Source organism: Saccostrea cucullata, unplaced genomic scaffold (genome assembly GCF_032062105.1).
Source record: "Saccostrea cucullata isolate Sc308-1 unplaced genomic scaffold, CSIRO_AGI_Scuc_v1 ctg536, whole genome shotgun sequence".
Lineage (NCBI taxonomy): Eukaryota > Metazoa > Mollusca > Bivalvia > Ostreida > Ostreidae > Saccostrea > Saccostrea cuccullata.
In genome coordinates this window covers 55,249-199,427 of record NW_026923241.1, presented here as the reverse complement: position 1 = coordinate 199,427, position 144,179 = coordinate 55,249, and the positions used below count along the sequence as shown (strand labels likewise).

Below are 144,179 nucleotides of genomic sequence, written 5' to 3'. Positions count from 1 at the left end.
CCAAGGCGTTTCATTTTATGATGAGGAGTGTTACAATGCACCCACTGCATCAATTCCTTAGTGAAGTTTCACGTAACACACACACTTATACTAAGTACATTCACAAACAGACTCGCATATGGCGTGGGAGTTGTTGTTTTGCATTCCATTCATTTTCTCCTTTCCCTTTAATGTATTTTAGCTTATTTATTTGTTTATATTTTATTTTTGTGTTTATAATTGCTTTTCAAGAATGATTTGCTTATATTTTTACAAATTCTGACTCAGGTAAACAACCAAGATTAATTCATTTTGTGTTACATTTAATGGGTATGGGATTTAAGCTCGAGGAAAAAGTTTTAAAAGTTTATTCGTTCAATATTTGAATTGTTACACAATATAACTGAATTAAGACCGGTTTTCAAACACTATTTTCCAATCCTTTTAATATGTGGAAAATTTCCAAAGCATCATATTAAAACACATTCTTAAAATTCATTTCTTCAGTTGAAATTTTTATATTGATGTGCACATGTGGCTTGAATTAAACTTAAAACAAGCTCAAAGCTATACTTGAAAATCAATTACCCGATACATGATTTTTGTTATCATAAACTTTATAAATTTATTTATTACATCACTTTTTAAATAAAATCTATGGAGATCAGGAACAGTATTGAAGTTCAAAAGTCCATCCAAAAAATAGAAATCAGATAGAGAGCAAACCCGGAGCTCTAAAATATAAACAAACAAACAAAAAAAGTGATACTGCAAGCATGAGATCGTATTGACATGTGACACATATGATTGTTTTGCATAGCACATTTTTGCCCATAAGCTGAAATAAGTGTCAAATATAAAAGTGAAATAGGAGATGCACAATGGCAATATGTAATAAAGATTCTTTGAAAGTATGATACCCTTTAATATTTTAGAAAGAAGAGCAGTGTCAATGTTTTATAAAGAGGGTATTCATAGGAAGTTTGCCTGCTGCCCAGTCTATTCAGTGTTCTGAATAAGTATTGTTTAAATCAATGTTTGCAGGATATCAGAAACCCCAAATATGTGTCCGATCCAGAAGAAAAATATTGCACTATGGAACTATATAACACACATGTAGATTCTGTGAAAGCCTTCCCCCTCACTCTATATTCATTTGAATTGTTTTTATTTTAGAATGTATATATGTACTGGTCCCTGCTGACAAGGCAGGTTACAGCATTGTCTTCGTTTGTAAGGCTCATTATATAGATTGTATTTTAGAAGAACTTGGATTTATTTCTACAAGTGGTAATCCAACTTATACCCATAGTTCCCTTTCTAAGAAAGAAATTCTTCAAAATCATATGTCAGTTTTGAATATTTTTAATATACCGAAGAACCAAAATGATTTTGTACCATACACTGAACCAAACTTCTATGTGTTAACCTAATATTTTTTTAAGTTTTAAAAGAACAAATGCGTACAATAAACAATTTCTTGAATTCATGGTTAATTATATGCATATTTCAGTTCGATGTTGCGAAAATTCCATGCAAGTATCTCATCAGAATTTTAAGCAAAGTGTCAAGAAAAAGATGTACCCTCAAAATGAAAATTCACACAGAATAATCTCTATGATGTAAGACCACCACTCGCTCTAATTACTGCAAGACATCCTTTACTGTTGGATACCATGTACCCCTGATTAGGAGATTGACTCATCTGCTGCCACAACTACGGCATAGATCTTTCCAAACCATCGAAATTGGAGGGGCATTGACATTCCTTATAAAAATCCCAAATGTGTTCAATGGGATTCAGATCCAGGGATTTGACAGTGCATCATCACACAGAGGCCTTTTTGTCAATATCCTTTGGCGTTTAGCACGTAAGTGAACTGCTTTATCGTTTAAGGATGATTCAGACTGCTTGAGGTGATTTTAGACTGCAGCGAGCACCGATTTCTTATCATCTTAATACGCTTGAAATTGTTTGTTTTCATTGTTTTCATGTTTCTAAGATTGTTTCAGGACAATTTACACTCTTTAAACGTGGTGTGATGCGAAACAATGGCCTCAGACGAAGATCAAGGTCACTTCCGGTTTAGTTAAATTTTGTCCAAAACTTTTAAATTGCGGTAAATTGGCGAAGAAATTGACGCACAACCTTTAGAAAAAATGTGTTTTGATACTGGTTGTTAATTCTTAAAAGTAATATCAAGGACAATTAAAAACTTAAATAAAAGCGAGGAAAACGCCGTTCAAGGATGATCCAGATATCAACATTCCAACGGCTCTCCCTTCTTTCTAATTGGTCATTTTGCCAATGTTTGGTGTTTTTTTTAGTGAAACCAGTTATAAAAATTTTATAATGATCACAAAAAGATGCTAATTGCACAAAACACGTGCCGCAAAGTACATATTTATTGTTTTTAAGTTTCGCCACGGAACATTGGTTTTCATCGGTGATATTTGATTTTCTTTGAACAATTGTTGAGAAGACTCATTTGTTGTAATAATTTGAAAATATCATACCATTCTATAGAGTAGTTTTTAAATAAATACATTCAAGAGAGTGAACACTCAAAAGTTTTGTTAAGTGTATATATATATTTTGGATTCCGAAACTTCATAAGAATCCTTACAAAGAAAGATACTTTGCGGGTTCCAGTAAATATTCAACCAAACCTCTTTCTTTACTCCTCACTAAGGTATTGACAGTATTGAAGGAAAAACGTCAAGAATGCTGTGCAACAATATATTCAAGAAGTGGCGTGAATCAGATGTGGATACTAAAAAATTCAAAGTTCTTTTGAACAATTTTAAATCACAAGATTTTACCAAAATCAACAGCTTAAGAACTTACATATGTACGACTTTTCAGCTTTATACAAAACTATTCCCCACAATAAATTAAAGTCCAGGCTTTTTGATGTCATTGACAGCTGCTTTTTCAATAAAAATGGAACTCGTAAACTTACTTACTTGGTCAATGGTCATTTGCAAAATTTTGTTAAAACACATTCTGATTGCACACACAAGTACTCTGAAGTTGACATCAAAAAGATGCTTGAGTTTCTGAATGACAATATCTATGTGGTTTTTGGAGACTAGGTCTTCCGAAAATCTATTGGAATTCCAATGGGTACCAATTGCGCTCCGTTATTAGCAGATCTATTTTTGTACTCTTATGAGGCAGAATTTTGTGCAAAATCTTATGCGTGAAAAGAAGAAAACAATTGTTTTGGCCTTCAACTCAACATTTACATATATCGACGACGTATTGTCAATTAACAATGGTAATTTCCATTTCTAATTCGATACAATGTATTCTGGTGAGCTTCAGATAAAAGACACCACAGAGTCTGACACATTTGTTTCATACTTGGATATTTTGCTTGAAAAGGACGTTAATGGTAATCCAACAACTGAGCTCTTTGATAAACTTGATGACTTAAACTTTTCTATCGTCAACTTCCCTTACTTATGCAGCGATATACCTTCATCATCTGCGTACGGCCTTTATATATCTCAGTTGATTCGATACGCAAGAGCATGAACAATTTCTAAAACGAGGTAAATTATTCACAAACAAGTTGATGAAACAAGGATATCAGCAATCTCCTTTAAAGTCATCATTTCTTAAGGCTTTAGTTCTTTGGTCGATACAATGACCTTGTCAGCAAATACAATTTATCATTGAGTCAAATGCTGACTGACGATTTTCATACTAATTGTTAGTCCATTATTTATACACTGAATTGACGACGGATTTTCCCGTTATTTCCCGATCATGACAAGAAGCACACGGCGGGTGTTACCGGTCAATAGATGATGCTCACTCCTCCATGGAACCTGATCAGACTTCTTATGTTTTAGAGGTCCGTGTTTGCTATCCTCCTATTTTGTATTGTTTCATGGACTTTGATTTTGAATATTGTTCGTTATCTCCATATCCTTGATAGTACAGTGGATTAGTATGCATTATTTTATATCTATTACATATACTTGCATAAATCATCCAGCAGTGTTATTGTTCAAGTGAATTGGCCTTCTCACATAAAATTTATTATGAAAAGGAAACATTTTGGGTTTTTTTATTATTATAGTTACATAAGGTTATATTAATAGTAATATGATAATTATATAAAGGAGAAAAGGTATTGTTGTAATTTGATTGATATTCAAATTAAGAGACACAACTCTTTTAACTGTTGAAATTTATTTTATAACAGGATAAGTAAAATATATTAGAAAAATTGTTTTGTATATAATATGATATTCATTGTTACTATTTTTTATTTAATAAATGTCATTCATTTATTCATTATTTCCATATTAAATAGTATATTGGGACCTTTAGTCTGAAGTTTGTTTATTATATACATCCTATATAAAAAAAAAACGCTTGCAACAAAAGCAAAGGGGTAATTCTCTCCGTAGAGTACAAAATTTATAACAATCTACTGAGCCCTGCTAAGCATCAGATTGAACATTTGAAACAGTGGCTCAAAATTTTACAAATCTGGTAAAAATATTCTTGCTTGTTAAATGTTGTACTCTGACCCCTAGATGCTCAGGGGCAGAAGAGAAGATTTTCAAAAATTAAATTTAAGTTATTGATTAAATATCCAATAGAGACTTACCCTAATACCAAAACCCCTATCCAAGGACCTTGAAATTCATAATTTTGGAATAGAAATCCTTTCTTAACATAACCATTTCTTAGTTTATCTCCTAAATGTCCAGGAGAAAGAAAATTTTACAGAATAACTTTTTTTTTATAGTAAATCATCAAAAAAATCCAAATCTTATACCAGAACCCCTTACCATTATGCCATGACATTTACAATTGAGGTGGGGCATCCCTGCGCAACCAAATAACCATAACCTTAATTTCTGTGCTAAATATCTAAAGGCATAGAAACTTTTAAAGAATTTTTAGAGGCCCACCCTAGCATCAGAACTTCTTAAACATCAGAGGCCAAGAATTTCACAAGTTTGGTAGAGGTTTTAATGCCTAAAACAGTCATGCCAATAGTATATATGATTGATGTTTTAGAAGAACATACATGAAGATGTATAAAGTTTGCATTAATTTTAATGGCTTGCGTCCAACCCACTCATGTCCAAGGTGAGCAAGTAGCATGAAGTTCCTTAAATGTGCCTCCCTTTACCCAAAGATACAATCTGCCAAACTTAGCCGATATTGGTTCAGAGCTTCCAAAGAAGATGGTAATGCTAAAATGTGTACGACAGATGACAACAGGCAAAGATAACAGTAGGTCATTGAGTGACTCGGGTGACCTAATTCAATGAATAAGAAATTATTGATATATGGGTAAGTAACAAAGCTTTGATATATCGATAAATACTGTATTATTTATGATTTATCGTAAAACAACTGTGCTAGTAGGAATATTTGTAATAAACATATTGGAAGGAATTTGTCATTAACTTAATGACAATTAGTGAGATTTTGAGAAAACACATTAATGAAATAACAATTTTCAAACAAACATTAAATTCTCCAAAAATAACTTTGTCTTTTAACGAAAATAGCTTGACATTCCTAACAGTGACATTAAACTGGTGCAATAAGTTACAAATATAGAATAGATTGATCCCATTTCCTCGTAGAATTTGGTTCTTTGGTACGTTTTCAGTAAATGCTGCATGGTTTCAGATTAATTAAATTTGTTTCCAAATAAAATAAATTTTAAATACCTGCAATCTTCTGGCAATCTTATTTTCCATAAATGCTTTTTATATTACGTCTATTCAGTTTATTCTATTTGCGCTCTGGAAATTGATAGAACAGTTTTTCAAAACGATTATTTTTTCATTTTTACTCCATTTTTTAAATTTTTTTTTTGGCTGAACGTCCATCGAAATTAGTTCGGTCATATTGAGAAGCCACCACTTGACAGTGGAGGATTGCAAATTTAAACCTTTATTCTAACTCAGGGTCATTGAGCATTGAGGGATTTTGTTCTTGTCAACACCTTCTGCTACAAGGGACCTCGGTTTATATGATCTCATCGGAAAAACAGGTCTCAACGTTTTGCAGTGAAATTACTCCGCGACTCTAGAGCCAATTCTATAACCACTGTGCCATGCAGGCATATGATATTAAATTATATATGTCACTTTTTATTTGCATAAGAAATAAATACACACATCTTAGTTAGGCTTCAGAATTACTAGTATTTATAAAACTACAGAAATGTTGATCACCAAACCTTAATTGTGCTTTCCAGATTCTAAATTTCAAAAAATTACTCCCGTAGCCAGGAAAATAGATGAAATCTGCAAAATAAATTTAAATTTCATTGATATTCTCAAACAATCTTTCTTAAACTTTTAATATTTTCTTGTATTATATCTAAGTGTTTTTGAAAATGCATAAAAAGTATGTCTATTGCTACAAAAAGTCCAAATGTGTTAACTTGTAGGAGTTCGTTCTTTTTTCTCCTGGAAGAAGAAAAGTTGCTATTCTGAGATCATTGAATATTGTGTAAGTAATTATGCTATATATATATATATATATATATATATATATATATATATATATATATATATATATATATATATATATATATATATAATTTAAGGCATAAATATTGCATCGAAGGGGTTTGTTTGGGATAACTTATCCTATTGCTTGTAATAGGAGAGTGTATGTCTCCCTTCCAGTTCAAGAAAAAAAACCCTGAAGCTTAGTCATACTTTCAGCAGATAAGGTATTGTTGTCTTGTTGATAATTTAGGTATTTTTGACTGCCTGATAATAAGCCTTTGTCCTACGCGATTTTAAACACTACAAAAATTAGAGTTTGCACCAGATTATCCAGCAAGCTGCAATGGTTATGGTTTATTGAGTGCTATACTGACTTTCGAAATAACGGGTTTTCAGTAAATGGCAGTAACAAATATAAAGATGATTTTCCAAGTGGAAACCCCCATGTACTTTATAGAAAAATTCATGACTTAAAAACTAATTCTTGAATCATTATACATTATCAGTTTCCAGTTAATATTGACAACAGAGATAAGTCAATGCATTATTTTTTTTTAGTTTTACATGGCATTTAAACGCTATATTTCCTTTTAAGGTGTGATCACAATTTTGCCAATTTGATCCGAAATTCTGATAGGTTCGCAGTTCAGCGATTTATATTTGATTTATCAGATCGCAATTTTGCTAAACGCTATGTTTTTCAAACAACTTTTAATGTAGTGATCTGCAGAATGATATAATTTGCATCTGATTATAATCCGATTGCAATTTTGCTAAATATGTTTTTCAAACAATTTTTTTCAGATGTAGTTGTATTGCAGAAAGATATTAGATTGAAATGTTGGGAAGACTCACGCGCTTTGAAAGTCCAGCAACAATTTACTGTTTATACATGTATTCTTAAGTGGATACAAAATAAATGGAGAGTGTTTGTCATAGAATCTATCTGATGTCGAATAATCCATGGTTGTCTATATAAAAATATATCAAGTTCTTACTTTTTGTAAAAGAGATCACATTTATATAGTTTTTTTTTATAAATAAATCTGATTAATAAGCAAATATTGCACAAAATCTATGTCTGCTCATGTGAAGACTTCAGAAAGACAGCTTTAGTTTTACAACATGAATTAAATGTATGGTTCTTTTCACTGGTAAAGGATTTTTTAAAAAATCAAACATATGGATCGCTATACTTCATAAATATATTTGTTTAATATTGTAAGGTCTAATTAAATTTTAAAAAGAGCTGTTGTTCAATTTTCTTCGACAAAACCTTGTAGGATTGACAATTTCTGACCTGTAATTGTCCTTTGAAGAATTGAGTATCTTCTTTCCGGAATAAAGAAAAATAATGTATGCTGAAAATGAAAATAACCAGAGTTTATTTTTTTAAATCTACCCAGTAATATTAGTGTCTGAAAAATTGAATCAATGTTTAACAATTCATAAGGAATAAAAAAAATTATTTCAATTATTCGTTAATTGAAAAAGAACATTTTCTTATTACCTAAAAAAAATTGCTCTACTACAGAAAACCTTATTACAAAAGTAACATGACCTAGTAATTCAGTTTATTTAAAAACATTTCGCCATTTGCGTCAGACAGGTAACAATACATTGCGTACTTATAGAAGGGATAGAAATAAATGGACCTTTTTTATTTGATAAGACAATCTGCAAACGTCAGTAAAATGTATACATATATATATATATATATATATATAAAATATATATATATATATATATTATATATATATATATTATATATATATATATATACACAGTTTCGACAAAAAAAATGATTGTATTTTAAAAATTTGTGGGAAAAACATGAAAAATCCCATCTTTGACGTAAATTGCACTCACTGAAATAAGAATATTTCAGATACAAGTAAAATGAATAAAGATAATGAATCTAAAACAATACAAATTTGTTTTGCAGTATAGAACTCAGACGCCCGGAACTTCCAGAGGTGGGATCAGGTGGTTTGGAGGAGAGCATTCCCTGTTGACTTGTGGCGTCCACCGTGAGACCTAACTATTGATCAAGTAGACGAAATTTTCCCTAGTCAAAATTAGTATAAAAACAAAGGACAAACAAAATTAATGGAATTAAGAAATAAAAACAATGATAGACAAGGTCACCATACCGACCATAAAAGTTTAAAATGCTAGCCTAACGATTGGTAAAATGCCTTTGGATATAATTACTTACAAGGTCATTCTGACGACGACAGAAATAAGAAAATGCTGTCTTTAAAAGATATCGTTGAAAACCCCGTTACTTCAACTTATCTTCCAGTAGCCTTTTTCACAAAAATTCTTACGACTAAGATTAAAATTTGACAGCTCTGATATTTCTTTGGTTAATAAAGAAATTATTATTTCAGACAAATAATTTACAGTTAACTGTAATGTAATAGAAATATAAGATTTTTTTTGTAACCTACTACAATTTAGGTACACATAGAAGAACTGGAAAAAAAATAATCTTAGTCGTAAGATTTTTTGTGAAAAGGGCTACAGTTGTTTGTTTTTTTAATTGAAGATTTAATCGGAGCATCCCCTTGAGTATCAAATGAATTCGGTGACGTAAATCTTGTATGCAGGTGATAGCGGAATATTAATACATAAACAAGGAAGGCTAACAATGGAAAAGCAGAGGTCCTCTCGTTTGTCAAACAGTTTGTGTATAATTTGTACGTAAAACCTCAAGTATTAGGCATACTATGTAGTTTCTTTATTTTAAGTAGTTTAGACTAAAAATTCTCGGTACAACAACAAGGAGGAAAAGAGAGTAAATTACTTCCAACAAAAGCTTTTAAGTAACCGACATTTGAAAAGTCTTAAAATTTATGTGGGCTACGCTGTACTTGATGAATAGCATTGACCGAAAAAATAAACATGGAATGATTAATATTGCGGAAGTCATTAAAGAATTGAAAGGAATTTAAATAAAAAGACTAATTCATAATTATTTATCCAAGTATTTTAATCTAATAAGTGGTTAAGTGGTTCAGTGTTAAACTTTACATTGAAAAAACTTACAGATTTAATAAATGAAATATATGGAGATAACGAACAGTATTTAAGCTCAAAAGTCAAAACAATACAATACAAACTTGGAGCAGAGCCAACACGGACCTCCGAAACATCAGAGGTGGGATCAGGTGCCTTGTAGGAGTGAGCATCCCCTGCAAAGCGGTCACAATCGCTATATGCTCCTTGCCATGATCAGGAAATAATGGGAAAGTCGTCGATAATTCAGTCTGTAAATAATACAAATAAAGGAAAAGTAAAACAACTTCGTTTATATTCTTTTCATATGATATACATATACATGCCGTGGTGTATATATCCATTGGGAAAACTTTTATCCACGAAAAGTTAGATATATTTAAATGTTTTAGAATTCCTTAACAATGTTTTTGTCTGTCGGTGTATAAATTTTGGCAGAGAATATTGAATATCTTTTTTCCTGCATTCATTTTGATGACTTTTCATGAGAAACAAAGGGTCAGAATATATTAATAAATTTGAGAAACATAATGGGCTTTTTAAAATACTAAGTAAATATTTGTGTAAAATATCTAGAAAGAAAATAATTAAAGCATAACAAGTACTAGTATAGGTTAATTTCATCATAAACTAAAGCAGGTTTGCATTAGCATAGGACTTTATGTAATATATATGATATTTGATCATTTGAAAATATGAAACCAACGCTTCCCTCTATCTTAATATATTTTAATAATGTCAAACAGAATATGTAATAATTTCCAAAGTAAGTAAGTCTTTAAAAAATACACAATCAATTAATTAATGGAGATTTTGCAATCCAAAAATAAACAAAAATCTTTCAATCAAATTTATATCATTTTCCAGAAAAATTGGTCTGAAGTTTTAAATTACACAAGTATTTTAACCACTGCAACATTTACTGATATTTTTCTCCCATATTCTAAGAGAATTATGCAGAGTAAGACTGTAAATGACATATGCATTTGAAAGTCATTTCCCTCATATGTCTGTGATTTGATACTAATGCAATCATTTCATTGTTTATAAATAAAATTTTATTTTAATAGCCAGTTTTGAATTTATTAAAATACTCACGATGAATATTTAACACATTTTATACTGATTAAAAATAATTTGTTGAAATTTTTTGAAATAATTTCCATGATGCATTTCTGTAATAACAAAGTCATATCTCCCATTTTTTTTTGTTTACCTGCCGGAATATACAAATACAAAGTGTATCAGAAACTACAGCTTGAAATACACAAACTGTTAGATGCACCTTTTCTTATACGACCTTCATAAGTTATTTTTTATTTTTGTAGATCATTACACTTTCTAACAAATTTCTGCTTTTAAATTATCCCATTAAACTGTCAATTGAAAAATATAAACAGACAGGTTTTAATGACACAGGTATGGTGACCTATAAATCTTGTCTAATTTTTTTTCTCTACGTCATACAGGTAACTTTGCACAATATGCTTGAAAAAATAACTGATCGAGTACATAAAAGAAGGGGGCTGCAGACGTCAGTTAAATATCGGAAAATGTCGACGCAAGTTCGAAAACATGCAATGATCTTCGTCGAAAATATTTTTTTTCTATCGTAACGTACTTGATTCTTTATTTACCAAATTTCCAAATTAATGTTTTCATTATTTATATTTTAAGGCCAAAAATTTGCTCTGCCTTTCACAACATGAAGCATCAAACCTTAAACTCTCTGCAAGTTGTTGGGGGTATATGATATGTATGCCAGAACAGACATAAGAATTTTAAAATCATATTACATGTATTTACATCGTATAAAATGCAAAAGTTGCATCGCTATCTTAGATCTAAACTGAAAGTTAATTGTTCAGACAATATTAAAACTAAGAATAATTGATATTCTTATAGAAATCAGTTTCGATAAACCTACGCATTAGGAGCCTGATGTGTATGAAGTTGCTCAGTTTTATTACGAAGACGTATTATCAGTGGATACACCTCCTTAATAAGTGAATATAATGCAGTGCACACAATAATTCATTAAGAACCCTGTTTATTTTAAGAAATTTTAAAAAGAAGACAATAGGAAATTCTTGAAAACATATTGTTATACCTTTCAAAATTGTGTCCTATTTACTCCTATATAATCCTATACTAAAAAGTATAACATTTCCAATGTTTTACCGAGTTGGCATTAAAAAATCGATATTTGACCGCAGAATGAGATGTTGGAACTGTCGATGAGATGTTGGACCGCTTACAGACACAGGGTGGGTGGGTTCAGCTATATCTTATTTGTGTTCGTTGGAATTAGACAGGACTGCAGTGTGGTTAAACGAAAATTGCCTCATGATACGTCGAAATAAAAAGTAAAAGGAATAACAAAACATTTATTGACTGTGTTCTCGATCAAATTGTGTTTTGTTGACCCTTCGAAGAACCAGACTGTTTGCCTTCGGCCGACAGGCAAACAGTTTACTCTATCATAACAGAAAGCGTAAAAATTATAACGTTTACATGCTTAAAATATTAATAATTTTCTCTGTAAAATTCTTTCGTTTGCATAAAACCTATTTTAATGGTATTATCTGACTTTTATTAAGGTTTAGCCAAAGATCAACATGCTCATGTTATTTTAATAACTCCAAAACTATGTGGTTTATAAAGTTAAAACTCTTACGGTTTACAAATATATCACTAATTAACATATACAAAGTACCACTTCATAACAAATAATTTAAAAAGTATATTTATCGAGAAAAATACTTTTTTAAAAAAAATATAAGTGATTTTAAAAATGCATCTAATTAATTCCGTACTTTTAGTGAAAGCCATAATTGCAGAAACATTATATGTTTATCAATAAAGGGAATGTAGGACTTCGATAGCCTCTGGAAAGTTGTTTTCCCCGTTTATTTTGTCCAAATTTAATGTTGAGATATGAAACCAAAAGTGCATTGCAAATGGCTGATTTTATAGATGTCTTTTCTTTTATATATTTCATGCTTTCAATAACAGCCTTTCAGAGACCATTCACGTCCAACTTGCTCTTCATTGATAAACATAATATATTACATTATTTGTGCAATGATAGTTTTAACTAAAAGTACAGAATTAAACAGGTAGGTTTTTTTTTTAAACATGCAATTTTTTAATGTATTTTTTATCAAAAAATATACATGTATATTTTAAAATAATTGTTTTTGAACGATACTTTCTAAATTAAACTTCAACTTATATTCAACAACGAAATCAAATTCCAAAGACCCCCTGTCAAGTACGATAAAAATATTATTGTATAAAAAGATATCTGTATACTGACTGGCTAATTAACATCCTGTTAGATGAAAACAATAAAAAAATATTTTGATCGTCATGTAATGTCAAGTTTATTTAAACTTTGATAAACAACTTATTTCAAAAATATTTCACATTATGTTATTTCATTTAGGTAGTGATGATGATATAATTATCACATTTGCCTGCTCAAAGTAAAATAATTTGTTAAAAAATTTTAACGAGGTCATTTGTGATATTGTTTAGATGGTAAAATAAATAAATTGTAACTCGAGGTATTTTTCATCGTCGCAAAATCCCGTGGCTTGCGACGATGGGTATTTTAAAGAGTTCGGCAATCTTCATCTATTCACGTGGTTTAATAAGATTTAACTGATTTTTATATTAAAAAACGTAATGTATATAATAATTTTTCTGCTCTCTCTCTCTCTCTCTCTCTCTCTCTCTCTCTCTCTCTCTCTCTCTCTCTCTCTCTCTCTCTCTCTCTCTCTCTCTCTCTCTCTCTGAGAACTGTATTTTTTTTCATTCTGTTGAAAGGGGGGATAAAATAAAGGACAACGGCTACAGAAAAATACATAAACATTTATATATATGCATAAATTTTTAACATAACTTAAAAACTTTTTCTGATGTTTGAATCATTACACCGACAAATACTCTTCAAAAAATCCCCATTTATCTTTTTTTTTAAATATATCACTTGTGAACAGACAGCTTTAAATGGCACAGGTAAACTGTATATACAGTATAAAAGCTATCTATGTTTTTCTCTACGTCATACAGGTAACTTTGTACGATAAACGTGAAAAATAACTGCTCTACTGCATAAAAGAAAAAGCCGTAGACGTCACTAAAATGTTAATATCGTAAAATTGTCGAAACCAAGCAATGATCGTCGTTGAAAATATTTTTCCCTTATTGTAACTAACATACCCACGTATCTATTTTCCAAATTAATGTTTTTATTATTTCATTTTTGGGAGGATTTTTTATATACCTTTCCAATGAAATTTTACAATCTATGCAATTTATTGAAAGTAAAATATATTAATACATACATGTATATTAAAACATACAGAGAATCTTTAACACACCATCTCCAAATCAGGAACCTCATATCAGTAATTCAGAAGCAGGCCTAAACATTAAAATTGAACCTTTAAAGATTCCAGAAATTGTCTGTATAATAAAAACTTTAAAAACGATTTTTAAAAAACTGAAAATGGCATATTAAGGCTTAGAATATTTAGTTAAATACCATCTCAGATCAGGGCCTTTCAACATATGCCAGCAAAGGATATGGAAAATATCAAATACTGTAAAAAATATAAATGAAATTAAACAATACAAAAAGTTTTTAAAGAATTGACATACAAAATGTCTTTATTTTAAGAGATTCCAGACATTTTTTGCACAAAATACATATATTGTTATAAGATTCTTCGTTAAATTATGGGTGAACTAAAATATGACACATTACAGTTTTTCTCTAGTGCAAGTCAATTTGCGAAAACTACTGCTGAATTAACCTGTGTAACTACTACTGTGTATATTAACACCTAATAGCCTGGTTCCGTCCTAACACTTTTAAGGAGATGGACGAGTAACGCGTGTAAAATTCCTACAGCCTCAAATGTATAAAACGATATTTTTTAAAATATTAACATTTAGTTCATGTTGTGATATGCCGTTAATTACATTGTAAATGGATATTTCTCATTGGATTATTTGTGTGAAAAAGTGTATTTTTTAAAAAAAGATGGGTTTTTATCTTTGATGAGGGCAAAGTGGCGATAATTATTTTTACACACAAAATCTTTTTTTTCCGAGAGACCACTTCAATTGAAATTTGTTTTACATTTTTCCCCATATACCCAAAATTGATATGGACACTGAAGAAACAGTTTTTTTTATGTTTCTAGGTAAATTGTAAGTACCAATATCTACGAAGGCAATAATAAAGCAGAGTGTTTTTTAACACGACAGAACAAGAAAAAGTATTCATACGGTCTCATCACATAATGTAAAATGTGACGATAACGAGCAATAATCATAAAATTCATAAACAACACAAATACGTGATGATGGTCACAAAACACGTACCCCTAGAAATTCCAGAGGTGGGATCAGGTGGCTTGGAGGAGTAAGCATCCCCTGTTGACTGATCTCATCTGCCTTGAGCATCATCTTTGTAGGTATCATTATATCGCCCAAATTTCCCTTATAACTTGTATATATTAAAAATCGTAGTTTTATAAATCTATACTTTACAACTGTACATGTATGTAATAATTTGGCAACATTAAGGAGAACTAATTGACAGTTTACTTGCAAATAAGAGTGTCTTATTTTCCTAAGTACTTCAAACATACGGGTAGCTTTTATGGCTTGGTTAGTTAAATGTAATTTTGCACACCTGGACAATTTACTACGAGACATGATAACACCGATCTATATTGATTCATTTACAATTTCTATCGGTGCCCTTTAAAATTCTCCCAATAACATCTATACGTATGCTTTGGAATACAAGGGAATGTATTTAATAAAAATTTCTTTTATCTCGTAAACAAATAACTATGGCCAATTTATTGTCTAAACAGCGCCAACTTGTTTATCTCTTCCTTTTATGGGCATATGTTATTTCGGATTAAATATCCTATCGATTAAATAAGCTAAGTGTAATATTTATGTTCTTTAATCAGGAGATTTTAAAACTATGATTCATAAGACTCAGTGTCAAATGACCGAGAAAAACAAGCATGGTACTGAGGGGGTAACCCAATGCTTTAGTGTATTTTATAAAAAGAAATATAATTTAGGTAATAATGATTGCCACTTTTGATATATAGGAGAAACAATACAAAATTTAGGAAAAAGCACTTCAACTCTGATTTAGATATTTATGATGCCCATAGAATACCAAAATGACTAATATTATACCAAAACAACCTTTAACAATAATTACCCAAGGGTTACTGAGTAACTGTACAGTCATAAAAGGGGAAACAGTGGGCAGCCAATTATTAAGACAGGAGTATACATCTACACATTAATCCTAGTAAAGATTGTTAGAGTCTGGACTACTGTTAAGAAGTTTAATTATTCATTTCCCTGTGCGCCTACTTCAGAGGAAAACTTTTCAATTACTTATTTTTCTGGGGAAAGCGTTTTATTTTGGTGCATGGCATGAAGGTTAATTAAGAAAAATGTTTAAGTTTACAATTTAAAGTTGTTTTTTTTTTTTTAGTGAATGGACTTTGTTCTTATATAGCACACTGAAACAGTTTATTTTTGTAATTTGTCTTTTTTAAATACTAATACACAAGCCAAGATTCTCTCTCTCTCTCTCTCTCTCTCTCTCTCTCTCTCTTTTTTTTTTGGACAATGGCCATTTAAGTTTGGGTTGTTTGTTTAAAGATATGGAAAGGAAAATAATTTATATATATTATTTTCTGTTATGAACTTTAAAAGCTGTTAACTACAGTTTAAAAAGTACCTTTTTGCATTCCAAACTATTCTAAATGGTATTGCACATATTCAAATTGGAAAAATTGTTATGTAAGTCTGTTGAGCAAGAATACTTAAAATTGACTAGATACATTTCTTTTGTTCTGGTAATTAGTTTTTTTTTCTTTCTTGTTATTTTGTATCTTTTACATTTGTACTTGTATATAATGAGAATTTCTAACTTCAGCTATTTTGTACTTTGTTATAAAATGAACTAGAGGTACTGTGAGCAATGAGCTTCAAATAGGAATGTCCATGTGTTGCTATATATTGTTTTACGGTAATGTGTAAAGAGGAATAACTCGTCCTATCAAATGTTATCCAGAAGCTTCTATATGTGACGTCATAGGTAAACATATAATGGCAATGTCCATGTTTTGCTATGGGAAACCTAAAATACGTGTCGAATAAAAAAGTAAAATAGGAGGAGCACAATGGCAATATGTAATAAAGATTGTGTGAAAGTTTCATTAAATTTCACTCAGTAGTATAAGAGGAGTTGCGGATAAGAGATAAAGCGTAACAGACGGACGGAAATCCCGATTTCTATGTACCCTGCCACTTTTCAAGCGGGGGGTATAAAAAGGTGAATATACAAAGTTATCGACCTCAAAAGAAATCCACAAGCAATAAAAATCTGTGAAAATGCAGGGCATACACTTGCCCCCCCCCCTTGAAAATTCCGGGTGGAATCAAATGCATGTGTCTATAGGTGAAGAATTATCCCTTATTGACCGGTTACATCTATTAGTATTGATTCATTAAATTGCATTAAATGTATTTATTATAATGTATTAATAATGTATACCATTTTAATACATTATTGAATTCATATGTTGCAAATATATAAATTCCTTTCTTTTTAGCTCACCTGAGCTGAAAGCTCAAGTGAGCTTTTCTGATCACATTTTGTCCGGCGTCCGTCTGTCCGTCCGTCTGTCTGTCCGTCTGTCTGTAAACTTTTCACATTTTCGACTTTTTCTCAAGAACCGCTGGGCCAATTTCAACCAAACTTGCCACAAAGTATCCTTGGGTGAAGGGGATTCAAGTTTGTTCAAATGAAGGGCCACGCCCTCATTCAAGGGGAAATAATTGGGAATAAATGAAAATTTGGTGGCATATTTTAAAAATCTTCTCAAGAACCACTGTGCCAGGAAAGATGAAACTTATGGAGAAACATCCTCAGGTAGTGTAGATTCAAGTTTGTTCAAATCATGACCACAGGGGGTGATTCGGCAAACCTCGGCTGATTTCGTGGACTACATAATTAGATGAGGTACGAATCGGCCGAGGTGTGCCGAGTGGTAGTCCCGGTGTAATGGCGCAATTCGTGATACAGCCGAGATTAGATGAGGTACGAATCGGCCGAGGTGTGCCGAGTGCCCCGGGGGTAGGGCGGGGCCAAAATGGCCGACCAAACTTTTACATAGAAATGTATAGGAAAATTCTTTAAAAATCTTCTTCTCAAGAATGACAAAGCCATAATTGATCATATTTATATGGAAGCATCCTCAGGTAGTGTAGGTTCAAGTTTGTTCAAATCATGACCCCCGGGGGTAGGGCGGGGCCAAAATGGCCGACCAAAGTTTTACATAGAAATATATAGGAAAATTCTTTAAAAATCTTCTTCTAAAGAATGACAAAGCCATAATTCATCATATTTATATGGAAGCATGCTCATGTAGTGTAGATTCAAGTTTGTTCAAATCATGACCCCCGGGGGTAGGGCGGGGCCAAAATGGCCGACCAAAGTTTTACATAGAAATATAGAGGAAAATTCTTTAAAAATCTTCTTCTCAAGAATGACAAAGCCATAATTCATCATATATATATGGAAGCATGCTCAGGTAGTGTAGATTCAAGTTTGTTCAAATCATGACCCCCGGGGGTAGGGCGGGGCCAAAATGGCCGACCAAAGTTTTCAAAGATATATATAGGAAAATTCTTTTAAAATCATTTTCTAAAAAATAACAAATCCATGATTGGTCATGGGACTACTTTTGGATTTAAACTTTACAATAAAAAACCATTTTCTACTTTTTCCTACCCTTAGTGCTCAGGTGAGCGATGTGGACCATGGGCCTCTTGTATTTAAATAGTATTGTTTCAGACAGAAGAGAAGAAATACTAGTAAAGCATTACAAGTACATATGTGCTTGAAAATCGTTAAGTGCCAATTGTACTTTTGACGTAGACCTGATAAGGTTACACATCCTGTTTAGGGGGCAATTACTGAAGAAAAAAACTTTCAAACCGTGTCAAGAGGTTATTACTGCTGCATCTTATGTGACAATTTTGAGGCATACTATTATACCCCCCGCTTGAAAAGTGGGAGGGTATATAGTAATCGGTATGTCCGTCCGTCCGTCTGTTACGCTTTGGAGTACCCATCTCTTATCCGCAACTCCTCTTTAACCACTGAGTGAAATTTGATAAAACTTTCACAGAATCTTTATTACATATTGCCATTGTGCACCTCCTGTTTTGTTTTTTGATCCGACACATATTTTGGGTTTTCCGGCCACAGCAAAACATGGATTTCTTCCATTATAATCATATGAGAGGCGGGGGGGGTATCATTTAGTAAGCTCACTGCTCACAGTACCTCTAGTTTTACTTTATTTTATACTGAATTTGAATTCGTAATGTTCTGTCTCCTACATCAATAGACTAGACTCACGGCGGATCTGACCGTTCAGGTGTGACTGTCTCTTTACATTTTCAATTATTTTTTAAAGAATAACGAAAAGTTTAGGCACTGTAGACTTTCATATTTTTGTTCAAGTGCAATTTTGTTTCCTATAAAAATTTAAATAAAAATAATACTTATATGAGATTTGTGTTATTGATAACCTCTAGGCTGTTTATATTGTTGGGAACTTCACAATGCAAATCTGAATGTATAATAATGATGTCTTCCACAATTTTCAATTGCCAATTAGTACTTACTCATTGGCAATTGAAAATTGTTAATTAGTGAAAGACAATGATATTACCAATATGTAGGCCACTATATAAAGCAATCTTGAATATGTTCAAAGAACGATAACTTCAGAACTGTATTTGATTAAACTAACTTCTAATCATTCATGAAAAAACTAAAATTATTTCATTTAAACCTTCCTCAGACACTTCTGATAAAAGGAAAAACAAAGTTTAACAAAAAAAAATGGAAACAAAAAGCAAATAGAGTTCGAGTTGCTATTGTGAGCTGATTTGTTATTCTCCTAAAATGTCGCTTCCTGTTGGCTGTTGAAATTCAGAATACCAAAAGACGACTATTACATATGCTTTTCAAACAAAGAGGTGCGTGACTTTTTAGGATTAATTAAATGAAGATGTTACCATACACCTTGTCATAAACATGATACTAAAAAAATTACAGGACATTTGTTCTACATGACTTGTAAGAAGAGTAATAGATTTTAATTCAGATGCGATCAAGTCTAGACAAATATAATATGTTTCTGTATTTTTATATGGTGCACTAGTAAAATCACCTACAAAAATAGCTATCAAAAAGAACAATTCACTATATGTATTTTCTATTTATTATTTTTTTCTTAAAAAATATATGCCTGTTTGATAATTAAATGATGCATTTCATAAATTATTTTCATAAAAAATGGAGATTTATAATTGACTGATTAAAAATAAATCAAAAAAGAGAAAAGTCTGTGAATAAGGCGCAAAAATGGACACCAGAGGTGAAATCAGGTACCTAGGAGCGGTAAGCATCTCCTATTGACTAGTCACACCTGCCGTACCTAGGAGCGGTAAGCATCTCCTATTGACTAGTCACACCTGCCGTACCTAGGAGCGGTAAGCATCTCCTATTGACTAGTCACACCTGCCGTACCTAGGAGCGGTAAGCATCTCCTATTCACTAGCCACACCTGCCGTACCTAGGAGCGGTAAGAATCTCCTATTGACTAGTCACACCTGCCGTACCTAGGAGCGGTAAGCATCTCCTATTGACTAGTCACACCTGCCGTACCTAGGAGCGGTAAGCATCTCCTATTCACTAGTCACACCTGCCGTACCTAGGAGCGGTAAGCATCTCCTATTCACTAGTCACACCTGCCGTACCTAGGAGCGGTAAGCATCTCCTATTGACTAGTCACACCTGCCGTACCTAGGAGCGGTAAGCATCTCCTATTCACTAGTCACACCTGCCGTACCTAGGAGCGGTAAGCATCTCCTATTGACTAGTCACACCTGCCGTACCTAGGAGCGGTAAGCATCTCCTATTGACTAGTCACACCTGCCGTACCTAGGAGCGGTAAGCATCTCCTATTCACTAGTCACACCTGCCGTACCTAGGAGCGGTAAGCATCTCCTATTCACTAGCCACACCTGCTGTAAGCCGTGTGTATTGATAAAGTAGTCCCGTAGTCAAGTTTGGTATAAAAGCAGATTTAAACAACTTAACCAAAATAATACCCAATTTTTGATTATTTTTGTTAACAAGGTAACACCAGAGAAATTTACGAATTGCTGACCTAAAACTAGAGATACGGTGAGCAATGAGCTCTGTAAATACACCCCCTCCCCTTCTCCCGTATGGGTATTATGGCAAAGTCCATGATTTGCTCTGGAAGACCCGAAATAAGTGTCAAATAAAAATTATTCGGTGGTATGAGAGGAATTGCGGGGTAAGAGATAGGTACCCTTCAATATTACAGAAAGAATGGTCCTGTCCATATTTTGCTCTGGGAAACCCAAAATATGTGTCCGATCAAAAAGTAAAATAGGAAGTGCACAATGGCACTATGTAAAAAAAGATTCTTTAAAAATTTCATTAATTGAATCTCATTGAGTGGAATAAGAGTTGTGGATAAGAGATGGATCGTACCCTAAAGTGTACCAGTCGGACGTACAGACAGACGAACGGACGGACGCACAGCTCTACGGACATCCCGGTCACAATATACCCACCTGCTTTTCAAGCTTCGGGCTATAAAAATGCTTTATTAAGACAACCAGTTCAGGCATTCGAAAAATTTTAAGCAACTTAGCGAGACGTTGTGCAATATTCAACTCGACATTCAGATGTATCTTTGAGTTTTATCAATTAAAAAGAATTATTTCTGTTTTGATGTCGACTCCATATAACCCAGGAAACTTGAAATAAAAATTACTTTTAAAGTCTGGCACATCTGTTTCATAGCTGAATGTTTACACTGACTTTAAAGGGGCATGGACACAGTTTTAGCTAAAATTTCAAAATTTATATTTTCCATTTTTACAAATCTTTCTAATGATCATCAAAAATTTAAATTAACTGTAGTTGTCGAGATACAAGACAGATTTAGAGCTCCAAAACTTTGTTATGTAAACAAGGCTAGTGTAATGTTTTTGTTTACACAGGTTAATATACTAATATATGTTCGTTCAAAGTAGATAATTTCAAATAAAAGTTAATTTTAAATACGATTCGACAGTTACTATTGATTTGCTGAACTTCATTTTGTTATAAATATGATATTTTCTATATGTAAACAAAAAACAAGGCACGATCTTTGTTAATATTAGGAATTTTTTTTAAGAACTTGAAGTTCTGTATCTTGTTTGTTAATCAACAAATGATGTTCAAATTTTGCTAATCAATAGATGATGCCTTGGGTAGGAATTGTAAATATAAAACTTGGTTTTAAAAAATCAGTTGAAACTGTGTCCAGGCCCCTTTAATGGTAAAAACAAGGCACGAGCTTTGTTTACATTATGAAGAACTTTAAGTTCTGTATCTTGTTTGTTAATCAACAAATGATGTTCAAATTTTGCTAATCAATAGATGATGCCTTGGGTAGGAATTGTAAATATTAAAATTGGTTTTAAAAAATCAGTTGAAACTGTGTCCAGGCCCCTTTAATGGTAAAGGCCAACTAACAATAAACAAACTTTACCATGACATGAAATGAAATACCAGCATTTCCATATGCAACCTTCCTAATTTATGTAGTAATAATGTAGTAAGACTTTCATAGAATCTTTGTTTCATAGTGCCATTGTGTACCTTATTTTACTTTTTGATCGGGCACGTATTTCGGGTTTCCCAGAGCAAAACATTGACAAGGCCATCAAGTTCTTCTATAATATTACAGGGTACCCGTCTCTTATCGCAACTCCTCCTATACCACTGAATAAAATTTAATGATACTTTTACAGATTCTCTATTACATCATGAAATTGTGCACCTCCCATTTACTTTTTGATCTTAGTCTTCTTTCGGGCCTCCCAGAGCAGAACATGGACTTTGTCATTATAACCATATCGGGAGATGGGGGTATCATTTAGTGAGCTCATTGCTCACCGAACCTCTATTTTCCAATACTTTTTTCCTATCAAATTCATTGTCACCTTAGTTACAATCATATGTAGAAAAACAGAAAGCAGTGGTAAACAACAGGGGGCGGTCATTGCTCTGCCTTTACAACGAGGGAAATTCCGAAGAATTCCCAGTATTATAGTCCCATTGTTTTTATATACTATACGACATTACTAATGGTACAAATGTAGTGGGCTAATTTTCACAAGACTGTAGGTATTTCCAAGTCTTCTACATGGTAAATATGTCAGAAGTACTCTTTCAGTCAACGTGTAAGTGAATTGTAGTGTTCCTTCCATTTTGAATACATCTCTTTGAAAATTTATTTTCCCTAAGATTTTCTAATATAAATAATTCATTTTAATTAAATACCTGAATATATGGGCCAAAGAATAATTAATGCATTTGTCAAAAGAAAAAGTAGGTATTGTGAGCAATAAGCTCACAAAATGATACCCCCGCCTGCCACGTGATTGTAATGACGAAGTCCATGTTTTGCTCTGTGAGACCCGAAATAAATGACAGATCAAAAAGTAAAATTTGCTCAACGGCATTATGTAAGAATCTTTGAACGCATCATTAAATTTTATTCAGGAGTATAGGAGGAGTTGCGGATATTAAGAGATGTGTATCCTTCAAATTCATAGAAAGAACATCTTCCCGAGTCAAGAGTTTCTGATTCTCTCGACATAAACATGGAGCGGAGCGGGTTCAGAAACTCTTGACTTAGGAAGATGAGAAAGCCGTGTCCATGTTTTGCAATGGGAAACCCAAAATATTCAGACGGGCGGACTACGGAAATACACCGATCACTCATTACCCTCCCACTTTTCAACGGGGGTATAATGAAGAAGACTTTTTGAATTACATTCAGAAATCCTATGTAATAAAGATTCTGTGAAAGTCTCGTCAAATTTCATTCAGTGGTAAAAGAAAAGTTGCGGATAAGAAATGGGTAACCCAAAGCATAACAGACGGACGGACGGTCTAGAAATTCGAAGTTTCATTAAACTTCTAGAAAAATAAGATGTTTATGATATTTTCACATGAAATGCTATAGCAACATACAAGTTATGAAAGTATACGGAAAATTTTAGAAAATATTTACACCAAATCTGTGTCTATGCACCTTTAATGTCCATTTAATAGAAACTTTACTTGGAAAAGAAATAAACCCTCTTTACTGGTAGAACCAACAGAAGTAACAGATATATATAACAAATATGTTTCTAACATTTAAAGATAAATTTATCTTTATATGAGTCTAATGTCATCTTTCTCTTGTACAACTACTTTTACTTCTGTTGGTTCTATCAGTAAAGAGGGTTAATTTCTTTTCCAAGGAAGAAAAATATAAGCGTCCAAGGCATTTGTTAACCAAATTATGTTGCCCACTTTAAAAATTAGCGAAGACAATTGGTCAATAAGTGCTAATTTATTTGCCTAGCAATATTTACCAGTGATTTGCTATTGAAACAATAATACTTTATTTTGCAGTAAAAATTTAGATTTGAAGAAAGAGTGTTCTATTTTCAGAGGACAAAGAAAAACAAACAAAAAACCTTCACAGAGAAGCAGATTTTTTTTATATCCACAATTTTTTCCCAAAATGATAGGAGACAATTCTGGTTATTCGCAGCTAGTTTTTTTCTAAACCTCCTGTATACAGTATTAAGGAAAAACTATTGAGTTTATATTCATCTAAAGCTGCAAAATTTCTCATTTTTTATGACATATTGTCTCAAATATGAACGCCGTATCATATGTCATTCAGAAATTTAAAAATCAATCCTGAAGGTCAAGGTCAACAGATCACAAATCATAGCATACTTGGAAATATTTTGTCACAGGTAATACACATATCAAATTTGAAAGCCCTATCTCTTCTCAATATAAGGAACAAGATATGTTTCTGAATGGCAACATAGCGAAGATTAAACTTTTATTAAATGCAAATTAAACTTATTATTACCCAGAGATTTTTTATTAAAAGTAGGTCAAACTCCAAGGTCAACGTTATTCTTGAAATCCAATGAAAGATCCTGTCACAAAGATTAAATGCTGGTATGTGAAAAATGAAAGCCTTAGCCCTAACCCTTTAAAAGTTATGGTCAAGGTTTGTTTTTTGAAAGTAAGTTAAACTCCAGGGTCAAGGTCAAAGGGTCGAACTTCTTTGTATAAAATGAAGGGTCTTCTCACAAGAATTACATATGTGAAGTATGAAAGCCCTATCCCTTACCGTTCAAAAGTAATGGCCAAGGTTAAAGTTTTTTCACAAGTACAGAAATCTCCAGGGTAAAGGTCAATAGATCAAAATTGTTGGTATCTAATAAAAGGCCTTGTCACAAGAAATACATATGTGAAATATGAAAGTCCTAGTTTTTACCATTCAAAAGTTACGGCCAAAGTAAAGTTCGGAATTTTGCGTAAAAGTAGGTCAAACTCCAAGGTCAAGGTCAAGAGGTCAAATTTGATAGTACCCAAATAAAGGTCTTGTCACAAAGAATACACGTGTGAAATATGAAAGTCATAGCTTCACTTACTCAAAAGTTATGGGCAAAGTTAAAGTTTTTGTGACGGACGGACGGACAGACTGACATACGGACAGATGAATGAGATTTAATGTCCCCTCGCTTTCGCGAAAGCGGGAGACAAAAATCATTCAAAGAGAAATAAGCACTTTAAGGATTCTGGATTTGAAAAAATTATCTTCCCAGGATTTAAGCGAGTACTATATATTACACTGCTCTACAAAGATCTTGATTTTTTTTCTGCTTTCACATCTGCGCAGAGTAAATATTGAGTCATGAATTTAGGTAGTTGCCTTCATTTTCCATTTTCACAGTCGCTTCATTGATAAATTTACAAAACTCAGAAATTGGATTTCAATGCTTTATCTATGATTTATTCCTTTAAAATTTTTCATAGGTAAAATCTTTAAATCTGTAACTAAAGACTCTATCTGAAAAATGTCGGGAAAGAAAACCAAAAAATGTCGGAAATGAAAAGTTGATAATTACAAAAAATTCCGGATATGAAATGCAGCATCAGGTGGGTAGTTCTAAGTAAGCATCACCTTTTGACTACTCACATTAGCCGCGGGGCTGTTGAACAAGAGACGGAGCACTCGGTCAGAATTTACGAAATGTTGACTCAAAACAAGGTTGTAGAAATCCATGTAACTTTAACTTATCTTTCAATGTCTTGAATAAAAGAAGTTGATCTTTCTAAGAGTGTGTTTTTGAGCATCAATGTATACACCATATGCAGATGATAGGGGAATAATACATACATAATAAAAGTTGAGATTGAAAATCTGCCATCATCTTGTTTGTCCTAAAATTTAATTGTAAAATTTTAATATTACCGATCTCCTATGAAGTCTTAACTGCTGGAATAATTTTGTTCATCTATCTAACTATTAATGAAGGATGGATGGTTCCAATATTGCTTTTTATCTTTCTTATGAAGTGTTCACCGATGTTCATATCACTTTCATATTTAGCCCAACACAAATTTTGAAAGCCCGGACCTAAATGTACCTTAAATAAGATTATTTTATTCGAAATGAACTACAAGTCAATGATCACTACATCTTTTTTTTTTACCAAGATTGCTCTAATTGCAATTTTATTTTCGATAAAATCAAATAATATTAGAATATTAAATGAAAAACAATGGTACAACGAACAGTGAAATGCAAGTCTGTCAGCTAGAGAAATTTACATGTTTACTAAAGCTTGCCGTATAAATTAATTTTTAAGAAAACAACCCGGGTGTTCATTATCAACTTATTGTTTTTTTTTATGCCGACATCTCTGTTTTCGACTGTTTTTAATTAAAAAAGATTCGCTATACAAATTAAGAAAACTTTACATTAAACAGAATATTAATACTCATTACTTAATGTATAATGTAATCGTCCAATCCTTGTTACGGGTGCATGTTTTCAAAGATGTAAATTTCCATTTCAACTGACAAAAGAGAGGAAACAAATAAAATAATTATATAAAACATTTTGAAAAGAAGTCGGACAAGCGCCTCTCAGACACTGCTTTTATTAAAAAACAAACACGTTAATTAATTCCTGCAATGTAAAGTTTATAAGTTATTTCATTTTTTTAACACGTCCATGAAAAAGAGCATTTTTTTTTATATAAATATGGACTTAGCTGTGACCAAAGTCCCTTAGATTGTGCTATCTTTAAAAATTATCATTAATCTAGCTCTGGAACAAAATTTTAATTCTACAATTAACTGTTTTACTTGTGTCTTTTTCATAGAATGGGATCCCTAAATCGCAAAAGTAAATAAAATTAAAAAAACAACTTTTTTTTCAAATTAATTAGCAATAAGGTGTGACGAGGTTTAAACTTAAAGAAAAAAATCCACATCTATTAAAGCAAGTAGTCTAGGGTATTTACTGTAATTTATCTCAAGGAGTGTTTAGAAAATTTAAGATCATAAAATTTTACCAAAATTGATAACATCAAAAAGTACGAATTTCCAACACTTTATACAACTCTTCCCTACGATAATTTGAAGTCCTGGCTTTTTTTATATTATTGACATTTGCTTTTTCATTCAATAAAAATGGAATTCGTAAATATTCTTTCCTTGTTATTGGTTATTTACAAAATTATTTTATTAAAGAACATTCTGAATTTACATACAACTTATCTGAATCTGATATTTAAAAGAGTTTCTGATTGATAGTGACTATGAAGTAGTTTATATTTAAAAAGATGTCTTATACTGATACATAGTTTTATACTGGTGGGTTTATACTACTTAATCCCATGTTTTATAAATCTCAGTTCTCCCTATTACCACTTGCAAATAACAGTTTAGATAGTTAATTTATTTTACAGCAATTTAACTAACTACATCCCCTTTTAGATTTACCTGTATTCTATTCATTTTCAGATAGAAAATAATGAATGGAAATGTGATAGATATTATTTATTTCCTTAAAAAAGATGGACTTGAGAAAGTAACAAAAGAGATCTTGCCATACACCATACTGGTGTAGCATGGGCTTGTGTTTGTACAATAATTAATTGTCTCATAATGTTTTATTTGTTTATACAGTGTGTCACACTCATTATAAGGTAAAGGTCTAATTTTGACCAGGTGTGAAACCCGATCATACCCAAGAACAAAAACGCTGAATGAAAGTTCGAATTCGATCACTATAGAAAAAAATCTTATTTTAAAAAAAATCTTTATTTTTTTTTTTATAAAAATAAAACTCAAAGTAATTGAAATGTATTTAATTACATTTGTCAAAGTAATTGAAAGTAATAATTACATTCGAAAAAATCAATGTAATGTGTAATTGCAAGTAATTGACAAAATTATCAATGTATTTGAAAGTAATTAATTACATTTCAAAGTAATTGACCCCAAGCCTGCTTGAAAAGCGGGAGGGTATATGGTAATCGGTATGTCCATCCGTCCGTCTAGTTGTACGTCCGTTCGTCCGTCCGTCTGTTACGCTTTGGGGTACCCTTCTCTCATCCGCAACTCCTCTTATACCACTGAGTGAAATTTAAAGTGAAAGTGAAACTTTCACAGAATCTTTATATTACATATTGCCATTCTGGGAATTCCATGGATTTTCCTATTAGGCGAACTGGGAGATAATATGACAGAACACAACATTTGCAAATGCTTTCCGTCATATGAACATAGTTTTTTTATACCCCCCGCTTGAAAAGCGGGAGGGTATATAGTAATCGTTAATTCCGTCCGTCCGTCCGTCCGTCTGTTACGCTTTGGGGTACCCATCTCTTATCCGCAACTCCTCTTATACCACTGGATGAAATTTGATGAAACTTTCACAGAATCTTTATTACATATTGCCATTGTGCACCTCCTATTTTACTTTTTGATCCGACACATATTTTGGGTTTTCCATAGCAAAACATGGACACTGCCATTTATACACATATGGGAGGCGGGGGTATAATTTAGTGAGCCCATGCTCACAGTACCTCTAGTTTAGCCAAAAGCGATCGATTTAACGCAGTTACGTCTTTGAAAGTAGTTGATCGAGGTGATCAACACATTCAATTTATACCATACTCCCACTTGAAAGCTGGGAGGGTATATAGTAATCGGAATGTCTGTCCGTCCATTTGTTACACCTTGGGGTACCTATCTCTTATCCGCAACCCCCTTTTTTTAACCACTGAATGAAATTTAACGAGACTTTCACAGAGTTTTTGCTATACATTGCCATTGTGCATTTCCTAGTTTACTTTTTGATCGGACATATATTTTGGGTTTTCCAGAGCAAAACATTGACACTGCCATTTTTTCCATAATATTGAAGGGTACCCATCTCTTATCTACAACTCCTCCTATACCACTAAATAAAATTTATTGATACTTTCACAGATTCTTTATTACATAATGCCATTGTGCACCTCCTATTTTACTTTTTGATCTGATATTTATTTCGGGTCTACAAGAGCAAAACAGGGACTTTGTCATTATAATCGTATGGGAGGTGGCGTCATTTTGCGCGCACGTTGCTCACAGAAATGACCTATAAGTTATTGCCCTTTTCTTTTCTTTTTTTGAAAAGCGCTTTGAAACTCATAATATAAGTATATGTTAGATGTCCATGATGACATGGTCAAAATGTTACGCACATGCACGTGCGCTTCTCTAATCCACAACTCCTCTCATACCACTGTTTTTTGAATTCCTTTGAAATTTTGAAATGGTCATACATTATGAAGATCTTGATATATAAGAATTATCATTGTCATTGCTGCACCTCCTTTGATTTTAATTTTTAGTGTCCGACAACATCATGGGTTTCCAAAAGCAATACATGGACACTGCCTTATCATTAAATGCATGCTCATTGCTCAAAATGACCTCTATTTAAAAACTAACATGTACATTTACAAGATTTTTTATTGATTCTCACGACATATAGAAATGTTAATGGCTTAGACAACATGCCATGATCATCTTGCATGTGCATGCACGTGCTTGCGCGTACAATGCGTAAAGAACATATAGTTGATATCCATCTTTTGTTTCTGGAAATCTTTCAAAATATTTTTAAAAATGTCTTACAGGAATTTGGCACAAAAAAAGGGAGTTGGGGAGCGTTTGGGGAACATCTGCAACGGTCCCCGTTACAATTAACACTAGCTACATAATGTCATTGTGCACCTCCTATTTTACTTTTTGATCTGACACTTATTTCGGGTCTCCAAGAGCAAAACAGGGACTTTGTCATTAAAATCGTATGGGAGGTGGGGAATCATTTAGTGAGCTCGTTGCTCACAGTACCTAAAGTTATACCCCCCGCTTGAAAAGCGGAAGAGTATTTAGTAATCGGGATGTCCGTCCGTCCGTCTGTTACGCTTTGGGATACCTATCTTTTATTCGCAACTCCTCTCATACCACTAAATGAAATTTGATGAGACTTTCACAGAATCTTGATTACATATTGCTCCTATTTTACTTTTTGATCCGACACACATTCTGGGTTTCCAAAAGCAATACATGGACACTGCCTTATCATTAAATGAGCTCATTGCTCACAGTACCTCTAGTTTAAATATAGTAGACAGATATTTGTTATAAATCAGTCAGCTTTATGAAGATATTTTATGGAAAGAATGAAAATAGGCTTTTCAATCTATTTCATTGATATGTTATATTTATATTTTAGAAGAAAAAATCAGCTATCAGCTTTGATTTTTTAAACTATAGGTACTGAATGAAATTTAATGAGCTTTCACTCTTTATAACATAGTGCCATTGTGCACCTCTTATTTTACTTTTTGATCCTCCATATGAATAAAATGGCACTGCCATTATATTCATATGGAAAATCCAAAATATATGTTCACAGTATCAAAAAGTAAAAGTAGGAGGGTATACTGCACAATGGCAATATGTAATCTCTTAAGATCCTCCACTGAGTGAAATTTAATGAAAATTTTACACAATCTTTATTACATATTGCCATTGTGCACCTCCTATTTCATTTTTTGATCCAACACATATTTTGGGTTTCCCGGCCACAGCAAAACATGGACTTTGCCATTATAATCATATGGGAGTCGGGGGTATCATTTAGTGAGCTCATTGCTCACAATACCTCTAGTTTTTAAACAGAAATCGTGATATACATACAGGTTGGTACATGATCAAATTAATTTTCTACAAAGCTTTTCGTGAATTTGACTGCCAGCAAAATAAGAATATCATTGTGGTTTTCTATTGAAACATACACATCGAGAATCTAAAAACTGTGAAATAATTTCTTGCTTTAAAATATTATTTAGAATGAATGATTTGGCTCAAAATCTCATTGTTATAAGGGTTTCTTTTTAACGTAAATCATTTTTTTAAAAAAAGCATAAAAATGCTTTGAAGTTGAAACCCAAAATTGATGCATGCTCATGATCAAAAAGTAAAATAGGAGGACATGAACACTATAAGCATTTGAGGAATATGTAATAAAAAGATTCTGTGGAAAATCTGTTATTTTTGTCATAGGCCAAATTTCATCCATAGGCCCTAATGTTCATATTAAGTAAAACATCCAAATATGAAATAGATGTGGCAGACTCTGCATGTCGTTTATTTCGAACTCTGGGGCATGTCGAGTCAAAATCTGAATTAATGTATTTCTTGTTAATTCACAAAATATAGTTATGTCTTTATGTCGAGTTGAAGGCCACGACAAGCGGGAGCAAAGTATATGCCCATTACCATTCCTATAGTTTGCTTAAAACTTTGACCTGAAGACTACATAAATGTTGTCAGTTAGAAACGATAGCATTTTTTTATATCGACATCAGCTTTGTTTGTAGAATCAGAGTGATTTTAACGATGTTTACTTTATTATTGTGGCATTTTTTTACCGCCATATTTGTCAAATAGGATGGAATTTATAATGAATGAATTCTACGGTACTGTGGTTAAAATGTGTTTTCTCCCGGGAAGAAACATGGTTTTGACTTGAGGCTCTATCATGACATTCAGGCTCTATTGTGACCTTGACCCAATAGTCAAGGGTTAATCAGATAACTCAAGGTAACTAGTATAAAGGTGTAAGGTGTAAAATTCATGCCAGGCCAATAAATTATTGATGTCTATATTTCACTAAAAGATTAATATATGGCCAGAGGATGCGTAATTTTGATTATTAAAGGTCTTTTTGACAAGTTCAAGGCCACATATACAAATTTGAATGAGTACTTTAAAAAATTGCAGCAGTAGTATTTTTAAGTGAGTTTGCATCACAGACGAACTGCTTCCTCCACACTGCTATTTCTAAACCAAATTATTATCAGTTCGAATTAATAAATCTAATGGATAATAGATGAAATTAAATTGTTTCTTTGAGCAGAGCTCAAAATGGCTGGATCAAGCATATTAAGGACATACGCAAGGTACCTTACCTACCCCCCCCCCCCCCCCACTTTTTTTCCAAATATATACTTACTATAGACATTGAATATATGCTTTGTAGGTTTAGCCCACACACACACACACACACCCTCACACACACACACTTACCACAGACACGTCGCAGTATAGGTTATTAATGGGGAAAAGTGGTGGTGTTTGGAAAAAAAATTTGGTATTGATTTTTTGCGAGGAAACTTGTTTAAGTACCTTTACTTCAATGACAAATAGGATTATATATTTTTGGGAAATGGGCACTTTACTTTTTTTTTCTTTTTGCTTGTCATGTTTTTTTTTGAAGGTGTAAAAAATTTTTTTACACCTAAAAATGTACAAAAATTACAAAGCATAACTTCAATTTTTTTCCGACAAAATTTGATAGAAGAAATTAAATTGTTTCTTTGAGCAGAGTTCTGTATGGCTGGATCTTGAAAGCATATTAAATAACAGTTTGGTTGCTTATAATTACAACTGGAAATTCCGTGGTTTTTCCTGCATGACAGACAGGATATTGATTCCATCATCAAAGTGGGGATTTATGGAATTTTGAGGTCTGGAAATTAATCTACCTACGTTTGAATTTATAAAGTATATTAATGTCAATTAAATGCAGCACGCATGAAGTTATAACTACTTCTTGTTGATTTAACATTTGGATTAATATTTTAACAAGATATATGTGTACATGTATTGTTAAAAAGTGTATAATATTCTCCTCGTAATTGTTATAAAGAGGACATAAAAATAAAAAATGATATTCATAAAAATTTTTCTGAATCGCGTCAAAATGAACTAAGATTCTTGGAAATAGAAATAAGCATAGTTGAGTTTCAAGCTTGTTTAGATTTTGTGGAATAGCATGCAAAATGACAAATTTCCATTACCTTTTTTTAATCCCCAGACTGCCTATGTGGAATGAATAGTTCGTGTTCTTAATGAGGAATTGAATTCTTGAATGATGGAGTCTCACTATACTGCACTATTGTATATGCAAAACTGCATGCGTGACGCACGTTATGAAAAGCATGTACATGTATTAATTTTTCAGTTTTTAAGGCTCGCGTGCCAAGTGAGGTCTCACAATGTATTTTTCTTAATGGACCTGTTACAGAGATTTTAAAACTGTTTCCCTATGTATTCCTGTACAAAAATGATGGTACATTGTGGCCCCTCCTTGTCCTCAGGGTCATGATTTGAACAGACTTAGGCCTGGATCTGCACTAACAGAGAATATAGTTCTATCTGAATTAATGTACTTTTTATGTTTCACACACAGTGTTTCTTAAGATTTTAAAAGATGCTTATAACTTTTTAATAATATATTATAAACTCCTCTTGCAAAAAAAGTGTGGCCTTTTATTTGAATAAACTCAAGTCACCATTATTCATGGATACTTTGTGGGATGTTTGGTTGAAAATGGCTAAGTGGTTCCAGTAGAAGATTAGAGACTGACCTGACAAAATGTGACCAGTCTTTGGCTCAGGTGAGCTAAAAGGTAGTAGGTAAATGTATGTAGAATGTTTTGAGTGTCCTGAAATGTCGTCACATATTGCACATCTGTTTGCAATGGTGCTTTTAGTGCTGGACAACCTTTGGCCAGATGCATTGAATATACTTGTAGTTTGCCCTTTTGACCATAATTGACCACAGGGAATACAAGTACTGAAAAACAGAGCTGATATTGTGATGAAGAGCATGTATGAGTTGGGGTTTCATGAACCTCTCGCATTGTCCATTCACATCTATTCACTTAAAACTCAATTTAAATTTATTCCTGTTTTTTATACACCCCCCCCCCCCTCACTTGAAAAGTGGGATGGTATATATGATCGGGATGTCCATGCACCTGTATGTCCATCTGTTACCCTTTAAGGTACCCATATCTTACCAGCCACTCCTCTTTTACCATCGATTGAAATTTAATGAGACTCACAGAATCTTTGTTACATAGTACTTTTGTGCACCTCCTATTTTACTTTTTGATCTGATACATATTTTGGGGTTCCCAGAGCAAAACATGGACACAGCCATTCTTTCTATAATTTTGAAGGGTACCCATCTCTTATCCTCAACTCCTCCATTTAGATATGACTGAATAAAATTTAACGATACTCTCAAGATTCTTTATTACCTAATGCCATTGTGACATGCTATTTTACTTATTAATCTGACAATTATTTTTTGAGTCTCCTAGAGCAAAACATGGACTTTCCCATTATAACCATATGGGAGACGGGAATATCATTTGGTGAGTTAATTACCCACAGTACCTTTAGTTTGTTTCTTAGCCTAGCGCAAGTCAAAAAATAATACTGCAATGTCAAAATTACCATAGGTTTTACTTGAGTGTACCTTTTGCTTTTTTCTTCTTAGTGTCTGGTTTGAAATAAACATCTAGCTGAACAGTTTGCTATGCTGCAACAAATTTTTATTCTCTATCAAACATGACAAATGTGTATACTTATTTGTAATGAGCACCTTTTCTACATATAAGAAATTCACTCTTTGTATATGCATAGTAGATATAGAATCAATGAAAACATTAAACATATTTCACTATAGTATAGAAAAAAAAAACGTTATCAAAATAAAATCATTCAAATTTCATTCCATTTATAACAAATTCCAAAAGCTACTCTCCTTTGGTTAAAAAACAATAAATATGTATTCACAGTATTGCAAATCTTAATTCTGCATACAGTTGTCTTCATGATATTGATTAATACATAAACAAATTACAAAGCTAAATAGTTCATCAGTGTTTGCAAATCCTGTTGTAATCAATTCATAGCAACACTTCACAAAATTATCCACTAACAAATTTAAACTTTACCAAAAATTGTATTTCTTTTCTCTCCCTTTCGCTTATACTGTACAAAATTGAAGGTTTCTTTCAATACCAGTCTACAAACCATTTCAATTTATTTTTTACAATTTTTCATATAGATACTGGCCAAACTTCATTAACACAGTGCAGAGATTCTTGCCCTTCAATACATTTATACATTTGAGCACATACATATATATATATACAACAAATGCAGTGAAGTATACCCTTGAGACATACTAATGCATAAAAGTATGCAGTTCTCAAAACAAAAGAAATAATACAACCACTTATATATTTTACTTGTCAGAATCAGTTCTCAAAGCTTGTGAATTCTTCAAAAATAAGGCTTAATTGTGTTTAAAACTAAAAAGAAAAAGTGGTTTAAATTCCAAAACTGCCAGGAGTCAGATAACCTGCAATCTACATGTATAAAGCCAAAAAAAAGAAGAAGCCATATTAAGATGTTCAAAAAATAACAAAATATAAAACCATATTTATCTGTGACAACCTTTCAATGTCATTAATTAATTATAATATTTATTGTATAAGTTAACAAAGGCTTGGAAGCAAAATACTAGACTTCCCATTAACATTCAAACAATTTCTAAAAATGAATATGAAGATGTTTTGGGATAGCATGAATGCTCATGCTGGTCTTAAAGTTTAAAACACTAAATGCCCTTGGCATTTCATGGCAGGGGCATAAAAATTAATTACAATTTCAATGTTTATTTTATATAGGAGGAGGGGGATTTTCTTAACACCAAGCTTCAGCTTCTTTATCATCTTTTCATTGTGAACTTCAATCTTTATACCTCAAAATTAAAACATAGCAGAGATCATCACATTTATAATATGTAGATACAAATTTAAGTGCAAAATCTACAAATATACAACAGATAAATATGTAAAAAACAAAAACAACTTTTCTATAATATAATGGTATACATGTATTTATAATATTGTTGTATATATTTACATGTACGATTTAATTCAATTCAGCTTTGCTGAAAAATGCATTTGTAAACATAGGTAACTATAATCTGTATCTAACAAAATGGAGAAAATATTAAACTACTACATTTACCTGTACAAGTGCATGAAAAACTATCTAAAAGCCATGCCCTATATTGAATAGTATTTTGTTCAAATTGTGATCTATATCTAAAAAAAAATTAATATCTTTTTCTCTTGTTCATCACAGAGAAACCACAAAACATACAAAAAATATATATTTTTATAAATGCAAAAGTAAATAATATTCTTAAGTGTTCAGTGCTAAATCTTTGCCCTATTTTAGTACATATTTGCAAAATCTAGGTTGAAGCATGATGAGGAGAAAAAAAAATTAACAAGCTATGAATCTGAATTAAATTCAAGTTATATTTCAAAACATTACAACCTCAAATTAATGGCACAATTGTATACAGATGCCTTTAAATGAAAGAGATCAAAAACATTGTATATAAAGTGAAAAAACATCAAAATCTTGAGTTCTCATTTTTACCTAACACTTGCACTGAATAACTCTTTTTTTAATTGAGATTGCAAAGGAATGGTTGTTCCAACATGTAAATGCTTGTCATGGCACGTCACACCATAAATGCTGTAATGTCAAATTCTAATATTCAAAATATTTGTTCAATAACAATAAATCTACAAATTAATTGAGAGAAAAAATACGTGTAAATTTGTATACATGCAATAAATAAATTGCAAATCCAAGGATTATGTCCCCAGAAACATAAAGTAAAATTACTTATCAGTGATAGGACCCTTTACTGGTTTTAGAAATGGCCTCATGTCTAGGATTTCTGAAATCCCAAGGATCTGGAGTACGGGAATCCCTCTTTAACCTAGGATCACCTTTTTCTGAGGCACTTTGCTCTCTTGAATAGCTACCTTCCCGCACCTCCCGTGAAGCACTGCTCTCTCTAGGTCTTCCTCTATCCTTCAGTTCTTGGTTATAATTATATGCCTCCTGTGCTGGAATCTGCCCCCTTCTGTGATCTCTCCCTCTGACATCTGAGTTGGAGTAATTTTTCTTGTAGGGCTGTCTGGGAGAAGGGGGTGGTACCAGGTCTGAATGTGAACTTGCCCTATGCTGATACTGAGCATGTGATTGGTCATGCTGGCTTTTGTTCCCCTGTCTATCATTGTAGAAATTAGAGGGTAGGTGTGGCCTGTCATAAGACTTTGAATGATAGGAGCTATGGTCACTATCGTAGGAGGACACGGAAGTAGGGGGTCTCTCGTTAGGGTACTGGGGAGGTGGGGATCTATATTGCTGGTAGTGGGGTAAGTTGTGAGAATGCACTGTATGGGAAGATCCTGGATGTGGGACTGTAGTATTGCATTGAAGAATGGGGCCCCCTGGGGTAGAGGGCTGAGAAGAATGGCCAAAGGGATCTGATGGTGCATTGTACTGTGGTGATGTTTGAGAAGGGAGGTAACTCTGGGAATTATTCTGTTGATAGTCCTTGGGAGCATTAGATGATAATGGTGGCTTTCTTGTTTCACCCATTTGAGTGTGTGTTGGCTGCCTATGGGGAGGGGGTAATGGTGGTGGGGGTGGTGGAATATTCTCATAGACAGGGTGTGGGGTTCTTCTTTCAGATCCAGTGTCCCCTAGTTTCCTCCATACAACCTGTAAGAAAATGTAAATAATAGTTCTATAATCATGGCATAATGCTATTTTAAATACATTAATATACAAAAGCCTATTTATAAATGTATAGAAACTGAATATGCTGATTGCCTGTAAAAATCAATAATCCATATTTTAACATTGTAACATTAATATAGACTAGAAGACCAACAGACAATTCAAAGTTGTTAACAATTAAAGTATTGACGGTTTGCAAAAGGTAAATTTTCAGAAATATACAATGCTTTGCAAAATGTAGGTAAAATTTTCAGAAATATACAATGCAAGATGTGAAATATATGCTAAGAAATGTAAGGCATCTGAGTAATTTGACAATCAAGTGCATATTACACTTTATGCATACGTCTACTGCTGAACTTACATTGCACATTTCTCTGACAATGGCCTTTTCTTTGTCATCTAGATTTTCCCCACCAACCTCAGTCTTAGGGCGTTCTAACTGTTCATGGACTTCCAACACCTAAAAATCAAGTACATCAGTAAATAAACCCTTAGTTCATTGTATAATCATTGATAAAAAAGGTCCAAATTGAAATTTTATCCTTTTCAGGTAAAATTTTGTCACATCATTTCTTTTTAACATACAAATGAATTTTACCTTCATAGCATGCACAACAGCCTCTGGTTTGGAGGGGGTCTCTGCCACAGTGCTGGGGGTGCTGGGGGTAGAGGAGTGATGATCCCCTCCATTTTTACCCACTGGGGTACCTCTTTGTTCAGTGGGGAAAAGGCTCTGCTATCAAAATATTAAACACAGTTCTGAGAAAACTGAAGAGCTTGAACCATTCAAATATCTCCATAGATTTTAAAAAGAAAAATTCAATGCTGTAAAAATAGATGGTATATTCTGATACTTAAGATACATCATGTATGTGGAGAGTCAAACATTTAATGATTTCCTCAAAATTTCATTCAATGTTTGTGTGGTATCTGATTTTCATTCCTGTAATGTTTCTATACAACTAATATAGATTTTTTTATACATAAATTGATTAACTTCCACTAATTTCAATACCAAATCTTCAATTCCTCACAGAGTAATCACTAGATTATCATTTTCTTAGTACATGTATTGCTAAAATTAACTTGGAACATTTGGTTTCTTCTTTGTTTTATAACAGGATATGTTCATCTTACCACTGGTTTGACAGGAGAACCTCGGAGTTGTGGGTGAGAGGGTGGACTCGGGGACTGTTTATCATTGGATGAACTTGGAAATCTTTGTGCTGACTTCTAGAATAATTAACATTTCATTTAATAAAATCAAATAAAAATCATCACTTTCATTTTAAAGAATAAGAAATAGTTAATATACTTTATATTATAAACAGGAGGTCCTTGGGTTACATCACTCACTTTTATATTGATCAGCAGAATTTTTCCCCTTCATAATTCTACGTACAACTTCCACATATATAAACATAGGTAATCAGAGATTACAGAGCTCACCTCAACGAATGTTGTCTTTAAGTAAGGCAAAGTCACACAATTAACCAACAAAAAGTATACATTCCAAAAATGAAAAATTTATGCAATTTTGATCTGATACTTTGAAATAGACCTACATAAAAAATTTAAACTAGTTCTTCTTCATGAAAATATAATGAAAATCCAGCATCTGAAGCAAATTTGAGAGTTTTCATCTCTTGATGCAGCATTTGTGCAAGTTTGGTTTATACAATGTTATATAAGCCTTATAGTTTTTGGAAATAGACCTGCAACCATAACTTTTACCTTGTCTATTATCTGAAAAATGTATGTCGAATTCAGCATCCGAAGCAAGTCCATTAGTGTGCATCCTTAGATGTATCATCCATGCAAGTTTACTCATTATAGGGCTCATAGTTTATTGGAAATGAAACATGCATCAAAAACTAACATTTTCACTCATCCACAAAAAGTAGGTCAAATTCAGCATCCGAAGCAAGCCTGGTAGTATGCATCCTTAGATGTATCATCTATGCAAGATTGGTCATTAAAGAACTCATACTTCCTTGGAAATGAAACCTGCACCAAAAACTTTTACCTATTCACTCAACCGGAAAATGCAGGTCAGATTCAGCATCCGAAGCAAGCCTGGTAGTGTGCATCCTTAGATGTATCATCCATGCAAGTTTGGTCAACATAGGGCTTAAAGTTACTTGCAAATGAAACCTGCACCAAAAACATTAACCTGTTAGCTCAACTGGAAAATGTAGGTCAGATTCAGCATCCGTAGCAAGCCAGGTAGTATGCATCCTTAGATGTATCATCCATGCAAGTTTGGTCAACATAGGGCTTATAGTTACTTGGAAATGAAACCTGCACCAAAACTTTTACCTGTTCACTCAACCGGAAAATGTAGGTCAGATTCAGCATCCGAAGCAAGCCCGGTAGTATGCATCCTTAGATGTATCATCCATGCAAGTTTGGTCAACATAGGGCTTATAGTTACTTGGAAATGAAACCTGCACCAAAAACTTTAACCTGTTCACTCAACCGGAAAATGTAGGTCAGATTCAGCATCCGAAGCAAGCCCGGTAGTATGCATCCTTAGATGTATCATCCATGCAAGTTTGGTCAACATAGGGCTTATAGTTACTTGGAAATGAAACCTGCACCAAAAACTTTAACCTGTTCACTCAACCGGAAAATGTAGGTCAGATTCAGCATCCGAAGCAAGCCCGGTAGTATGCATCCTTAGATGTATCATCCATGCAAGTTTGGTCAACATAGGGCTTATAGTTACTTGGAAATGAAACCTACACCAAAAACTGCACCAAAAATGTTAACCTGCTCCAAAAACATTAACCTGGTCATTCCTTTGCTGAAATTGCAGCATCTGAAACTCTGTCTGGTACAATGAAACACACTAGAACCATATTCCATGCATGTCTAATCAATATAGGACTCAGAAGTAATTAAAAAGAAAACTGCTCCAAAAAACTTAACCTTAACCTGGGACGCCGACGCCGACACCGACGCCGACGCCGAGGGTATCACATAAGCTCCCCCCAACTTCGTTGAGGTGAGCTAAAAATTACAATGATTATAATCATGCAAAACTGGTTTGTACCTGTAAATCTGATTTCTCTTTTTCCAGCTGTTTAACTTGTGTCTCTAACTGCTGTATGTAACCTTGACCTGAATCTGTAAAATGGGAAAATGAATTATCATAAGGTTTTAGCCTGAGAACTGTTAGATGATTCATCGATTGATTGAAATGGAGAGAATTTAATACAGTATGTACAGTTTTTGTGGATCTTTTAGTTAAATGCTATCATGTAAAATGTGACCACAAGCATTATTGTCTTCAGAATCTTTAATTACTTTTAATATTAGGAATTTTGATATATAATTATATCATAATTAAATGAACCTCTTCTGTTCAATTCATTGGTCACAGCTACATCAGGAATCTGAGGTGACTGTACACTTTCTTCATTCCCAGCTGTTGTACTATTACTGCTACCATCCCCATCATCTCTTGTTTGGGTAAAATGGACACGCTCCTGATCAAGATACAAACAGAGCTCTTTAAGTTCCAAGTTTTCTGAGATAAGTTCATCCTGCTTGCTTTCCAGAGCTTTGAGTTTTTCTTGGTATGCGGACACCTCACTTCTCATGACTGACGCAGTGTATCGACCGAAGCGCTGCCACTCACGTGCCAGCTTCCGGCTTCTTTGCCTGTCATCATCCAGAAAGCAACACAAGTCTCTCAGTTCTTGATTGTCGTCCTGTAATTTTTGGTTAATATCCTTCAGACCCCTCATTTCTAGATTGTAAACCTGAATACGTCGATTTACGTCCTTGATGATACCACTGTGTTCAGCAATGATTGACCTGTTTTCCGACTCAAGACGTCGCACCATGCGTAGGAGATCATCTACCCCCTTTCTTCGGAGTTCCTCGTCACTCTGTTTACCGATTGATGCTCCATATTGGCTGGGAGTAATCGGTTTGTATGGTCCTGGCCCCGGTGAATTCTGCGTCGGTACAGGGGTACTTCGAGCACTAGACCCTGCAGACGGTACTGACGAAATGCTCATTTTAACCATGTAGTCAGTTAAATTGTTCTCTTACAATTCTGAAACAAATTGTTGATCCGACGGTGTTTTGTCAAACAATCAAAACAAAGCAACACATCAAATCATTCAAATGCCCCGACGTTTTAAAGCAGAAAAATTAATGTCAGACTCCAATTTCAAAACATTTTTTTTCAAGCTGCAGAATAATTTTTTTTCAGTTAGGACCTACTTAGTATTCTTTCTTGAACATTTTTCATGATTTTTCAAGTTCAGAATCATTAACATGGCTGACACATGTTTACTTCCGTTTAAGCGGGTGTTTTCCCGGTAGATGGCAGGTTGTTATTTTCCGAAATTAAATCATACATATATTGATTCGTAGGTAATTCTTGCTTTCCAGGCAAGGGGATTTTCTTATTTTCTGACATTTTAGATGTTGTACATTACAAGCTGTATTCACACAAATTGGTGGAACAGACTGTCGATAATATCCCTTGTCTAAAGTTACTAGGCTATCTTATTCACACAGTGATAGATCCAAAAGAGGTCACCCAATCAAAGTGAGATCAGGAGCCTATACACTAGCCTAGTTAGAACTTCACGTAAAATAACGTCATTTTGACGTTACTCAACTGACACCAACACCGTGCGCAACTTCAACATTTCAGAAAAAAGTTACAAGTGCTATACAGTTAGATTTAATTTTTTTATTTTTTAATATTTTGATGAGTTAGTGTGAATTGCAAATTATGCATAAGAAATAAAATAAAAACAATTTAAATTTATACCCAAATCCAATAATTTTCCTTTTGTATGCCCCCCCCCCTAATCGAAGTTTAGAGTGTATATAGTTTTTGTCGTGTCCGTCCGTCTGTCTGTTTTTTGTCTGTTTGTCCGCAAAAAAATTTAAAACAAGTCTAAAAAGTCATTTCTGAAGAAAAAGATGTGTTTGTAAAAACATTATATGCGTCCGGTGGCAAGAAAGTTCCAAAAAGCTATTTTTTAGCATAAAGGACAATTAAGGTCATTGACCTTGATCATTGAGAGATCTTAAATAATGGAGTATGCACACCATAAGTCTCTATATCTCCTATGGTTCAAGAGTTATGGCGAAAGTTAAAAATAACTATTTTAGCATACATGTATAGGTCATAGTCAAGGTCACAAGGTCATTGCCCTTGGTGTCAATTGAAAGAGCTTAATTAGTGGACTAAGCATACAAAATATGAAGTCTCTATCTCTCATGGTTCAAAAGTTATGGCGAAGGTTAAAGTTGACAACAGACAGATAAATAGACAAACAGACAGACAGGAAAAAACAATATACGCCGCAGATCTATCGATCCGGGCGCATAAAAAAACCCAAAAGAAGTCCAACCCTGAGGAGTAAAGGGTTTCGGGTGAAAGAAACAGGACATACAGAGGACAATGGACAAAAGATGAGTGGCGAGACTTGAAATGTGTACAGAACACGTGTATTTCTCTCTGTCCATCATGTACATGTGTACTTCTTTCTGTCCATCATGTACACGTGTATTTCTCTCTGTCCATCATGTACACGTATACTTTTTTTCTGTCCATCATGTACACGTGAACTTCTCGAAGCTCTCTGTCCATCATATACATGCGAACTTCTCTCTGTCCATCATGTACACGTGTACTTCTTTCTGTCCATCATGTACACGTGCTTCTATCTGTCCATCATGTACATGTGTACATCTTTCTGTCCACCATGGACACGTGTACTTCTTTCTATCCATCATGTACACGTATACTTCTTCCTGTCCATCATGTACATGTGAACTTCTTCCTGTCTATCGTGTACACGTGTACTTTCTGTCCATCATGTACACGTTCCTTAACAGTCTGCTGAAGCAGACTCTCCTATCGTACTACTATGGTTACTACTGAGTGAATGACGAATATGCCAATTAAGACATCATCGATTAAACAAGATTCACTGGGCATTTAAATCAATGAAGAATAGAGTTATGTATGCATACTTAGGACAAAAGAACGTTTTAAAAAATCAAAAATAATTTCAGATCTATTGTGGACAAGATTACAAGCTTAATGCACTAGATAGCGACCAAGTTTTACACAATGCTACTCTCTACAAGAATGATTTCTTTAATTCAAGTGAAAAGACCATGTCTTTAGATTTTTTAGAAACTGGGTTTTACTGGCGAAGAAACAATGTGTGTTTAACAATGCGTATTTTCAGAATGAAATCGGATAGATAGTAGAAAGATCGACTAAAATTTAATTGTAAATCAATGTTGTTATGCTGTGATACTGAAATATTATTATGTTTCCCACAGTAAACGGCGAGTATGTTCGATTGAAAGAAGTTTCTTCCAGTCTTAGTAGTGTTTCTCTCTCGACGATTACTTCTACAAAAAGTTCTTGTCCCTTGAAAAGAAAAATGACAGAAATTTCTGAGGAACAGGAAACCGTCAGAACTCCTCGGACCGTACTGAAGGAGGACAGTCAGTTCGAGTGGTGCGGACTTTGTTTTGATGATTACATTGACCCTCGGATGCTTCCCTGTTTCCATACCTATTGTAGTAGGTGTCTGAAAGACTACATTGACCAGACTGAAGATTCTGGTCAGTTTGCTTGTCCACTGTGTAAATTCAGACACGCAGTCCCTGTGGACGGAATCCAGGGTTTTAAGCCCAACATTTACATCACGGCTCTGCAGGCGACTAAACATCTGACGGAGACTCTTTGTGAAACGTGTGATGACAACGAAACGCGTGCAGAGACCTACTGCTTGGAATGTAAACAGAATTTTTGCGCCAGATGTGGAATGATTCATTTAAAGATGAAAATGTCGAAATCTCACCATTTGGTTTCAGAAAAACCAGACGAACACGGCCAGAAGATGACGTCACATTCCTATTGTGATGAACATAAACAGGAAATAAGCGTCTTCTGTTTCAAATGCAGACTGCCAGTTTGTCCAACTTGTCGAGATGAAGCCCATAAACTTCATAATACACGAAGCATATCAGAGTTTGCTCATGAAGTAAAGAAAGAATTGACCGAATCGGTTAGTTTTTTGAAAAGTTACATGCCCTCGCTGAAAGACAGACTGAAAGATGTTGAAACACACGAAAATGCATTTTTGAAAGTGAGAAAAGGTTTAATCGCATTAGTAGAGACACGTGCTGAGCAACTGCATAAAGAAATTGATCATCTCAAAGAAAAATTCATTACTCAGATAAATTCAGAAATCCAAATAGAGGAGGACAGATTAGTCATTTTCAAGAACAGAGTGTCAGAGGCGATAACGTTCGTCACTTCCCACGTAGCAGCAGCAAAACACTGTATTGACTTCGGCTCGAATCAAGACATAGTCGTCAGCAAAGAAACTTTACAGTTTCATCTGCAGGAAGCTTCGAAGATGTTGCCTGTGGGATTCATTCCTCAGTTCGAACTGAACTTCACGGAACCAAAAACAGAGGAAACTATACTACCAGAAATGTTTGGCAAGATCTCCAAACAAGGCACCACAGCTATAGCCGTCTCAGAATGTGGACACTATAAAGTTCCAGGAATGCATTTGATTCGCGGGATAGCACCTATATCTGGAGGAAAAGCATGGGTGGTCTGTGGATTCGACCCACGCCTCCACCTCGTTAGCCGTCTCGGCATACGTTTACGCACGATTAAAGTCGGAAAGGACATAGACATAGATTACATCACTTCCGACGATCATGACAACGTGTATATTTCATGTCGGAAGAATCAATGCATTAAACTGCTAAATAAAGACATTAGGATTCGCGACTTGGTGCTTTTGAATGACTTTCCGAGAGGAATAGCGTTATCACAGTCAGGGGATCTTCTCATCTGTCTAACCAAGTCGAGCACGTATGACGACTATCGCCCTTCCGATAAAAACGTCCTCATAAAATATTCTAAAGTGGGAAGCAAGGTCATTGCTGATTTTGAGAGAGCGAACTTCCAAATGAAGTACCCTAGAAGAATTGCAGAAAATCTTAACGGCGACATTTATGTTTCGGATCACAAAGATGGATGTGTTCATATTATATCGTACGATGGAAAAATTAAGCGCAAATACACAGGAACAGAGTCTAAAAAACTAGGCGAGCCATGTGGAATCACGTGTGATCGCTACGGTAACGTGATCATTGCGGACTATAAAGGCAATTGCATCCATCTTTTGGACCAGCAGGGACAGTTCGTTAGTCACCTAACCAAATCAGATAGTGTTATAAAGCAGCCCTTCTCTGTCGCTGTGGACAGTGATGGCTACTTATGGGTGGGTGGCTCCAATGGAATGGTAAAGATATTCCAATATCTATTATGATATAGAATGTCACGTAAGACAATCCGGACGAGGTCTACAATACATTTGGTGCGGATTTTTTTTTTTTTTTGAACCAATTTCAACCACATTTGGCACAAAGCATTTATGGGTGAAGGGGAACAAAAATTGTTATTTTCATGATCCCTGCCCCCCTGGGGCCTGAGGGGTGGTGAAAGTCTCTAATAGCTTGACCAATGTTGTTTTTTTCTGAATCACCTTTTATTTTAATTAAATCGAGTCTTTTTTTTTTTTTAAAGAGTCGTCGTATTAATTTATTGATTATCTATTTCTAGGAACAGAATAGACTTCACCCACTGGGACGAGTAACAAGTACATAATAGCTATATGGGGTATTCATACAAAAATGATATTAAGATTATACGTAAGTTACCGGTCCCTGCATGTGCTTGATCCAGTGGTCCAGAATTTTACACATCTGGTAACCTATACAGCTCTTTTTGCCTCCTAGAGGCAAACATAAATGCATTTGTATTTTTTTTCATTATTAATATCATCGTCATTCATCGATGTCCTCTCGCCCCATCCAGAACCCCATGAATCAGAGACTTTGCGGAAGAGCATACTTGCTCATCATAATTGTTTATGATATTAAGTTTATCTGCTAATCACCCACAAAAAAGAAGATGCAAAGACCCACTCCAACTTAAAACCACACATTTATGACACAGCATAATGTACATGTATATGTAGCTCAACGCTTCTCATTACTGTCAGTACTTATTATCTATTTATAGAAACAGAATAGATTTCACCCACTGCGACCAGTAACAAAATTTGTTTTAATTTACATAATAGCTATCTATAGGGTATTTATACAAAAATGATATACATGTGGTGATTATACGTAAGTTGTGCTTGATCCAGTGGTCCAGAATTTTTCAAATCTGGTAACTTTACAACTCTTTTTGCCTCCTAGACGCAAACATAAATGCATTTGTATTTTTTTATTATTATATCATCGATGTCCTCGCCCCATCCAGAATCCCATGAATCATCATCTTCGCTACCCAAGGGTGACGATCCGCTCCTCTCTTCTTTTCACCAAGGGTGACGATCCGCTCCTCTCCTCTTTTCACCAAGGGTGACGATCCGCTCCTCTCCTCTTTTCACCAAGGGCGACGATCCGCTCCTCTCCTCTTTTCACCAATGGCGACGATCCGCTCCTCTCCTATTTTTACTCATGGTGAAAAGAGGAGAGGAGCGGATCGTCACCCTTGACTAGCGAAGATGATGAATCAGAGGCTTTGCGGAAGAGCATACTTGCTCATCATAAGTGTTTATGATATAAAGTTTACTGCTAATCAACCACAAAAAAGAAGATGCAAAGACCCACTCCACCTTGAAACTATACATTTATGACACAGCATAATGTATATGAATGAAGGAGGACTTATATTTGCTTTGGACGCCAATTCTAACACTGATGTTGAGGCCCCGTCCTTAACTTCATCGAGGTGCGCTAATACCCGATGTACAGTATTACGGCGTTATGTACTTAGTATCTTGGTGTAGTCCTCTTGTGTACTATAAGTGTTTTGAAAAAAAAAAACTGAAAGAAGGCTACAGTTACAATTTCAAAAGAAATTCAATTTTTTTTTTATTTTTATGCCCCCTTAATAGAAGATTGGGATATCGAGTTTTTGTCTTGTCCGTCCGCCCGTCTGTCTGTTTATCTGTTGTCCGCAAAACTTATTAAAACTTGTCCATGACTTTTGAGTAGATGAAGCTATGAATTTCATATTTCACCGGTGTGTTCCTTGTGTCAAGACCTTTCTTAGAGTATCACCAAAATTGACCTCCTGACCTTGTAGTTTAGTCCACTTTTACGCATTTTTTTCGTACTATAACATTGCTCATACCATATTCATTTCTTGCACTCATGGAGAATGTCACAGAATATTTTAAAACTACATGTAGTCTGATAGATATGGGGCGCCGTTTTGGTATTTACTGCCAAAAAGTGATATCACCTATTCGAATAGGTGATATCTACGGAAGCGTATTAGGGCTGCAGCAGTATCTTTTTTAAATTTGTTTTAACAAATTAGTAATTCGTTTAAACAAATTAGTAATTTGTTAAAACAAATTAATAATTTGTTAAAACAAATTAATAATTTGTTAAAACAAAAAAAATTGATATAACAGATTATCAATTTGTTAAAACAAATTATTAATTTGTTAAAACAGATTATCAATTTGTTAAAACAAATTATTAATTTGTTAAAACAAATTATTAATTTAATAAATCAAATTAGTAATTTGATAAAACAAATTACTTTTTTTGACAGAATTTGAAATGTATACAATCTACGAAAGCCAGATCAAATCAAAAATCTCACACTGTAGTATATGTCGGAATTATGAAAATAATTTGCAACTGTCAAAGCTTTTGGCCAATAATAAGGCTTTAGTGGGACGATTGAGAGCTTTTTCAGGAGGATCTTTTTTTATTATTATTATAAAAAGTTCATGCATACAAAAGAATTGAATGACACATTAGGAATTTAATATTAAATTTCACCAAGAGCTACCCGCTCGAGAATATTGTGGGTTTTATTTTTTCGTTCGTTTTCTGGGGAAGGTTGTTACGGAATGTATTTTTTTTTCTTGATAATTTACCTGCAAATTCATTTTGTTCAATGTTGCCTCTGTTGCTCACAGCTTTATACGAAACCATGGAGTTTCACCACGGGCGCAGATCCAGGATTTTGCATATATGGAATTGGGTTTGGTTTAAAGATTTTATTCTTTATAAATGAATTGGGTTGAACAGTAGACATAAATGCCTGTCGAAAAGCAGTATTCAAAGTAGATCATGTCACATGTAAAGAAAGAATCCAGAGAGAGAGAGAGAAAGAGAGAGGTTAAGATGAACAAAAACACAAATAAAAACAATTTATATTGTAACATTCTGTTGCATGCCTCAAATAAGATAATATTTTTCCTAGCATACAAATTGAGTAATGTGACTGTTCAGAGTCGGAAGGGGGGGGGGGGGCACGTGTGGACAAAGTTTCATTAAAGCTTCTAAGAACAAGCTATAAGGAATAGAATCTAGGACTTTGATGCAATTTATCATGACACTGATGTTTGAAGTGAAAACTCTGAGCTGCTAGAAGAAACATTTAGGTCAAAAGCCTTGCAGACAGTGTGCTTATTGTTTCACAAATTCAATATTTTAAAGATTTCTAATCTGATATAGATTCCATAGTTCTGTGTACATGTCAAATGTCCAAAAATAGTAATTTGGTATAGCAAATTATTAATTTGTTAAAACATATTATCAATTTGTTTAAACAAATTAGTAATTTGTTATAATTGATAATTTGTTATCATATAAATATAGCCCTTTGATGAGGTCGATCCATAGATATAGATCACAGAAAAGCATATCGACCGAGCACGAAGTGCGAGATCGATATGCTTTTCTGTGAAGTCGATATATCTATGGATGGATCGAATTAATACATTTGTTACCATTTTTTCAAATTGTTTTTTATCGACCTCTGTAAAAAAAATAATATAACAAATGTAGCCCTTTAATTCGGTCCATCCATAGATATATCGACTTCACAAGAAAAGCATATCGACCGAGCACGAAGTGCGAGGTCGATATGCTTTTCTGTGAAGTCGATATATCTATGGATCCACCTCATCAAAGGGCTATATTTATATAATATCACCCATTCGAATAGGTGATATCACCAAAACGGCGCCCCATAGATAGATCCTATTTGATCAGAAAGTTATTAAGCTTTTAGAGCAAAATACGGAGTTTTCCATTCTTTCAGTGGTATATGGAGTATCCATCTCTTACCCACAACCCCTGCGATGGATACAAAATAATTTTTTATTAGACAATAATTTTTTTTAATTGACTTTAAACAGATTTTTTTTTACACAATGTCATTGAACATATTTCCCATTACAATATTTTGGTCTTATTTGAGGTTTTTCCATGGCAAACCATGGACTTCGATCGTCATTAAAATGATATAGGCTTATAATGGCTTATTTTTGATTAGTGAAGTAACAAAAATTGAAAAGGTATTTCTGTTTGCTTCATGCGTGGATCTAGGGGGTGGGGTACGTTGGGGAGGGGGGGTCAGGACTCGCCTGGAATTTGCTGAGATATTAAATGTATATACTAAACTAAGTTAAATTAAGTGACCTTAATTGGCCCCCCCTTAAAAAATGCGGGCCCCTCCTCGAAAACATCTATCAAAGATCTATGTGAAATATGCATGAAAAATCACAGGTTAGAAGTTTTAAAAGTCAACTCCCCTCTTTCACGTTTTCGTTCACGTTTGGGAAATGAGGGGTGGGGCTGTTTTTTGTTTTGTTTTGTTTCGTTTTTTTTTTTTTTTTGCTTCGCCTTGTAAAGGAATTTTTGGGTTGAAAATTTTTTGACTGGGGTCAGAGATATATGTTTATTTGTCTCTGCTGTCTCCCCTGCCCTCCCCTGGGAAAAAAATCTGGATTCGCGCCTGTGTTTTATTACTTTATATAAAAATATAGTTTTTTTTTTAAAAAAAAATCAATTCATGAGAAGTTTTTAAAGTTCAAAATCAGCGGAAATTTCAAATATTATGTATATATTCGCCCAATCTTATTCTCGTACATAATATTTTTTTTTAAACTTTAATCGACTAGATAATTGATCAACTTATCAAAAATATTTCCCTACTAATACGTCAAACCTAAAAATAGATGGGGAATGCCGGAAAACGGTGTTGTGAAATAAACAATAACATTCGGCGCACATTGTTTCATTGCTGTTGTCGACGTGAAACAATTATCATGAGTTCAGAATTTAGACCAGGTGTAGAAGCAGGAGCCGATGTTAATGGAGAACTTGCCAGTGATCTTGATAATGTACACAGATTGTCAGCACTGGAGGACTCCTCTTACTGTGACAGTAATGTCTCAAGAACCGAGATATTAGACTTCAGTGATCAAGGATTTTTACTTCATAAATTGATGACATCCCGTGAGTGTCAACATGTAATCGAAAATGGTGAAAAGATGGGGTTTGGTGAAATTAAAGGAGCTAAAAGAGACTACCGCAGCTGTGACAGGTGAGAGAGAGAGAGAGAGAGAGAGAATACATGTGATAATTTCTAGACCCAAATACTGTACAGCAGTCTCCAAATTACTGGAATTTGGGAGAAGAGAGAGAAGGGGGTCATATTCATATATTATTACCATTGTTTGTATGTACACAGGTTAGTGATAGAAAGTGAAGAATTGGCACTTATTCTCTGGAGAAGGATACAGCCCCATTTAACTGACTTTGATGTTACAGAAGATTCATCTATGAAAGACCTACACATTCATGGTGTACCATACTTACTCAAGGGCAAATGGCAACCTGCTGGATTGAACAAGGTACAACTGCAAGTAGTAAATTTAGTGATGGCATAGCAATTGCAACCTGCTATGAAATCACAAATTTTCATGGGGGTTTTATTTTTGAGGCATGCATGAAGATCGAGACACACAAATTCATGTCCGACACAAAGCGCAAATGTAAAATGTCACAAATTTACATATATATAAAACTACTCAACAATTCTTCATCCACAAAATCAAATCTGACATCACAAACAGAGGTATTTCCTCAAACATTGAAAATTGTGATTTTACAGTAAACTCATATACCGGTAACACTTATTTACATTAGGTTAAATAAATTCAGAAATTATACACTTAAAATAATTATAATTGAATGTCATTCATGTACAACTTTCTTCTTCCCCCCAGTTGTTTCGGCTGTGTAGATATTACCCAGGGGGCCACTTTGCTCCACACTTTGATGGATACTACACCAAGAGCCCGGGGGAGAGGTCTCTGAAGACTTTTATGATTTACCTTAATGGAGACTTTGATGGAGGAAGCACCAACTTTGTTGATGAAGCTCAAACACTGCACAAAGTAAAGTGTCACAAAGGATTTGATTTACAGTCTGAAATTTAAGTTTAATTAAAAAAAGAGACTCTTATGTAACCTCATGCTTACAATTTTTATGAACTGGTTATACCTAAACAGATTAGATAATTGAAGAAAGATAATCAATATTTAATGACTTGATGTTGTAAAAAAAATTTTGAAAAGTAAATACTGTGATGACACATTCTCCAAATACATCATTTTAAAATTATATTGGCAGGATGAAAATGGAAAATACTGTGCAGAAAAAGAAAATGTTCTTTGTAAGATTCAGCCAGAGGAAGGAATGGCCATTTTGTTTAATCACCAAAGACTTCATGAGGGGGGACAACTCTTGTGAGTATTGACAACATGATGTGTAATTAGTTAAGTCACACAGTATTAAATGCATTTAAGGTCATACGCAATGTAGTTTGAACTTTATTGGGTTCTGCCCTGGAGTTGAAGAGTTCCACTAAATGAAGGACCCATGTGCAATACTTTTAATGTCTATATATGGTTTTGTACACCTCTTCTAAAACAATTTTTGATGAAAAAAAATCTGAAATTTATGTTTTGTAATTTTTGTGTATCTTTCTTTGAATAATGCAAAATTTTTCACAATTTAATATCTTTTCAAAACCCCTGGTAACGCATGCTGATTTTTTGTCTAAGAACATGTAATGGTATTGTAAGTTTAAATTTAGAATATCTTGAAAAATTATCAGTAGGTGAGGTACGTTGCGTATGTCCTTAAACATACAGATGAATTTTGAGATTGGCATTTTTTATAACTTTCATAATTTTGTCAGGTCTGGCAAGAAGTATATTTTGAGAACTGATATTATGTACAAAAAGATGGGGGAGAAACAATTGGATCCCAGTCAGGAAAAAGCAATAGCCCTGTTACAGGAAGCTGAGAGATTAGAGGTAAATGTCTAAACATAAGGACCTAACAGGAAAGTTACATCACTGAGAGATTAGAGGTAAATGTCTAAACATAAGGACATAACAGGAAAGTTACAGGATATTGAGAGATTAGAGGTAAATGTCTAAACATATAGACCTAATAGGAAAGTTACAGGACATTGAGAGATTAGAGGTAAATGTCTAAACATAAGGACATAACAGGAAAGTTACAGGACACAGAGAGATTAGAGGTAAATGTCTAAACATAAGGACATAACAGGAAAGTTACAGGATATTGAGAGATTAGAGGTAAATGTCTAAACATATAGACCTAACAGGAAAGTTACAGGAAGCTGAGAGATTAGAGATAAATATCTAAACATAAGGACCTAACAGGTAAGTTACAGGATATTGAGAGATTAGAGGTAAATGTCTAAACATAAGGACATAACAGGAAAGTTACAGAAAGCTGAGAGATTAGAGGTAAATGTCTAAACATAAGGACCTAACAGGAAAGTTAAGGTGAGAGATTAGAGGTAAATGTCTAAACATAAGGACCTAACAGGAAAGTTACAGGAAGCTGAGAGATTAGAGGTAAATGTCTAAACATAAGGACATAATAGGAAAGTTACAGGACATTGAGAGATTAGAGGTAAATGTCTAAACATAAGGACATAACAGGAAAGTTACAGGATATTGAGAGATTAGAGGTAAATGTCTAAACATATAGACCTAACAGGAAAGTTACAGGAAGCTGAGAGATTAGAGATAAATATCTAAACATAAGGACCTAACAGGTAAGTTACAGGATATTGAGAGATTAGAGGTAAATGTCTAAACATAAGGACCTAACAGGAAAGTTACAGGACACAGAGAGATTAGAGGTAAATATCTAAACATAAAGACATAATAGGAAAGTTACAGGACACAGAGAGATTAGAGATAAATGTCTAAACATAAGGACTTAACAGGAAAGTTACAGGACACTGAGAGATTAGAGGTAAATGTCTAAACATAAGGACATAACAGGAAAGTTACAGGACATTGAGAGATTGAAGATAAATGTCTAAACATAAGGACATAACAGGAAAGTTACAGGATATTGAGAGATTAGAGGTAAATGTCTAAACATAAGGACCTAACAGGTAAGTTACAGGACATTGAGAGATTAGAGGTAAATGTCTAAACATAAGGACATAACAGGAAAGTTACAGGACACTCAGAGATTTGAGGTAAATTATGTTCAGTAAAAAAATTAATGTTTAAATACATGTATGCAACAAAACATTTACTTGTTATACTTGATTTAGCAAATGATGCTTTCCACAAAAGGCACTAAACAGAATAAACAGTCAAATATAATACATTTACAGTATGTGCTTTGGTAAATATTTTGCATTTACCTCCTTTTTGAAATAAGGTCCATATTATTCTTGCATTTTCCAACATATACAAGAGGCCCAAGGGCCTTGAATCGCTCTTCTGATGAATTATACAATCTATCCTAAGACCCAAGATGCATCAAATGACAAAGTTTGATGATTCTTAGCCAGTTAGGGCTGAAGATATTTAAATGTAACTATAAAATACTACAAGTAGGTCATGGTGACCTACTTTTTGATTAAAATTTTCTGAGGACACAAGATGCATTAATTGACAAAGGTTGATGATTCTAAGCCAATAAGTACTTGAGATATTTAAAAGTGGGTCACAGTGACCTACTTATTGGTCAACATTCTCTGAAAACCTAAGGTGCATGAACTGACAAAGTTTGACAATTCTAAGCCAAAAAGTACCCTAGAATACTTAAATATAGCCATAAATGTCACAAGTAGGTCACGGTGACCTATATTCTCCAAGAACCCAAGATGCATAAAATAACAAAGTTTGATGATTTTAAACCAATAAGTACCCAAAATACCTAAATTTAGCCATAAAATGACAAAAGTAGGTCACTGTGACCTACTTTTTGGTTGACATTCTCCAAAAACCCAAGATGCATCTACTGACAAAGTTTGATGATTCTGTGCCAATCAGTACCTGAGATATTCAGAAGTGGGTCACCGTGACCTACTTTTTGGTCAACATGCTCCGAAAATCTAAGATGCACCAAATGACAAAATTTGATGATTCTAAACCAATTAGTACCTGAGATACATAAAACTAGCCATAAAATGTCAAAAATAGGTCACTGTGACCTACTTTTTGGTCGACATGCTCCGAAAACCCAAGATGCATCGAATGACAAAGTTTGATGATTCTAAGCACTTACAATAAGTACCTGAGATACTAAAATATAGCCATAAAATGTCAAAAGTAGGTCACTGTGACCTACTTTTTGGTCTTTAATCTCCAAAAACTCAAGATGCATCAACTGACAAATTTTCATGATTCTAAGCCAATTAGTATGAGAGATACTTAAATCTAGCCATAAAATGTCGAAAGTAGGTCACAGTGACCTACTTTTTGGTCAACATTTTCTGAAGACCAAAGATGCATCAACTGACAAAATTTGATGGTCATAGGTCTAATAGTATTCAAAATATGCCTTTTAAACAATTTAAAAACAAATGCCTACAAAGTTCAAAAAGTAGGTCACAGTGACCTACTTTTTGATAAATATGTTTTAAGGCCTCTAGATGCATCAACTTACAAGATTTGGTAATTCTAAACCTCTCGGTGTCTGAAATAATGGGATTAAATGTTTTAGAAAAGATTAGCCAAAAAATTCAAAAAGTAGGTCACGATGACCTACTTTTAAGTTGATTTTGTTTGTGGACCCAAGATGCACCAACTGACAAAGTTTTATGATCATAGGCCTTAAAGTGTCCAAAATATGCCTTTAAATCAATTTGAAAACAAAAGTCCGTAAAATTTAAAAAGTAGGTCACCATGACCTACTTTTGTATTAACATGATGTCAAGTCCTGAGATGCATCAACTTACAAGATTTGATGATCCCAGTCTTTATAGTAAGCAAAATATCAACGTTTTTAATATTAAGTGTAAATTTTGGTCAACTTTGAAGTGACCTTGAGACCACGCCCTTTGCCCCAGGGTCATGGCTTGAACAATTTTTAATCTTCAACACATCCTGACCCTTGTATGTAAGTTTGGTGAAAATCTGCCTGGTGGTTCTGGAGAAGAAGATATTTTAGCAACCAGTACTTTTGGTTTTATTTTCGTGATTATCTCCCCTTGTTTTAGGGTCCCACTCCTAATTTTAGTATAAATGGTAGCCCTTGGGCCAAGGATACCCTGTGACAAATTTGACAATAATTGGCCAAGGTGTTCTTGAGTTATGGCCCATATTCTAAAAAGTTAACGCACACCGCACAAATTGCCATAGCATTAGCTCTTTGAGCCTTTGGCTCAGAAGAGCTAAAAATGGGATTCAATTAAGGTAGGTCCGTACTTTCAAAATTTTCTGTCAAACTGATAATTATTGTATTTAAATACCTTGAGAAAGTCATAAACTAACTAAAACACCCATAAAAGACATATCTTTGCAGGTTAATTTTCATGCAACACGTCTCAGAGTACATACCTCTAAAGATTCAACAAACAAAAATGAACATAATGAAGTGTGATGTCATATTTTTTTTAGCTATGCACCAAATCATATTAAATTTTTGTTAAAACTTATGAAGATCAAAACTATTCATTTGCCAAACAAATATTTGAAATTTTTATTGGATAACATTAAAATTTTGATTCTGAAGCTGTCCACGCCTTTCAGAGAAAAATCGCAAAATATCATATTTTTTATAATTCTTAAAATCTGAATTGTTAATATGCCATTTTTTCTTTAGAAATATTAAAAATTATATCCAAAGTTAACAAAAACACAAACTTTATTAAGATTGACCAGAGAAATTTAACAAAACAGCCTTTTGAACACGTATACCCCCATTTTTGAAATATCAATCTTTTCAATTACTCTTCTATTCGCAAAATTGGAAAAAAGTAAAATTTAAAATGATGATATAGGCGCAAAATCAATAAAAATAGATATAAAGTTTGTTTGTTTAAATAAAAAATTAAAAGTTTAGGTCCATAAAAGCAATTAAGAATTTTGTGTCTGTGTATGTACCAAATGTCATGTAGATCCTATGAACAGAGTGCAAAGTGTTAATTTCCATAAATAATGTCTATTAAATGTTTTGTATGCACAATGGGACTATAATAAACAAAAATATACTTGCAAAATTATTTTCAGTCATCAAAAAAGATTTTGTTTAAAGAGAAAATTGATAATCAGAATTTTATATGGATGTGTAAAATGAAAAACCGGATCCCTAAAAGTATGGACCTTCCTTAATGCTGTTGTTAAACTACCAAAAATTGAATAAAAAGGAAAAAGAAAACTTTCTTCTTCATGCTACATGTATTATCTTACAAACCTTGCATGTTATATATAATCCATCAGTTATATTAAGATGTATGCGTAGGTTTCATGGAGTGTTTGATTTTATTACAGGCCCAAGGAGATTGTATGCAGGCAGCTGACTTGTACAGGAAGGCATTCAAGTTATCGCCCGAGCTTGAAAACTGCTACTGAAATTGTTCATGTTCCATGATATCATTTATTTTTATACAGTACAACCATTTAACAAAATGCCAGGGATGGGGGATATAAATGTACTTTTCTACACAATGTCATAAATCTTCAGAGTTATGTGTTCCATTTATGGATTATTTTTATATGTACCTGTTTTTATTTAATGTTCTCTGGCTTCACACTCCGCTCAGCTATTTAAAATTACCAAAAAATAAAATATACATTTTTTTTCTATGTGTTATTCTTTATCTGTTCAAAGAACTTAATTAATTAGAACTTTGCATCTACGGGATTCATTTTTACCAGGAGGAATGTTTGTGAGAGAATGCAACTTCAGTTGAAACTTGATTATAAACATTTAATTTTATTAGACGTAGAAAATATAAATCATTTCTTTACATGAATTGTTCAATCACAGAGAAGCAAAACATTTAATCAGTGCAATGTACAGGCAACTAATTACTATCATCAATAATTCTGCAGAGAAAGTCCTTACTTTAAAACAGTTTTTTGAACATAATTTAAAAATTACACTTATCTAATAAATATCATTTGGTAGCTATATTGTATATAAAACAGGTGGTTAGGCTTACATAAAAAAGACATTTCTTATGACTTCATTCATAAGTATATTTACTATTTTACTACTTGAATTGCAGTTTCTATAGAAATATACATGAGAAAGACAGAATATACGACCATGTGGATTTCAAACTTAAGCAACAACAAGTATACAGTGTGTAGTGGTCTAGAGAATAATGTAGTGTATGTCATGCAAAAGAATGAAATAAAAATTATATTTCATAGCAGCACCAATTAAAGAGAATAATATACTCATGAAATACTATACGATGTGTCTGAAAGGAGGATTCAACAAAAGGTACACATAAAAACATGTAATGAATGTAATATAATTAGTGAACAACACTAAAACATTTCTTTTATATTCCTGTTGATGTATATCAAAGTTTTTGCATCAAAGAACTTGTTTATGCATGTCCATACATATATTAAGCTCAAATCTAATTCCCCCAAAAAAATTCTATTTCATAAATAAATACACAATAAATCATGCTCATAACAAATTTATGGACACTTTTGCTTTGTTATAAACCTAATTTGTTATATCTGTTAAGTTTACAAACACATTTTAAGGTCACAGTGAATGAAAATCACTTTGCTAAAAGCGTCAGTTCGTTTAAAGCATGTTTGCTATAAGCATGTTATACTGTACATGTACACTGTACATTATATCTAAAATCAATGCATCATATCAAATTTTTTGTAGTTTATCCACAATATATGTTAACCCCAATAAGAAATAAATAAATGGTGGTGGTTTTCTAGATATCACAGAAAAAAGAAGTGCATAGCCTGCCCAGGTTTTATCAAGTTATGTCATGTTATGAAGAATATAAGATAAGTCAGGGTTGCTCTAACACATATGCTGGAAATTCATTAGGAATGTTGATGTGGGTTACTTCCCTTTCATTATAATCTATATACTTACTTCTACATTTCATTGAGAATTACAAATCTACTACTTGTTTAATAAATCATGTAATAAATAGTTCAATAACTCCATAGGCCAGAATTACCTGGTAAGTTTCCTGTTTTTGTTAGACAAGAAGGTATTATTGTACTGAACATTTCTGTGCTATACAAAATGCTTTATAACAGTCCTTGATGATATACAACCTATGGTTTTCACTTCCTTAAAGACACAGAGTAACGGATTTCTTATTGGATATAATAAACACAAACCGTCTAAATCAGATTGACATAAAAGTATAACAGAACCACATACAATCTCTTTTTTTTTATATAATTCTTCATTTTTGCTAGCCAAGGGTTTCTGATTACGCTACTCTCTTCTACTGCACCCCCCGTTATGAAATTCCTTGATCCGCCACTAGATATGCACTAGGCTGCAAAATCCTCGGATCTGATCCCAGTAAAACACATTTGAGACTTTAAAAAGTATGCCCCCCCCCCCTTCCCCACAATTTCAACGGTTTAGAAAGTTCCATGCAGTAGGTCTGGGCGTCTGGCAACAGATAGGCCAACATGGTATCCATGAGAAAAGGATGTCTTGCATTAATCAGAGGGAGTGGTGGATTATGAGGAGAGTAGGGTATTACAAACCCTTGGCTAGTGAAGATCATATTTCTTATACCCAGCACCTTTATGAACACAAAGTAAAATATATAGATTAACATGGTAAAGAGATTTTTTTCTCTAAATGACAAAGTACATTCCTTTATTAATTTCCATTGTTAACATATATCATTCAGTATTTTGAATACTGAGAAGAAATAAATAACTCACAGTTCAACAAACATAATCAACAAATTATACAATATTCTTTCTTGTATTTTAAATTTTGTAATCCAATAACAAGTTATAAAAACATGAACATGCATGCACAATATAATTACAATATATGTTACACTGGACAAATAAGACACTCTTCATGTTATAAAAAATATCATACATGTACATAAAAATACATGTCTACCTCTACATATGTTGTATTTCTCATATTGCACCAACCGGTAGATGTTTTAAAATTATTCACAACACACTTGAAAATCACAAATCTTCTGTGATGACCTCCTTTAATAACTCTAATCTTAATCTTTCTGTAATGATGTTATAAGCATAAATGAATATACATGTACTCCAAAGTAAATACATGTACATGAAGGTGCAATTTCATAGGGGGAAAAATAGACCCCAAAGAACTACGATGGAATGTAAAAACATAATTTCCAAGAAATTCTTATTTTTTTAAAAGATGAAAAACAAGAGGCCCAGGGGCCACAGCGCTCACCTGAGCACATCAGGCTTGAATTTACTCCCCCCCCCTCCAGGCGTTCATCATTTGAACAAACTAGGATCTACACTACCTGAGGATGATTCCATATAAATATCACTAATCATAGCTTTGAAGTACTTGAAAAGAAGATTTTAAAAGGTTTCCCTATATATCCCTATGTAAAACTTGGGTCGGCCATTTTGGCCCCACCCTAGCCCCGGGGGTCATGATTTAAACAAACTTGAACCTACACTACCTGAGGATGATTCCACATGAGTTTCATCTTTCCTGGCCCAGTGGTTCTGGAGAAGGATTTTTAAAGATATTTCCCATATATTCCTATTTAAAACTTGGGTCGGCCATTTTGGCCCCACCCTTGCCCCGGGGGTCATGATTTGAACAAACTTGAATCTACACTACCTGAGGATGATTCCACATGAGTTTCATCTTTCCTGGCCCAGTGGTTCTGTAGATGATTTTTAAAGATTTTTCTTATATATTCTATGTAAAACTTGGGTCGGCCATTTTGGCCCCACCCTTGCCCTGGGGGTCATGATTTGAACAAACTTGAATCTACACTACCTCAGGATGATTCCACATGAGTTTCATCTTTCTTGGCCCAGTGGTTCTGGAGAAGAAGATTTTTAAAGATTTTTCCTATATATTCCTATGTAAAACTAGGGTCAGCCATTTTGGCCCCACCCTTGCCCCGGGGTTAAGATTTGAACAAACTTGAATCTACACTACCTGAGGATGATTCCACATGAGTTTCATCTTTCCTGGCCCAGTGGTTCTGTAGATGATTTTTAAAGATTTTTCTTATATATTCTATGTAAAACTTGGGTCGGCCAATTTGGCCCCACCCTTGCCCCGGGGATCAGGATTTGAACAAACTTGAATCTACACTACCTGAGGATGATTCCACATGAGTTTCATCTTTCCTGGCCCAGTGGTTCTGGAGAAGAAGATTTTTAAAGATTTTTCCTATATATTCCTATGTAAAACTTGGGTCGGCCATTTTGGCCCCACCCTTGCCCCGGGGGTCATGATTTGAACAAATTTGAATCTAAACTACCTGAGGATGATTCCACATCAGTTTAATCTTTCCTGGCCCAGTGGTTGTGGAGAAGAAGATTTTTTAAGATTTTTCCTATATATTCCTATGTAAAACTTGGGTCGGCCATTTTGGCCCCACCCTTGCCCCGGGGGTCATGATTTGAACAAACTTGAATCTACACTACCTAAGGATGCTTTCACAAGAGTTTCATCTTTCCTGGCCCAGCGGTTCTGGAGAAGAAGATTTTTTAAAAATGCCATTAATTTTTAACAAATTCATGATTATCTCCCCTTGGAAAAGGGCGTGGCCCTTCATTTGAACAAACTTGAATCCCCTTCACCCAAGGATACTTTGTGCCAAGTTTGGTTGAAATTGGCCCAGTGGTTCTTGAGAAGAAGATGAAAATGTGAAAAGTTTACGACGACGACAACGACAACAACGACAACGACAACGACAGACAACGGACAAATTTTGATCAGAAAAGCTCACTTGAGCCTTCGGCTCAGGTGAGCTAAAAAACACTCTACAAGAGCTAGAACCTAGATTGGAAACAGTTGAATAAGCTTCCAAATATTGAACAGAATAAATAATCTTGCCAACATCTCCAGCTTTACAGTGATAGCTCCTATGCAGTGAATGAGATCCATTGTTGTAGACTGTTAATATCAGGCATCAGGAGATTCCAGAGTTACCCTGGGCATGCAGCAATGTCCTCCATTGGTCAGCTTGTCAACTTACGGAATTTTTCTATAGTGTGGATACTACTGGACAGTCTAAAATTTGATAAACACTTCTGATAATTTATACTTGACACTCACAATATTTTATGATAGGAGAATTGAAGGTTTTCAGATATAAATAAAATAATAAATGTGAAATTTTAACTACTATATATGTAAGAAACATACCTTCCAAAAGCATTGACCAGAGAAACGATTTCTGATCTCCTGAGCTGGAACTTTTGTTTGTGATTGGCATTAACTGTAGACTGCAATCCAATACTATCTCCAGAGAAAAGAATCTTCAGAGCTGTCCCCATACCTTGTACCTGAAAAATACAAATTTAATTATCCCTGCATTTGGATAAGTTTTGATAATTTTTTTTCAAGAATGTTTTCCATTTAAAATTTTCTTGAGGCAATGATTTGAACAAATCTTAAGTATATTGAGATGCTGATATATCAGTTTTGCTGCTCTTGAGATTTTTTTGTGGTCCCATTTTACCCCCAGGACCATAACTTCAAATTTGAACATATTTGAATGAACACTAGATAAAGAAGCTTTCACATAATTTTTTTTTGTTTTGTTTTCTGGATCATTGATTCCTTTCATTTGGGATTTGGGGAATTTCTTAATTATCTCTTAAAGGAAAGCCCTTCCATTGCATAAAAACAAACAATGCTTTGTGCCAAGTTCAATTGACATTGGCACAGTGATTTTGGAGAAGAGGTAAAAAATGTACAATGTTAACAAACAATGACAACAGAGAAACAGCTATTGATTGATGATGGACAAACTTTGATCAGAAAAGGATCGTGATGTATTTTACATCACAAAATAATTTGAAAGTTACCTGTAATTTTCCCCACAGCTTACACTTGTCACATCCAACACAGTCCATGATACGGGAAATATTTCTAAAATGCTCTCGGAATTCAGTCTGCAAATTAATATAGATTTGATCGGAATGATTTATACATTCAAAAATGATAAAATTCTCTCTTTTTAAAATTTAGTAGCAGTATCCACTTCAAAACTTTCTTTGAAAAAAAACCTTTTAATGTACCTTAAGTTTCTTTGCCACCTTTGGATCTCCTTTGAAAAGGTTGCTTTCATCAAAATGGTCTGGAAATGACCTGATGTAAAACATAAAACATTCTTTTTTACAGGAAGTAGAATTACTTTGTAATATACATATTTAATGTCTTAATTAATCAAACCAATTGGTAATACATTAAATATCTAATCAGTGATACTTGAGCCTTACTTGATGACTTTAAGTAAGTCTTTGATTCCTTCCTTAACGTCAGTCTCCTCGGCTGGATTGCCCGTAAAAAAATCTTCCTAGGTTTAGAAAAAATTCTAATATTTGGAATATATATAAATAACAAATAGGAAGAGATAAAAATATATTTATATGGCAAGGAATGTAATGATGTTTTCCTGTACATAGAAAAATACAGTTACAGCTTACAATGAATTCACACTTATAGCAGATTGATTATTTCAATATATCTACAAATTGTATGTCACTAATACTGCACTATAAGCATATTTTTTGGAAAAATTTCATAAATAATTGACTAAATTTAACTTTAAATGATTTATGGTCTCAATTAAACAAACCTCTTCTAAATATGGTGCAGCCTTGGCCAGGGCTCGCAGTTCTACGAGATAGGTGAAATACAGGTTTTTCAGACGTTGTGGTCCTTGACCTTTAGTTGCTTTAGGGTCAAATCGCTTAATAAACTCCTCAGTATTTGGTTTGAACTCTGGTGCTGACAATAAATTTTTTGCTGAAAAGTACATGTATTATAAATGTATCTGTACATTGCATTGGCACATTTCTATCTATATACTAACTGAGGATGTTCCAATATAAATATGTCTAATCATGAGTTTACTCTTTCTTTCAATAAAATATTTCATTTACTTGCACATGTGTACATGTAACTTTGATCCCCTGTTGTGCCCTACTCTATCTACAAGGTCATAATTTGAAGAAACTTGAGTCCACACTACTTGAGGTTGCTTCTGTATTATTCAGGGTTTTGCTGATTTGAGGAAATTTTAAAATATATGTTTCTCTCTATAAAATCCTATGTAAACCTTTGAATGCCCATTGTATCCCCTAGGCTCATTATCTGAGCAAACTTGAATCCACACTACTTGGGGATGCTTACGTAGAAATATGGCTTTGCTATTCTTGAGAAGAATATATATTTTCAAAGACTTTATCTATATACTAGCTTCAAATATAATTTTGATTGCCCACTATGACCCACCCTAATCCCACGCGGCATGATTTAAACAACTTGAATTTACACTAAGTAAAAGATATTTCATTTAGGTTTATATTTTCTGACCCAGTAACTCTTACAAAAATATATATATTTTTTAAATCATACTACCCAATTAACCCTCTTTCTTAATTATCTCCCTTGGAATAGACTGTGACCCCTCTTTTGAATAAATCTGAATGCCTTCCACCCAGAAATATAATGTTTGCAAAGTTTAGTTGAAATTGGCTCATTGGTTCTAGAGAAGAAGATGAAAATGTGAAAGGATGAAATTGTCAATTGTTTTTAACAACAACTACTACAATGTACAACTATGAGGATGACAGCAGACATACAACAGACAAATTTTGATGTGAAACTCTAATACTTTAACCTATTTTTCAGATAATATACTTATACAACCCTTTTTTCATGTTTGTCAATGTGAAAGAGCCCCAGAAATTGAAGTTTCTTGAAAATAAAGTTACTCACAAGGATAGAGGTACTCGTTACAGAGATGAAGGTTGATGCTGGTGTGAAGTCCTGAGATAAGTCTATAGAAAGCTCGCTGCTCCAGACATAGACCTAAATCAAAAAGAAATACACAATGTTTATTATATACAATGAAATTTCTCATTCAAAAGTGATATAGAGTGAAACAAATATTGTCATTATACTAAATTGTGTTCCTTTAAACTTCATCCTAACTACTGTGTATGAACTAATATTTGCATACTTTGTTGTTATTCAATATCACTCTCAATTTTGATAACAACAATTTGTACAAGCAAAGATTGATTTGTGCCACCATTCCAGAGGTGAAAAACAGGATTAGGTATATCATATTTGTGTTAATTATCCAATTTTTCACACCATTTTAATATTTATCATCAAAATAAAAATATTTTAAATTTTCTGAATAAAACATTTAGATTACTGCAATATGCAATAGTTTGGATTAATAAAAATAGTTGTTTTAATGGTATTATGACTATATAATCAGCTTTATAAATTAGAGAGGAGAAACAATTTAAATCATAGGCTTTTAGAGCCACTGACTTTAAAAAGCTCACACTAATAATTCTAAAAGAAAAGAGAATGAAAAGAACAAAGATAACTACAGTATCTATGCAAGCTCACTAACTTATAATCTTATATATAATGATATTCATAATACATGTACAATACATGAATATATGTTAATCATGCATCAATCTATTATATTGCATGCATTCTGAGCTGCACGCAGAGAAAAGAGAAAGTTAGTACACAGATTATAGAATAAAAAAGCAACACCAGCATACCTTCCAAAGAGCCTGTAATGAAATTGGAATATCTTTAAATTAGTACAGTGGTCATTTGTTGGGCATAAAATTAAAAAAAATATATCATCATTTATGCATTTGTCAGTGTTAAGTAAAATTAAAAGGGTAAACAAAATAAGGCAAGAGAAAAGGGTAGTATTGCTGCACAATTAATTTTAATTATTTATATTAATGTATGTGTACACATTTATTGTTTAGCCGTCCTTATTGGAGGGTCCATTGTCAGACACTTCTTGGTATCAAATACAAACTTCTTCCGTACTCAGTATCTGCATCACATGACACTGCTCACCCACAACCCCCTCCCCGACTTGTCCTCTGACTTTATCTTTATAACAATTTTGTCGTGACAAAGTCATTGTAGCTAATTTTGTGAAAAGTTTTACCTTCAAATATTTCTCAATTATAAAGTTGTGGATTTCAAAAGCAACTTTATGTTTGTAGTTCTTGAACTTAGTGCAGGGTCTCTGTTTACAGGCAAAACTAATGCTTAGATAGGCAAAATAAAGTTTATGCCCATGAGCAATCTTTGTGCCAGATATGACCTTCCCAGACACTTTAATTAACTAGTATGGTCCAAGGAGAGATTTGACACTATAAAATAATTTAACTTGAGCTTGTCCAAATGATTATGATCTTTGTTGAGGATCATATCCTCTGGGGATAATCAACCTTAGTACCAGGAAGATGGATTCAAAAAATACAAATCTTTAAGTAATCCGAATATAGCCACATGTGGACATAAAAGGAATAATCAGGAAAAATATAAAAGAAATATTCCTTCAAAACAAAAATTCTGGACTGCAGAATGTAGAAAATTTATGAAAAAGGAAAAAGTAAATAAACAAAAATAAGCTCCCATTTCAACAGCATTACCATTATTCAATCCATGAAATACTAGTGTGTAAAATATGATTTGTAGTTCTGAGTGCAACTGTCACAGTATACCAATTTATACCAATTTTTATGGATTTCTCAACAAAAAAAGAAGAAAAAAAAAAGAAAAATGTGCAACATTTGTTTTGAGTGATAAACAAACCTCTGAAAAAATCTGAACATAAAGAAGTTTAAATATCTAAAAATGAATGTTTAACCAAACAATATTACAGAGACATGTACAGTATATCTTGAAAATTTTGCTACAAGAGAGCAATCAGTTAATAATTAATCAAAAGATTTGAATGAAAATTTTATCAATTCATGACACTGTTTATGTATATATTTTTTTTTAAATTGACCTCCTACCTGCTAGCGTCTTCTTTGACCCGTACACAGCTCCCTCTGGCCTGTCAATAAAAAATATCAATTTCTATATACATGTACAACTTTTTTTTGTATTTTCCTTGTATAAAAATTTTTCAAAAAGAACAAACACATAAACTTTTAAAGTAATACATATACACATTACGAGCAGAACTTTGATATATAGCCTTACTTGAAGCAGTTCTCCTCGTATATACTGTTCCAGATCCTGTGAGGGGAAGCTCCTTTATAGCCAGTGTACCGCTCAGGATTTAACAGGAGGTCTACATACTGACAGTCAGGGGTATTATCATCTAAAAAAATAGAAATCATTTGTTTTAATACTTAAAATATGTATAGACTCCTAAAGCAACTAGAACTGTCCAAACGGGACAAAATACCCCTGCTAGGTTTTTCAGAAGTAACTTTTCCATAATAAAGATATGTATCACACATGAATTATAAGATTTTTCTTCCAGTGATCTTGAACTTCCCCAAATGACCTTGGGTCAAGGTCATGACACACCCTTGGGTCATGGAAAATCTTTGCACGAAATGAGAACCTACCAAGTTTATCCATAAGAAAGATATGGACCGGACGCAAATTATGAAATTTTTCTTCCAGTGACCTTGAAGTTCCCCAAATGACCTTGGGTCAAGGTCATGACACATGGTCATGGGCAATCTTTGTGTGAAATGAGAACCTACCAAGTTTATCCATAAGAAAGATGTGGACTGGACACGAATTATGAAATTTTTATTCCAATGACCTTGAACTTCCCCAAATGACCTTGGGTCAAGGTCATGACACACCCTTGGGTCATGGGCAATCTTTGTGTGAAATGACAACCTACCAAGTTTATCCATAAGAAAGATATGGACCGGACACAAATTATGAAATTTTTCTTCCAGTGACCTTGAACTTCCCCAAATGACCTTGGGTCAAGGTCACGACACACACTTGGGTCATGGGCAATCTTTGTGTGAAATGAGAACCTACCAAGTTTATCCATAAGAAAGATATGGACCGGACACGAATTATGAAATTTTTATTCCAATGACTTTGAACTTCCCCAAATGACCTTGGGTCAAGATCATGACACACCTTTGGGTCATTGGCAATCTTTGCATGAAATGAGAACCTACCAAGTTTATCCATAGAAAAAATGTGGACCGAACACGAATTATGAAATTTTTCTTCCAGTGACCTTGAACTTCCCCAAATGACCTTGAGTCAAGGTCATGACACACCTTTGGGTCATGGGCAATCTTTTTGTGAAATGAGAACCTACCAAGTTTATCCATAAGAAAGATATGGACTGGACATTCCCTGGAGATTAGATAACACACAAACTCATTAATTTTATCTTTAACTGGATGCAAATTATATGAAATTTTTCTTCCAGTGACCTTGAACTTCCCCAAATGACCTTGGATCAAGGTCATGACACACCCTTAGGTCATGGGTAATCTTTGTGTGGAGTAGTAGATTCTAATGTCCCTCCTCAAGAAAGATATGGACTGGACACGTTTGCACAGACAGACGGACAGACAGACAGACGGACAGACAGATAGACGGACAAAGTGATTCCTATATACCCCACAAACTTCGTTTGCGGGGGGTATAAATACATACAGTTATGACCATGACCTAGCTTTAATTTGAATCAGAGACACTGCAGAGTCTTAAGCATATATAGTTTCTCTTTGTTAGTTTGTATTAGGTATTAGCCAGATTGGGATATGGGAAGAGTAAATAATACTGATCTTATATAGAAAGACTGATCATAATGGGGAGCCACCAGACCAGGATCTGATAGGTCTATTTTTTTTTCATCATTGATAACAACTTTGCTTCACTTTTCCTTTTTTATAGCTTTTCTTAGCTTTGTCACACCTTGTGTAGTTATATTTTGCATATATTTAAACAATATTACAATATATATAATACTTACCATCTATTTCACAAAAGGTCTCTTGCTTGTCGTCATGACGAGTCCAATTCTTAAAGGCCTCCATCCTTTCAGCACTAAATGAGATAAACAGATACTAGTACGCAATATATCAAAATCTCATCAGGGATTTATAAATGACACTTTATAAATCATTGTAATGGTTCTGTTTTTATGAAAAGCTGTCAATATCCCTTGTTTTATGGATTTCAATGTGGTAGCTGTGGAAATTTACAAATGGGAGTGATTTACACTAGATAAGAAAGCTTCTGCATAAATGTCCCTCTGCCTACTTCAAACATATGTTTTTCAGTTCTAATAATTACATAGTAACAGTACATGTACTTTGGAAATAACCCTGCGTGTAATGTTCTTGCTTCTTTATATCTCAATCACTAACAAGTAACTATCCACCTTTACAGTGCTCTATTTGTGAATCCCTTCTCACCTAATGGTCCTATCTAAAGCACTGAGTTCTCTCTCCTGGTCACAGTTTTCTGGATCTTTTTGAGCTTCTTCTGAGTACTGTCAAAATCATTACATAAATAATTAGCTACACTTCATAACGTGTCAATACTTCATATATTATACAATTACATTTGCATTAACTTAATATGAATAAGGAAACTACAAAACTCTGTGACTTCATTGCTTACAAAGAATAAGAAAGTTTTTGAACTGAAGATACTAACGTGTTTAGTAAGTAATAGTGAATGAATGTGGAAATATATTGGATAATTTACAATAACTTTTTCTTGAGTTGTAATTTGAATGCAATTCATTAAATTTCACATCAGTAAACCAAATTGTCATTAGCAAAAATTTTCATAATAGTTTTACAATACAGAAAATATGTATTCGGGGCAATATTACACAAAAATTTCTATCCAATTTCCACACTAATTGATTTGCTTGCAGCATATATACATGAAATAAATCATTGACACTGGATAATTCCACTACCTTATTGATTTCCTTTGGGTTTCCATTTTCCTTTAATCCTTCTGGCACCTGATCCTACAAAAGGAAATAATTTTAAGTAAATTGATTTTCCAGATTTAAGCTTCACTGCCATTGAAAGTTCCATCCATTTTTCATTACTCTCTTCATATTATGAAAATATTGAGTTGAAAATTCTACAGAAATTCTCTTTAACACTTTTGCAAGTGCTGAAAATTATAAACGAGAAGAATTTACATGTTCTTCATTATTTTTTTTTTTTATTTACTTTAACATTTAGTGAAAATAAATATGAAACTGTAATGAAAGAATATTGTATCAGGAATATACAACATGTAATATTGACAAAAGGAACTTTTTTTTATGTCTGAGGTTTACATTAAGATCGATTTTTTTTATCAATCTTTGGTGAAATGATAAATAAGTCTTAAAGATAACTGAATTAATTTTAAGACATAATACCTCAGAACAGGATTGGACATGGCAGTCTTTTAGAGCACACCGGCTGTCATCAGACCAGAATGGACAAGGCTTCAGTAAATTCACCTAAAACAAATATGATCAATCTTAGAATCTTGTTCTGGAAATTGAATTTTTATCCAAAATAGGTTTTAATCTAGCTAGCCATTTTCTCCAGTGAGCTGTAAAAATCTGTAAATTTATTAAGCAAGCTAAACACACTTTAGACAAGAATTATGCCATCTATTCAAAATGGGTATTACTAAAAATAATGTACTGTTAAGTACTGTAGAATCACAGATTTTCGTTGGGATAAAATTTCGTTGATTTGCCATCTAAAATTGTTTCGAATACAAGGCATTTAATTTCGTTGTTTTGAAATTAACCCTATTCAATATATAGTCATGCAAAATTTCGTGTGGGATTTAATTTTGTTGATAGTTGTTAACAACAAAATAAACGAAATTTAATCCCCCAAGAACATTTGTGGTTTTACAGTATATATGTGGACATCTCTGTTTTCTGTTACATCTACATGTACCATCATATAAAAAGCCAATAAAATATTTCCGTTTCAGACTTATGACAGGTGCAAACTCTTGATATCTTATGCCTCTATCACAGTCAAATAAAATTCTGATAATTTATTGAAGCATTTATTTATTTATTTATTGCCCAGTACTTTAACTTTAACTTTGAGAATGTAAAGTCTCCATATGCATGAAATTGTAACTAACCTTTACTAAAGGTCACTCTACTGAATTCAAGCAAATGCTGAATATTAAATAACATTAAAAAAAACCATTAGACCTCAATTTCATTCACAGGACATATAGAGTTAGAAATATCATGTGTCCAATATAGGCATGACATTCTCTGACTAACTCAAGGCCAATGGTAAAGTACCAGACCAGTTATTGATCCATGCTGTATAATACCTACATGTACTCATATTCCTGTCTCCTAGAGTTTTAAAATCAGAACTATATTTTTCAAGGACTTCTTCCTTATGCTCATTCAATACACTCAACATTTGAAGTAACATTTCCTAATTAATATAGTGCTGACCTTGCAAGTTTTGTGGCCCCCTTTTTTGTACAAAATGCTATTACATTTATCAATAGTTCTTCTCTTACAAACTATAACATTCAACCTTAGGCTTTTACAAACAACCTCTTCACGTATTATCACTTAAATATTCAGAAATAGAAGTGAAGCATAATGGAACACATTCTTGCAATCATGCAAGTAGAATCATCCTCCAACATTACCTTAAAATACCTAAAGTAGTCCCGCTGTAGTAGGCTTTTTAGGATGGGGTAGATCTTTTTGTTGTTCAGTGAGTCCAAATTCTCCACCTTACAGGAGCAGTCATCTACCTCGCCATGTAGCTAAAGGAAACAGACAGACATACAGATAAACTACAGAATCCAGCAAACACAGCTCCACGTCACTCAAAAATCTATGCTACCTGGAGGGGAAAAGTTCTCTGTTAAATACATTAGAAATATATGTGTCCCATGTTGGAGGACATCTTTCATTAGTTTCATACATGTGGAAGTTTTTGTCATTTTGTCAATTATCATAAAAATCAACTTTAAATTTTTTTTTTGGTGCAATTTGTATAGTGTGCAATATTTTATTCTCTTTAAATTAAACTAAAAAAAATCAAAATACATTACATTATGATGTATATACATGTATTTCATTTTTTTTAACTGTTTACAAAATAGGAGGTAATTTCCTTATCTCCATCTGTTTACCTGTTTATCACTTGTATGGCTATTTTATTTTCCCCATTTATACCAAAATCAATTCAATTCTCAATCAATAAAACATTAAGCAACAACATAATAGCTTGCTAGAGATAAAATGAATTAACTTTATAACTCACTTAACATGATAATGTTTTGTTTAATCTTCAAATTCTATGTGTTTAGTAGAGTAACAGGTGTGTTTAAAATTATCTATCACATTATCAAGTACTTAGTGCTATTTCAGTTCTAATGCAGGTATTAAATCGTGCACTTTTGCGCTCTGTCACAAAATCATTTTATACCCCCCCAAAAAGAAAGTATACATAATCATGGAAAAACTAATGGAAATACTGTATTATCAAGATCAAATTATTTATCATAGCAGGAAACAAGAACAATCTATGCTATGCATTTTTATTTTCTCTCTTAGTGCAGCTTAACATTCACTTATAATATTTTTGTAATTTTATTTTTTTTTTAAATAATGAATGATTTACTTTCATTGATTCATTTAATCTTAATGTTGTTTATCATTTAATTATTTTACTATAATTGCACGTGAAGCTTTAAAATTTATTTCATTTGAATCCTTTTCAATTGCATAATCTAACTAATCTTAACAACATATGTTACAATGAAAAAAACAAAATACAATGGTTGACATTCTTGCTATTGTAAGAAACATACATAACAGACATATGCTTCCGACTGGTAGTAATTAGTTCTTTCATACAAGGTTAGTTTCACAATGTAGTAGCAGCTTCTTTCAATGTTAAGGAGAACAAAGTATACTCTTATCCAGAGCAAACAGCATAAATACGGTATTCCCCACCTTTTATGTCTTTGACTTACATCAAAAGATTGTTTAAACATTTTGTTGTCTGTTTTCAATATGCAAAAATATTTCATGTATAATACATGATACTGAGTTAAAAAGACCATTTGTGTGAATTATTGTTCAAATGGTACCCAGTGAAAACTGCACTTGGTTAAAACCACACTTGTGACAAATACATGTGTACTGATATTCTCTGTTTAAAAACTGAGATTGAGGAAACTGAGTAACATTTGTAAAACAGCTATAATGATCTAGCTGTTTCTACTTTAGATAGTATAATATGATACTCTTCCTTCTCCATACTCTAGTGCTCAGGGATCTAATCGTGTATATTGATGAAAATATTTTAACAGGAAGAGAGAAAATGTATTGCTGGACTGGAAATCGAACCTGAAACCTCTGCAATCACCAGCCATGTGCCCTACAATTGAGCTACCCTGGTCAATATGCAGGGCTCAAACATTGCCTTTTTCCTGCAAATTAAGGGATTGTCAAATATGGAATGAAATCTGTGATGGGAAGGAAGAAAAATTATTGTCGGTCTGGTAGCTCAGTGGTAGAACAATATTGCACAGTTTGCTGGTTGTCTCAGGGTCTAATCCTGCTCAATCCACGCATTAATTTCTTCCTTTCCTGTTGCATTTTATATAGGTGTTTGAAATGTTCAGAATCAATTTTTTTTTGTTAATAATTTATTCGTGAAAACGTAGTCAGTTGTATTGCTCTCAAATTTTGATGAGCTGGAGTTTCATAAAAAATGTATTCAAGATAACAATCCTACAAATATTGCATTGTAGTTGCAGCATGTACACTGTTAATGAATTGAAGAGGAAATTCGAATTTGGGTGTTCTTACCTTGCAAAAGCAGGAATTTGGCTGGCTTTTACTTCCATTTTTCGCGAACGACAGCAATGGAAGTATGGCTGAGAAGATGAGAAACTTAACTAGTAGTGAAGTCATTTATCACTTATTGTATATTAGTTATATTACACCGCTTCATCCAACACTAAAACAGACATCCATATGCTAATTTTTGTTTTGATTCTAAATATACAGTGAACTTAAGAACATACAACAGGATATGATGTCGCTTAAATATAGTCTTTAAACGTTAAAGCTGGTAATTACAAAATAAGTGATAATTTTTTTCATAACTCTGAATTTAAAACTTATTTAAATTTATCAAAATATATTTTAAGCATAAAAATGGTTAAATTATAGGAAACAAAGTAAGAAATATCCACACGCGCATTAATATATGTGGCAGACGTGGCGAATTCTAGTCTAGGTCACCTACACGTTTGTTGCATCGATGCATGGTCTCACACCAAACGTCTAGGAGCATTCCACTATAAATATTTTTACTTCAGAACGAGGCTTATCCAGAATTTGATAAAGCCTGTGATTGGTTGAACAAAAATAAACGTTTGACATCACGATTGCCAGAGTTTTGGCTGATCTTACAATCGACTTTCCTTTAAAAACATCACAGAAAGTATGCCTGGAGAAATTAGCAAATAGGTTGGACATATTTGCAGTGCTACCTACGGGTTATGGGAAGTCGCTGTTAATACGTTATTTTACCGAAATTGAAGCTTGAAGTTGAAGATAATTTACAGTGTGCCATAGTAATTTATATAGGTCATTAGTCATCTGGTACAGTACACACAGTGCGTATGCAGGTGTAGGAGTTTGCAGTTGAAATAATCAGCAGTCTAAATGTTGGAGTACACACTTTCTAATCACTAGCTGACTTAAAAAAAACGAAATGTATAGAATGTTTGACAGTATAAGCTCATTTACTTTTTAAATAATATGTTTTACGGTGTGACCGTTGGGGCGAGCGCAGTTGTACCATCAAAAACACTTGAGATCAGCCACTTCGAACGTCAAGCCGCACGAATATCTCGACTAGCTGTGACGTCATACACGTCACAAAGCTCGTCGGAGCTTAAAACAGCCGAGCGTCTGTTTGAAACTATAGAACTAGTGCAATTTTTGTCGAAAACCATTGCAGAGTTATTTCTTGTTTCTTTGAAAGATTTCTACAAACTGAAAGTCTGATATATGCTTTACGTTATTATTTATTTATTTATTCGGCAATATTCGCGCAAAGGACATTGGGTAGTGCAGGAATTCTGGGAATGTTGCACAGAGAAATTTGGCTGACGTATGTACAGATTTCAATCCGAATTTCCTCTGTTCTTACACGTTAGTCTATTGAGCTCGCTTCGCGAGCGTCGCTTCGCGACGCTCGCTGCGCTCGCTATAATGTTTACTTTCCGCGGAGTCGCCATAAATATTTAGAGTTAACGTTCTTTAACAGCGCCGCCCCGTGGTGTAAATTTTATCTACAGTATGCTCCAAGGCGTTTGAGTGGGGGGTCAAACGACTTGCGTGACCTAGGCTAGGCGAATTCTCATTCGAAAGCGAGGTTATTTGCAGAAGGGGGTTTTCCAATGTCGGAGAGCCGCACGTGTGTGCAATGTCACGTAGAAATTTCACTGGTCTGACGTGGTCTGTTGTTTCCAGACTTGCCGGTGTCAACAAATTTGGAAGTAATGACTAATTCAGATTATGTTTTTTAAAGTATTGCAAACAGTTATTTTAGGACAGCATTGGGCATTAAAAAAAGAATGAATAATTCATTTTCCCACTCTCCGACAAATCACTACTGTTTGTGAGATCAGTGTATGATTGCAGTCATTGTATTCACTTTTCTATGAAGCTATCACTGCTAGCTAAAAGATAAGGACATTCAGAAAGAAAATGATCCAGCTGCAACATGTAGCACATTCACAAATCTTTATCTTAATTGTTCAATGTAGACAGTCAGCTTGTCAGGTCTGGTATAGTCACTAGATTTAGCTATGTAGCTTGATTTACTTACATAGCTTAATTTCATAGTTAAAGCTGAACACGTTTTGTAAAAGGATTTTGCCTGCCATATTTGATTGGTATCTTGCTATATCTGAGAGCCCCTATCTATAAAAGCCTCGTTAAAACTGGAGACCAAGATACTAAACAAACTTACAACAGTTGCACAGGTTAGTGCAGTAGGCTATACAAACAAACACAAATACAAGTAGGACAATTCCCGGTTAAGCTTGGACTTTCAGTAAGGTATGGCATTCACGACATTACATAATTAGCTTCTGAAATTTACACAGCATTCCTTCACTGTTGAAATGTACAAAGGATAGAAATTCGGCCGAATGTCAACTGGTGTAGCAAATAGCCAATTAAAAGTTCTAGCTAGGCACAGAGGCGGGGCTTAAAGGCAGAGATTTTTTACCGGGTGGTAAATTCCAGGTGAGGGAGGGGCTTATTCTGCACAGGTGTGAAAGCCTTGGGGGCTAGCAGTCTACCTGTGGACATCTTTCTCCTAATCCCTATACACAGGAAGCGATTTAATACACAGTGAAATACCCCAAGTGTCAAACTTTACCTGTATTGAGGATTTTGAGACAATTTTGAAATTAGTAGTAAAAAGTTTTTTTTTCAATTATATATTGATTTATTTTTTACTGTTTGAAAACACCCCTACCCATTTAAAAAATTATTATTTTATCACACTATAAATTCAAATATTAAAACAAAGATTGTTTTAGATGTTAATGTATGTGTTAATTAAAAAAAACAACTCCTGTAACAACCAAATTAGACTTAATTCCTTCATCCCCAGGATCCCATCTATTAATAAAATGAAGTTGACTTTTATGTTAACCACATTTCACTAGAAAAACTATCTAGGTTTACCCAAACCTTATGAATAAGACTTTATCACCATGAAACATGCTAAAAAAGATTGCTAGTAAATTCTCAGTGGCGGATTTAAGGGGGGCGCACCCGGCGCGCGCCCCCCCTAAAATTGTCAAAGTTATCGTAAATCACAGTTTCGTCTAGGAAATGTAAATATGTCTACTTGGTAGACCTCATTTTTACCCTACAAAATCTCTAGAACCCAGGAGCTTCCGGGGGCTTCGCCCCCTGGGCCCCCACCAGGGCTTTGCCTGGACCCAAGGTGGCCACAAGACCCCTTGCCTACTTTTGGCGCCCCCTCTTACTTCAATTCCTGGATCCGCGCCTGATTCTTATCTGAATAAAAAAGGAAAATATACATGTAAAGTTGACCCATGATTGGAAAGATTATTTTTAAATTTAATTGATTTTCTTCACATAGTGCTGCTCTGGACTTTATTGATAACATTTCCACTGTAGGTTTACCATTTAGCATATTAAAATTAAATCGAAATTTCATTTGAAAAAAAAAGTTTCATGCACTAAAGGTTAATTTAAATTTAAAAAAAATGCATATTATAATAATCCTTTCGAATACTAAAGGTATACGTAATTCAAACATTATCAATATTTTCAAAGTAATACAGTTTCTGTATACTATGTTCAGTAAACATCAAAGGATCAACATTTATCTAGAAGGTCGCCACAAGTCCCAAACAAGGTGTTCAGGGTATACACAGGGACCAGTAAGTAAGTGTCAATCAAGTTCCAGCAACCAATGATGGACCTTCATGCGCTTGATTGACAGGGCTACCCAGACCAGGTATTTTTGAAGGCGGTGCTTAAAATCTCTGCCTTTAAGTCGTCTCATCGTTGTCAATAACAATTTAAAATTCCTGATGTTATCAATTTCTCAACCAATGAGAATCTATTCGCCATTTGACAGACGCTAATTAAGTTGCCGAGAATGCCACGCCTTACTGAAAGTCCAAACTTACCTGAGAACTGTTCTAAAATGTAAACAAAGGTACTGCAAGATATAACCAGCACAAACACGGGTCACCATTCCATGCTGAGACAATAAAGCAGTCAGATGTAACAAATGTGAAGTGTATACCTTAGTGTTGATATCACAGATGGCAATATAGAAAATGGCCTATGCCTGTTTACAAGTTGTTCTCAGCTTTTAGAATGTACTTTTCAAAGTAAAATTTGATGTATTTTCACCTTATTGATTGCTAAAAATTTGTGCTTTGATATCCATATCACAGAAACAAAACACCTTTGACATAAGTCACCTTTATTCCTCAATAAATTCTTAATAGATAGATCTTTTTTTTCACCTTTTATGTGGCACGATGAATTGAGTGTTCTTAGCCTATAACAATAAATAAACAGAAATACATGTATTTATTTCATTTTTACCCGTGAAATACTGTAATTTATTCATTGAATAAAAATGATATCCTGTCACAGTGTGACAAATATCAGAAGTGCTGGAAAACTCTCGATTTCCCTTCCCATAACGAAGATTGTTGTAAAAAAGCTTCTTGACATAATATAAGATAAATGGAAAAAAATAAACCATTCTGACAGCGAATAAAACTGTCAAAAATTACAAAAATATGTTGCTAAATCCATGTTTACAGTGTTTTCACCTCACTTAGCTATGACGTCTCAACCGCTCAACTATGACGTCATGTAGCCTATTATTGTATTACAAAAAGACAGAGGCAAAGGAAAAATCAAAGATTTTTGTTTTAAAATGTAATAAACAGAAAATTCAATGTTTTGTAGTTGAATATGGAATTTATTTCACTCGTAAGACAGGATTTTTTGATATTTTCACTCGTGCTTCGCACTCGTGAAAATATCAAAAATCCTGTCCCACTCGTAAAATAAATTCCATATTCAACTACAAAACATCGAATATCCTCTATGTATCTGTTCTTTTGATTTACAGGAAGGAGACATGAAGCGAAGCGAGAGTTTTGTACACAAGAGCCACAAGACATCAAAGAGTTGTTCATGCGGCACCTGACATCTCGAATCAAGGCAAACGGACCACTCACTGTCGCAGAGTACATGAAAGAAGTCCTTATTAACCCTGTTACTGTAAGACAGCTAACACAGTACTCCTAAACTGTCATTATGACATGAAATAGACAGAAATCTCCAAAAAAGTACATTAATGAGGTGGTGATGCTATCACTTAAAAATATAACATCACCTTCTTATGTCACCTTTGTTTTTTGCCTGTGCAAAGAGACATTGAAATAGTGCACATATTTTTTTCAATGATCTGGCAAATGGGTTATTTACAAACAATTATCAGACAAATACTTCATTCATAACATCTAGGAGGAAACAAAATGTTGTTTTCCTATAAGACTAAATTATTAGCATTTTTTCATTAATTTTACAATTCAGAATAATCTTGAAAAGTATAAACTACCTGAATGGCAGGATACTAGAACCTAACTGATTTTGTACTTAATTTACAGGGTTACTACATCAATAATGAGGTTTTTGGACGCAGTGGAGACTACATCACCTCACCAGAAATCAGTCAGCTGTTTGGAGAGGTATGAAAATGAACTAGTAAGAACAAAGTAAAAAAATCAATATCTTTAAATTAATTGCTTTAGTTTCTTCTAGTTTTATTACAGACTCTGAAATCAAAATATGGGATATTTTGGAAAATTTAACTTTCTCTAAAATTATGGCAATGCATATCGTCAAACTTTATTTCTTATACATGTATTTTACTTGAAGTTGATAGGAGTGTGGTGTGTGCATGAATGGCAACAAATGGGTAAACCAGACAAATTACAGATTGTAGAACTCGGACCTGGGAGAGGAACTCTAGCAGCTGATATGATGTCGGTAAGGAGATCTACATGTTAGAAGTTAGTTGATTTCAGTATTTGATTTTTGAAAAATGAAAAGGTTAAGTATTTAGAGGATGTATTTCTGTGATATAAGCTTTTTTTTTAGTCTGACCTTGACCTTACATTAGTTCTATTTTTGTCAAACTTTGACCTCCTGTACATCAACACTTGGTTTTAAGGCTTTAATATTTTGATGAGTATTTTTCTTGTGTCAAAAATTTCTTTTGTTACCAACATTTTTTACTTTAAGATCTTAACAGTGACATTTAAACTTACCTAAGCAAAGAATTGCAATATTGGGACATCATTGTTTCAAAATCATGTCTTGTTTTGCTGAAAAGGGAAATATAAATGAAAAAGAATTGAGTCATTGATATTTGAAACATATTTAATATTGTTTAGTAAATTTTTCACATGGGTATTATTTTTTCAAATAAAGATTCATTAAGCTTTGTTAACCTCAGATGCAGCTTGTTAACTTCTAGCACCTTTTCCAGGTTTTTGCACAGTTCAAGGACTTTAACAAAGCTGTATCCCTCCACCTGGTAGAAGTCAGTCCTAATATGAGACAGCTTCAGTCCCAGATTCTGACAGGGGAAACAACTCCTGACAACAAAGCAGCTGAAGAGTACCAAAGCCAGAAAACCAAGTATGGACCAGATGTACACTGGTATAGGTTCCTAGAGCAAGTTCCCCAGGAATGTTCCTGCTTCATTGCCCATGAATTCTTTGATGTTTTACCTATATATAAATTTCAGGTAATTTCATGCAATCATGAATATTTTGAAACAATTTCATTTATGGTGATTTATTTAACAGAATTCTATAACATGAGTACAACAAGTGGTATTCTGGGTTAAATATTGTATACAGGGAAATTTTCGCCACCTTTTATTTTCGCCCCTTTTGCCCTATCCTCCTTTGGGCGAATTTAAAATGGGGTGAATTCAAAGAATACAGTATAATTTCATAAACAAAACTATGACTGGGCGAATTTAAAATGGGATAAAAATTGTTTTCAAGTGTGAAAGGAGAAAATAACATGGGGTGAAAATAACCCTGTATACAATATATAGTTTTAAACTGAGAATCTTTAAATCCTAAACCTTATGAAAAGATAACTTATGGCTAAAGGAATGTTTTGAGTCTTTTCTAAGTTTGCAAAGTCAAAGGTGCAATTTTTTTAAAGCAGTAACTTTGACATAGTCAAGTATTAGATGATAATAACAAAGGATGCTCATGACCAGATAAATCAACCTTTAACTAATCAACTTTCAACAGATAAAATTCCTTCTATGATTTTTTTGGTTAAAGTATGTTAACAGGTATTATCTTTAATTGAATTGTAGAAGAAGGATGGTGAGTGGAATGAGATTCTGGTGGACGTCCAGGAGGGAGGGGGCCTACGATTTATCATGTCACGAGGACCCACCCCCAATACAAAGGCGTTCCTTACTGTAAGAACTGTTTGATAATGAAAGAATTCTCTGCCATTTACAGAGGTTACAAAAGTACTTCATTCTGTGATGATTATAGACATTGATAATCAGTTTTGTTGTGGTTTCAGCATCTGTCGGAGTCTGATGAGAGAGACCATGTGGAGGTGAGCCCAGAGGGTGGGTCTGTCGTACAGAAGATGTCACAGACGATCAGTGATCACGGTGGACGGGCTCTCATTGTGGACTATGGACATGAGGGAACAAAGACTGATACATTTAGGGTAAAAAAAAACGTTTTATAAACGCTATCAAAGCAGATAAATTATAAGTGGGGAGTTCCCAGTATTTCCATGGGGATATCATTTTATATTGATCCGCTAGTTTAAAATCACCCACCTCTTTGAATGCCAATGTTTTACCACCAAAAGTTCTGAAAAAGAGTTACACTTGACATATTACAAGCCTGATGGTTTTTAGAACAACAACATTCAAATGACTCGACATATTTTGGTACATTATAAAAATACATTTATCATGAAATAATACTTGTAAATTTACATCAATGCTAATTTCAAAAAAGGGAATGATATATTGAAATAAATTACATCTGGAAATTTAGTATTAAAGGGGACAGGATGTGTATTCCTATATTTTACTTGTGATATAAGAGGAGAAAACTTTTAACGTATCTAGTTCATGATATGACTTTTGTCATTTAGTGTATATTCTGATAACCATACTGTTGATTTCTTTCTGTACAGGGTTTTAAAGATCACAAACTGTATGACCCGCTAGAGAAGCCAGGCTCTGCAGATCTCACTGCTGATGTAGACTTTGCCTATCTGAAGCACTGTTGTGGAGATAAAGGTACTAAGAAAATTTTGTTCAACAATGAAATTATTAGACTAAAGACTTTTTGCATGATTTACGGTGTGTAATATTTCAAGGATAGATTGTTGTATTTTGTTGTTGTCGTTGTTGTTGTCGTTTTCTTACCATCATATTTTCATTTTCAACTCTAGAAAAAAAAACATTGGCTAATTTCAACCCAATAGATATATGAATGCATTGCAAAAAAGGTAGATATTAGGAAAAGTAATGGTACAGCTAACCATTTCCTTATGTAATTACTTTACCCACCAACCTCCAATTTAAATTCTGAAAAAGAAATGAACAATGCAAATTACATAGTGGTACTTAGTTTTCCGTCCAAATTTTGTGCAATCATGTAAACGGTCACCTATCTATTTCTGATAACCAGGGACATTAGATTTACTACTCCACATAAAGATTGCCCATGACCTAAGGGTGTGTGATGACCTTGACCCAAGGTCATTTGGGGAAGTTCAAGGTCACTGGAAGAAAAATTTCAAATTTGTCCATTGTTGTCCTTCTTGTTGCTGAATAAACTTGGTAGGTTTCATAGTTTCACACAAAAATTGCCCATGACCCAAGGGTGTGTCATGACCTTGACCTCTTTCAAGGTCATTTGGGGAAAATTTAAGGTCACTGCAAAAAAATTTCATAATTCGGGTCCATGTCTTTCCTTGAATAAACTTGGTAGGTTCTCATTTCACACAAAGATTGATGAAAGTAGGAATATAATAATCAAGATTTTTTTTAAGTAATACTTCCTGTGCAGAAATTTGTTTGTGCCTTAAAAAAGTATGTTATCATAAATATATATGTATTGCAAAAAGCATTTCACACAAGTGTTTGCCATGACTTTTGGGTGTGTCATTTGGACCTGTGACACAGAATAATTTTCTGAAGGTCATTTGAGGAACTTCAAGGTCACTGAAAGAAAAAATACCTAATTTGTGTCTGGTCATAATCTCTCTATGGATAAACTTGGTAGGTTTTTTTTTCACACATTAAGATTTAACCATGATTATAATGTGTGTCATGACCTTGAAATTTAAGGTCATTTGTGGAACTTCAAGGTCACTTTTGAAGAAAAATTTCATAATTCATGTTTGATACATATCTTTTTATGGAAAATATTTTTGACCTCAAATAACCCAGCCTTTTAATTTACACTGTCTCCCTTTGGACAGTTCTAGTTAATAGTTCTTAGTTTCATAGTATATTGATGTTTCCCAACTTTTGTAGTGAAAACATTTGGACCTGTTACACAGAATAATTTTCTGAATGGAATGGGGATTGGAGTCCGTCTACAGGTAGAGTACAAATAGTAGAACTTTATACAAGTCAATCAGCAAATTCTCATAACCTTATCTTTTATGAGATACTTATTACTGGTAAATATATAACTACCTGTACTTTTGATAATTGTTTTATATCACCTTTAGATATACAAATTAATGTACATATCAGAGAATAATATTTTTACTTGCAGATATTTTTGCATATTTCACAATATATCTTTCACCTGTATTTCTTGAGACAGCTCTGTTTTGGGGTATCAATATTTTTGACCTCATGACTTTAGCCTTTGAGTTTACACTGTCTACCTTTGCACATCATCTGAGTGGCAGTTACACACTTATTACATTTTAAATTCCCTCTTTTCAGATGTGTATTCCTTTTCAGGTAGACAAACAATATACATATATGTAATAAATTGGGTATCATTACAATGTCTAAATTTTTGCTGTAAATATTAGGCCTTGCTGCAGAATGTTTAGACACCAACAAAGAAAATTGAGAGTGTCAGAAGACTGATGCATCCACAGGAAATGGGACACGCCTTCAAATTCATGGCCATTGCTCCCCAAAACACAGACTATGTACCCCCAGGATTCATGCCATTGACAGCTCATACAGAACAAAAGTCAAAATGAAGTGTTTATTAATGTATTAAATGTTTCTGTACCCCAATATTTAACAATAAACATACTTAATTATATGCCATGTTTGAAAATCTTTGTGTATATTTACTCAGGAATCTCACAGGTTCTGATGACGACCATCTCTGGAAACTGATCAACAAATTTGAACAAAATAATTCCATACTTCAGCATTGATCTTTTGTTTGAAAAAAAAAAAAAAGACTGTTCTACTACATGTACTGTATTCACATTTCATGAAAATGTTAAAATAAAAGATGAGTATAATCATGATAATGTAGATAAATAATTTATTAAAATTGATAACTACAAAATATGACAACATATCAATGTATCACCTCCCTCAGAACTAATGATGGACTCTGCCTTTGATATGCTAAATGGCGTCTATACACATTTTCTGAGATTAGAACATGTAAAAGAATGGAAATTATTTTCTGAAGAAAACATTTTTTTAGCATTCGATCCCATATTTGTCAAAGTTCCTAAGAATGACTCCAAGTCTTAAATGTACAGATCCCATGGCAACAGTATGAAGTCTGTAACGATCTGCGCCACTATAAATCAAGTCCGGATTTTTTAGTTGTGGGCCACCTCCTAGGAAATACTGTGACACTTGTTCTCTGAAACTTCCAGAAGGTCTCCATGTTGGACATTCAATTTCATGCATGCCTGGAGTTGTTGGTACATGACAGAAACCATAGCCATAAAGCTCATTTCTTCCAAAGGAATCTTGATGCCAAACTTGGAAATGAATCTTTGGCCAACCTGTAAAAGAGCAATATAGAAAGTCACTGATGGTATTACTGTAAACCAATTATTATACGCGTCATTTTTTATTCGCGACTGCCCGCTAGAGAACTAATCCGCGACGATTTATTTCCGCGAACGAGTGGTCATATTTTTTTTTCATTTCCACGAGTATTTTGAATCAAATTAAAATTTAATATCCGCCCACAAACTGTAAAATGGTTGAGGTTGCTTAGCATTATTCAGTGTGCATTGCGTTCATTTAAATTCTTATATCCGCCCCTAAAGTGGGTAAAATGTTTACCATGAGTATACTTCATACGCAATTTCACAACGCTCAAACGAAAATCAGGAAAAATCTAGGAGATTAAAATTGATTTAAAACTCTCCATGTAAAAGTGCTTCAAAATAATTGGGTAATCGACGCCTTCTAAGATCTACATAGCCAAGGGGCAATTTTTATAATGATTGGGACATGTTGCTGTGGAATTAACCAGGCTTGTGTCTTTAACAATAAATGAACAATAATAACACAAGCTGAAATGATTATTGACATTTTAATCATTTTTAGACAAATAGTTTTAGATTTGCCATTCGTTTTTTTTTTTTCTGAATGTTTGTTAATTAAATTTCAACTGCTTCTTGTACACTTACAGTAAAGTTCTTCCGTGATTACATGTTGAACCAGTGAAAAAAAGGGCAAATAACTCTAAATAAATCATGATATTATAATGAACAACTGTATATATCATGTACTGATATTTATCGCACGCGTATAATACTTGGTTTACAGTACATTTTTGAAATAATGTTATTTTTTAAATCTTTCCCTTCCACTTTCCATCTTATTTATTGTATTCTTTCTAATAACATTTATCCTGTGTTGAATTCAGACAATTTGAGAACATAGTGGCCACCATTTACCTTGAAGGCCCTTGGTTGCATAGTGGATATCTATGGGGTGGGCCCAGTAGGCAGCATCATGTTGCTGTGGATTGTCCACTTGTGTCTGTCCTTCTCTCAATCCAGCTAATGCCTTCCAAGCCCCTCCTGAATTAAGCACAGTGAAATATTACCTTAATATATACATGTACTGAGTATAGTTTATGAGCAAAAGTTTGTTTCCAGTACATGTATGTATACATATATACTATTACATAACCATTACTTTTAAATTGTGAACTGTAGTGATATTTTTCCATTAAGTACTTTTTACAGTACATGTGTCTACCCGGTATATTATAATATGTGAAAAGAGAAAATTTAGCTGTTCTGCCATTAATAGCTGAATTCAGTATATAAAGAAGACAAATAGGGACTGAGGAGGCTGTAAGCATGAAATCTAAAAGCTCACATAGAACATTAGAAATTGATCATAGTGTGACTCACCTGTGTTGACTCCCCATTTGCAGAAGAGACTGTGATCAGGAAACCCTGAAGCTCCAACAATTTGTCCAACAATATGAACTTCTGCCATCTAAAAATTCAAAAGAAATCTGCATTAAATTATGCTTAAAACAAAAAAGATATTTAAAAATAGTTCAAGTGTTCTATCTAAGGCTGTCCATTGTAAATTCAAGGAGACATGTTTTGAGTCTGTTTGCCTGTCCATAATTTCTACATTGACATGGTTTAATATGTACATGTATAAACCATTGTAATATATATGTTCTACTGTCTGAACTAATATAATGAGTTCTGAGTATCCATTATCATTAGAATAAAATTTTTACAGGTTATGGGAATGCACTTTTTGGAGTAACGTGTACATGCACATATAAAAAGAATATATTGAAGATTTATTGACATTTAACTCAAGTCCCTTCCTTTATGAACAATTATATATTTCTACAGTGTTGACTGTTCAGAATGATGTGCAACTGCAACCAGACCATGAAAGACTCCATCCCCTAGTTAAACATTGGTAAGGGCCAATAATATACATCATGCATGCATGATAGGTTATTCATCCTGTGAAATTTGCATAGCAAGCACATGCTAACATGGGATAATAGTAGAACCCAAGTGAATCATTTCTATTTTCATTGTATTCTTTCCTTTCTTGTAAAACTAATGCCATTGTAATGTAGTTAAGTATAAATGTAAAAGAGGAAGGTGGTTGCTAAAGTCATGGGCCCTACAATCAATATTTCCTTTAACTGCAAATGTCCATGGCTAAAACAGTCCAGAACAAACACTAGCAATCTTATATTTTCATTAAAACTATTAAAGAAAGTCACATTATTCTTTAATTTTGCTTCTACTAAGTAATTTATTGTGTAAGTCGTACAAACAGGACAGGTCAAAGGACAAAATCAAGCAGAAACACTGTCACAAAACATGAGAGTTCTGTCCAAACATGTTTGGAACATCTCATTTAAAGAAACTTGCTATATATGATCACTTTTGTGGAAACAAAATTATCTTTTCATCACATTTTTGGGGTATAAACGTAAAAAAGTAATCTGTGTATATTACCTTGTTTAAATTCCTCAGATAATACGTTTAGACATCATAAATGATATGCCAAAATCTTTATGCCAAAAATGTTTACATTTGTCTTCTTCAGCCTTAGTTTCGAACTCACCTTAAATAGTGTGTATGCTGCAATTGAAGATGAAGTAGTTGGTTAAAATTGTATTTTATTTCTAATCCAGGTATAATGAGTATATATGGACAGTTTAATATAAGGTATATTTTGAATTTAGAATGTATACGAAAACAAACCAAATTTTTTTGTCTTAAAGTGAAAGTAAAAGTAAAAAATTTAAACAAACGACAAACTCGAAACTGAACTGCACATGTAAGTAGTGTATGTTTGGTTTTTACTGTCTAATTATACACTGAAGTGTTCTTGTTACATTGTAAACCAAGAGATGTGTATATTACAACTTACCGTTTTGGTTTCAATTTTGGAATTATTCTTTTAATTTTAAAAGAAGTTTTTGTGTGTGTTGGGGGGGGGGGGGGGTATTCTTTAACATTTTGGTACGATGGTAAGCTTTTAATTACTGTTAGCATTCAAATTACCTTTAGTTTCTCATTTGGTATATATAAATTTTAAAGCAGTTATTTGCTATTTGTCTTGAAGGCTACCAACTTGCAGTATCAGTATGCATTCGCCCTGAAACAGCTGTCTAAAGGACAGAAGAAAAAATGTCTGACACAGACTCTGATGCAACTATTGAACCAGATCCAAGTGAATGGGATTCTTCAAATCTATTCAGTCCTTCTCCAACAAGACCATCAATTTCAAAAAGGCAATCTTCCTATCATCAATTGTCAGATTCTGACAACGATGAAACAAAAACAGTTCATCATCAAAATACAGAGGATTCTTATAATGGAAGAAGTTCACCAAAGTTACTGAAAAAGAATGATAAACATCTTTTTGAAAATTCATCTTCAAAAAATACACTGAAGAAGGAGAAGTCAACAGATATGGAAAAACTGAATGATCAGAACAATTCAGCAAGAAATAAGAAATCAGACAAAGGAAAAGTTGTTCCTGAAAATAGAACAAATTCTCCATCTTTGAAAAGAAAACATTCATCTGGGGACAGTGCGAGAAAAAGCCCAGCAAGAGAAAGTTTAAAATCTCTGCCACCTTGTAAATTTGGCTCAAAATGTTACAGGAAGAACCCAGATCATTTCAAAGAATTTTCACATCCTTGTAAGTGCACATGCAAAATCAGAAACAGAAAATTTCTTTAAATTTGGAAAAAATAATTTTCCAGTTGAAAATACTAAGGCCAGGTAAAATTAATCTTTAGATTCAGAATTTGAAAAAAAATTTCCGGGTGATTTTATTTTTTATTTTTTATAATTGTTAATTTATATATAGGTCTAAGTATCAACAAAACAATGGACGCCACGTACACATTTTTTTTTCATTACCTTAATGCAAATATGAATAGATTTAATTCTTTTCATATTCTTTTAAATATTTAAAGAAAATTTTTGCTTTAAAAATTAAATATCTATTGTTAATTAACAAGTTATCAAGTATACACATTATACGGCACACCCTGAACAAAATGAGGTAGGGATGCGTGACTTTTTATTTTGCAAAATCTATATAAATGTTCTAATAATTTACTGAAAAATCTAGGCCTTCTCATAAGTCTGTCTACGATGTTGTAGATTTTGTTTATTTCAAAGCAAAGTCACACAGCTGGAGAATATATAACTTGACCAGGTGTCATTTTACTCGTCTATTTTTACTTAGTTACAATCTCTCTACATACTCGCTCCTGCCAGTGATGGTATCTATATGTGTTTATTCTATTTTTTCTTCTCTACCTTCTCTATACTGACAAATTATCTTTTCCTTACACATTTAAACTTCTTTTATTGCCGATTTTTCTCCATTCTTCACATGGCGTTTTTGCTATTAATAGCGACACGCGTTTTCAAATACCATGAGATAACTCTTAAACTTTGAAAAATTGTTACTGAATAAAAATACATGAAAATACCCAAAAATCAAAATAAAAAACATCGGGGCGGGACATTTTGAGAGGGGCGGGCGGGGATGAGAATCTAAAGATTAATTTTATATGGCCTAAAGGAACTATACAAAATAGTCAGAGAAAGAGTAAAATCTTCCAGAGACTGAATTTTAAAGTAAAGCAGAAAACAATTCCACACTCTGACTCTTTATTATTATTAAATTATGAATTTATACTATTTACTGTTGTAGCAGACAGTGGCAGCAGTGAAGCAGCAAGTGGAAGTAAAACAAGACAAAGATCACAGTCTCCACCAATTAAAAGACATAAAACAGAAACCAAGGCACTCACCTCAAAGGAGCCTTTAGCTGTCTTTAATCATGCTCAACCAATTAGTTTCTTTCTTACAAAAGTACACGGGATATCTAGTGAATACAACGGTGCAAATACCATGAGTCTCAAAGGTAAATGTTGTGTCTAATGTTAAGAAAATTATAAACTTACAACCTTTATTAGTTGGTAATGACAATGATATATTTTACAATGTAAAATTTTTTTTCGGAACCTTTCCGTTAGGTTCCTGGCTTATTTTCTATTTTCGTTTCATAAAATGACGACAATACAGTTACGGGAAAGAAGGGAAGAAATCGTATAATCGGCATACTTTTCTTAAATGTTTGACTTTGAGATATATAAAAAAAGTTTTATATATCGTTGATCAGATATATTGAGGATGGAATTCTTTAAGAATATCGGCAGCAAAGGTTTTACAGCATTGACAGGTTGTGATATGTATATAATTATATTCGGTTTGAAATTCAAATGAAAAGATATAAATCCAAAATTTCTGTGACCTAGAACTATTAGGATATTTGAGTAGCTTCCCTTTACATTTACGAACTTTAACTTAAAAATATACAAATTAAGTTTTTTGTGTTAAAGAACTGTAAATTATTTTGGAGACTGTTGGTACTCACACGACAATATTTGAGAACGTTCTTCGTTAGCTTGGTTAGAGCCATTTTGAATTTTCAGCAACGTTAACGTTATGGTGATGTATTCGTGCGCACTGTTTTTGATGCATAAATTTAATAGAAAAGTGAAAGAAACTTATATATAAAATCTTAATTAAATGTAAAAGAGATGTTTTTTTTCAGCGCTTTCAAATTTTTCTTTGATACATCGATCAAAGAAAAAATTATTACATTCATTTCTTAAATATATTTCAGATATATTGTCAGAGAATATGGGAAATTTACAAGAATCTTGTCAGGTAAATTATCTTTATTAGGTGTATATACATTTTTATTTCCTATCTAGCTCGTAACACGAGCTTTGATTGGTTACAAAGTCGGGTGTAAATATCCGTGCACCCGACTTGAGCCGGGTGTAAATAAAACGTGACGTCACAGTGCATACATTCTCTATGATAAAAACCAAATAACGTGATTGTAGTACGTAGTTATCTAATCGATAGATTGAGACATACTTTGATGTTTACAAAGCATTTTTATGGATACAAAGGAAATAAATTCGATCCAGGTCCAATAAAATTTCCACACCCTTCGGCCTACGGCCTCTCATGTGGATTTTCAGAAAGCCAATAATCCAGACATTTTAATTTCAAGTTAAAATTTTGGTGAATAAAATTTACCTTATATATAAATTGTAAAAGAGATGTTTTAGTTTCATTGATCCAGGTGAGTTGATAAGAAATAAACAACTGTAAGTATTGATTAGGCTTGACTGTATTTATATTTACCCTGCTTAACTGGATTGATAAACATAATATGGTTTATATTGCATTCCAATTTAGAAATAAAATTTCCACCACTCTCATGTTTTTTTTTATCTTTCAGTTTAATTATATGTTTGAAACTCAGTGGCTAATGCAGCAATATCCAGCATCATTCAGGTAAGACAAAGCAATACACAGCCATTTCCACTCTCATTCGTAATTGATGAGGCACTGATGATTAAGGTTATGACTAAACAAGAGTAAGTACATGTATTATATTTTTTAAAGTTTAACAGTGTACATATGGAAAGACAGGTTCTGTCTTCTTCACATGAGCTGACTCTGGCACTAAAAATTTTAAATGAGCTCACTTTTGATCTCAATCTCACTTTTAAAACAGAAAAGAGATTTGAAATTGAGACCTGAAATTAAAAGTGACGTCTTCTTAATTTTATGGCCCCAGGACCTGGTCTTCAGGAAATGCTTTTACAATTCATTATTATTTGAAAAATCATGGAGACCCTCAGACCTGAGTATTTTCTTAGAGAGATGACAGATAGTATGTAAATTTCAGACAGAAGCCCCTCCTTTGTGTGCATGGATTTCAGGGAGGACAAAAATCAGCACTAGAGGCTGATGCCAGGAAATTTACCAATATCAAGTTCTGTCAAGTAAGTGTTGACAGAAGATTATCTAAATGAGGAAAAAAAGATGATATCTGTTCATTTGTTGTTGTTTAACTTTATCATTTGAATCATGCAGATATTAAAGGTAAAAAATTAACATTTTTTTAAAAATACATATTATAGAGTCTATTTATATTCCCTATATAATCTATACAAGCACAAACTGTTCATAACACTACATATTCACTGGATTTGAGGCAGTATTCACCGGAAGGGTCATTGTGCGTGCAGCGGTATTGTGATGTCACAATCAACACCTCCAAACAATGTTATAAACAATAGTTGCAACGACTGCAGCAAGCTACGTATCTGAGCAGGAAAAGTATCATACAAACCTATTGCAGGATTAATTTTAAACATGTCTTACACATCGAAACTCGCTGATAGGAAAACACGGAGGTGACAAACTATAATCTGGACATTTTTTCAACGACGAAAGTGCATTATATAATGGTGTCGCCATTAGCCTTCGATGTCTTAGGCTTATCTATCTAAATGCGGCCCATATAATAAATCAATTATGGACTCTTTTGGTGTTGAATATGGTTTGTTATTCACCAGAAAAATATTCATATTGACCGAGGCGAAGCCGAGGTCAATATGGATATTTTTCTGGTGAATACCAAACCATATTCAACACCAAAAGAGTCCATAATTGTATAATATTCACATGTTGTAGTTATATATTAATGTCATAAAATTGTAAAATCTTGATGGTTACCCGATATGTGTATTATTTTTTATGAAATTAATTTTCAAAGCTTTAAATACTTGAGTGTTCTTGCTTTTGAATGGTCAATACCTGTGGTCTTATAAATAAGCCATTTAATTTTTATTTTAGGCAAGATTGGAAATGCCCTATGGAACACATCATACGTAAGTATTTTATAAAATAGAATACTGTCTGAATCTCTACATTTGAGGTATCTCAGTGAAAAAAAAGTTATCATTTTGAAAAAAAAAGATTTTTCTATTATATAGTAAAAATAAAAAAGTAATCAATTACAGTACACATGTACTTAAGTTTGATTATACACCTTAGATGGTAGGGAGAGATGATACTGGTTTGTACTAAAAAGTTCTTCCACGTTAATCTTCTTACAGGAAAATGATGTTCCTTTTGTATGACGATGGACTCAGGGTAGTGATCCATACGGCAAACCTGATAGAAAGAGACTGGCATCAGAAAACTCAAGGGTAGGTCAGCATACATATAGGTTAGAAAATTTTGTATCTAATGAATTAGTGGAAATGGGATTGATGTCTATAAATAACTAAGAATTTGAGAGACTGACTATACTTGAATATTGTTATCCAGGATTTGGATAAGCCCAGTGTTTCCAAAGCTGAAGTCGGGACCCTCTGCTATACACGGCGACTCTGCTACACATTTTAAGAAGGATCTACTGCAGTATTTGGCAGCTTATAAAGCATATCAGCTGAAAGAGTGGCAGGACCACATTTCTATGCACGACTTCTCTGCTGCAAAGTAAGCTGTTAGCGTACACTGTTCATGAACTGTAAAGTACGACAACTTTTTGGCTAACCTTTATTTAGAATTAAAACATTAGCCATTAAAATTTTATTTACAGTGTATTTGTGGTGGGTTCTGTACCAGGAAGGCATATGGCAGACAAGAAACATTGTTTTGGTCATATGAGGCTGAGAAAACTTTTGCATGACCATGGTCCACCAAAGGATCAGACATCAAAATGGCCGGTTATTGGACAGTTTTCCAGTATTGGCTCACTTGGAGCATCCAAAGAAAACTGGTTGTCCACAGAATTTCTGCAGTCCTTTGCCACAGTAAAGGGGACCAGCAGTGTTCCCCTAGCCTCCGTCCCACTGAAACTGGTCTGTTTTTATGAATTAGAAAGATCCTACTGACTGTTGTCTTTTCATATACTTTATCTATTTGCAATAACATTTTGTTTGATTTAAAAACATCTTGATCTCAATCCATTCCAGTGATAATTGTATAATTTTCTTCTGCTCTAAATTTAGATTTCAGTGTTTCTACATTATCACTTTAATCCATTTTTAGATCTTTCCATCTGTGGACAATGTGAGAACCAGTTTAGAGGGATATCCAGCTGGGGGCTCTATTCCATACAGCATTAATGTGGCTAAGAAACAACCCTGGCTTCATACTTTCTTTCAGTGAGGTTTTTTTTCATTTAAAGATAATTTCTAAAAATCAACACATGTACATACATTTTAAAGAAAAAAATTTATATCCCTACAAACAGCAAAATGATTTAACTATTGTAGAATTTGAATTTGGCAAAAGCTATAAAGTCACATTACCGTATTTGGGGGAATATAATACGCACTTTTTTCCTAAAATAAATTTCTGTGAGAAAGGGATGCGTATCGTACATCACAATGGGATTTTGATAAGTTTTTCTTTCAGGTGAAACACGGCTATCATACGTACATACCATAGTATTACCTAGAGACATATGCAATTTCTTTTGTTTATCGCCATATTTTAAACTTCGGAAAGTTATTGTTGGAAGGTATGCTTGTTAAAAATGTCACTTTCATAATCTTTTGATACTAAAATAACATGAAAAAGCAAGTTAAAAGTAATTTGGGCTGCATGTTGATCGTCTCCGAGTAGGCCGCCATTACCGATGTTATTTTTAGACGTTCACTCATGCCTATGTCACATATGCTTCCATAATGATAGTGCACATGCACCTTATCTGCCAGACAATTAGTAATAAGTCATTTTTTAATGAAATACAATAAAATAAAAATTTATTTTAGGTTTTAAATAACTCAATGAAAATCTGCTGCAACATAAACACCCCTCCATACGTCCCAATGAAAGGAAGCCAATGTTGTGACACACGTGCGCTGTTCAAATGATAATTACCTATCAACACCCCTCCGGGCAATTAATTGTCTACCGACTCCAAAGCAATGTTTTTACAGATAGAGCAATGTTTATTAACTGTCCTGTTAATTGCTTTGATTATTTTCTTTGTTAAAATTGGGGGTCGGTTTATGACCTTTAGTATGTGTGAGCATGTGTTGATTACGACACATTAAACACTTGTTAAATGTAATTTTACCTAATCTTATACTTATCGGCCTCTTTTTTAAATGATTGAGAGTTGACAAATGAAATATGAATTATGCTAAAACTTAAGTGTTATCATTTATTGGTGCTCTTTAGAAAATAAGATATCCGCGAAAATTCAGAAGAGAAAAATCGTAGTCTTCTTAAATAAATACTTTGATGATTCAATTTCGTGTACTGTTAAAAAATTGTAACATAATTTTCAGCATGATTGCCTTGAACCAACATTAAATATGATTACTGTTAAAACTTTCAACAATATCTCATGCTTTGTTGAAATAAAATTATTTCATCTAAGAATATGGCGACGCATAATTTCAAAATCACCGTAACTATGCTTAAAAAAATTCTGTTAATACTTTTACGCAACATTATCTTGTGCTTTGTTGAAATAAATGAATAAATAATTTTCTCAAGATTGCTGCGATATGGAATGTCAGGATCAAGAGAAAGTTATAAAGTGTTTATTTTAAAAAAGATGTGTTCAGTGAATTTTTAACACTTTATCCTCGTGCCGATTTTCGTAACAAATTACCGCGATTTTCAAAGTTCAGAACATCGCTTGGTAAATTTTTCGGTTGCGTATAATACATCCGAACTGCGTTTTTTCCTCAGTTTCAGACTCAAAAAGGGGGGTGCATATTTTACATCAATGCGTATTATACTCGGCCAAATACGGGGGTAATTGCATTTCACACCTAATTTTAACTTTTTTACATTAGAGACACATTAAGTCTGTAGGATGGGGACCAGACATGGACATCAAATTTTATGTTTGTTTAAGCTTTTAGTTATCTTAAAACTAAAAAATTTTTACAGGGAAAAAGAAACATAGATCAATTTTATTAATAAAACAGCTGCATTGAACATGCTAACTACATGTACAATAAAAATAGTTGTTGGGAATAATGAATTTGGAATGACAAGTATTTTTTAAAATATTAGTAATGCAAAATATTGTCTAAATTTCAATGAAATTTGGGTTTCTTCAAACTTCCACATAAAGAATGCATTAAAGGGAAGCTACTCTGGATAAGTATGTTGTTGGTCAACTTTTATTTCCTTCATAGATAAGTTCTGACTTAATTATAATTTCTTAACAAGTTGAGAGCAACTTATTCATGCTTAATCATGAATGATTAGAATCTAACTTCAATTCCATGTACATTTATATACCAAACCAAACTCTTACAAAGATGTCAATTTACTTAATGGAAATTTAAAAGATAAACAGCATTTAACTTCCAATTTTTTTTAATATCATTTTGTAAATCTGATTCATGGTACAGCAAAGAGAACTATAAATTAAGTCATTTATATTAAAATAAAGTAAAATCATTTATTTTTTCTACACAGTCAGTGGAGATCTGAGGGTAGAGGAAGAAATCGAGCGATGCCCCACATCAAAACTTACTGTCGTCCCTCCCCTGACTGGGGGGATGCTGCATGGTATCTTGTTACTAGGTGAGCTTCTTAATAGCCTAAATTGTTTTCCTTTTCACTGTTAACCCTTGAAAAAATGCACACAAGACAAAGATGTTGTCATTAATTTCTTAAGTGATTTTTTATGAATTTTGTCCATAAAGTACTTGATAAAATAGTGTTTTAAAAAAATACCTGGTATTTTTTACCATTTTGATTGACACTTTTTGTCTTTTCAGTTCCAACTTATCAAAAGCTGCTTGGGGAGCTCTGGAAAAGAAAGGGAGTCAACTCATGATACGCTCTTACGAAATAGGAGTGCTGTTTATACCTCACTTCTTGGTAATACATGTAATGGGCATCTCTTTGGTGAAATCACTTCAATAATGATGACAGTGACTTGCTGTTTTTGACTTTTGCATAGAAAAAAAAAATTCCATTAGTCTAGGACTTAAATGACCAAGCACCCTTCTCTATCAAATTGAAGTGTACTATCAAATTCCTACATTTCATGGCACAATTTGGTTCATTATTAAATTTTTAGAAATGCAGTTCAGCATGCAACAAGTATATTTTATGAACAGGAAAAAAAGTTTCCATTTGCTATCCATTTTCAAAACAAAGAATGGGCAGCTTAATCAATCTCTAATAACAGTTACTCATACTAAATCTTTAATTCTTATAAGAATATGAAGTATATATTTTGGAACATCTAGGTTGGAAAGACAGTATTCAAATGCACAAGTAAAGTAAGAGAGGCAGGGGAGAAAACTCTGGTACTCCCTTATGATCTTCCTCCCAGAGCCTATACAAAGGAAGGTAATTCAGTAGTTAACAAATGATTCGATTCATCATTAATTTTCTACATTATTTTTCCTTAAAGGGAAGACTATAATATTATCTCTGTAATATTTCTTTTCATTTTTTTTTCAGATAAACCATGGATATGGGACATTGCACACAAAGAGTTGCCAGACTCTCATGGAAATATGTGGTGTCCAAGTTGACATTTTCAATCCTTTACTTTGCTGGAATGTGTTCATGGACTTTCAATATATAAAGATTTATTTATTTATCAACATGAAATAAATGCTTTTTGTTATAAATGTTGATTATATTGATTCTTTTTTTTTTAAGATCCTGAATTTTCTTTTTAATGTTTTCTAAGAAAATGCCATAAAATGAGTGAAATTCTGGATGTCTGTCTCCATCTGTCTGTCAGTCAGTCCCACTTACGGGTTGTTTTTTTTTCCTGCACTTATTTATTTTATTTTATTTGGAGCTATTGATCTGATTTTTGGTGAGTTACAGATCAAGTTAGCATTTCGTTACACCTCAGTTATTTTATGGAACTACGGTCTTTTTAATTTTTAAGAGTTTTCCACATTTTTCTTCTAAAACTTGCAAATATTGAGCTGATTTTTGGTATGTGACTTGATCTTGAGGAATTATAGATTAAATTTGATTTGTGTCCCGCTGATTACACTTGCAAGTCAGGGATTAGTATTGCTAGGGCAATACATGTACTTTTAGAATGGTTGTGGATAATTACAAAGTAACACCAAATACCCTTAAATAGTGTACTGTATACAGGGAAATTTCGCCCTTCTTTTATTTTTGCCCCTCTCACGCTAGCCTTGTTCGGGCGAATTTAAAACGGGACGAATTCAAAAAATACAGTATAATTTCTTAAATAAAAGTGTAACTAGGCAAATTTAAGACGGGCAAAATTGCTTGCCTGTATGCAGTACATGTATTACATGTTTTACAATTTTTTTTTGTTATATTTCCAAGTTTCTGACTGACTCAAATCACTGATTAAGTTAGAAATTCATACAAAAAAAATAGGTGTTTCTTGTGCTTCTGAAAAACTTATTATCATGGCAATTTAAAAAATGGAAACATTCTTTTGTGAAACAACAGAAGTGATGACATCACAATATGCATTATAAACTGGAGGTTCCTTAAAAAATGATTGTCAAAAATGCTGCTTTTTAGAGACCAGAAGAGCTTATGCCATAGTAATGCGTCCGTCGTCCGTCCGTCCGTCTGTCTGTCTGTCTGTCTGTAAACAATCTTTCAAAATGCTACTCCTCCTACAGTTTTGGTCTGATTTCAATATAACTTGGCACACAAGTAGACTACACTAAGATACATAATTCTGTGTATCGGTTTTTGATTTTGATTAACGGTGTTGCTGTTGTTACTAAAAATAGAAATTTCTGTGAAATTCTTTCAAAATGCTACTTCTCCTACAGTTTTGGTCTGATTTCAATATAACTTGGCACATAAGTAGACTACACTAAGATACATAATTCTGGTTATCGGTTTTTGATTTTGATGAACGGTGTTGCCGTGGTTACTAAAAATAAAAATTTCTGTGAAATTCTTTCAAAATACTACTCCTTCTACATTTTTGGTCTGATTTCAATTTAACTTGGCACACAAGTAGACTACACTAAGATACATAATTCTGTGTATCGATTTTTGATTTCGATGAACGGTGTTGCCGTTGTTGCTAAAAATAGAAATTTCTGTGAAATTCTTTCAAAATGCTACTCCTCCTACAGTTTTGGTCTGATTTCAATATAACTTGGCACACAAGTAGACTACACTAAGATACATAATTCTGTGTATCGAATTTTGATTTCGATGAACGGTGTTGCCGTTGTTACTAAAAATAGAAATTTCTATGAAATTCTTTCAAAATGCTACTCCTCCTACAGTTTTGGTCTGATTTCAATATAACTTGGCATACAAGTAGACTACACTAAGATACATAATTCTGTTTATCAGTTTTTGATTTTGATGAACGGTGTTTCCTTGTTACTAAAAATAGAAATTTCTGTGAAATTCTTTCAAAATGCTACTCATCCTACAGTTTTGGTCTGATTTCAATATAACTTGGCACACAAGTAGACTACACTAAGATACATAATTCTGTATATCGGATTTTGATTTCGATTAACGGTGTTGCCGTTGTTACTAAAAATATAAATTTCTATGAAATTCTTTCAAAATGCTACTCCTCCTACAGTTTTGGTCTGATTTCAATATAACTTGGCATACAAGTAGACTACACTAAGATACATAATTCTGTTTATCAGTTTTTGATTTCGATGAACGGTGTTTCCTTGTTACTAAAAATAGAAATTTCTGTGAAATTCTTTCAAAATGCTACTTAACTCCTACAGTTTTGGTCTGATTTTAATATAACTTGGCACAGAAGTAGACTACACTAAGATACGTAATTCTGTATATTGGTTTTTGATTTCGATGAACGGTGCTGCCATGGTAACTAAAAATAGAAATTTCTGTTAAAAAATCTCAAAATGCTACTTAACTCCTACAGTTTTGGTCTGATTTTAATATAATGTGGCATGCAAGTAGACTATACTAAGAACATAAAGAGACTAATCAAGGATCATTATTCTTTTTATTGCTGTGGTAAAGTTTCAATTCCCAACTTCTTAAGAACTTTTTTCTTCCTTTGCTATAAGTACAAACCAGTAGAGCTTCAGTCTCGACAGAGACTTCTGGTTTTATTGTAACTTCATACAAAAAAAGCCTGCCTTATACACGAGTATTATGAACATGGATTGTTAAGACATATCTTATTTGGGTGATTCCTCAAATTTGAGACAAATTGTGTCACTCATGAAAAACACTCTAATATTCCTGTTAAATATAACAAAATTTCCCTGATTTTGTTCTAAATATTAAATAAAAAGATATTCTTTTTTGTATTGATGTGCAAAAATGTTAAAGTTTGATTTTAATAATGAAAAATAATGTCACTGTATCATGTATCAATGACGTATATCAATGTCCCTATGATAGACTTTCCACTTTCTGTGGGTTTTTTGACGCATCTAATTTTTGTTTTTCAGTTTTATTTGTCTTATTTATTCTAATACATTTCTCCTAAGTATGTTTCTTTTTTTATTCAGTAGGTTTTTTGATCATACTACTAAAATTTTGTTGTATATTTTTGTGTCACTTAATATTTCGTCATGACCGAAACGATTGTGCAATCTGCTATTTAAAATAGAGTTACTGCCCTTTGAATTATTACTCTCCATAAAAGAAGGCTTATAAACTACTAAAAGTTTTGATGGCAGGCAAGGAACAGTGTAGGTCAAAAGGTTTAGAAGAAAAATCCCGTTGTAAGTATCTTTTTTTATTAGTACCTTTATGGTTGATCATGACCGAATGTTCTAAAACACGATAATACAAATATTTCACATAGTAAACTTGTTCCAAACGGCTTTATTTAATGTTTCTGCAATGTAATGTACATCATTGTACCATCCATATAGTACGTATGGAGAGCTGATCAGGTAATAACTCAATTTATGTCATGACCAAAACTGTCATTTACCGCAACTTAATATGTTGTGGTCATGACAATAGTTACTATTTTCAACTCAAACTTTTTATCATTTATTAATTTTGCTAAAACAACAACATATATCATTAAATATTTTAAACTATCAACATTATAATTGATTTTTTATTTAATAAAGCATAAAACAATTGATTTTTTTAGTGTTTCGTTAAGAGTTAGACTTGACAGACAAAAATCATGCATAATTAGACCGTTTAATTTATTTGATGTTACATTGTTTTTTATTTTTATTTTTATTGGTGTTTTGGTGTTTTTATTTTAGAATTATTCATTGACATTTTTATATGTATAATAAAGAAATGTCATGACCAAAAATTTGATGTCATGACCGAAAATTTTAGTCATGACCACAGCACCAGTCTTTCGTGCAAATAAAATTACATGCTATTAATTATTAGTAAAAAATAAGCCTTCGTGATATAATTTACTTCATTTTATGCCTGTTACTTCCTAAAACGTATTAATATTTGTTTTTTACAACAACAAAAATTGATTTTGTAATTACACAAATAGCATATTCTTACATCTGGCGATTTATTTGGCCTTCCACAGAATAGAAACGTATTCCAAAATTCTACAACTTCTATTATATTACAGAATATTAATTTTCTTTTCATTTTCTTTTCATTGGTTAAAAAAAATATTTCTTTTCAATATATAGAAAAATAGAAATTGCATGTTTTTATATCGTTGCGGTCATGACCAAAGCATAAAAAAATTGATTTTACTTCTTAAATTTAATATAATCTGTTTACTTTGACTTGTGACTATCGTTGAAATTAAAGAGCATATGTATTACAAAGCTCATTGAACCATGTTGGACAGAGAAAGAAGAAAGAGCAATATTAACTTCTTCACTTATGAAAATTGTCTCAAATTTGTGGAATCACCCATTTACCATTATAAAAAAAATGAAAAAACAAAGTATTTTAATTCAAAACAATTCAATTCTTAGACAGAAAGACGTTAGAGAAACCACGTCTTTTTTTTTCAATTTTGAAATTCTCCCACATTGATACTTTTATTTTATCGGGTTTGGCATTCCATAAATGTTCATTCATGGTGGATGCAAGAAACTGGAAAGTGGCTGGTCATTGGTTTTAATCAGATTTTAGTGAATTTAGCATTTTTTCCTCAAAACTTACATGCTTAATCAACAAAGACTGTTGGTAGCAATATTTAGGCCTAATCGGTAGACGAAGTGAGCTATCGGGAGTTGTTCGGTGGATATAGAATCAATATCAGAACATTTTCTTACGATTAGGTTTCAGTAGTTTATCATATATATAATGATATAATACATCCAATTAATAATTATACCACCTTGTTATTAGAAAAAGCACGATTAGCCAGATTGCAATGTTGTTCAAAAGTAAGTATTTATAGATGCAATACCTTGCTTTCTTACAGTTGCATACTCTTAATTTTAAGCAGTTTTTATTTAAATACTGTTTAAACCATAAGAATATTAAATTTGATTTATACAAATTGTTCTTCTTTTAAAATTGTCACTCTTGTGCCAATTCTTTGACAATTTTTATTTGGGGGGGGGGGGGGGGGTATGAAAATGAGCTCCTTTTTTAAATTTTAGAATAAATTAAGAAGAAAATTAAAGTGAATCTTGATGGAAAAGAGAAATAAATAAATGGGCTCTCCCTTTTATCAGAGGTGGAAGCACCAACTAAATTGAATTAAACAGATGAATTGTAAACAGAGAGGAATTGGTTGAAACCAAAAATGCATTTGTTTACCATGGTCTTCTAATTCAGCAACACTTGCAATTTCAGTGGTATTGTGATGCTTACAGAGTTACTATCAGACAACCTCTTATAAGTGTCACAGCTTGTATATGATTTATCATATTCCTAATAATCTCTTAGTTCAAATTTTTCAAACTTGTATAGTATCAGTCAATTCTTCACATCATATTCACACCTTGGAGTTTAAATTGCATTTGAGAAACTTCACCTTTGACATATTAAGCTGCCATAGAGTGGCATCAGTGTTTCACAAAGGCATCTTTTTGGATTTAATTTACTGATTGTTTTATTTTGTTTTTATTAGAAGTGTACTGTACTTTCTGACCATCCTTATGGTTTTCCAAGCCTGATTGAATACAAAGTGACAGGTAATACTTCAAGCAAAATAGAATTCAAGTGATATGTTCAATCCTTTTTTTAAAACATACTATATTCTATGATTTTTATCTGTATTATGCAATAACAGCAAATTTCAGCAATGGGAATTTAATTGAATGACAAACTCTTTCCCGCTGTATTAATTTCTCTGAAAAAAAAAAATCCAAAAAAGTTCTTGAAAAGAATAAATGAGAAATTTATTTTCAAGAGATACTTATCCTTTGAATAAAAAAAAATGATGTGGTACATGTATCACTCTTTAATTGCAAAGGATGTCACAGATTTTGCTTAATGGCTTAACTGAAATGTATTTGGTTTCAATTACATGTGTACTAATATTTTATGTCCTAACATTATAGCTATAACCTACAGCAAAATGATTCATCTATACCTTACAGTCTTATTTCATTTGGTAGTGGATAAACATGTTGTACACGAATTTGTTTCTATAATTTTTGACAACTTGATTTCATGTACAGTTTGCATTCCAGTAGACACAAGCTGTGTATTGAAAAAGTACATATTTTTTCCAGATGAAACTTAAGGTGTTTTATGGAGCTTAGAGAACATAAGACTGTGTGGTTTGAGTGTCATTTAAATGTCTCAAACAATGATAAGTCCATTGTAATTAAATGAAAACTGGGCTGGTCTGGGGATTTTTAAGTAGATAAATGTATCTTAATTTTATCTTTGTTTGGTGAAGTTCATGCCACATTGTCTGTGTATATGATTATAATCATTTTTAGGGGAGACCTTCATATGTTAGTCAGGTCCACACAGAGTAGCAGATCAGGCTTATAAAGGGCAAAGAAGACCAAGAGAAAAGAAAACAGCATAGTTTTTTTTCTTAACAATTCCCAAGGCAGATTATTTTCAGAAGTTGAGCTAATCTTCTATTTAGTGTGTTAAAAATGGGATGCAATGAAAAGAAAACCTGCCTGTCTTTGGTTTTGTGGGTGTGAATTGAAGTGTAACCAAGCGCACTGTGGGAATGATGACAAGACAGGATTTCTACCCGCTAGTCCTGTTAAAGTCACAAAACTGTTACGAGAGAATCGGTTGCCATGGACACCATTCCTGAGACTCTGCTTTTCTTTCCTGATGAAGAAACCTACAGCTGCATCATAAAAAGGTATGCTGTAGATTTTTTTTTAATTTTATCAAACTCTTCCTGTATCAATATGCTAGGACTTAATTGGACATGCTTGTTGACTTTCAATGTATGTCTTTTCAGGATTATAGATACTCAAGTGGGAGATGTACTGTATTGTTTCTTTTCAATTCTACAGTGTCAATCTATAGTTATTTAGAAGTTACTTATAAACAATTTGGGGAAGATTAAAAAATTAAGTAATGATGGGCTCAATTTTCAATCAGTTTGGTTAATATCATCCCCATTATAACTGTCCATTGCATTGTCACTCACAAGGAAGTTGCATAATTTGTACTTTTATGAAAATGGCTTCAAAAGCATTTAAAAAGAGGAATTTAATTATTTTTCGTTTTATCTATTACAGATTGAAAAAACCATTTTCCGTTTCCATTTTACGTATTTGGATTAAAGTGTCATTTCAGAATATCATTTTGTTGCCAAGTATGGCATGAGAGTGTTAATATGTTTACACAGAATGTGAAGTTTTAGGTGGGTGCTCAAGCAGATTCAATAAACCACCTTACTGGCTATAATTCACTTTTCATGTTATTTATGACCAATTTTGAATGCTGTCAATTATGTTCTTGAGGCTTATCATACCTGTTGCCAAGCTTAGGGGCAAGTTGCAGGTTATTTGTAAGAATATTTCACATCAAATGAATTACATTCACAATAAAATGCACTTGACAAAAACTGAAAAAATGTGCACTCCCCTATTTTTCTATAGATAAGATTTTCTAGTGTACTTCAAAACATTTTGAAATATATTAAAGATAATTTTTAAAAGCAATTAAATTTTCAACTTATGAATTGTAATTAAATATGATTCTTTTCTAGCAAAGAATTAAGTTTTAAAAGAAATCAATTATTTTTGTTTTATTCCACTGTATAAAAAAAGATAAAGGGGGGGGGGGGGGAGAAAGAAATCTTTTTAGTCATAGCAATCTAAAACAGGAATTAAAAGTTTGTACTCTAGATATACTAGATGTCATGCTTATTGCTTAAAGAAAAGCAAAAAGGAAATACTGATTTCTATTTCAGAACAATGTAAGTCAATTAGTAATCCAGTATATATCTACAGTAAGGGTGAATACTTATATAAAATTAATTGATATTCATCAGGAAAGCTGATGGACATGACAGCTCTGTATATGTTTTTTGTTCTTTCTCCATAATTCACAAATGCCCCCCAGAGATCTGGTCATTAATAAACAACACTTGACCATTCGGTTCCTGCCCAGTCTGGTAATGCCCTGGACTACAGACCAGATGGATATGGTTTCTATTGGAATGTAGCAATGTCCATGATGTAGGTGAAGTTTACCCATAGTTATATGATGTACAAATTAATATAACTTTGATGGCATGGGTGTGTGTATTTCATTATTAGATAAGCTGCTAAGAATTTAGAAATTAATTTATAAAGTCTGAGAGTTCCCAAATGATTTGATCTCACTGTAGATTAAGGCTGTGAACTTTTTGTTAGCTTTATAGATAATTGACCAGAACAGTTTCTCTTTACTTTGATATGATAAAGATAAGACACTGGTAGATTCTCTGATAATCAAAAAGCCAAATATTTCTACATCTGTGTATAGTTCCCAGAAATTGTTTGGTAGAAACCAGATTTTCTGAAAAAGTGCCAAAGTGAAGTGCTATGCTGAAGTTAATTCATCCTGTGTGTTGAGTAGCATAAGCAAACGTAGTATTCGCACATGATGGACAAGTATTATGTGTGCCTTATGAATTTATCAAAGGTTCTGTATAGACAAGAACCTTAAAGTTCTCTTAATACATTTATTTTTCTGTGAGAATTTTTCACAGAATTCTGTGATAAATGAAGAAAACTGTTATTCATCATGGTGACTTAAAGGAAAGCATGGTGCCTGACTCGGAGGAGATCAGGAAAATGGCGAGAAAGAAAATGAGGACAGGGTTTACGAAAATCAAAATGTACTTAAAGGAGCCACGGAGTAGTGATGAAATGTGGTGTATTTTCAGAGTGGCTACCCTGGGAGAACCACCGCCAGTAGAGGAAGAAAAGGCGGGAAATGAACACAAGTCAGAGGTCAAGGAAAATAATAGGATGGAAAGAAAGGCAGAGAATTCTCAGGAGGGGGGAGGAGACAGGAGTGACAAAGGGGGTAAGTTAGTTACTGTATTGTTGCCAAATCTTGATATTCTCTTCACATGCTTTTATGCATTTTATACATTCTGCGTCATAGCAAATTTAGGCTATAACTAGATTATGTCAGCTCCTATTTAGTATATACACATCAATATGACATAACTTACTAAATGCCGTTGAACATTAATTTTATGATTTCCATTATTATAAAAGAAGTATCTTTTCCTCTGTCCATAGCAATCAGGTATCCAATTTCTGATCATAGCTACCGGGTAGTTGCTAATAAAATATTCCATATTTCAACTTTGTACACAATGATATCTAGAATAATTACCCTGTTTTCTTGCCATTTTGAATTTTGGAAATTTAAAAACATTTGACCCAAACTCTGATGTCTGTTTTATAAGCAAGTCCTTAAAAATCAGTATTTTCTAGAAGAGGATCTGTAGAAATTTTGTAATAAATCCTAGGATCATAAAGATGTTTTTAAAGATCATAAAGATGAAGGTATCAGAATTTAATCTAATGCTTTTGGTAAACTATAATAGAATATAAATATGAATTCAAAATGACAGCAAATACTGGCAAAAAGATTGTAGTGTACTCTACCAACATGAACTCGGAAACAGGTCGGTCACAAATTCCTCTAAAGTAATCTGATGAAACAAATACAACTGACTTGCAAGAGAACCGAATTAAAGGTGAATGTACTAGCTATAGGTACCTACTAGTACCTGCTAAAAAACTGCAGAGTATCTGATACATTTACAGACTGTATTTGAAATCTATGCTACCTCTACTAGTACACGTTTAAATCAAAATTTAGCTACAGTATACAATGTATACATATAGTACATATCATCTCCCCACTGAAGTCTTCGTCACTGACTGTCAACAGTATGATAGATTTTGTAAATCAGATCAAAGGCTAGATATAATGAAGCACTCTAATTTTTGTTTTCAATCAAAGACAACAAACTTAAGATTAATCTTATCACTGTTAATGGTCCCACTCTTCATCAGAAGACCATATAGTGTCCATAATATTTTTTTCTCAGTTTGGTTATGTTCAAAAATTGTGAAATATGTGATAATTTGTTTTGTTCATTCTCTTACATTACGTTATGTGTGTATTCATTTAGAATTAGGAAAATTATAAATTAAGTTTTAAATATTATTTCACAATGAGCTTTATCATATTTTGAAATTTAAGTAATTCAACCAGAATGATGTACCGGTAAATTGGTTTTTACAGAAGTACAAAAATTAGGGCATTAAAAATTAATTCAACATTTGAGTATATACAAATTTAACAAATCTAATTCTTTTTTAGAACAAGAAAATTTTCAAGCATAAAAATGGGCACTTTTTAATGAGGGTGTTCAACCTTGGTAAATGATAAACGTTCACGACTTGATGTTTCAATATTTATAATAAAGGTTTTATATACCTTATTTACATTCCTTTCAGGATTAAATATAAAGCATTTAGATTTAAGGTAAACTTTCTTTTCTGACAAATATTTAATGATGTAATTAATTTGCTACCTTAGTTGCCTTAGTCTTGAGGGCAGAAAAGGACATATTGTGTGTCTTTCTTTAAATCATTGTCAACAACACTATAATTAAGAGAAATGCTGACAGGAAAATTTCAATTCTTAATTCAATACTTCACTTGTATGCATGTTACATTACAATATCTGCAAATTAGTGTCAAGAAACATGGATAATGACCAGTGAATTTGCTCCTTGATGAGAAACAGTGAGATTTAAATCACAATTACGAGAGATTAGCTGGAAGTCAAAGATACTTATGTGAAGGGGTCGCTAGGATTAAGGTAATCAGGGACTTGTAGGACCTCTATTGATGGCTCCTATTGTCAGGTCTGAAAGTCAGGGTCTAACTATTAAGTAGTTGATTGTCCTGATTAAATTGTGCCAGGTAATGGCTCTTGTAGTTATGTAATTTTGACCAAATGTTGATGTATTATGATTTAAACTTTGTTATAATTTGATTATTAATGCATACTTTAGCAGATGTTTGAAAAGGAGGTCAAATAAATGTTTTTATGTTTGGTTCAAGATAGTTTTAGTGGATTTTTTTTAAACTTTGAAATTTTGATCTGATTTTGGGGAACTCGGATGGTGAGTAGTTTAAATTATTTCATTGGTTTGCCAGTTCATAAGCGTCATCCAAATATGAAGTGCCTTGATCAATTACAGGTGTGGCTCAATTCTTACATAATTTATATATAAGATGTTATAGATTGTCAGAGTCAATTAAATTCACTTGAAGACTAAATGGAGGAGAGATTAATGGAATAGAAACATTCTGAGCAAACCATGAATATTTTTTCAGTGTTACTCACTCTTGCATTCTTATTTTGTAGCACAATCTGAGAGAAGTTATAAAAAAACTGCTGTAATAATATTTCAAAGGAGATTAAAATGATTTTGTGCAGTTGTATTAATTGTATAAGTATATTAAATAGAACATTGAACTTTTTTCAGTGAATATTGGCTGAATTGTAAGATTAAGGAGAGCTCTGCATAAAAACATTAGTTTCCGTCTAGACCATTCATTTTTAATTCTTTATTGCCTGTAAAGAGCAACATTTGATTTCTGTATGTGGAAGGAAAAGATTAATCCTGTTATTAGGCAGATGTTAATGGTCAAAAGGTAACTAAATAAGTTCCATGGCCATATATATATTTATTAAATTGGTAATAAAACTTCTCAATTCTGCTCACATATTTTCAAAATGGTGGGGGGGGGGGCGGATTCCATTCTATTGCACTATATTTTAATGTGCATCACTGCATTATATATATTGACATGTCCATTTATAATATGGGGAAGAATGTCAATGGATGTTGATTTTGTAAGTACAGACTTCCCTCACTATAATGTTTATATGTTGAAGAGCTGCACTTCGGAAAAGTCACACAGGTTTGAGTGTCACATTCCAAAATTTCATACAAATCCTAGTACGTGGTGGAAAAAAAGGCTTGTACATGTTTGTTGATAGATGTGCCAGTAATTTGGATTTTAACCACTTCGTCTGAAACATTTAGTTCATTTTAAAAGTTATTAATTTTTACTTGAGGTGATGGAACTTTACTTTGATGATCAGGGTAGGTAATTTAGTTTGAGACATTCATTCTGAATCAGAATTTTGTATTCAGACTCTTTAGATCAGGTAGATCAAAATAACCTCTGTTTTGGTAACATATACACCAGCTGCTATACCCCGGCATTTTATAATGAAAAAGTAAAGAAAGTTGGTGTCCTTGGGGTTGGAATATATTAAGACATCCGATTCTTCATGTCTACTAGAAATGAGTCCGAACAAGCAGGGAATTTATTTAAATCCCCAGCTTAAAGAAAGGACACAGAGAGGGAATTGAGGACTTTTTTAAAAGTATGGCTTTACCAGCAGGTTAAGAGTGGTGTAAGGGCTGCTAATAGTTAATTCTCTTGTTCATGTCTGGATTGAATTGGACAGGAGATATTTAGCCGGTGTGGGATTTGTTATACTGTTCAGGATATGGGCCTAGTCCTCTACAGTGACATATTGGTTCAATATGAGTTTGGATCTTTTATGTGAATACTCCAACAGGATATGATCATTTTTTTGTTTATATGAATTTCTATATATATATTGTGTTGGAATAGATCCAGATTTGTTGAAGATCACAGAAAATGAACCCTAGTAAGTGGATTTTGTGATCTTTTTCTTTTCTCTTCATTTTTTGTGCATTTATTCTTTACAAAGTGTGAACATCTGTGTTTCTTTATTCAATATCACAAGATGTTCATTGTGCATAAAACCTACTTTTATCTTCATGTGCAGAAATAAAACACATTGTTATGAGTTTGTGGAATATTTTTAAAAAATACAGTACACAGTACAGTATACATCTTATTACAGTTTTGAAGGGCACAGTTCTAGGTGTTTCAAATGAAAGATCTCATGTTTAACAAAACTAGAGTGATACTCAGTACATGTATATACAACATTTAGTAGCTTCTTGGCCTGAATCCCTCTCCCCCCCCTCTCTTCCTCCTTTTTTTTTTCTCTCTCTCTTAGTGGCCTAGGCTATGCTTGCCTGTCTTTTTTTAGCCAAGTGTTTGATTTATTCACATACCCCATCTCTGAGGGTATACCACAAATCAGACACTTGGTTATTAATGATGACACTGGTCCCCTGAGAAAAATTGTTTCTGAATATTTGAAAGTTTAATACTAGTATTTGGTATGCACAAGTTTATATTCATCAGTTCAGTATGCTTTATTGAATTTATACTGGGTTTTGATTCATGACTTACTGCATGTAAAATTGACAGCATTTATTTGTTAAAATGAATCTACATTCTTGGTAATTCTTCAAAATTGGTCACAATCATCACCAGGTAATGAAGTTTCCTTAAATTTTCACCAGTATTTGTTTCTTTCAACAAAAGATTTTAACAGCTTAGCAATACATCTTACTTTGACTTGATCAATATAGCAAGGGAATACACTAAGAACAATATTGATATCTGATGTGACAGCTGCATACAGTTGCCTCTATTTAAAATGTTTGGCATTGATAAGATATTAGTCCAGGGGGTGTTGACAAAGAGCTACAGGTGGTAGATTGTTTCTAAGACATTTTCTAGACTCTAACTCTCTGCTTGACATAAAGTTTCATTATTAAATAAAAATTCTAAAGATAAAAGGAATAAAGAGACTACTTATAAATGTCACAGTTTAATTTAGTTTTTGCGGTTTTAAAACAAAAGATACATATTATTGAGTATGTTGAATGATATCGAGGAATTTCTGTTTTTATCGACAAACAATTGTATTTTCAGATTCTCAAAGAGAACATGTAAACATCCTATGGTGATTCATAAAGAGTTTTAGTTTTTAAACTGTTACACTTCAGTATATAGAAGTTTACCCTTTCACACTATCTTTTACAGTGTTATGTCAATTCAAATGTTTTGTGTTCGGAAATCCCTTCTCCGGTTTTGTAAAATGGAACCTATTGAATTCTGAAGACCATTAACTAAATTGAACTTTCCTGCCAATTCTTTTCAATATATCTATAACTGTTTATATAAACAGATGTTTTGTCGCAAGAAGATAGAAATAGATTTAGTTAGGTAAGGAATTCAGTTGTGTATTGGGGAGTTAGTTAAATATTGACCTCCCTGCTTTTTGATAGTGTCCAAACAGATAACCATATCAGTGGTGGGGCATTTAATGAATTTGATGTATTTTTAATCTTCTGGAAAGATAAGATTGATCAGACATGCAAGATCGTTTATTTTAACTGTACCTGTAGATCTACATTAGTGTGTGTACATTAGAAGAACAGGAGGGCCAAGTTAATAATGGATTAACAATAACCTGAACTTGCTGTTCAGTTCTAATTTCCATGAAGTACTTATTCTGAGATAACAATCATTTTTTTTATGGTGAATTTTTTCAAATGTGGTGTCACATGGACTCTTTATGATGTTGAAATTCTGTTAGGTGTCGTTTTTTAAACATTTTTCCACTGATTGAAGATTATAATGGAAGATTTAAACCCTTTGAATTCGGAGGAATCAAAGACATGATCTGGCTTCTAATGGACCGAATGTGAAAAAATTCTTTTTTGTTTTGCTTTGTGTGGAAGGTAAATTTACAATTAATTTAGGTGAAAGAGTGTGATAAAAAAATATAAATAAAAGTGCAATTTTAGTGTTCTTAACATCTTTTTCTTCTTTTTCAGCCATGGAGCAAATTCAGCTGACAGAACAGATAGCAATGGTAAATATTGTATACTTAGATATTCATTCCACAATCTGTTTTATATCAGTTTCTTATCAGGTAATTGTCGGTAATTACAGGGCGGAAAAATATTCTTGTTAACATGGGTCAGGGTTTGACCTCTATAAGCATTGAATGATTTTATCAACCCTTTTGATCTTGTCTATCATTTCAAATGGAAATAACTAAATAATTTTCATAAATTTATTATCCCCTCACAACAAAGTTGGAGGGGCTATTATAATGAAGGGTGAATGAGTGCACAACCAAGTTACAAATTATGTTGCATATATGCTCTTTTGCGAGGGGATCGATGCTTGAGCTAGATCCACTTTGTGGTGCCTTTCTCATGTGTGTATTACCGGTATTAATTTCTCACTGGTCATGCACTATATGCATTTGTCAACTTGGTACTTTATTCATAAAACGATTAAATTGTCCTTCTGATAAAATCAAGTCAGTCTTCAGTTTCTTTTCTTTTTTTTCTTTTTTTGAGGAAGGGGGGGGGGGTGCAATTTACCAGTATAACAAATAATTATCAATTTATTTTCTAAGCCAGGATTGCCAGAATTACACAATTTTAAAGGTTTAAGATATTAGTTATAAATAACCTTCTTTCTTTTTTTTTTTTTGTTTTTACAAACAAAATCAAAAAGTATGATATAATGCTGATTAGAAAGCATATACCAGACACCACCAAGTAACGATTATGTCATATTTAGCAACAGTTCCTGGTTCATTTAAAGAGGATAAAAGTCAACTTCCTATGTTCCTAGTTTCTGAAGTGTGTGTCATTTCCTTATTGTAATTTGGTTTCATATGTGACGATAAACCATTGGTAAAAAAAAAATTCAGACTTATCTTTAGAGATCAATGATTCTTTGAAACTTAAATTTATTTTAACTTTTGCAAATAATTTTTTTGAAAAATTTAAATGAATTTTATTAGGTTTTGAATGTGTAAAACTTAACTAGGCCAACTTTATAGGTACAAGTAAAGAAAAAGAATGTAATGATATTTGGGAATATTATATGGGAATATCAAAGGATGAGAATAGAGCTGAAATAAATCTGGTCAAGAATTATCTTATAATATTATAATAATACATATGTATGTTATATTTACCATTCATTTTAAAAGTAAATTGCTATCTTTGATGAAAGATGCATAGTCTTACATTGCTATAGATTATCATTAGCTTTCTCTATTACAGAAGAGGAATTATAGTAATAAGATTGGGGGGGGTGGGGGGGGTGTTGTCCCTTACAGTTCATCAGTTTAGTGCATTGAATGAAATAAAGTTTTGATGTTTACGCAATTTTCATTAAAGTTTTTCTGTAAATGTTCATGAGGAAATCACCCATGCCTATATTTTCATAAGTCAGCTAATAACACCTCATGGAATATGCCCAGGTCAAAAGTACCAGATCATACCTGCTCGAACTTTCAACTCAAAACTAAATTATGTCCTTTAGCTATACTTATACCTATACACTAGCCCTTTGCCTTGGATTAGTGGTTTAATTATAGTCATTGTGACTGACAGGTTCAGGACATGGTGCAGGAGATGAAGCTGAGTTTTACGTCGGCGATGGAGGAGCTGGCCAAGACACAGTACGGTGACGAGTCCCTACAGCAGCAACTATCAGCTGACCGCGAGAGCAATCTACGACAGATCACAGAACTCACCGACCTAGTCAGAAGTCTCAAGGTCAATACTGGACATCATGTGTATTGAGTCATTTACTGATGTATCACTGGGTTATATGATGAAAAAGTCTTAGTTTAGGCTAATCTAACTTTTTGGTGTAAATGTTTTAAGGTGTTTAATATAGTTAACAAAATTAAAATATGATAAATTAATCATTTTTTCAATCACAGTAAAAGTGCTGACAATCATTCTGAATTCTAGAGAAAATATAAAATATAATTTAGCATAATAAATTATACATTTGGAATATATCTATAGACTATTAGAAAATGAAGACTTAGTATGAATACCTATATTTCTAAACTTGCAGTTTTTAGCTCTTCTGGTGTATGTTGTTTGTTCATATGTCTGTTAAAAATTTTTAAAAATCAAAATGCTATTCCTACAGCTTGGGTCCACTTTCAGTTAGATGTATATTAGTTGAATAAACTAAGATCTAAAATTCTTTATCCATGGCCATTTTTGATTTTGACAGTGTTTCCATACTTACAAAAAAAAAAAAAAAAAAAAGAAGAAATTTATATTAAATTTGTTAAAATTTCATTGAGACTTGGTAACAAGTACTACACCTGAGATACACCTTTCTTTATTTTAAGTACATACCAGTAGAGCTACAGTCTCATCAAAGATTTCTGGTTTAATAATTGCCGTTTGGCTTTGAAGGTAAACCTTTTTCTTTTGCAGTCAGAGGTAGACTCAATCAAAACAGAGCTAAAAGGAGTTGTAGCAACACAGAAAACCTGGGAAGAAAAGTAGGTGACATTGAAGTTAAAAGTCAGATTTACAATTCTTACACAGAGGTTATCCCATGAAGTTAATCAGAGGTCTCAGCATGTTTTAAGTACCTAAGTGGCCAAGATCAGACAGCTATTAATGAAAATTGTTTTTCATCAAGGAGGATGAATCATAGACCTCTAGGTCTTTATGTCTCTAACAAGCCTTTTTAAAGATATTTCATGTATTTGTAAAGTTGAGAGACAGCTGTTCACTAGGGTTTGTTCAGAATGTGTTGAGGACCACCCTATACCAAATGAGTTTTACTGTATAGTGCATATATAATTTACTTAATGATGGAAAAGTCTTTATGACATTTACTGTTGGATTTTTTTGGCTTTATTTAGGATGAAAATGTACTTCATATACTCAAAGCAGAATGTATAAATTCAAGCTGTTTACATACACATATCATTAAAAAATCTTCTTCCCCACTGGGCCAGAAAAGCTGAAGTTTGGGGTAGTGTAGATATTAAATTGTTAAAATCATGACCCCCGGGGGTAGGGCGGGGCCACAATAGGGAATCCAAGTTTTACATGGAAATATATAGAACAAATCTTAAAAATCTTCTTCTCAAGAACCACTTAGCCAGAAAAGCTGAAATTTATGTGGAAGCATTCTTGGGTAGTGTAGATATTAAATTGTAAAAAGCATGACCCCCGGGGGTAAGGCGGGGCCACAATAGGGAATCCAAGTTTAACCTAGAAATATATAGAATGAATCTTTAAATTCGTGTCCGGTCCATATCTTTTTTACAGAGGGACATTAGAATCTACTACTCCACACTAAGATTGCTCATGACCTAAGGGTGTGTCATGACCTTGATTAAGGTCATTGTTAAAGTTCAAGGTCACTGGAAGAAAAATTTCATAATTCGTGTCCAGTCCATATCTTTCATATGGATAAACTATATAGGTTCTCATTTCACACAAAGATTGCCCATGACCCAAGGGTGTGTCATGACCTTGAACCAAGGTCATTTGGGAAAGTTCAAGGTCACTGGAAGAAAATTTTCATAAATCATGTTTGATACATATCTTTTATAGATAAACTTGGTAGGTTCTCATTTCGCACAAAGATTGCCTATGACCCAAGGGTGTGTCATGACCTTCACCCAAGGTCATTTGGGAATGTTCAAGGTCACTGGAAGAAATTTTTTTATATTCCCTGTCCGGTCCATATTTTTTTTTATGGATAAACTTGGTAGGTTCTCATTTCACACAAAGATTGCCCATGACCCAAGGGTGTGTCATGACCTTGACCAAAGGTCATTCGGGGAAGTTCAAGGTCACTGGTAGAAAAATTATATATAGTGTCCGGTCCATATCTTTCTTATGCATAAACTTGGTAGGTTCTCATTTCACACAAAGATTGCCCATGACCCAAGGGTGTGTCATGACCTTGACCCAAGGTCATTTGGGGAAGTTCAAGGTCACTGGAAGAAAAATTTCATAATTTGTGTCCGGTCCATATCTTTCTTATGCATAAACTTGGTAGGTTCTCATTTCACACAAAGATTGCCCATGACCCAAGGGTGTGTCATGACCTTGACCCAAGGTTATTTGGGGAAGTTCAAGGTCACTGGAATAAAAATTTCATAATTTGTTTTTGATACATGTCTTTATTATTGAAAAACTTACTTCTGAAAAACCCAGCGGGGGGTATTTTGTCCCGTTTGGACAGTTCTAGTTTAATAAAGGATTCTTGTGCATTCCTTATTCTTAATATGAATATTAGTCAATCTGTAGAAAATGATATGAATGGCTTAGAAAGTGATATGAATTGTATACAGTCTTCAAAATGAGAATTTTATGGTCTGAATTTAATTTTATCACCCATATCTTTCTCCCCTTTGCATCATTAAATACCCATTATAAAGCTGATCTGAATGGAAATGTGGTAGACTTAAAATCAGTATATAGAAAGGAGAAATTGTTTACAAACTTTCCAGTGAATGATGAAGCAGTTCTTAGGAGATTTTATTTCCATAGTTATCATGTAGATCAGACATTACCTATTGTGTAGTGGAGTAACTTTACATAGGGGCACTGACTTTCTACTGTCAAGAAGACCCTGTAAATCTGATCCATACAAGATTCTGTGTCATTTTCTCCTCCTCGTTTTGTTTGTAACTGGATGAATATACGAAAGTGTTTAGTTAAAACTAGAGTATAGAGTTAAAGTAAAATGTGTTCTGTTTCAACCTCTTTTTTTTTTTACAGTGTATGTTATTTTATTTTTCTGTGTAACATAATCTAACAGTTTAAATCAACTTTAATTAGCGATCGAGCGAGAAACATTCCCAATTTCTGCAATCTTCTTTTAATCACGAATTTTTCTCATCACCAACCAATTATTCACCTTTATATTAGAATGTGCCTCTATTGTGAAAATTAATAATCGGGGAGGGGGGTCCTGTCCACAAGTATCTGTGTTTTCACACGAAGAAGAGTAGAGGAGAGGGTATACATGTATATCAAGTCATTGTCAAAACTTATGAGCAAGCTGAAGTTCAAGAAAAAAATGCTTAACTTTCATATGGACCATACTATTGTAACTTTGCAGGAAAATATAGTACAAAGGTTGCTTGTAACCCAGGGGTAGGACTGACCAAAATAATTTAAACAAGTTCAAGGACACCAGCAGAACAAACTTTAATTTTTTTCTGGGATATTTCTATATAAGGTGTTGAACTTGACACAGAGATTGCACATTACCCAAGAGTAAAACATGATTTAAATTGACACAAAAAGACAAATTTAATAGCAGTGGGAGAAAAAAGATTTTTGAATGGTTAGTTGCTTAAATCTGACACATATTCTGTTAAAACCTCTGAATTTTTAATGAATCTTATCTGTCCAAAGCTAACATTGACAATAAGGTGTAAGTTAACTGGGTTGTGGAAACTTGCAGGGAGAATCATTTGTGAGCTTGCTCATGGATACATTTGAATCGAAAATGAAATGATAGTTAGGTTTTGATTTTAAAGAAATATGGGAAAGGAGGTACTGGCTCCAGTATACATGTAGAAAAAGTAAACAAAGAAAATTCTCTTTGCAGTTCTATCATTTGATAAGGATCCCTTTAAATTTACACAACACAGGATGAAAATCCACCATTCAGTCGACTGAATGGTAACTGAATGCCCACGGAATGGTCACTGAAAGGTCGCTGAAAAGACCCTTTCCCGTGACCTTTCCGTGATCATTCAGTTACCATTCAGTCGACTGAATGGCACATACATTTCAGTGACCTTTCAGCCATCATTCACTTGCATCTTTTTATTGAATAATCAGCTTATTTTTTAACTTAAAAAATTATTTCACTTTATTCTGGTATAATAGCATCAAATTTATCTAATTCCGAATAAAAAAAAATTGGGGGGAAAAATTAATGCAAGAAAAAAAATCGCGCACATCGCCGGGAGCGAACCCGGGTCTCCTGCTTACATGTCCGCGACCTAACCAATTGAGCTACGACTTCTTGTTGTCTAGTAGGAAATTAAAATCAATCAATTTGTAGAAATCGATGGAACAATCGGTTCACCTGTTGTATCGAGGAGCTGCGATGTGTATATATCTTGTATATCTTTTGTATATTCTATGTTAATTGCGCGGGTTTTTGGGGCAGACTGATTACTACACATCTCCTATCGGGATGATGACAATTATCAGCTACGGGCACCTGTTCCTGTGTCAGTTATAAATATGAGATCGTTGTAAATTCTCTATCTAGAAACTTAGTAACAATATCATTTTAAAAAGCTAAAATCTACAATATTTAGTTTTTTCTACGAGAGGCATGTATTAATGATTTATTCTATTCATGTAAAATGATTTTTAAAATGATGTCTTTCAAAAGCTAAAATATCCTGCGGTTTTGACAATTAATTAAGAAACGAAATTGATCAGGTATATAAGGAATTCTGTCTCATTAATCAAAAATAGATATTTCTCTGAAATTATACACGTATAAGCACTATAGAATGTTATTCGGCATTTATGTAAATTTTTGATTCCATTATCGGATCATCATTCTTTATCACTTGACGAAATTGTGTTTTCAAAATGTAATTAGAAAATTAAATATCATTTTGAATAAATATTTATTCTATCAAATCAAAATATTATTTAGACATATTTTTAGGTACACGAATTAAATTACGATAAGTAAAAAACACAAATAAGATTGAATAATAAATCTTTAGTCAAAATATTGCTTCATTGATAAGGAAAAAAAATATCTGATTAATTATAAATCAATAAGCTAGTGAAAAAAATCGCTAAGTTGAGACTAAAATTAAATATCACTGAAAGGTGGCGGAAAGGTCACTGAAAGACGACAGAAAGGTCACTGAAAGACGACAGGAAGGTCACTGAAAGACGACAGGAAGGTCACTGAAAGACGACGGAAAAGTCACTGAAAGTTGATGGAAAGGTCACTGAAAGTTGAGGGAAAGGTCACTGAAAGATAACGGAAATATGTCCGCTGAATGGTGACTGAAAGGTATCTGAAATGTGACTGAAAGGCAACTGAAAGGTCACTGAAATGTATGTGCCATTCAGTGGCTGAATGGCCACTGAAAAGTCACTGAAAGACGTCTTTCAGTTTTAACTGAAAGGTCTTGTTTCTTCCTGTGCAAGTTTCTGTACATTAGTACACTGTTTAAATAATTCACTTTTACCTATGACATGTCATAATATTATACAAGGTTATAAATGCTTTTATGCAGATTTAATTGAAGAAGACCTTAGTTATACCCAATTCAGTGACAAAGTTTTTAAAGTACATGTACTTTGTGAGTGAGATTGGTCCATTAGATTATGTCTGTATGTTAGTGAGATGTAGTAATAGGATATGTTTGTTTACCTTGCTTTTTGAGCCATCCACATCAATGTAAAGTGTAATATTTCAGAAATTATAAGGTCCCCCACCCATCTTGTATAGTAGTATTTCGTGTGTATCCCCACCCATCTTGTATAGTAGTGTTTCGTGTGAGTTCCCGTGTTATCAAATACAGATTTCCATCAAGTTGTAGTGAAATATTCGGTGAACATTAGGTTATGAAGTTTGAATAACCTGTGCTGGTTTGTCAAGAGTATCAAAAGAGCTCAAGTAACAATGTCATGCTCTTGAAGCCTTAAAATAATTGTCAAAGAATTATTAAAAAAACTTTTATTATCTCCCCTTACATTTGATGCTTTCAAAGAAGCAAGTTTTTAAATAAAATGGGAAGAATTCCTAAACAAGTACTGCTTTATTTAAAATAATGCAGTATTTATGATAAGATAAAAGGGATTATAAGTCCAATTTTAAAGCTTAGAAAAAAAAAATATGAAGAGTGAGGTACATCTTTTACAGCATGTATTATTATAATTTACATGTAGTTAGAAAAACAAAAGTAAAAGGGAGAGATACTTATACATTTCCTATGTTATCTGCATACATGACCATTTCATCTGCTGGAACAAATTAATTAATTAAGATGGTTTTATTTATAGGTTTAAAGCAGAAAGGTCTCATTTATTGGAGTCCCATGCACCAGATTCTTCCCGGAAAGATGTGGCTCCCTATGGTTCAACCCTACCTAGCAAGTCTCAGTCAGCAAAAAGGTAACTCTCTCGCTCTCTCTCTCTCTGAAAAAAAGAATAAGTAATGCATTTGTACTAAAGAATTTAAAACTCTTTTCTATAAGGAAGGTTAGGGATTTCTTTTCAGAATTGTAGGTTATCAGATTTTCTTGAAAGGACACACTTAGTGAAGTGTCTAGCAACTAGATGCCAACATATTTAGTCACATTTTGAATGAATACTAAGGTACATTTGAAATGCAATCCAGAACTCATTTTGTATTTTAATTCCTACAAGATAACAAACTTTTTTTTTCATTTAGAGATGGCTTTTAATCTCTATTATCTTATTCACCCCCCTTGAATTCATAATTTGACAAGGTAAGCATTAGGGTGCATTGAAAACTACAACAAGATTGATTTGTTATTTGAAGTGTTGGGTCTCTATCATTTTATATGTGCCTAGAGGGGTAGAATTACATGGATACTTGAATTCCTAGTAAACAAAATTTATCATCCTACAAGCTGAATGTAAAGGTACAGTTGACTCAACAAAGTATTATTTACTTATTTATTAAAGTCAGGATAAGTGTCTTGTAAAATCAGATAAAGTATTAAACAGAAGATATTCAATGTATGGAATTTATTTCACAGGTGGAACAGGATTTCTGATATTTTCTAGAGTGCAAAGCACAAGTGGAGATAGAAAAAAATCTGATTCTCACAAATGAAATAAATTCCATGTCCAACTATAAAATGTTGTAATTTCTATTTATTGCATTTTCTTTGATTTTCCCTTTCTCTTTTTGTAACTGTTTAATTCATTGGCTTGATCTTATTGAGAACAGTTGAGACTTCATAGCTCAGAAATTTTGAAATTGAAAACATTATAAACATAAAGTTTAACAACATATTTGAAAAAAAACTTTGGCAGTTTAAGCCTATCTTGGGATGGTTTATTTAATCTATCTTATGATAACTAGGCCAGGGAATATTTTTACAACATTCTTCATAAAGAAAAGACAAATCAAGAGTTATTGTTTTGCTGTTTTTCTTTTATTCTATCACACTGCGATAGACTATCATTTATTCACTGCCTATATGATTTGCAATATTTCAGTGTTGAAAATACAAAAAAAAATGAAGAATACAAGAATTGATTTCTTTGACATTACACTTTGTTTAGCCTCAGAAGACTGTGATACCCACTCGGTGACTGCCCTGGCCTGTAAGAGCCTCAATCTATCACAAGCTCTCCACGAGAAGTGTCTACACCTGGAACTGTCCTCCAGTGATGAGGAGGAAACTCTTAGAAATCTGCAGGTAATACAAGTGTTTTTTGCTGGTTTTCATAACATTAGAAATCTGCAGTATTTTTAGAAATCTGCAGGTAATACTGAACATTTAGAAATCTGCAGGTAATACTGAACACTTAGAAACCTGCAGGTAATACGGAACACTTAGAAACCTGCAGGTAATATAAGCAGCTATGCTGGTCTTCTTTAGCATCATGATCAGTATTTAAAGATAAATTTATGTCTGTGTTTCATTCTTGCTTCAACATTAAACAAAATTTGGTAAAGAGGTTTTGGGTATATCAAAGAATGTAGATGTTGAATTCTCAGCGGTATTGTTACAGGTAGAGATGGCCAGCATTCATTTCTTAAAAATTCAATTAATTTTTTTGTACAAGTAAAAGAATTGGTTGCCTTATTTATTATCCAACATAAACCTCTCTAGCTGTATTCATTTGATCTTTTAAGCAAGAAATACTTTAATGTGTCATTTGCCAACATACACATGATTCGTAAGTGATTTTGATTTTACTTTTATTTCTTTTAATTACATTACAGAATTCTGGATTCTTTTTGGACAAAGAAGGAAGCTGTAAGTACTCCACTAACACTGGCTTTAGTCTTGGTGTTCAGGGTTACAGTAATACCTTGGGATGAATGTGCACGTATCATGTCACTTAGAATCCACATTTTTAGACAGTTTACTTTTTCATAAAAATATTGAACTACTAATGCCCCAGAATTAAAATATAGGAATATCTGATAAATACTTATCTTATTTCTAGGAAAACAAACACACTTTGATCAAAATCTCTTGAGCAATATATGCTAATAATAGATCCCTATTACAGTAACAAAATCACATCAAGTATCAAAATTCCAGTGCTGTCATTTTATACATAATCATGTGTCTGTGTCCTGGCAATCTGTTGTTATTTTTTTCAAATTTGTGTTGCATGTATTTTCAATGAAATTTGCTTATTTTAGCCCCAGTATATTCCCATTAAAATTTACCTATGCATTACTACATTAATTAAAATTAAAATTTGCTAATGCAATGTAAAATGACAAGGAAGTTGTAAATTAAGTCCTCTGACCTTGAACTTGTTTTACCTTGACACCATTATCACATCACTGTATCCAGTTACTTTTTTTAAACTCACAGATTACCTTGATGATAAACATGTTCATCCAAGGAAACTACCTCTCCATGAAAGGGTGGTGGAAGAAGGTAACCATGGTGATTCATGCCTCACTTAATCTTACTTTCACTTTAATTTTCTCTACTAATATGGTCAATTGAAATAATTTCTGTTAACTTATTAATACATTGAAACTGATAACATCTGTTGTCAAAGTTAATTTATATTTATGAAATAGAAATTCTATTGATTTAAATGGTATAAGATTTTAAGTGAATATACATATTGAATGCAAGTGATATAAAAGATGTTTTAATAGTACAGAAAAGCAAGTGCAGAAACACAGTATTTGGTATGAAAAAGGGAAAAGCTGAAATCATTTTAATTCATTTTTTACTGTGAAATATAAATCAATGTCAGTTATGAATCCCTGTGATGATCCTGTGTTTATCTTCAGTACAAAGAGAGAAGGCGGCCCAGGAGATTGTGGAAGCCGAGCGGTCCTACTGCTCTCAGCTGTGGACCCTGATTGATGCTTACATGAACCCCCTCAGACAGGCTGAAATCATGACCCCCAGGGAGTTATCTGCCCTCATCCCCTCCTACATCCCCCAGATGTATGAACAGCATTGTCTACAGCTTCATAAGATGGAAGAGAGACTGGTGAAGTGGAAGATCTCTGGCATGTTAGGCGACATCTTTGTCAAAATGTTGGAGAAGCAAGACGTAAGTGTTCTTGTGGAGAGAAGGGATTTTTTGAATTTAAAAACATGGAATATGCAAACAGAATGAGTATAGATGAGCTGTATAAGCATACCTAAATTTTAAAGCATTTTTGATTTGTTTTTATATATATATATATATATATATATATATATATATACATGTATATTGGAAGTAATTACTTTGGATATTAAACTGAACTTTCTTATTTTGAAGCAAATTTTATTGAAATTGGAACTGTAATTCAGTCTATATTTTGTCTTATTTATCTGTTAAATCTGAGTTCTGTTTTTACTGTTGCAGGGAGAAGGATTGTCTTTATATAAAGAATACATTAATGACTTTCCCTCTATCATCAATAACATGAATCAATGGTTTTCACAATCACCTCACTTCAAATCTCTCATGGGGGTAAGTGAATAAACAGAAAAAAAATTTAAATTGAAGAAGGATGTCAAATTGCTCTGTTTGCTTAAAATGTGATTTTATCTATTCTTTAGCAAGTATTAATGACTTTAAACTTAATGCAGATTTTGATTTTTAATTTCCAGAGTTCAAATTTAGCATCTTCAAATGTCATACCACTATTGTTGGAACCTTTACAACAAATACCAAAATACTCATTATTACTGAAGGTAACTTTTAAATTAGATTCCTTTCATTATATTATTAGATATTCAAAACCACTCCTTTAGAGATTCTGGCAAAGAAAAGAATTGTTACTGTACGTTAGAGAAAACAAAGCCTGACTCAAAATAACATCATCATAGTGAAAAAAGTATTCAACTTCGATTAATGGAACATGATGAAAACAAAGATGTACTGTGAACTAATATATTTTAATTTAATGTTATTTAGAACCTGTTAAAGCATACAGCCGTGGATCACCCAGACAGACAGTATCTGGAGGCTGCCCTGTACAGCCTCAAAAGCTTCCTCTACATCATGAATAATGACATTGAGCATGCCTCCCAGTTCCTGAATGTTTCCAGGTATAACATTCAATTTGTGGTCCTCATATAAAAATGTGTACCCCCTATTATCCTATTTTGCAACATGTTGGCAATTTTACAAATTGGAGGCAATTTTTTTTTTAGTTTGTAACATTTTCAGTATAAACATTTATAAATGCCATTCAAGGTTCTCTGCATCTTGTGTTTAGTTCATACTACAAGTATTTTGACTGAACATAGACATTTTTTTTTTCTCTGTCAGGTCTCGAGAGAGTGGAAATTCGATGCGATCTCGTTCAAGTGGGAGCAGCGCTGAAGCTAATCAGGTGTCCAGTGCGCGGGACAGTGGGATTCAGGAGGATGAGAGTCGTCATCCAGCCTCACCAAACACCACTAGGAGGTATTGTATTAGCTCCTTATCAAATTCTCAAACATCCTTATTATACCAATACTTTTATTCAATGGTAAAAATAATTGTTTTATTCTGAAAAAAACATCAACATTTTTTGCTTTTTAGTTGTCATTGGAAATGCATTCATCGCTTTTCATGTCTTTGCATTATCTTAAGTGTTATTAATATTTGATTACAGATATGTCCTTCAAGTGTTGCGGGAGAGGAGAGAGAGGGAAGAACAGGGGTATAGGGACCGCCCAGTGTCTGTCCCTTCTCACTCTCATCATACTTTCGGAAGTCATCCTGATTTATCCTCACAGGAATATGTTGACTTCATGAATACGAGCAAAGAGAGCAGTGTCTACTTGCCTTATCAATCAGGACACAAGATGTATTCTTCTCTGTCAAAAATACAGGCCAAGGTTCCAGAAATTCGTAGTCCTGAGAAACCTCCAAGGAGAATTAAAATAAGAAGGCGACCTGATAACCCAAAGAGTGCAATAAGTTCAAACTATCTTCGCCCTCTCACTCCACATTTCCCATTTTCCAGCACTCCAAGTCGGCCAGCCTTTGATGAGCAGGAGAATCTGAGACCCCCTCCATCAACTAGGAGGGGTAGGGCCAGACCAGCAAGTTCCATTGATTTCACGAACAGGGGGAGTGAAAGACGAGACCAGATGTTAGAGGACTGGTCATTTCAAGGGACAAGTCTCAACTCCCCCAGAGATCATCCAGGGGAGGGCAGGGCCAGGAACGAGCTTCACCTGTCTCTCCAGAGACTGCTGGCAGAGAGGGACAGGGACAGTAGTCATAGAGAAGAAAACGAGCAGTATTTCCAGCCCCTCAGTATGTCCTCCGAGTCTGGAAGACCTGCTGAGGACAGATTTGCCACCTCCTCATACAATGGTATTCAGTCAAGTCGACCTGCCTTTCAGCAGAAGATTGTGGAGGACTATGGTATCTATGGTGATGAGGATGATGAGGAAGACTATGATAAAGAGAGGAATTTATCTGGTTCTTTTCATTCTCATAATAGTCCAGTAAAGGAACAACATGACAATCCTTATGAGAACTATCATCAAAGAAGAGTTCTACCAGAGGTCAAGGTCAAGAATGTGACCTCTGAGGTTCCTCAGGGGCGCAGAGAAAAACCTCTTCCTAGTCCAAGGAGAAATGAATCTCAAAAATCTCGATTGTCAGACACATCCTCAAAATTATCAGTGGAAAGAAAAAATTCAAGTGAAGCTGCAGGCAGCAAGCAGCTGAAGCCTGAACACTTGGTGCCAGCCCCATCTGATAACTCAACTGGTGTTGTAAATAAGAAAAGGGACATGCAGCTGTTTGAAATTGATGCTAATGAGTACATAGACAATAAGAGGAACTCTTATGTGCAGGCTGAAAAGCCTTCAGAGGAGGACCATTCATTTAAGGGAGAGGGTATGAAAACCTCAGCTGATATTAACAAGAATGGACTGAAACTGGATGTGAAAGCTACAGAAAATATATCAATGAGGCCCAGCCATCAAAACGCTGAATCTGCCAGCCGACCTTCCTCAGATCCTGTAACTCCTAGTGGTCCAGCACCAAAGAGTCCCAACAAAACTTCCAAGAAATTGCCTGTTCCTAGTGGTCGATTAAGTTATCCAAATTTAGACCAGATGCCCTCAGCTTCCAAGATTCCATCCCCTCCTGTCACCCCCACAGATGGAAAGAACCTGAAAGCTCTGGCGAAAGACACCAAAATCCCCTTGTATATGCCAAAAAGAAAGGATAAAGTTGGCAAGGGATCAAATGAAAACATCTCCAAATCCACAGAGGATGTGTCCAAAGTGAAGAAAAAGACCAAGTTTGGGTCCATTAAGAGTTTTTTTGGAAGAAAAAGGTTTGTATTTTTACACACACTTCTCAGTCTAACATTATTATAATGCATAAATGCCAGTTTTAAGTTTTTTCCCCTCATTTTTCTGTTTCTTTCATCTCATAGTGACAGAATTTAACCAGATAAGATACATGTACCAATATCTGACATGTCAAACTATCTTTTAAGGATGACTGTTAGTTTTTCAATACCACAACTTGATCAGCTGTGAGGTAATAAATCAAATTCCCAAGGCATGAAGCAATGTATAAAATATAAGGATATTGTTGGTTAAAATATTGGTCATAAATGGTTCCCCTTTATTCCCAAAAGCAGAAAATTGACAAGCTTTGCATGACCCTTAATAAATATTTCTCTTCTTTGAATCAGTATTTTACTGGTTCATGGGAGAAAAACAGTAACATGGAATATTACTGATATTGCTTTAATCATTGTTTTTTTGGCATTAAATACTTATTTTTGCTATATACTGTAGAAGAAATGAGGATTCTTAATAATTTTTTCCCCAACACGCTTACTATAGATAAATCTAGTGAAGCTTTAATGGTGGAGTATTTTTTTCATTCTTTTGTTTGCTTAAGTGGGAACATAACGGTACAATTTTTTTGTTGCTTGTTCAGGCCAGGCATTGACGACTTGGGAACTGTGGATGTAGTTGTATGTATATAGATGGTTGAGAATTGCTGCACAATATTTTCTGCCTTTTGAGTGGATTTTTTTTATTTTAAGTCTTCACACTTTTTTGTAGTGAAAGCTGATTTAAATTTAGAATTAATTAGAATGTAGAAAATGTGCTAATTTTGAGTTCACTCTACTGCCAGTAGTTTTCACACGATGTTAATTCTTTTGAACACTGAACAGATGACAATCCTTGTTTCCACTCTAAATTTAATCTAACATGAAAGTTAAATATTCTGTGAAGTATGTTAATTGTGAAAATACTATGTACTAAATACAAGGTAAGCACCAAAATTTATTCATAACTGTGAAGTACCAATGTTGGAAATAGTGCTCACTCCTGTATCATGGGTTATAGGAAGCAGATGAAACTTTTGCATATCTTAGCTTGTGGTTTGACTTGAAAACAAACAACTGACAATTTCAATGGATGTTATTTTTTTCTCCCTTTTTTCTTTAAAAAGAATGACAATTGTAGCATTTTTTAAAATTCATTTGAATGGTTTATGGAGTATCATATAATTTTTAGGTGTTATAAAGTATAATTCTTCCAAACTGACTTAAGAAATAAATGCAAGAGAGAAGTTTTTGTGTCTGGTAGGCTATATGTATCGCTATATAGATCTACACAAGAATTGTGTCATAAAATTGATTCATTCAATTTAAATGAATTTGAATACACAGCAGCTAAAACCATAGCTTAAACTTAACTGACATTTATTGTGCTTTCTTATTTTCTTAAGTTTTGTACTTGAGCTGTAGAGAATGGCAAGTATAGAGCAGATAATTCCTAATTATCTCCCCCTGCTACTCGCTTATCTATTGTGCTTGCATGACATATATCTGCCTATTGATTGGTTATACAGTTATTATAACTCAATATTATTTTGATTTTGATTTGTATGTTAAATATATATCTGTGTTGTAAAGATTTCTTCACTGTCAGAGTGTCTAATGAGTTTACCATGCACTCCATATTGAATGCTGCAGACAGCTTTTAAATATTGTGTAAAATGCATTCTGACTTCTGGTATAGAGATTACAATGTATATTTATGTAACCTATCAAAACTTAATTGATAAACTAATAAAAAAAAGAAACTTTAAAACTGCTAAAGAGAGTGAATTTCATTTATCTGCTAAAACAGGTATTCAATTAAAAAGAAGTAATATTTAAATCCTTGCAGTTACTAACAACATCATATGTTTTGTTCATATACATGACTGTGTATATTGTAATTATCATATACATTTAAATATTACAGTATGAGATAATAATTGGAATATATTAATGAAAACAATAACCATACCATGTCATTTATAATTTTAACAGAAATATATTTGAACTGGTTATTTTTAGCCAGTTTTTTTTTTTATTAAATGTGAATTGTATTTAGCATGATGATAAACACCATTTAAACTCATTATCCAGAATATTCTCATAATTTTAAGACACACATACTTGTTTTCAAAGCTGTTCATATTCATATGATAATTGATTAATGTTTTTTCTCCAGGAAAATATTTAAAGAATTTTCGTCAGCCCAGGATCTCCGGGGAATGGAAAATTTCGAGGATCTTAATAAAAGTGACAACCTGTCCATGGAATGCTGGGTAGAGGATGATATCGGAATTCATACTGAAAATTTACATTGATCTGTATTTTAAAAGAGTATGAATTTGAAAGAAAAGAGTATATTAAGTGGCCGCATATATCTATCTCTTCTAATAATTCAGAAGTATAGGTGAAATGTAAATGACTGCCATATGAACATTTAAAGTGCTACAGAAACTTGTCATTGTACTCAGATAAAAAATCAGGATGTTATCAAACAAAATATTAATCATTTTCATCAACCAAACTGAATGATGCAATGGAGAAAAAAAACAAGTTTATATCATGTGCTGCATCTGACATATATTCAATCAAATGATTTAAACTTATTTGAATTACACATGTACATTTTTAAAGTGATGATCAGCGATTTGTGTAGTACACAAGTTATCTCGAGTAACTGCCAGCTATTTTGATTACTCAGACATTTTCAAAGATTCAATGATATCGTCGATCTACCAGGTAGATACTGTAAGTTGTTCTTCTCTCTGAAAAAAAAAAGACACAGACTACACTTTATTTGTGAACAACTAAAATGCTGAAAAAGTTTCTGTGACCCTGCAGGGATAAGAAAGAGCATCTGATATTGTACATGTATTTATTATGCAATCTTTTATTAATAAAAACACATAGATTTATAAGGATGTGTAAATAAATGGAAGCTTTAATACAAAGTATGTGTACCTGTGTCACATGATTGCTCAGCACTATTTTTACTTTGATGGTCTTCCAGATCAACAGTGAGTTTTGTCAGCTATGCATTTTTTACTGTTATTTTAAATATCAAGATACATGTATTTGATTTATATATTTATTGAATAAAAATGTTTTCCAAGTTTGCTTTGTGTAATAAATTACAAGAAGCTTAACATGTACATGTGTATAGCAAAAACATTTGTAGACTGGATTTGTTATATTTTCACCTTTAATATATTTACCAGTACAATTCTACTGATAAATCCTCAAGTTATTTATTGCAACTGGGGCATCAAATTCAATAAAACTACAAAAAATTATAATAAAAGCTATGAAGTAGTTTAGAGATCAAAAATCAATGGATTTCTAAAACTTGTATTTGACAAAAAATATAAGTAGTTTGAACAGACTGTCTTGATGAAAAGTTACAACAATTAAAGGAAAAGGTCTTGCTTTGCAGGGAAACTTCTTTTATTTTACAAAAATAAATGAGAGTTTGGGGATAATCTAAAGCTATGTTGCAGTTCTTCATGAAAATGATTTGTTAAGAAGTTCAAAAGTAAATTGACACATAAAAGTGTTTGCAATAATCTTGGTGCCTGGTTTGAATTTTCCATTTTTTTTCTCCCATTACAATGTTATTTCCCAAATTAGAAACAGGACAATCAGATTTAAGAACAAACAACAAAAATGCCTGTATATCCCTGATATGTGTAATTTGTTTACAAAGTGTATAAAGGATCATTCTCTATAAGGCCGTTTTGCGGCCTACAATGACTTCAAATTTTCAAATAGTATTTTTTCCTTAAAAAATTGAATGGATCACTAGGCTTATGTTCCAAGTTTATGATAAATATTGGTTGGTTAATGATACAAAAGTATTTTTAATGATATAGGGTCACAAAGTAAGGTACCATCGGTCCGTATTAGCATTAGAGTAATGGGAAAACTCAAGAGGGTGGCTGTGTTAGATAACTCCTACACATGTCTTAACCACCTTTAACCAACACAAAAATTTGCATATAAATTTCTTATAAGCATAAAAAGTAACTACCAAAATTTGAGTTTGGTTAAAGGTGGTTACGACACCTAAATAAAAACTTTTCACTTTATTTTTACTATATTTGCCAAAAAAGCTAACTACTCACAATGAAGGATATCAGCTTATGTAGATTATTTCTTTTTATAAGCTTTCAGCTATAGTACAATTTTCTGTTGATTTACTCAGATTTATATAAGCCATGCATATTTATTTTAAAGAAAAGTGAATTTTTAACTTAAAAATTTAAAAATCAATTGACTGAGAAGACTGGATGTCATGAAAATACAAGTGGAGACGTTTCTTTGAAATGTCTGATAAAAATTAAGAAATAAAAACTTTTAATAGAATTAAAAGTGTGAATATGAGGAGTATCTTTTATATTTATAATGATAGTTTAGTAAATCTATATCTGCTATCTTTGAATTCCGTTAAGAACTCCATATATTCTAAATTGTTTTTTCTTATGAATAATGTATATGTTCTAGAAATTATGAAAGTAATCTTTGTTGAAGCGGTAACATGCATTTTATTAATTGTGTTATAAGACTTTTTTCCTATGGGTACTAGTATACACTTAATGTTTATATGGACACTTCAGTACGAGTATCATGATCCATATTTTGTTAACTGGGTCTTAATATTTATAGGACTCAATTTATTCATCTCACTTCTTTAATATCATTGATACAAGTAACGATAACATTAGTCCTGTCTTAGAAAATAAACTGGTGAGGAGGAAAGGGATTCCTAAATACAATATTTGATTGATATACCGTAGTTGAATGTTGCTTTATCCCATAGGCCATTTAAGGATTTTTCAACCAGATAAAGAATCATTCACTTCAGGTCAAGTGTTTATAAATGCATAGTTGTATTAATAATCAACGCCCAGCGTGGGACGGGACCTTTTTATTTTTTAAAAAAGATAATATAAAAAAAGACCATTCATTTACTTTAAATGCTAAAAACTAAAGATATGGAACTGTCTCTATCCGTGCTAAACAAGTTTTTGACGCTTCACTGTGAAAGAGATTGAATTTAACCTACAGGTTACAAGAGTGGAAAAGGAGCATGAATCCCTAAGGGTCCATTTTGTACCTGGGATGTTGTAGAACTCTTAAGTACGTATACTAGTGTTTACCAAAACTTCAGAATTTGATATGCATGGTTAATTAAAGAAAATGTTAAAATTCTGCTCCATTTCCTGTTGTGCCGTTAGGCACAGGGGAGAGGGGGTAACGGGGGGGGGGGGGGGTTATCATCTTTTATACATGTAAATACATAAAATTTATGAAATTTTCAATTGAATGTATCGTGCAACAGGAGTAATTGAATAAAAGCAAATTCATTTTCAACATTATTTCATTTTACTTAGAGATGAATATTTTAATGCAACCGCTCTGAGTTATTTGTATTGACTATTTACATGAACATTCAACAAGTACTTTCATTGATTCTTATGCTGTTAATTCTTTATTCTTTTCGCAATTGTTGAATTTCTTTTCTTAATTACAACTTCAAATTTATTTAATCACAATCAAAATCCATTAAGTACTTTCAACATTTGATTCATAACTTTTACAGTTCAATAGAAATTTAGAAACCTCGTTTCTAAAATGGTTATTTTATGCGTAAAATAAGTACCACCTCTATAGATATGATATAAACTTACAATGTAATTATTTATGATGTAATACTTTTCAATAAATTGCAAATCAAACTTATTTCAGCATCATTCAGTGTGATTTTGCTAAAGATTTTCGTTCAAAATATGCAAAATCTGGATGTATTGGAATTGTTGTCATAAAAAGTATCTTAAACCTTATATCTAATGAATTTTCGAATTTATTACTTAGGTCTGGTGTATTTCCGACATAAATAAACAATTTTTAATCATTTACATTCACAATTATGCATACAAACTTAATTTAAATAGACCTACCCTCAATTTTTCTTTAACTGACAGCCATTTTTTATTTCTAAATCACGTGACTTAGATGATCGATGTTGAAAAACAAACCTCAAAATCATGAACTAGAATGATAATAGTTATATTAAAAATTACATTTAAAAGTGATTTTATCGTAGGCCGGAAAATGGCCTTATAGAGAATGAACCTTTTATATTGTAGATTTCTGATTTCCCTGGATTTGGAGTATAATTTTTTTTTCTCAATTAATTACATTATGATTATTAAAAATAGCTGAAAATGCATGCAATCTGTTTCACATGCAATAAGTTTGATACACAATCGGTAAAAAAAAATGTACAAGTATAGCACAAAAGTGGTAGAGATTGACAAGATACGATTTACATATAAATGCTTCATTAATGTCCACAATACTATAAATGCTTGAGATAAATGCCAGTGATCTGAACAATACAATCAGCAATTGCATTAAAAAGGAAAGATTACTTGTAATACTATTTAAGCAGGAAAAATTATTAGTCATGTTTCATCATCTTTGTTTGAACATGCCAAACTTTCTGAGTTGATAGCGGAAAGTCTTTGAATTGGCGAGTCCAACAATGATTAGGATGAGTGCATACACTATCATCATCAGTAAAAACTTGTGTCTGAAGCACCAGGATCTAATGGCAGATGTCGATCCCCTGAAAGAAGATGTGCATCAGTTAATTCTGTTCCTTTGAAAGTCCTTAAACTTTTCTTAATGCTTCATATGAAAGTTCAAAATAAAAGATTCCTCTGTAATGAATGCTGGTCATCAGTTTTAGCTGATGTGATATTTTCTCGGTGAATAGATAAAAGTTAACCTTTGACTGACAGACTTTTGGCAGTAAACCAGGAGGTATTTGACTCGGATCACTTCATTGTTTTGGACAACATAGTATTTGTCTGGAACCCTTCCTGCCATGCTGTCACCAGCACGTGATCTGTTGTTGTCTACAAATAATACATTTTCTTTTGAACCATGAGACAAGTCTTATTGCAATGACTTCCTTTGCAGATTGTAAAGTGATGAAGAATCTTATCTTTTATCGCTTTAACCTTCAAACATGAACTATAAACTCCTAAGATTTTTTGACACATATCTCCCTTAGAAAAGGTCATAAAAGTTAAAATTATCCAATGGAAACCTATTTCTTAACATTGAATATTTCTCCTAAGCTGTATTATTTGGTTTAAAAGAATTGTATCATCAAATTTGTTATTTTTTGCAGTCCTTGACCTTTCGGTACTTACTGTCCTTGACCTGACATTTTACAGATGGATGATCAATCATTTCACAGACAGCCACACAGCTGAGTTTGTCCCCGAGGCTGCTTCTCTCCCAGCTCCTCCCCATGGGGCTGTAGTGAAGGGACACAGAGAGTTCACTGGAGAGGTAAGTCCCCTCCCCAAACACACCAACCTATGAAAAGCATTCAGGTGTTTATATAAAGAACAGAATATGCATAAATTCACACAAAGTCTATGCAATGTGCAAAGAATACTTTACATGCAGCATTTTTATTGCAAGCCATGAGTCCATATTCACTCTACTACAATTGGGAGTCAACCTGTGGCTTGCAACTATGCATGATGCATTACCTTATTCATATGAGAGGCTAATCCATGGTGCAATATAGAGTGGAAGTTTTCCAGTCGACTGCCGTGATAGGCATATAAGAGTTCTCTCCCTTTTCTGAGATCTTGAAATTTAGCATCAGCACCTTGTGAGTAGTTCACCTCAAAGACAAAATTTGGCTTCACTGCTGACACACCACTGTCCTTTGTCATTGCCTGGATTTCTTCAAACTGTTGATAAATACACAAATGACAAGTGATTAAGAGTTATCACGATCATATTTTAAATAAGCAAATTTTTAATAAAAATATACCCGGTATGCAATGGGTTTTCATCAAATATCAGTACTTTTTAGCTGTTACAATGAAGCTAGGTACCAAGAAATATACTTGATGCATCATGGAACTAAGAATGCATAGTGCTTGTTTTTGTGAATGTTTCAGAATTTCATTACTTAGTATAGAACAGGAAGGATATAACTGTTTACAGTAATCACTTGTTTAATAATTAAAATTCTGAAAATAATTTTTAAATGTAGTTACCTTTGATAACTCCGTTTTCACAATAGAGAAGTTTTTGGTGTCTGTCACCCATGTCAGTAAGTCCTGTACCTCACTATTACTGAATTCCAGCTGATTTAATTTGGGTACCTTATCCACCACCCTCTCCTGTAATGATATAGGAAATTAAGATTTGTTTCCACTGTAAAGTAGGGTTTAGGTCTGATACTGTACATACCAATTTAACTGGGTATATTCACTATATTGATACTTAGTCTAATTTGATTCAACAGTGAAGAAGTAGATTGGTCACCATATTGGAGGTTGACTCTGTGATTTCCCCTCTTTGTCTTACCTTGAAGTTTAAGAAGTTGTAGCAGAAATATTTGGTGGAAAATCTTTAATAAATATTTTTTTTTAAATAAAGGAGGCTTCCAAAAATTTATATACTTCAGAAAAATAATGATTTCTAATTCAAAATTGCAAATATAAAAATTTTAGTTTGGTTGAACAATGAAGGAATATGAGCATTTGGACCTCCAGTATAGCGGCCAAGCCGGGAAATAACTCTCGCTAAATTCTGGTCTATCGAAAACTATCTACAGTTAAAATAGCTGCAGAACTGTAGCTCTCCGAAAAAATAATTATCGACAGACCGGAGAGCTACAGTGCCACCCATTGAAAAAACTGTATATTTATTGCGCACAAAAAAGTGCGCTGTTTCTCGATTTATTTCTCCATGTTTTTAAAACTTACATCTAAAAAAATTACTAATCCTGTGTTCCTACCATATTCTTTCACTGTTTCCACAACAAAACATGCCTTACAATTGTTTTTAATAGCCCTCCTGGCCCTGAAATTGAGATCATCGAAAATTTTGCCCATTTATACTGCTATTTTGGTTGGCAAGATAATTCGGTCCAACACGCTCGAACAGATGTAAACTACGAGAGTACTTGATAGAAGAGTAAGGAATTTTTTTTAATCTAGCTTTTTTTGCAATTGAGGTAAGAATTTGGAAGAATTAATCCAGAACCATGCACACTTTTTTGTGCGCAATAAATATACAGTTTTTTTAATGGGTGGCACTGTAGCTCTCCGGTCTGTCAATAATTATTTTTTCGGAGAGCTGCAGTTCTGCAACTACAGTTTATATACCAGAAACAAATTTATATACCCATTTGCCATAAATTATATATATACATATATGATATGTGACACATAACAACAACTCACAAGCTTTTTCATATCTTTCTCTCCATTCTCATTTAAAAACTGCAGCGGAAAAGGCTTCAGCACTGTTTCAAATCTGTAACTGTACAGTGCTGCGACGAAAAAACTCCATCTTAAATCTGTTGCCAGGAAGTCTTCTGAGAGTCTCTTCTTCAGAACTTCAGTGACGACAGTTTTCTGATCTGTCCCCATAATCTGTCTACTGGAACTTCACTAGTCTACATTTCTAAGATATGATACATCAGATCAATGTCATATATATAGGTCTACAGGTCTATACACTGATTATCAGATACATGCAAAAAAAGTATTTACGAGCTATATTTGAAATATAGGGGGAACATTATGGGGGAACATTAATCGACCAAGTATTTTTCGTAAAACCTCCAAACTCTCTGTATAATATTTTTAAAGTTGAAGTAGATAATACACTTAAAATTTTGTAAGAATATATTTTGCATAGGAAAAGTGCAAACTTCTCCTCATTATCTGAGCTTTTTCCCCCTTCATTTTGATATTATAAAAAGTATTTTGAATTATGTCCATAGATTAGAATGTCTAGATATGTCATTCCCATTATTGAGAGCAGCATATTCTCAAAGTAAGATTAATTGGAGTAACAGTATACCATCTTGGTATGGAACATATAGTAAAATTGCAGAAATGATAAACGTTAATAAGGATATTTTGTCTAACAAATTGTAAACTTTCAAGATAAAATGCAAAAAACATTTAATTTCATACTACATGAATGAGTGGAATATTAGATTGTTACAAGATAAACTGTGTTATTATGTTATGATTAAAACAAATTTTGGACTTGAAAAATTTACTGTGCCTGCCATTTGAACAAAGAAAATTAATATGTAGGTTGCGTACATCTTCTCACATTTACAAATTGAAAGAGGCCGGTACTTTGGCATTCCTAGAGATCAGAGACTTTGTACTAAATGCTCAATGAATGTTATTGAAGATGAAAAACACACACTTTTTGAATGTTTGAGTTTTGTTACAGAAAGAAATATGATTAATGTTATACAAAGACACTGTATCAATTTTTCTCATTTAAATAATGAAAATAAGTTGTTGTGGGTTCTAAATTGTGAAAATATTGAAGTACTTTCAGCTGTTTGTGAACTGGTTAGACAAGCCATATAAAATACTGATGCATATAATGTTATTTCTCTTTATAATAATAATAGGTGCATGTAAACACTGTATGTACTAAATTTAAAAAAAAAAAAAAAAAAAAAAGAATGTATAGTGAAGTTATTGTTAATTGATCAAGGGTGCAATAAAGTGTGTCTTCTACAAATCTAAGAAATTAAAAAAAATTTGTATACTTCAAACACTTAATAAATATTACTTGTTCATAAGATATGCAAACAAAACATGGTGAATTATAAAGTACCAATGCACTGTCCCGTGGTATCTTTTGCAATTTAGTGGAATATAGCTACTCAGTATGTATGTGTGTGGACATGTATATATACGTGTATGTATGTATGTGTTGGTATGTATAAAAAAAAATATTTATATATATATTTTTCATTTCTGTGTATGTATATCTCTGTTTTTTGCATTATGGTACACGGTGTACTTCTTTATATATTTTTAATTACAATATGTATTTAAAGTTCACATGTTAGCAATTATTTCAATTATGAACCATGTGTAAATTATTAAGTATATACATGTACTAAGAACACATCACATCTTATTAATAACTATTATATGCTCTGTTTAATAATCATGTATGTAATATGCCCACAAGGGCCCTGATCTGGAATAAATCTATTCTATTCTATTCTGTACTTAATTTGTCGTATTTTAATTATACAACAAACATAAATCAGTAACTTTAAGAGCAATGATAAAATAATTTAGTACATATCCTTTTTTTATTTTGTAAAATTACTTTTTTGCAACATTATGTTAAATTTATATGATTTACGTTTTATATTAATTTCATTTCATAAACAATGTATATTTTACTCCATAATCAAGATATACTTTTACCTGACTTGTCGTCTAAGTGTGTATGAACCCTCATTTTTCAAATCAGTCTCTTCATGACAGTCAGTTTAATTGGAGGAAATTCGGAACGTAACAGTGTTTACTAATCAAGTTGTACTATATTGTATTCGCCTTGAGATATAATTATAATCAGTACATTGTATCACCATGCATTATGGCAAGTAAGTGCAATATTCTTTGTTCTTTAATATACTCATATCTTGTTGTTTTCTACAGAGGGACAATGTCAGAGAAGGAATTTTCATTATAAAGAAGGATTAAAACCCGGATAATAATTGTCTTTTTTTTTCTCTCCTTTAGACTCTCAATCATCATTTCCGGTTATGAAAAAATGGCATTGGCAAAAAGACCACATGGTCCAAATCTTTTGATAACAGGTATTCTCACAAAACTGATTAGTTTAATGTTTTTATTCTTGTTTATTTAATTGATTGAAAAGTCCTGTTACTTGTAATCAGGCATTTTCTTAAGTTTTTAATCAAGTGAAAGGTTTTAATTTATGCACAGCATACGGTTGTGTATCATACACAACCGTATGTTGTGAATAAAACCTTTCACATGATTAAAAACTTAAGAAAATGCCTGTATGTAATATTCTATAGTATAGGCTATAGTTTATGTATAGGTAATAAAAAGTAGCTCTGTACTAGTTCTGGTAGTATACTAGAGCAATGAGTTGTTGTGGAAGTGAGTCCAGGGCTCTCACACCACTTTTTGGGACTGGGGTGGGGCCATGCAAATTCGGAAAATTATCGTCATTTTGGGAAAAGTTGGATAACCAACATTCATAAAAAAAAATCCTCAAATTTTGCTTTTCTAGCATTTTGTCATCAATTTAACTCTGGTTTTCAATAAACAGTTAAACAGAACAAACATGGGTACATAGGCTATTTATGAAAGTACATTTGCTCTGTCATCATGGTCATAACTATCTTTGAGTGTTGATATTTTGGTTATCTGTCTTTCTGAGTGACAGTCGCTAGTCACATAGACCCAAATTTCCTCGATCACATGGACAACTTTGCTTACCAATACAGTGCAAGACTGAACATGCCGAAGCGTGGGTATGTTTCTAGGTGCAAGGTACTAATGTTTAAATGAAATGTCTAGTTTTGAAACCAAAATGATGTTTTTTGTTGAAACTACATGACAAGATACTCTGCATTCATAGTTAGTACACATTTTTGTAAAAATAATAACCTGGTTCCCCGAACCAGTTTACCAGTTTATTAGTTCGATCCAAATAAACAGTCATACAGTTTCACTTTCATTTGCAAGTGTGTTTTGTTTGAGTTTTTTTTCTGCGATTAAGTTTCATGGACTTTTATTTTTTAATTAATATTTTGCTATGGGAATTGGGAAATTTACACCTTTCTTTTGGGAAAAAAGGTACCTTTTTGCATTGGGAACGGGGCCGAATATCGGCCCCAGATTTAAAGAATCGAGAGCCCTGAAGTCTAGGCCTTTCAGGTTATGGTAAATCTTCAGATCTAGTCCAAAGATTATATATTTCTACCTATTTCTATTAATAGCTACGTAGGTAATTAAACCTACCCAAAGTAGCTATATTTACCTACTTTTTGTATTATCTGCATTTTGTGACCAAAAGACCTGGCTATATTTTCAAGGGTAACATTTCTCTGTTTTTTCAATGTACATGTTTTTCTGGACTTTTCTAGGATATGTTCATTTGAAGATCATATATCTATAAAAGTAGCCTATATGTGTGAATTTACAGAAAAAATCCTCTTCTTTATTTCCCCCTTATTCAGCCTTTTCTTCAGTTAGAAAATTCAAAATTGGGTAAGTTAACAGAGATGTCATCACATTTGTGTCTGGGCAAATTCAGAAATGGAGAGAAATTATTTGCTAGAGTAATTTGGTGAAAAATAGCATGGGATTAACATAATCCTGTATACAGTGCATGTATAAGATTATTATACAAGTATATGACAGATTATTAAAACATTTCAGGTACTCCTGGAACAGGAAAATCCACTTTAGCAGCAGAACTTGCCCAGAAGACGAACCTGAAGTATGTTAACATTGGGGAGATTGCCAAGGATGGCCAGTTGTATGAGGGATGGGATGAACAGTATCAGTGTCCCGTTCTGGATGAAGACAGGGTATGTACTTAAACCATTGATATCATAATCTTAAAAAAAATGCAGAATTTTTCTTCTTTTACTTTAATAGTAGTATCCTTTTCAATGGCATTGCATATTGAAGAGGAATGTCCATGGTAAAAGAAGGATTTCTGTATATGAAGCTGATATCAAGACTTTGTTTTCTAGAGTAGCATTTTTGTTTTTTTAATAACTAAGACACATTGATTGTTTACCAATTATAAATACAACACATATATGTAAGATATCATAAAATTCCAGTGCCACTTTGTAAAAAATAGGAAACCAAATACAGTTTGACAAACCTTAGTTTAAATTGTAATGTTACTGTCGCTTCAAAGCATTTTGGATTGCAGTCAACATTTAATATTCAACTGAATACTTGGTTTACAGGTTATAGATGAATTAGAAGAAGTCATGTCTGCTGGTGGAAACATTGTCGACTATCATGGGTGTGAATTTTTCCCTGAGAGATGGTTTGATATTGTCTTTGTTCTTAGAACAGATAACACAGTACTGTATGAAAGGCTTGAGAACAGGTAAGGTCTAAATTCATTATGCATGTAACACATACTGTTTCTTTTCAAATATTGCAGATTTTAAAACCAGTTGAATGCTGTACAAAATATGTAACAAGCACATGTAATTAGAAAATTTAAATCAAGAGTGTACAAAATACAAGGTTTATTATGCTGCTGAATTTGGTTATACAATACTTTTACTATTAACATTTTTCAGAGGCTACTCGGGAAAAAAACTGGAAGACAACATCCAGTGTGAAATATTCCAAACAATCCTGGACGAAGCTAGAGACTCGTATAAAGTTGAAATCGTGCATGAACTTCCCAGTAATACTCCTGACGACCTGGAAGAAAATTTAGAGAAAATCTCGGCCTGGATTCAGCAGTACAATATTAACCAGGGAGCTGTTGTATAGCCTTGTAGTGAGGGGTCTTCAATGATATGTGTACTATGCATTTGTCAAAACATTGTGTTTGTTATTTTTTAATTTTTTCCCACTTTATTTCATTCTTGAATTGTTCTAAATGTTTAAGCTCTATGTGTATTCATAAACATGATCCAAATTGAGACAAATATTTATGCAATATGAAAATAAAAAAAAAAGTTGCTAGGTTATTATATAAATGGTGCCTGTTTTGGAGGGTAACAGTTGAAATTGACACCCCAAGGAAAACCATTGTCAACCTCCGCTGACGTGTCGGTTGACAATGGTTTTCCTTGGGGTGTCAATTTCAACTGTTACCCTCCAAAACAGGCACCATTTATTTTATTATACTGACTGTCTTGTTGATTTACTATGTCAGCAATAAAAATCGTCGATCGCCTTTTCGTTCACGTTTAGAAAGCTTTCAAACTCCCCGCTACTTTGAAAAAGATTTACTGACCTCTTTATTGTTTATTTGATACTCTACGAGTCCTTTATCATTTAAAGTTTTGTTATTTCTGCACTCGCAAGCATGTTTCGTCTGTCGTTGGTTGTTTTCAAGTAAGCTACATCGGAAACAAGCTTTTATTGACGTCATGTTTATTCCGGTTCTTTCAAACGCGCAACTGACGTTTGAGAATTCTACGGTGAACCGTACGCACATAATTTCCACGCATTTGGCATTACCGTTGTGTTACCCGTTTTCACATGTGTTGCTAAGGCTGAGGGTAATAGAACAGATTGTTAACTGCGTCTAAACCAATCCGATTTTAGTATTTAACATGAAAGTATAATAATCTAAATTACTAACTTGGATTTGACAATTAATCATATTTAATGAACATACAATGCAATTACTTTTTTGTTTATTTCAGAAGTGAAAATTATTAAATTTTTGCTTTACACATGAATTTTGTAAAGTATGTGAAAGATGTTCAAAACACAATAAATGTATTATTTGTTTGATACCTTGTACCGTTAAAATTGAAAACAAGCATTTCTGTTCATAGTTTTACATCATGTATTGATTTTTTTTCTGTTGTGGAAATTACAATGCAGACAGAGTATTTACTGGATCTACGTTAATTAATGTTAACGGTAGATGAAGTTTTATAATAAGTTTGAATACACCTCTTCACTTTTACAGTGTAAAGGTTACCGAATGACTGCTGTTGAACATTTTATTATTACAATATACATGTAATCACAATACATGTACTGTGTTTTTTTGATTGACAATTATTATTTCAATGACTGTACTGATATGGAATTTATTTAAATACAAATACAATGATACACTACTATTCAGTAGCCAGTTTTATGTAAGGAAGCTTAATTGCAATACACTGTAGAACTATTCCTGAAAGGAAATTCTTAATATTCCCTTATTTCTTTTGATTCAAAAAAAAAAAAAGATACTGGGTAATTTTGATTTATTACATCGCAATAAGTCATATGCATTGTCTATTTTAATGTATATTTTGTCAATGGACAATTTACTGGAAATTATTATCAACATGTTATTTTGATAATCGGGTACGTTTGTATTTCAGTTATTTTAATTTGCAGCAAAAACTGCTGTCCTCTTTTTTGTTTTTTTTTTAAATAATGAGAATAAATAAAGTCAATAAAAATAAAAAATCAGATAGCAATTATTGGCTTGTTTTTTTTTTCCTTTATATATTAGAATCCTTAACAATGCAGTTAGCCTTAGATTAGAATGTAAAAACCCTGCAATAACTTTTCTCTCTTTTAAAATTATATAAAATTCTCAGTTATTAAAAGTTGAAGAGGATTCATATAGGCATACACCATATTATTTTTTGTACATTTTTGTACTGGTAATCTTGCATTACCTTTGTTTATTACTTTTATTGCAAGTTTACAAGTAATTGTGACCTGTGCAAATGTTTGATCAATTTCTCTGCTGTCATGGAAGAAGCACAGTTACTTGTGTTGCTACCAAGTGTTTTACAAAAGCCATGTAGCATACATCCATATACACAGATGAAAACTAAATACACTGAACTTTGACTAAGTTAAAGGCTCATATAATTGCCTCAGATATAATGACAGAATATAGGAATATAACAGACTAATTCTCTTTACCAATTTTTGACTGGTACAGTAAAACTCTGTTGTACATGTGTAGCGAAGTCACTGGGACCTGTGAAATTACTTTGCTATACATGTATCAGTAATTCGTTATATCCGTAAAAAGAACTGTTAAATATATATAGCTGGGGATCCAAGATAACTTTACTATATCCGTGAATTTGCAATATCTGTGTTCATATTAAGTGTGTTTTACTGACTATCACTCTCATCTTTATTATATTGCTGATGAAAGGTCTCTTCCATTTTATAATTAGAGATTTTGCCCCCGACATACTTTTGCTCCTCTCTTTTACAAGAGTTCTGATAAAAGATTTAATTTGAAAGTCTAATTTTCTCACAAATGAAATGTTGCTATGTATAATTATCATTAAACATAGGTAATCAGAGATTACAGAGCTCACCTCAACGAATGTTGTCTTTACTTTTTATGTGAATTTATTTAACCGTAAGGCAAAGTCACACAATTACCCAACAAAAAGTGTACATCCAAAAATGCAACATTTATGAAATTTTGATCTGATACTTTGGAACAGACTTATATAAAAACTTCAAACTAGTTCTTCATCAATTAAATGTGATCAAATCCAGCATCTGAAGCAAGTTTAAGAGTTTTCATCCCTTGATGCATCATTTGGGCAAGTTTAGTTTATTTTAAAAGCCTTATAATTTCTTGGTGATAGACCTGCACCCATAACTTTTTACCTGGTCCATTTCTATCAAAGGAAAATGTATGTCAATTCAGCATCAGAACTTGCAAGTCCATTAATATGCATCCTAAGATGTATCATCCATGCGAGTTTGCACAATATAGGGCTAATAGTTACTTAGAAAATAAACCTGCTTTAAAATTTAACCTCCTCACTCATCCAGAAAAAAATGTAGTTCAGATTCAGCATCTGAAGCCAGCCTGGTAGAATGCAACCTTAGATGTATCATCCATGCAAGTTTGGTCATTAAAGAGCTCATAGTTGCATGGAAATGAATCCTGCATCAAAAACTTTAACCTGTTCACTCATCCAGAAAATGTAGGTCAGATTCAGCATCCGAAGCAAGTCTGGTAGTATGCATCCTAAGATGTATCATCCATGCAAGTTTAGTCATTATAGGGCTCAATGTAACTTGGAAATGAAACTTGCCCCAAAAACTTTAACCTGTTCACTCATCCAGAAAATGTAGGTCAGATTCAGCATCTGAAGCAAGACTGGTAGTATGCATCCTAAGATGTACCATCCATGCAAGTTTAGTCATTATAGGGCTCATTGTATCTTGGAAATGAAACCTGCCCCAAAAACGTTAACCTGTTCACCAATAACTCAACAGAAAATGTAGGTCAGATTCAGGATCCGAAGCAAGTGTAGTAGTGTACATCCTTAGATGTATCATCCATGCAAGTTTGGTCAACATATGGTTTATAGTTACTTGGAAATGAAACCTGCACCAAAAACATTAACCTGTTCACTCAACCAGAAAATGTAGGTCGGATTCGGCATCTGAAGCAAGCCTGGTAATGTGCATCCTAAGATGTATCATCCATGCAAGTTTGGTCAACATAGGGCTTATAGTTACTTGGAAATGAGACCTGCACCAAAAACATTAACCTGTTCACTCAACCAGAAAACATAGGTCAGATTCAGCATCCGAAGCAAGCCTGGTAATGTGCATCCTAAGATATATCATCCATGCAAGTTTGGTCAACATAGGGCTTATAGTTACTTGGAAATGAGACCTGCACCAAAAACATTAACCTGTTCACTCAACCAGAAAATGTAGGTCAGATTCAGCATCCGAAGCAAGCCTGGTAATGTGCATCCTTAGATGTACCA

General features: G+C 33.0%; 10 protein-coding genes across 12 annotated transcripts; 6 read left to right on the top strand and 4 right to left on the bottom strand.

Moving 5' to 3' along the window:
- Positions 1-36,410: 36,410 nt before the first annotated feature.
- Positions 36,411-42,060, bottom strand: LOC134263551 (coiled-coil domain-containing protein 85C-B-like). Of its 2 annotated transcripts, none has more exons than XM_062745930.1 (6): positions 40,938-42,060; positions 40,635-40,708; positions 38,717-38,812; positions 38,178-38,312; positions 37,941-38,039; positions 36,411-37,558 (listed from the first exon to the last, which is right to left on the bottom strand). In XM_062745930.1, exons 1-6 carry the CDS (start codon positions 41,614-41,616, stop codon positions 36,674-36,676), a joined length of 1,968 nt encoding a protein of 655 aa, XP_062601914.1. In that variant the 5' UTR covers positions 41,617-42,060; the 3' UTR covers positions 36,411-36,673. The 2 variants fall into 2 exon arrangements, with proteins under 2 accessions (XP_062601914.1, XP_062601911.1); XM_062745927.1 differs by having other exon boundaries at positions 38,178-38,315; positions 40,938-42,058.
- A 1,965-nt stretch (positions 42,061-44,025) lies between these two features.
- Positions 44,026-45,972, top strand: LOC134263542 (transcription intermediary factor 1-beta-like). Its single transcript, XM_062745913.1, has one exon. The coding sequence runs from the start codon at positions 44,125-44,127 to the stop codon at positions 45,922-45,924; it is 1,800 nt and encodes a 599-aa protein (XP_062601897.1). The 5' UTR covers positions 44,026-44,124; the 3' UTR covers positions 45,925-45,972.
- A 4,696-nt stretch (positions 45,973-50,668) lies between these two features.
- LOC134263550 (uncharacterized) lies at positions 50,669-57,571 on the top strand. Its single transcript, XM_062745926.1, has 6 exons — positions 50,669-51,023; positions 51,171-51,333; positions 51,709-51,879; positions 52,115-52,230; positions 52,686-52,803; positions 57,262-57,571. The coding sequence occupies exons 1-6, from the start codon at positions 50,746-50,748 to the stop codon at positions 57,340-57,342; spliced, it is 927 nt and encodes a 308-aa protein (XP_062601910.1). The 5' UTR covers positions 50,669-50,745; the 3' UTR covers positions 57,343-57,571.
- A 4,165-nt stretch (positions 57,572-61,736) lies between these two features.
- LOC134263549 (ERO1-like protein beta) lies at positions 61,737-73,822 on the bottom strand. The gene is made up of 16 exons (XM_062745925.1): positions 73,605-73,822; positions 71,426-71,545; positions 70,158-70,241; positions 69,699-69,752; positions 69,184-69,260; positions 68,739-68,812; positions 66,977-67,097; positions 66,787-66,827; positions 65,521-65,532; positions 64,709-64,801; positions 63,564-63,733; positions 63,205-63,281; positions 63,004-63,073; positions 62,791-62,877; positions 62,126-62,265; positions 61,737-61,990 (listed from the first exon to the last, which is right to left on the bottom strand). Exons 1-16 carry the CDS (start codon positions 73,707-73,709, stop codon positions 61,939-61,941), a joined length of 1,377 nt encoding a protein of 458 aa, XP_062601909.1. The 5' UTR covers positions 73,710-73,822; the 3' UTR covers positions 61,737-61,938.
- A 1,343-nt stretch (positions 73,823-75,165) lies between these two features.
- On the top strand, positions 75,166-83,693 carry LOC134263541 (protein arginine methyltransferase NDUFAF7, mitochondrial-like). The gene is made up of 10 exons (XM_062745912.1): positions 75,166-75,307; positions 78,454-78,605; positions 78,995-79,075; positions 79,266-79,376; positions 79,879-80,139; positions 80,731-80,838; positions 80,949-81,101; positions 81,582-81,687; positions 82,933-83,000; positions 83,448-83,693. The coding sequence occupies exons 1-10, from the start codon at positions 75,235-75,237 to the stop codon at positions 83,466-83,468; spliced, it is 1,134 nt and encodes a 377-aa protein (XP_062601896.1). The 5' UTR covers positions 75,166-75,234; the 3' UTR covers positions 83,469-83,693.
- Positions 83,694-83,937: 244 nt separating this feature from the next.
- LOC134263539 (B9 domain-containing protein 2-like) lies at positions 83,938-86,960 on the bottom strand. Its single transcript, XM_062745911.1, has 4 exons — positions 86,859-86,960; positions 85,770-85,857; positions 85,305-85,430; positions 83,938-84,398 (listed from the first exon to the last, which is right to left on the bottom strand). Exons 2-4 carry the CDS (start codon positions 85,855-85,857, stop codon positions 84,085-84,087), a joined length of 528 nt encoding a protein of 175 aa, XP_062601895.1. The 5' UTR covers positions 86,859-86,960; the 3' UTR covers positions 83,938-84,084.
- A 217-nt stretch (positions 86,961-87,177) lies between these two features.
- Positions 87,178-96,875, top strand: LOC134263547 (tyrosyl-DNA phosphodiesterase 1-like). Of its 2 annotated transcripts, none has more exons than XM_062745924.1 (15): positions 87,178-87,192; positions 87,487-88,053; positions 89,086-89,295; positions 90,061-90,104; positions 90,691-90,746; positions 91,144-91,240; positions 92,097-92,131; positions 92,360-92,452; positions 92,574-92,744; positions 92,848-93,109; positions 93,300-93,415; positions 95,700-95,807; positions 96,005-96,107; positions 96,482-96,584; positions 96,699-96,875. In XM_062745924.1, exons 2-15 carry the CDS (start codon positions 87,537-87,539, stop codon positions 96,770-96,772), a joined length of 1,989 nt encoding a protein of 662 aa, XP_062601908.1. In that variant the 5' UTR covers positions 87,178-87,192; positions 87,487-87,536; the 3' UTR covers positions 96,773-96,875. The 2 variants fall into 2 exon arrangements, with proteins under 2 accessions (XP_062601908.1, XP_062601907.1); XM_062745923.1 differs by having other exon boundaries at positions 89,083-89,295.
- An 8,232-nt stretch (positions 96,876-105,107) lies between these two features.
- On the top strand, positions 105,108-128,966 carry LOC134263546 (uncharacterized). The gene is given in 16 exon segments (XM_062745922.1): positions 105,108-105,608; positions 111,358-111,395; positions 112,942-113,106; positions 113,791-113,858; positions 119,383-119,449; positions 119,451-119,493; positions 120,637-120,773; positions 121,304-121,337; positions 121,911-121,976; positions 122,345-122,613; positions 122,914-123,021; positions 123,162-123,245; positions 123,469-123,602; positions 123,826-123,963; positions 124,154-125,839; positions 128,031-128,966. Coding segments are annotated over 16 exon segments (3,483 nt in total). The 5' UTR covers positions 105,108-105,301; the 3' UTR covers positions 128,170-128,966.
- Positions 128,967-131,990: 3,024 nt separating this feature from the next.
- Positions 131,991-137,220, bottom strand: LOC134263538 (protein mono-ADP-ribosyltransferase PARP16-like). The gene is made up of 7 exons (XM_062745910.1): positions 137,149-137,220; positions 135,133-135,355; positions 133,939-134,064; positions 133,420-133,626; positions 133,072-133,240; positions 132,642-132,771; positions 131,991-132,479 (listed from the first exon to the last, which is right to left on the bottom strand). Exons 2-7 carry the CDS (start codon positions 135,319-135,321, stop codon positions 132,326-132,328), a joined length of 975 nt encoding a protein of 324 aa, XP_062601894.1. The 5' UTR covers positions 135,322-135,355; positions 137,149-137,220; the 3' UTR covers positions 131,991-132,325.
- A 238-nt stretch (positions 137,221-137,458) lies between these two features.
- Positions 137,459-140,444, top strand: LOC134263537 (adenylate kinase isoenzyme 6-like). Its single transcript, XM_062745909.1, has 4 exons — positions 137,459-137,543; positions 139,141-139,292; positions 139,686-139,831; positions 140,031-140,444. Exons 1-4 carry the CDS (start codon positions 137,498-137,500, stop codon positions 140,227-140,229), a joined length of 543 nt encoding a protein of 180 aa, XP_062601893.1. The 5' UTR covers positions 137,459-137,497; the 3' UTR covers positions 140,230-140,444.
- The last annotated feature ends 3,735 nt before the right edge of the window (positions 140,445-144,179 follow it).

Coding starts and splice junctions, on each gene's coding strand:
- LOC134263551 (XM_062745927.1), bottom strand. CDS start 41,616: ATGGTTAAAATGAGCATTTCGTCAGTACCGTCTGCAGGGTCTAGTGCT. Junction 40,709..40,937: donor CAATGAATTGAACAGAAGAG/GTTCATTTAATT, acceptor CCCATTTTACAG/ATTCAGGTCAAGGTTACATA. Junction 38,813..40,634: donor AAGAGAAATCAGATTTACAG/GTACAAACCAGT, acceptor TAATTATTCTAG/AAGTCAGCACAAAGATTTCC.
- LOC134263542 (XM_062745913.1), top strand. CDS start 44,125: ATGCTTCCCTGTTTCCATACCTATTGTAGTAGGTGTCTGAAAGACTAC.
- LOC134263550 (XM_062745926.1), top strand. CDS start 50,746: ATGAGTTCAGAATTTAGACCAGGTGTAGAAGCAGGAGCCGATGTTAAT. Junction 51,024..51,170: donor GACTACCGCAGCTGTGACAG/GTGAGAGAGAGA, acceptor GTATGTACACAG/GTTAGTGATAGAAAGTGAAG. Junction 51,880..52,114: donor AAGCTCAAACACTGCACAAA/GTAAAGTGTCAC, acceptor TTATATTGGCAG/GATGAAAATGGAAAATACTG.
- LOC134263549 (XM_062745925.1), bottom strand. CDS start 73,709: ATGACTTCACTACTAGTTAAGTTTCTCATCTTCTCAGCCATACTTCCA. Junction 69,753..70,157: donor ATGTCCAATCCTGTTCTGAG/GTATTATGTCTT, acceptor TTCCTTTTGTAG/GATCAGGTGCCAGAAGGATT. Junction 63,074..63,204: donor GACTTACTTAAAGTCATCAA/GTAAGGCTCAAG, acceptor GTTTTACATCAG/GTCATTTCCAGACCATTTTG.
- LOC134263541 (XM_062745912.1), top strand. CDS start 75,235: ATGTCACGTAGAAATTTCACTGGTCTGACGTGGTCTGTTGTTTCCAGA. Junction 80,140..80,730: donor TACCTATATATAAATTTCAG/GTAATTTCATGC, acceptor ATTGAATTGTAG/AAGAAGGATGGTGAGTGGAA. Junction 81,688..82,932: donor GCACTGTTGTGGAGATAAAG/GTACTAAGAAAA, acceptor CAACTTTTGTAG/TGAAAACATTTGGACCTGTT.
- LOC134263539 (XM_062745911.1), bottom strand. CDS start 85,857: ATGGCAGAAGTTCATATTGTTGGACAAATTGTTGGAGCTTCAGGGTTT. Junction 85,431..85,769: donor CAAATGGGGAGTCAACACAG/GTGAGTCACACT, acceptor TGCTTAATTCAG/GAGGGGCTTGGAAGGCATTA. Junction 84,399..85,304: donor TGCAACCAAGGGCCTTCAAG/GTAAATGGTGGC, acceptor GCTCTTTTACAG/GTTGGCCAAAGATTCATTTC.
- LOC134263547 (XM_062745923.1), top strand. CDS start 87,537: ATGTCTGACACAGACTCTGATGCAACTATTGAACCAGATCCAAGTGAA. Junction 90,747..91,143: donor CAATATCCAGCATCATTCAG/GTAAGACAAAGC, acceptor TGTAAATTTCAG/ACAGAAGCCCCTCCTTTGTG. Junction 92,745..92,847: donor CACGACTTCTCTGCTGCAAA/GTAAGCTGTTAG, acceptor TTTTATTTACAG/TGTATTTGTGGTGGGTTCTG.
- LOC134263538 (XM_062745910.1), bottom strand. CDS start 135,321: ATGGGGACAGATCAGAAAACTGTCGTCACTGAAGTTCTGAAGAAGAGA. Junction 134,065..135,132: donor AGAAAGATATGAAAAAGCTT/GTGAGTTGTTGT, acceptor ATATCATTACAG/GAGAGGGTGGTGGATAAGGT. Junction 132,480..132,641: donor CAAAAGTCTGTCAGTCAAAG/GTTAACTTTTAT, acceptor ATCTTCTTTCAG/GGGATCGACATCTGCCATTA.
- LOC134263537 (XM_062745909.1), top strand. CDS start 137,498: ATGGCATTGGCAAAAAGACCACATGGTCCAAATCTTTTGATAACAG. Junction 139,293..139,685: donor CCGTTCTGGATGAAGACAGG/GTATGTACTTAA, acceptor CTTGGTTTACAG/GTTATAGATGAATTAGAAGA. Junction 139,832..140,030: donor TATGAAAGGCTTGAGAACAG/GTAAGGTCTAAA, acceptor AACATTTTTCAG/AGGCTACTCGGGAAAAAAAC.